Source organism: Dendropsophus ebraccatus, chromosome 13 (assembly GCF_027789765.1).
Source record: "Dendropsophus ebraccatus isolate aDenEbr1 chromosome 13, aDenEbr1.pat, whole genome shotgun sequence".
NCBI lineage: Eukaryota > Metazoa > Chordata > Amphibia > Anura > Hylidae > Dendropsophus > Dendropsophus ebraccatus.
Window position 1 is genome coordinate 13995244 of NC_091466.1, and position 143242 is coordinate 14138485.

General features: G+C 46.6%; 7 protein-coding genes and 1 non-coding gene across 16 annotated transcripts; 4 read left to right on the top strand and 4 right to left on the bottom strand.

The window, feature by feature from the left end:
• Positions 1–3423: 3423 nt before the first annotated feature.
• NCSTN (nicastrin) lies at positions 3424–23260 on the bottom strand. Of its 2 annotated transcripts, none has more exons than XM_069950598.1 (17): positions 23124–23260; positions 21943–22047; positions 21148–21271; positions 20933–21051; positions 17324–17469; positions 17093–17243; positions 16896–17002; positions 15767–15919; positions 14900–15004; positions 13587–13664; positions 13309–13478; positions 12373–12475; positions 10946–11038; positions 9471–9558; positions 8970–9139; positions 5202–5414; positions 3424–4470 (listed from the first exon to the last, which is right to left on the bottom strand). In XM_069950598.1, exons 1-17 carry the CDS (start codon positions 23197–23199, stop codon positions 4348–4350), a joined length of 2124 nt encoding a protein of 707 aa, XP_069806699.1. In that variant the 5' UTR covers positions 23200–23260; the 3' UTR covers positions 3424–4347. The 2 variants fall into 2 exon arrangements, with proteins under 2 accessions (XP_069806699.1, XP_069806698.1); XM_069950597.1 differs by having other exon boundaries at positions 16896–17005.
• Positions 23261–23353: 93 nt separating this feature from the next.
• Positions 23354–57351, top strand: COPA (COPI coat complex subunit alpha). Its single transcript, XM_069950596.1, has 33 exons — positions 23354–23492; positions 37518–37631; positions 37725–37798; positions 38129–38209; positions 38445–38521; positions 38647–38756; positions 41980–42089; positions 42922–43021; positions 44868–45003; positions 45630–45712; positions 45942–46092; positions 46831–46897; positions 47271–47346; positions 47607–47689; positions 47771–47910; positions 47995–48080; positions 48195–48333; positions 48434–48596; positions 48751–48897; positions 48999–49188; positions 49339–49434; positions 49521–49609; positions 50524–50647; positions 53365–53451; positions 53538–53647; positions 53730–53807; positions 53938–54006; positions 54147–54283; positions 55032–55218; positions 55298–55408; positions 55674–55835; positions 55918–56112; positions 57115–57351. Exons 1-33 carry the CDS (start codon positions 23453–23455, stop codon positions 57172–57174), a joined length of 3672 nt encoding a protein of 1223 aa, XP_069806697.1. The 5' UTR covers positions 23354–23452; the 3' UTR covers positions 57175–57351.
• A 4083-nt stretch (positions 57352–61434) lies between these two features.
• On the top strand, positions 61435–71221 carry LOC138771098 (serine-rich adhesin for platelets-like). 2 transcript variants are annotated; one of them, XM_069950550.1, is made up of 9 exons: positions 61435–61505; positions 63286–63456; positions 63727–63801; positions 63978–64058; positions 64756–65037; positions 65919–66026; positions 67211–67303; positions 67956–68036; positions 69076–71221. In XM_069950550.1, the coding sequence occupies exons 2-9, from the start codon at positions 63286–63288 to the stop codon at positions 70963–70965; spliced, it is 2781 nt and encodes a 926-aa protein (XP_069806651.1). In that variant the 5' UTR covers positions 61435–61505; the 3' UTR covers positions 70966–71221. The 2 variants fall into 2 exon arrangements, with proteins under 2 accessions (XP_069806651.1, XP_069806652.1); XM_069950551.1 differs by lacking the exon at positions 61435–61505 and adding an exon at positions 62662–62798.
• A 23681-nt stretch (positions 71222–94902) lies between these two features.
• Positions 94903–103714, top strand: LOC138770987 (uncharacterized). The gene is made up of 8 exons (XM_069950368.1): positions 94903–95059; positions 97466–97549; positions 98151–98231; positions 98321–98659; positions 98792–98899; positions 99748–99840; positions 101624–101704; positions 101915–103714. Exons 1-8 carry the CDS (start codon positions 94904–94906, stop codon positions 103586–103588), a joined length of 2616 nt encoding a protein of 871 aa, XP_069806469.1. The 5' UTR covers position 94903; the 3' UTR covers positions 103589–103714.
• LOC138770436 (dentin matrix acidic phosphoprotein 1-like) lies at positions 103625–105367 on the top strand. Its single transcript, XM_069949539.1, has one exon. The coding sequence runs from the start codon at positions 103625–103627 to the stop codon at positions 105365–105367; it is 1743 nt and encodes a 580-aa protein (XP_069805640.1).
• A 1913-nt stretch (positions 105368–107280) lies between these two features.
• Positions 107281–116392, bottom strand: NOP9 (NOP9 nucleolar protein). 6 transcript variants are annotated; one of them, XM_069949273.1, is made up of 11 exons: positions 116290–116392; positions 114752–115028; positions 114181–114621; positions 112958–113038; positions 112739–112880; positions 112221–112413; positions 111760–111900; positions 111557–111682; positions 108144–108374; positions 107904–108009; positions 107281–107693 (listed from the first exon to the last, which is right to left on the bottom strand). In XM_069949273.1, the coding sequence occupies exons 1-11, from the start codon at positions 116314–116316 to the stop codon at positions 107536–107538; spliced, it is 1923 nt and encodes a 640-aa protein (XP_069805374.1). In that variant the 5' UTR covers positions 116317–116392; the 3' UTR covers positions 107281–107535. The 6 variants fall into 6 exon arrangements, with proteins under 6 accessions (XP_069805374.1, XP_069805373.1, XP_069805376.1 ...); XM_069949272.1 differs by lacking the exon at positions 116290–116392 and adding an exon at positions 115497–116089; XM_069949275.1 differs by lacking the exon at positions 116290–116392 and adding an exon at positions 115514–116088.
• Positions 116393–118786: 2394 nt separating this feature from the next.
• Positions 118787–129221, bottom strand: KHDC4 (KH domain containing 4, pre-mRNA splicing factor). 2 transcript variants are annotated; one of them, XM_069950041.1, is made up of 14 exons: positions 128933–129218; positions 126228–126480; positions 125739–125867; positions 125582–125661; positions 125227–125279; positions 124955–125118; positions 124567–124778; positions 123916–123976; positions 122632–122689; positions 121861–122120; positions 121531–121680; positions 120985–121097; positions 120584–120672; positions 118787–120015 (listed from the first exon to the last, which is right to left on the bottom strand). In XM_069950041.1, exons 1-14 carry the CDS (start codon positions 128959–128961, stop codon positions 119819–119821), a joined length of 1848 nt encoding a protein of 615 aa, XP_069806142.1. In that variant the 5' UTR covers positions 128962–129218; the 3' UTR covers positions 118787–119818. The 2 variants fall into 2 exon arrangements, with proteins under 2 accessions (XP_069806142.1, XP_069806143.1); XM_069950042.1 differs by lacking the exon at positions 118787–120015 and having other exon boundaries at positions 120590–120672; positions 120985–121069; positions 128933–129221.
• Positions 123736–123865, bottom strand: LOC138771611 (small Cajal body-specific RNA 4). The gene has a single exon (XR_011359658.1). It is a non-coding gene; the product is annotated as a small Cajal body-specific RNA 4 (non-coding RNA).
• Positions 129222–143242: the final 14021 nt, after the last annotated feature.

The window sequence follows — 143242 nt, forward strand, 5'->3', positions numbered from 1 at the left end:
CACACTGCAACACTATAAGGAGAAGAGAGAGCACACTGCAACACTATAAGGAGAAGAGAGAGCACACTGCAACACTAAGCGGAGAAGAGAGAGCACACTGCAACACTAAGCGGAGAAGAGAGAGCACACTGCAACACTAAGCGGAGAAGAGAGAGCACACTGCAACACTATAAGGAGAAGAGAGAGCACACTGCAACACTATAAGGAGAAGAGAGAGCACACTGCAACACTATGTGGAGAAGAGAGAGCACACTGCAACACTATAAGGAGAAGAGAGAGCACACTGCAACACTATAAGGAGAAGAGAGAGCACACTGCAACACTATAAGGAGAAGAGAGAGCACACTGCAACACTATAAGAAGAGAGAGCACACTGCAACACTATAAGGAGAAGAGAGAGCACACTGCAACACTATAAGGAGAAGAGAGAGCACACTGCAACACTATAAGGAGAAGAGAGAGCACACTGCAACACTATAAGGAGAAGAGAGAGCACATTGCAACACTATGCGGAGAAGAGAGAGCACACTGCAACACTATGCGGAGAAGAGAGAGCACACTGCAACACTATAGGGAGAGGGAGAGCACACTGCAACACTCTAGGGAGAGCACTGTATGTAGTGCTGCTGTATGTCCTGCAGGAAGCAGTGTATTAGTTCCAGTCTGGAGAGCAGGAGAGGTTTCCTATGGGGATTTGCTACTGCTCTGGACAGTTCCTGACATGGACAGAGGTGGCAGCAGAGAGCACTGTGTCAGACTGGAAAGTATACACCACTTCCTGCAGGACATAAAGCAGCTGATAAGTACTGGTACACTAGAAATATTTTTTAATAGAAGTAAAATTACAAATCTATATAACTTTCTGGCAACAATTCTTTAAAAAACAAAGAATTTTGGGGTCAACTACCCCTTTAAAGGGGCGATCCAGCACTGGAAAACATGGCTCTATCTTCTAGAAACAGCACCGCTCCTGTCCTCAGTTTGTGTGTGGTATTGCAGCTCCGTTTCACCGAAGTGAATGGAGAAACTAGATTTTTTTCTAACCCATTTATTTCAGCAAATTCTACAAAAAAAAAATTAATAAAATCAATTGTATTTTTTATAGCAGTTGCTTTGTACAGTTGTGAAGGGGTTAAGCCTCCCGGATGATGATGATCAGCGTTACTGTCCTGCAGTCTCCGCTGTCAGCTTAAATCTCGTCCCCTCACTTCCCATCTGCCACGTGACCCTCTGCGGGGTTCACTCAGGTCAGGCCGACAGCAGCTGGAAGAGGGCTGAGAAGATGCAAGATGGAGTGTGCCCCCCCCCCCCCACCCCCACACACACACCAGCCACGACTTAAAGGAACCGCAATATGCTACATGGTCTACAACCATTATATCATCCATACACTATAGTGGGATCCCTGTCCAATCAGTATCTAGTATGGGTAATCTGCCTGGTAACCAATGGGGGCGCTATTAATGAGACCCAATAAGTAGCAGGATCAACCATAACTCAACAAGACTGAAAGCATCTCCTCATCCAGCCATTCACTTACAAGAATCTTTAAGGGTCAGACCACATTCACACATTAGGATTTGCACAGGGTTGTGACACCTACCCATGTAGCAGAGCTCAGTTTGAAGTTCAGCTCTGCTACATCAGACACCCATTTCCAATGTCAAGCACAGAGGGAAAACAGCAAAAGACACCGACACCTAGAGGTCACAGGGATGTACTGCAATTCTTTCGTAGAAAGCTGCTGCAACAGTGGCACCTACAGGTCACAGGGATGTACTGCAATGCTTTCATAGAAAGCTGCTGCAACAGTGACACCTACAGGTCACAGGGATGTACTGCAATGCTTTAGACAAGCAGCAGCCCCTACAGGTTACATGGTGGTACTGCAAGCCTTTCAGTGGTAAGTAGTACAAAGAGCAGAGCCAATTGCTTATAAAGAAGCACTGCAATAGATTTCCACAGTCATCGATGTTTAAAGGGGTTATTCAGGATTTGGAAAACTCTTCCGGAAACAGCGCCACTCTCAGCTTGTGTAGGGTCACATTATATGATCCCATGCCTACTCTAAAAGGGGTTATCGAGAATTAAAAAAACAGGACTGCTTTCTTCCAGGAACAGCGCCACTCTTGTTCTCAGTTTGTGTCTGGTATTGCTACTTGGTTTCTCTGAAGTGAATGGAGCAGAGCTGTAATACCACAAACAAACTGAGGACAAGTGTGGCGCTATTTTTGGAAGAAAGCATACCCCTTTAAAAGAAGAAGTTCGGGGGGTTTGGGGGACAAACAAAAAAACAAAACAGTTCAGGCAGGGTGTTGGGGGAACATAATAAATAAGGTATATGTACTGTTCCTCGTCCCTTTTCCAACATTTCACCGGAGTTGTGAAAAACACCAAAGCTGGGAGAAAATGACATCTGTTGGGGTACGGGAGCCTGGTGATATGGCGCAGTGCGGGCATGGGGTCCGGTAACTATACTTTATTACGTTTCCCCCACTGCAATTTTGGATGGACTTCTTCTTTAAGGTGGTCATAAGTACTAGATAAATATCGACTGAAAGGGGTATTCTGCTCAATCAAAACTTTTGATATGTTGCTGCCAATGGTGAGACTAACAAGTCCTTCCATACCTGTTATCTATTCAGTCTCCTTCCCCCAGTTCTGAGCTGCTGCTTTCTGCTGAAAACATAAAAATCTGTGTGTGAGCCTCTCTCTCTGTCTCCCCCTCCTCTCCCCTCCCTTCTGAGACGGCTGTAAACCAGCCCCTGACTGGCTGTATCTGCAACATTGTGGCTTATTTCTAATGCCGGAAGTGTTATTCTGAGGTCAGGTTGCTGATGAACTCAATGTAATTAACCCTCTTAGCATTACAAAAAAGCTACAAAGTTACAGATAAAGCCTGCCAGGAACTTGTTTATATCAGCGGTCTCAGAAGGTCGATGGGAGGAGGGGGAGACAGAGAAAGGCTCACACACAGATTTTGGTGTCTTCAGCAGACAGCAGCAGCTCAGAACTGGGGGAAGGAGACTGAACAGATAATAATTATGGAAGGAATTGTTAGTCTCACCATGGAAAGCAACATATCAAGTTATCTCTGAGTGAAATACCCCTTTAACACACCGATTAGGAGGAACATTTGACTATCTAGTGGTTATGGGGGCTTCTCAACTATACCCCCCGACAGCAGATGTCTTAAGAAAAAAAGGATGAAGTGCGTTGAAATTCAGCTGCCAGATCCGACTGATCCACCAGGAAGATAAGCCGCTGCCAGTGATGCCTCCCTGTTAATAATACATGCACGCTCAGCAGAAACAGTTGTGCATGTATAGAGGAATGACAGGACAAACAGCTGTCAGTCTCTGAACAAGCTTATACTTGTGTCCATCCCCGCCTGTCAGCCGTCCACCAGATACTGACAGCTCAGACATACAATACTTTTTTATTTTTTTATTACATTTTAGGAAAGGGGAACAACATAAAAAAAAACAAAAACAATAAAACATCTGGAAAGTTGTTCATCAAAATCATCATGGCCACTTCTGAAGTCCAATAAGATTCTGCAGTCGGTAAATTATTGTGAATTTTTACAGAAATTTACACGTAAAGTGGAAACGTTAAAGGGGGTTCCGGGCAAAAATGACTGATGGTTATGCAGCGAGGGGGTCAAACTCGCGGCACTCCAGCTGTGGCAGAACTACAGATCCCATCATGCTAAAGCTTTGGCTGTCCAGGCATGATGGGAATTGTAGTTTTGCAACAGCCGGAGGGATGGGAGTTTGACACCTGTGGTATATAGTCAGGATAGGCCATCAATCGGTGATCAGCAGAGTGCTTACACCTGGTACGCCTGCTGAATAGGGGGGTCCCTGTGGTGAATGGGGCCAGAAGCAGCAGTGTAGTGGCCATGTCTGGTACTGCAGCTCGGCTCCCATTCACTTGCATGGGACAATGCTGAAGATCACTGCACCACCGCTAATATTAATAGCAGCGCTGAATATGCTGCTGGCTGCTGCCCCCCCCCCCCCACCGAATATCGATGGCCTACCCCAATAACCGTCTAACCTGGAAGCTGCACAGTTAAAAGACGGAGGACGCTTTTGGTCCTGGATCTGGAGCCTCCATCTTGGAGATTCGGTGTCATGGCGTTGCACTTTTTCCTACCAGTAGGATGAAGATTATTGATCCTTGTCGTGGATGCTGCTTGAACTTAAAAGTAGAAAAAAAACAAAAAGAAACTGAAGTCCCTTCCAGTGTGGATCCATAGTTTAAGCAGCATGGGTGTCCCCACCCGACCAGTGCAAGCAGCAGGTATTACAGTCCTCCATCCAGCAGGGGGCAGCAGAGTCCTTAGTAAGCCACTGAGCCGCTATCGTCTGAGCTTGTGAACAGTATGTCTGCCTTGGAGTTGATAAAGTAGGTAGCTGTGAAAGACACGAGGAGGACGGCCATGCCCACGACTAGCGTTATCACCTGCGGGCAAAGAGAAGAAAGTGCTGTGGTAAAGGAGATGTCCTATTTGTGGCTATAACAGAGTCGACCTATTGATTTTAAAAAACATAGATGTTTTCTTCCAAGGACAGCGCCACTCCTGTCCTCGGGTTGTGTGCGGTATTACAATTAATCCACTGCTGTGAAACGGTGCTGCCATACTGCACACAAACTGAGGACAAGAGTGGCGCTGTTTCTGGGGAAGAAAAGTAACAATCCTGCATAAGCTCTTACTCCAGCTAAATCTTTTTTTTCTTTCAAATCAAATGTCACCAGAAAGTTATATAGGTTTGTAAATTATATTTAAAAATCTTCAGTACTTATCAGCTGCTGTATGTCCTACAGGAAGTGGTCTGACATGGTGCTCTCTGCTGCCACCTCTGTCCATGTCAGGAACTGTCCAGAGCAGTAGCAAATCCCTATAGAAAACCTCTCCTGCTCTGGACAGTTCCTGACATGGACAGAGGTGGCAGCAGAGAGCACTGTGTCAGACTGGAAAGAATACACCACTTCCTGCAGGACATACAGCAGCTGATAAGTACTGGAAGACTGGAGATGTTTACAAAAGAAATTAATTACAAATGTAAATAACTTTCTGAAACCAGTTGATTTGAAAAACGAAGGATTTTGCTGAAGAACCCCTTTAACAGCATGTATTGATTTAAAGTGACTCTGCCCCACCGTCAATGACATTACAGGTTGGCGACACCCACCTCTAGCTGGTAACTGGGCACGAGGAATATGCGGGCCCGGATTTCCTTCCAGCGGCTTTCGGTCCAGGTGGAATATTCAGTGGAATCCCATTCATTCAATTCAAAAGCGGGAGATTCGGCCACATGGCTCCGGAGGGTGCTGCGTACACAGAACGGGGCCCGGGTGGTTGTATTATCATCCAGAGGACCCTGCACCCATAAGTATTCATACAACTGATGGGGGGAAAACACACACCAAGTAAGGGAACAGATTAAATATTTAAACCTTATACTAAGTGACTGTATTTTCTACTGTGTCCTATATTCATGATGGCCAGACACGGTCAGACCACCCTGGCTGATCACCTAACGGTCGTGCACCTGACTGTCCGTGCCCGACTACTGACTACTGACAGCTCCCCATTCCTGCCTGACATCCATAAGAGAGATCAGTGCCGGGTAGGAGAGGACTGTGCATCACATCCAGAATCCCACATGTAGAAGCCCCATAAGAATGGAAGCTGAAGGACCTTCAGTGATGTCAGTCATGTGATTAGTCACATGACTAAGAAATGCACAGTCCAGATACAGATACTGCAGGTAGGACCAATGGGGGAGATTTATCAAACATGGTGGCTCAGTTGCCCCTAGCAACCAATCAGATTCCACTTTTCACTCCACACAACCAGTTTCACTTTACACCATGTTTGATTAATCTCCCCCAATATTTTTTTTAAATTGTGTGTGTCTGTATGTAGCAGAACTGTTTATGTATGATGATTTAGCAGATGTATGTTTATGTAGCAGAGGGTGTGTGTCTCTCTGTAGGATAGCAGTTTGTGTATGGTGATGTAGCAGAGGTGTGTGTCTATAGGTAGGTTCATGTAGCAGAGGAGTGTGTGTCTCTGTAGGATAGCAGTTTGTGTATGGTGATGTAGCAGAGGTGTGTGTCTGTGGGTACGTTTATGTAGCAGAGGTGTGTGTCTGTGGGTACGTTAATGTAGCAGAGGTGTGTGTGTCTGTAGGTATGTTTATGTAGCAGAGGTGTGTGTCTGTGGGTACATTTATGTAGCAGAGGTGTGTGTCTGTGGGTACATTTATGTAGCAGAGGTGTGTGTCTGTGGGTACGTTTATGTAGCAGAGGTGTGTGTCTGTGGGTACATTTATGTAGCAGAGCTGTGTGTCTGTGGGCACGTTTATGTAGCAGAGCTGTGTGTCTGTAGGTACATTTATGTAGCAGAGATGTGTGTCTGTGGGTACATTTATGTAGCAGAGCTGTGTGTCTGTAGGTACATTTATGTAGCAGAGCTGTGTGTCTGTGGGTACATTTATGTAGCAGAGCTGTGTGTCTGTGGGTACATTTATGTAGCAGAGCTGTGTGTCTGTAGGTACATTTATGTAGCAGAGCTGTGTGTCTGTGGGTACGTTTATGTAGCAGAGATGTGTGTCTGTAGGTACATTTATGTAGCAGAGCTGTGTGTCTGTGGGTACGTTTATGTAGCAGAGGTGTGTGTCTGTGGGTACATTTATGTAGCAGAGCTGTGTGTCTGTGGGTACGTTTATGTAGCAGAGGTGTGTGTCTGTGGGTACATTTATGTAGCAGAGATGTGTGTCTGTGGGTACGTTTATGTAGCAGAGCTGTGTGTCTGTAGGTACATTTATGTAGCAGAGATGTGTGTCTGTGGGTACGTTTATGTAGCAGAGCTGTGTGTCTGTAGGTACGTTTATGTAGCAGAGGTGTGTGTCTGTGGGTACGTTTATGTAGCAGAGGTGTGTGTCTGTAGGTATGTTTATGTAGCAGAGGTGTGTGTCTGTGGGTACATTTATGTAGCAGAGGTGTGTGTCTGTGGGTACATTTATGTAGCAGAGGTGTGTGTCTGTGGGTACATTTATGTAGCAGAGCTGTGTGTCTGTGGGTACGTTTATGTAGCAGAGCTGTGTGTCTGTGGGTACGTTTATGTAGCAGAGCTGTGTGTCTGTAGGTACGTTTATGTAGCAGAGCTGTGTGTCTGTAGGTACATTTATGTAGCAGAGCTGTGTGTCTGTAGGTACATTTATGTAGCAGAGCTGTGTGTCTGTGGGTACATTTATGTAGCAGAGATGTGTGTCTGTAGGTACGTTTATGTAGCAGAGCTGTGTGTCTGTGGGTACGTTTATGTAGCAGAGGTGTGTGTCTGTGGGTATGTTTATGTAGCAGAGATGTGTGTCTGTGGGTACGTTTATGTAGCAGAGCTGTGTGTCTGTAGGTACGTTTATGTAGCAGAGCTGTGTGTCTGTAGGTACGTTTATGTAGCAGAGGTGTGTGTCTGTGGGTATGTTTATGTAGCAGAGATGTGTGTCTGTAGGTACATTTATGTAGCAGAGCTGTGTGTCTGTGGGTATGTTTATGTAGCAGAGATGTGTGTCTGTGGGTACGTTTATGTAGCAGAGATGTGTGTCTGTGGGTATGTTTATGTAGCAGAGCTGTGTGTCTGTGGGTACGTTTATGTAGCAGAGCTGTGTGTCTGTGGGTACGTTTATGTAGCAGAGGTGTGTGTCTATAGGTATGTTTATGTAGCAGAGGTGTGTGTCTATAGGTACATTTATGTAGCAGAGCTGTGTGTCTGTGGGTATGTTTATGTAGCAGAGATGTGTGTCTATAGGTATGTTTATGTAGCAGAGGTGTGTGTCTATAGGTATGTTTATGTAGCAGAGCTGTGTGTGTATTTTGATGTAGCAGAGTAGAGTGTTAGGACGCAGCAGAGCTGTGTATGTGTTGGTATAATGCATGGTATATCATGGAGAGTGTTTAAGTGGCCCTGTCATTTCAATGAACTGCAGTGGAGTAGGAAAAGCAGGGTGGATCTCATGAAACGGCTCTGCTCAACCACTGTCTGCAGAACGTTCCAGTCTGCAATGTTTTGGAGACATCTGGTGAGAAGCGCTTTATCACAAGATCCACCCAGTCTTTCTTACTCCACTGCATCTATATGACGGGCCCCTTAGCATCCCGGCCCAAGGATTCTCTGGCTAGCAGCTCTTCTCCACCACACGGACCTCTTCACCCTACATCACAGGATTACACTAGGCGCTCTCCTCTGCCCTCTTTTTTTGTTTTTTCCTCCTTATTTCGATAAACTTTGACCTCTTCCCTGTTTTCAGTTGTCCAAACCAGGGATCTTATAGTCAGTAACGTCTAATAAAGTGAAAAATATGGTATATATCATGGGGTGATAGCTTTCTTTATATAGAATTCTCTGATACCGGAGTACCCCTTTAACATGAAGTGGTCATAAATAAAGTCCCAAATAAGAAGGAAATCTGCAATAGTCGGGACAAGGGTATTTACAGTGGAGATCCACAGTATAAAAGTATAGTCAATTCTACCGATTGTTACTAGAAACAGTCAGAAAATGTGTCATCAGATACAACCCCAACAGGCATAGGTGTAGCTAGGATTGATGGGGCCCCATAGCAAGAAACAAAAAAAGTCATGTACTATGAAGGCAGGCTTCGGAGCTGAAATCTTCCAGTATTCCCTGCTTTTTCAGTGTCTGCACAGCGCTTCTGGGTCTTTACTTTATCTGGCTTAGCTGTTGGCAGAGACCTTGAAGGCAGACCACGCAACTGCTGTGGGGCCCGTGCGAAGTGTAGTCTGCCTTCAAGGTAGCTACGCCTCTGCCAACAGCTAAGCCAGATAAAGTAAAGACCCAGAAGCGCTGGCAGACACTGAACAAGCAGGGAATACTGGGAGAATAGTAAATGCAGCTCTGGAATGTAACACACATCTGATAATATAGATCTACTTGCCTCCCTCTTAGAATCGGCAGCCTTGTCCGGGTTCTGGCATTCCTCCTTGGTGTAATTCACCACTTGCCCGGTGAGGTTGGCCAGAACGGAGATCAGGAAGCTGGTGGGTGGGTTTGCGGTCGGCTTGCCCCCCAAGCTGGCGGTCACGTAATACTGAGGTGGTTTGTTATCTAGAAACACAGTCACATGACAGAACTTTAGAATAAGCCCCTTAAAGGGAAAGACACATTCTCCATTCATTCCCCACAAGCTTCCAAGCACTGCTCAAGTTTTATCAGTGTCCCCAACCATGTGCATTGGTCACATGACATAATAGCCAATCACTGGCCTCCGTGGTCATGTGCTGTACATGCAGAAATGGAACTGCTCAGGCTAGTGATTGGCTGTACGGTCACATGAACAACGTATAAGACGTCATGACAACCCTCCCCAGGGGACGCCAGAGCTGTGGGTTTGCCACAGTTGGGTGCACCGCAGGTTGGCGTTTCCATCTAGTCTTACCCAGGAGTCCTTTCCAGTCCGACTTAATGATGGACTGGAACCAGCTGTTGTTGGGCATCACCAGGAACCCGTATAACATCCGAGTGATCTGGAAGAATACAGAACATTCCATCAGTCTCGAACAAATGTAATACTAACAGGGGCTTCCAGGATTAGAAACAGCGCCACCCCTGTCCTAAGGTTGTGTGTAGTATTAATGTAAATTGTAAACCCCACATCCAAACAGAGGACAAGAGTTATACTTTCCTAAACCTGGAAAACCCCCTTTATGGTGCGTTCACACCTACAGGATCTGCAGCTGATTTTCTGCAGCAGATTTCATTTAAATAACTGAACACAGCATCAAATCTGCTGCAGATCCTGTAGGTGTGAACGCACCCTTGTTTGAATATTTTTTTTACATGTCAAACATATTGTTTAAGATTTTTTTTTTCTAATTTTCAAATTTTTTCATTAGAGCATCACGTGACACCTGTAGATGGAGGAGACAATAGCAGCTCCCTGTGGAATGACCTCCTCACAGATCACAGAGCGCACTCAGTAATGTTTCTCAGGGGTAAAGACTGTCTATTGTTGTCTATGTCCATGAGTCTTGCTGTAATGCATGGCACTAAATGCTGTTAACAACAACTCAGGCAATATGGCAGCCCCCATAACAATGTACAAAAAGTGACATAAAAAAATAATACAATCAGAAAATAGAAACATTAGACAAAAAGAACAATTTTTAGTATCAGCAAAAGAGAATTTAGGTGACAGATTCCCTATAATTGTGCTTTAAAGCCTTTAAGTTTTGTGGAAAACGTTGAGTAACTTTTGCTTTTACTAGCTCAAGTCATCTTCTCCATTCACATCCAAAGCTATGCTGGTAGAATCCAACAGCTGGGCTCTGACTGTGTAATGGTGCATTTACACAGGCAGATTTATCTGACAGATTTTGGAAGCCAAAGCCAGGAATGGATTTGAAAAGAGGAGAAATCTCAGGCTTTCCTTTATGACCCGTTCCCTGTTTATGGTCTGTTCCTGGCTTTGGCTTCAAAAATCTGTCAGATAAATCTGCCTGTGTAAACGCACCATAACTCTCAGGTATCAGCATACCAGCAGGATTAAAGGGAACCTATCAGCTGATATGATTCCCAGAATCCTAGTATAGAGCTCCTGTGCAGCTCGCGGGACGTACAGCAATGGCTGCAGCAGGAGATTTAGTAAGGAGAAAAAGTAGTTTTATTCTGCTGCAAATCCGGAGGAGGGGCGGCAACTAGTCATCTGGGCGGGAAGCCACCTGTGACTAGTCACCGCTCTCAGCCTGTCAGTGCACAGTGCGGGGATGATTGATAGGCAGAGAGGTCCCTTAGTTATTTGCAGCCAAACAGGTCCCAAATTTTACACCTGAATGGAGACATACAATGAATCACTCTGTAATACAAAGTGGACTGGCCCTTAAAATTTCAACCGTCCAGACTGAAGCTTCTTACCGATTTGACGTCTGCTTTGATTTCGGCAGTGCTATTACCTCCCGCCTGCCGGTACAGAGTTTTTGCAAGCAAAGTGGCCACTTCTGAGAGAGACTGATGAAAGAAGGAAGACATATATTTATCGATTTCTATCCAATAGCCATTCATATCCCTGACTCCAAGAACTAACAATGTAACCCCCTCCATACACCAGGCCTAACTGCTCAATACAGGTCAACTCCTCCAATGTAGGAATAACAAAGCCTCTTTCTTCCCAAAAGAGCGCCACATCTGTCCTAAGGTTATGTGCAGTATTACAATTTGACTATTCATTTCAATGAAACTGATCTGCAATACCACACACAAACTGAGGACAAGAGTGGCGCTGTGCCTGGAACAAAGCATGTACACATGTTAACATGACCCTTGCCTGTACTAGGTCTAGTCCTGATTATATTACAGAGATTGCTGCTATTAGGCTGGGTTCACACTGTGAATTTTGCAGAGAAAAAAAAGAATGTGTTTGTGTTCATCCGTCTTGATCTGTTTTCCATTGACTTCCAATATATATATATATATATATATATATATATATATATATATATATATATATATATATATATATCTATATATATATATATATATATATCTATATATATATATATATATATATATATATAAAGAAAGTCTATCAGCACTCCTTTTTAAAGTATAGTTCGGTGCCTTCCAGCCTGCACCCTTGCAACCACAGGTGCTAAAGTATACAAATAGAAAAAGCCGTGGCACTCGAAATTCAGTGAAAAAATGAGGATCCTCGTCATTCCTTTTGTAAATAGGACCTTTTGGACTTTATTATATTGTATATTACCCACTATACACGTTTGATGGTGATTTTTTTGATGGACACTATACCGATCATGAGATGTATTTGTCACGATCACGTATCTCCTTTTGCCTATGAATTTTGTTTACCTGCTGTTGCTGTGATACACTAATTAATGGTTTGTAACCACTGATTTTTGACCTTGTTTGCTGTGTATAAAATGCACACTTTGCCATATGTACCATTGACACTGCTTGAAAAAGACCTCATAGCGAGGTCGAAACGTTGCGGTTTTGGGTGAATAAAAAACACTCATTTTTTTCACAGAATTTCGAGTGGCACGGCTTTTTCTATTTGTGTGTGTATATATATATATATATATATATATATATATATATATATATATATATATATGGATGCATTTTACAATGGCAGTCAATGTAAAAAACAGATCAAAATGGATGCACACAAATACTGTATATCATTTTTTTTTTTTTTTTTTGCAAAAAACACAGTGCGAACCCAGTCTTACCCTTTCAATCACATGGGCATTGAATAGGCTGGTGATGTGACACCACCGTGTATCTGAGCCGGCTCTTGCCTGTATACAGTCACTAGTGCTCACCTGAGCGGCCTCTGTGACGTAGTTCAAGGCTTCTTCTTTGGAGAGTCCACTGGGATAGGTCATGTTGATGCTGGCAGGAGTGTCGTACATGCTGTTATAGTACCTGCAGAGCAGAGAGAACTGTTATCTGCTGGGATGTCTCACCGCTGCCACCTGCTGGATGACAACTGCCTATCAGGCTCCGGTCACTTAAACTGGAAGGTAGAAAGTATACAGCAATGCAGTATGCAGTGAAATTAAAAAGGAGAAGTTCGAGCACAGAATTTGTGTTTTTTTTTTTTAAACTGCCGAGGAACTGCCAAGGCGGGTGAACAAATGTACTTACCTCTCTGGCTCCAGCACTGTTTTCTGCTGTCCTCCCCTCCGGTCCCCTGGCCGTTTCTAGGTCTGAGTGGGACCAGAGAGGTGACGTGTCAAGCCCACTTAGTCACTCAACGGCCAAGGTCCCGCCACAGCTGCTGACTGGCTAAGCAGGCTTGGAACACCAGAAAAACGGGCAGGCGACCAGGAACCGGAGCAGAGGAAAGCAGACCCCAGTGCTGTAGCCTGGGAGGTAAATGCATGTTGTTTCTGCAGTTTTGAAAAAAAAAAGTCCACGCCCAGACTACTTCTTTAAGGCATGGGCCAATTATTGAGCGTTTGTATAGGGCAAATCGGTCTGTGTTAAAGGGCCAGCTCTCAGCCAATGAACAAGAAAATGGTTGTACATCAGCTGATCGAATCTTATGTGCGGATAATTAAATAAATCATTATCGGTCGCACATCACCCTGTATAGATGAGATTTGCGGACGATAATGCTGAGTTTAAGCGGCTGCACAAACAATCAAGCAAGCGTGTAGTATAGCGCTGATCACAGGGATCAGTGCTGTGTCCATGGAGCCTGTCAGCCCCCGTGATGGATGATGGAGGGCTGATGAGAGTAGTTACTGTCTTACTTGTTCTGGTATGCAGCTTTGTGGTCAGTCAGCACCACACCCGGGATATTTCGGACCCTTAGGAACCGCTGGAAGGAGGCTGGAGGGAGGGGCTGGGACTGGTCGATTTCCTGCAGGGTAACATTAGTGTCTTTCCTAGAAGATTTCAGAGCTTCGATCAGCTCCATCACCTGATAAGGAGAACACAAGGAGCGGATATACAGTATTAGATTAAAGTGTTACTCTTCTACCCCACCACTAGAGGGGGTAAAAGCCACCACAATCACCTAGACACCAACCTCTTTGTTTACTGTCTCATTATTGCGAGAGATGGGATCGGTGTGGATCCACAGAGAGGAGTTGCTCCTCAGCGCCACCTGTAAGACAAATACAGAATGTAACCAGTACAGAAAACATAGGGAGGTCTTACAGAAGAGACTGGATCATGTCTACAGCGCCCCCTGCAGATTACTTTTATCCTTCATCAACCATGTACCAGTAAAACTCATAGGGGGAGATTTATCAAACATGGTGTAAAGTGTAACTGGCTCAGTTGCCCCTAGCAACCAATCAGATTCCACCTTTCATTCCTCACAGACTCTTTGGAAAATGGAAGGTGGGATCTGATTGGTTGCTAGGGGCAACTGAGGGTCCATTTACACAGAAAGACTATCTGACAGATTATCTGCCAAAGATTTGAAGCCAAAGTCAGGAACAGACTATAAACAGAGATCAGGTCATAAAGGAAAGACTAAGATATTTCCTCTTTTCAAATCCATTCCTGGCTTTGGCTTCAAATCTTTGGCAGATAATCTTTCTGTGTAAATGAACCCTTAGCCAGTCTCACTTTACACCATGTTTGATAAATCTCCCCCATATTCTTTAAGCACTGACTTTCCGGAGAGCTTCTGCTTTTGCTCGATAGCCAATCTGAAGAAAAAGAGCTGCAGTGTAAAGCATGAGCGTCTAAGACAGGAAGAGATTGTAGCTGATTAGGGGTGGGCCATAAGACGGAGCTGATCAGGGGCGGGCCATAAGACGGAGCTGATCAGGGGTGGGCCATAAGATGGAGCTGATCAGGGGCGAGCCATAAGATTGTAGCTGATTAGAGGTGGGCCATAAGACGGAGCTGATCAGGGGTGAGCCATAAGATTGTAGCTGATTAGAGGTGGGCCATAAGACGGAGCTGATCAGGGGTGGGCCATAAGATGGAGCTGATCAGGGGTGAGCCATAAGATGGAGCTGATCAGGGGCGGGCCATAAGACGGAGCTGATCAGGGGTGGGCCATAAGATGGAGCTGATCAGGGGTGGGCCATAAGACGGAGCTGATCAGGGGCGGGCCATAAGATTGTAGCTGATTAGAGGTGGGCCATAAGATGGAGCTGATCAGGGGTGGGCCATAAGATGGAGCTGATCAGGGGTGGGCCATAAGATGGAGCTGATCAGGGGTGGGCCATAAGATGGAGCTGATCAGGGGCGGGCCATAAGATTGTAGCTGATTAGAGGTGGGCCATAAGATGGAGCTGATCAGGGGCGGGCCATAAGACGGAGCTGATCAGGGGTGAGCCATAAGACGGACTCTCCGAGGAGAGAGGCGGTGGACCGAATTACCTGACTGAGCTCCACAAAGGAGTGAATGTTGTTCAGCCTGACAGGAAATTTCCCCTTCTCCATGTCGTAAACCATCCGGGAGCTGCCGATGTAGTCAAACACTTCCTGAAGAAAACACACGAGTGCGGTGAACGTCTTACTCCTAAGTCTTTGTCTCCCTTGGTGTTTGAACAGGGGTAGGGAACCCTGGCTCTCCAGCTGTTGCAAAACTACAACTCCCATCATGCCTGTAAAGCCTTTGGCTGTCCGGGCATGATGGGAGTTGTAGTTTTGCAACAACTGGAGAGCCCAGGTTCCCTACCCCTGACTTAGATTATGGGTTTGGTGAACTACAATTCCCAGCATGCCCCTTCGGTTGTCAGGGAATGCTTGGAGTTGTAGTTTCACAACAGCTGGGGAGCCACAGGTTGGAGACCACAGAACTAAACCTCCCACTATGTTACTGCTCATCCTGAGCTTCCTGGTTCATTAACAAAATGTCAGAACCTAGGCTGAACAGCAGATGGTAGAGCACAAGCTAATGCTATAGAGTCCGCATAGAGCTGGGGCATATTGTATCCTAATTCTGTGTAAAAATTAGATATTTAAAAGGGTTATCAAGGATAAGAAAATTATCAAACATTTCTTTCAAAAACAGCGCCACCCCCGTCCCTCAGGTTGTGAACGGTATTGCAACTTGGCTTCATTCACTTTAATGGAACTGAGTTGCAATATCACATCCAAACTGAGAACAAGAGTAGCGCTGTGACGCTGGAAGTAATGATGTTTTTCTAATCTAATCCAGGATGGACTCATAATTTAAGTCTAAGGGCCCAGTCCTGGCTCTCCCCATTGGCTGAATGGGAACAGATAGGAGAAACCTCTTACCCCCTGGAAGAAGGCAAACATGATATTCCTGGGTAAGGACTGGGAGTCGGCCATCTTGTGAATGGCCTCAGCGGCGGCCACCTGAGTCACTAGACTGGACACGGTGCTCTCAGCCGCAGGCGCCAGGTTCCAGAAGAAGGATCGGCCGTCCAGCTGGGCAAGGGAAGAAACCACAGAACCGAGAGGTCAGTGAAGGAAACCTGCCTGCAATACACAGTCCTCTATGCCAATCTCATGACTTAAAGGGGATATCCAGCGCTACAAAAACATGGCCACTTTTCCCCCTCTCTTGTCTTCAGTTCAGGTGCAGTTTGAAATTAAGCTCCATTTACTTCAATGGAACTGAGTTTCAAAACCCCACCCAAACTGGAGACAACAGTAGGGGGAAAGTGGCCATGTTTCTGTAGTGCTGGATAACCCCTTTAAAGGGACTGTCCAGGCTTAGAAAAATATGGCTATTTTCTTCCAGAAACAGCACCATACTCATCCTCAGTTTGGGTGTCTGTTTTGCAGCTATGTTCTATTAAAGGGATACTTCGGGGAAAATCTAATTCTTTTAAATCAACTGGTTTCAGAAAGTTATACAGATTTGTAATTTACTTCTATATAAAAATCTCCAGTCTTCCTATACTTATCAGCTAATGTATGTCCTGCAGGAAGTGGTGTATTCTTTCCAGTCTGACAACAGTGCTCTCTGCTGCCACCGCTGTCCATGTCAGGAACTGTCCAGAGCTGGAGAGGTTTTCTATGGAGATTTGCTGTTGCTCTGGACAGTTTCTGACATGGACAGAGGTGGCAGCAAAGAGCACTGGAGAGAATACACCACTTCCTGTAGGACATACATTACCTGATAAGTATAGGAAGACTGGAGATTTTTATATAGAAGGAAATTACAAATCTATACAACTTTCTCAAACCAGTTGATTTGAAAGAATTTTTTTTCCCGCCGGAGTACCCCTTTAAAGTGAACTCTAATACCACATGAAACCTGAGGACAGGGGTGGCGCTGTTTTTTGCGAGAAAGTAGCTGTGTTTTTTTCTAGTCCAGGACAACCCCTTTAAAGGGAGAAGCCAATTCTACTTAATCTGAGATTATACCAAATCTAACGCCCTCCCCGATCTCACTTACCCTGGTGGCGGAGACGACCACCTGATCCTCTGGTGCCAGGGACCCCGAGGTGTTGACGGGTTTCACGGTGCTCCAGACGTTGTAGCCGGTGAGAGAATCGCACACAACTTCTAAAGGACAGTGATGATGTCAGTACACATAATAAGTAACACATTATAGACAGTCTATACCCCGCAGAGCACCGCCAGCACACCCACCAGGGTTAATACTAAAGGACATCTGGATGGAGTTGCGCCTCATGCAGCTGACGGTGCTGGTGACGGCGTGCATAGGAGAGATGAGCTGCATGGCGCAAAGCGGGTACTTGGGCGCAGTGTCGTTCACAGGAACGTTGTGCTCCCTGTAACACTGAAGAGAAAGAGAGAGAAGTCTGAGAAACATGGCGGAAGAGAGGAGGACTGTCCAGAAAGGGAGCCAGAGTCACCGACCTGCCTGATGATCTCAGTCTCATTCTCATCTTGTAGGAGGAAGATGGGGAACTGGAAATCTTCATAGGACATCCCGGTACCCAGAGGATTCCACACCGTCCCATTACAGTGCGAGTACTGGGAGCCATGGTCACTGGTGTACAGGCCTGGGGGAGGAAGAGGACAATACATTTTAAACATTTGACACCCCCCTATGGACGATATGAATATGCCGATGAATAGGGTCATTGTTATTGCTATAAGAAAACACTGGTTCCTTTTACAGCAAGACGAGGATTTAAAAATTATAACCGTACAAAAACCTCTTATAACTTACCGTAAAAACCCACGCGATACCTGATGCCCTGAGGAGCCGCAGACAAGAGAACAGGAACACTGACTGGCTGAGGCATAGCTTACCTGCAGGACATAAACGCTGCGGCCAAGTCTAGGCCCCACCCCTCTAGGTTAGTCCAGTCCAATGGCTGTTGAGGGGCGGGGCCTAGGCTGCAATGACATTATAAAAGGGGCCTATGGAGCCAATGTAGGGGGGGCTAAGTGGGCGGCCTTAGGCTGGGCTCACACTACCTTTTTTATCAGTTTCTCATAAGTTTTTGCAAAAAAACAGATGCATTATAAAAGGGATGAAAATGCATCTTTTTTTTTAACACACAAAAATAAGGTCAGCTATGTTTTTGTGTAGGTTAGGCTGGGTTTACACTACGTTTTTTCCATCCGTTTCTCATCCTTTAAAAAAAAAAAAAAAAAGGGATGAAAAACTGATGAGAAAAACGGATACTGTGTACATCGGTTTTTCCATTGACTTCCATTATAATAAAAAAAAAACGGATCAAAGCGGATGCACACCGTTGCATTTGTTTTTTTAGCAGTTAATTATCCGTTTTTTGCAAAAAAAAAAAAAAAAAAAAAAAGGATGAAGAAAACGGATTGCAAAACAGTTGTGTGAACCCTGCCTTAAAAAAAATCAGACGCATTTAGATCCTTTTTTTTTTATAATGGAAGTCAATAGAAAAACGGATCAAAACGGACGCACACAAATGCATCAGTTTATTGCAAAAACTGACAAAAAACACGGATTGCAAAAACGAAGTGTGAACCCAGCCTTAGCCAGTTTCCTTGCTTGTCACAAGTGATCTTACCCCCCAAACCCACAAAGAAACTGGCTAAGGAGGCTGAACCCCCCCCAGGGAGCAATAGGTGTGGGCGCTGCCATTACTGCCACGCAACAAGGAAAAACACTACAACTGCAAGCAGAAGCCCACCAACCCATATGCTGGAGATTCTACATCGGAACCACAATTAGGTCCATAAGAACAGACTCATAGAGCCAGGGCCGCCATCAGGGGAGCCCAAATGTCTGAGGAAGGAGGCAAAGTGGATACCGAGAACTGATGCTCTGGAGGCCTCGGATTAAAGGGGTTATCCAGCGCTACAAAAACATGGCCGCTTTTCCCCCTCTCTTGTCTACAGATTGGGTGGGGTTCTATTGAAGTAAATGGAGCTTAATTGCCAACCACACTAAGGGCCTATAGGGACTAAGGGCCCTATTCCACCGGACGAATATCGTTCAGATTATCGTTAAATCGTTTGAATCTAAACGATAATTGTTCGGTTGAAATGCAGTTAACAATTAACGACTGAACGAGAAACCGTTGATCGCTTTATAAGACCTGGACCTATTTTTATCGTTGCTCGTTCGCAAAACGTTCGCATTGAATAAGACGTCGTTCGCAGTAGATACGAACGCAATAGCGAAGAAAAAACTATCGCAAATACGATCATAAGCAACGATTATCGTTCCATGGAAAAGAGTGAACATTTTCAGGTCTTTCGCAATAGCGGTCGTTTGAGATCGTTTATCGTTAATGATTATGCGAACGATAATCGTCCGGTGGAATAGGGCCCTAACTGTGGCCGGAAGGTCCAATAACAATGGTCACAGCCTGACACCCTGCAGCCCCATACAGGAGCTCTCCCGGCTGTGCGGAGGCAGCAGCGTGGTGTATGGAGCCGCTCCCTGTCCGCTCACTCCCTCAGCCCAACAGGGACTGCTCCACCCAGACTGGTACAGTGTACAAAATGTTGTATATATAATAACACTGTTACCTGATTGTATCAGCAGCTCCACTACATTCTGTATGAAGAGACCAGGAGCCTCTGATTGTGTTAACTCATTATTGCCCAGTACTGTTCTGTCTCTTTTGCTCCTGTATACACTGTACGCTTAGGGTTGTATTCCACGGGCTGAGCAGGGCCCGATTAATGATGGAAACAAGCGTCGATCTGCTAGATCGGCACTCGTTTACTGGGCCTATTCCACGGCCCGACAATCATTAGCGAGGGCTGCAGGGACATCGTTACCGATATCCTTGCAGCCCTTGTTTCATACATTACCTGTCCAGGTGCACTGTCCTCACCAGTGATTGGCTGAGCGCTCTGTCAGTTCAGTCAGGCCGCTCCGAAGCTGCTGCGGCGCAGGACCGGGAGAAGAAGTCCTGCAGCCTGGACAGGTAATGTATGATGTTTGTGAAATTGTCGGTCGCCCGCCGCGCCCGCTATTCCACGTAGCAATGCGCGGGTGGCAACCAATGATTTTAGGTTTGAACCCAAATGAACGATCAGCTGATGACACTATCATTGGCTGATTGTTCTCTCTATTCCACGTAGCGATAATGCGCCGAGTTGGAGCGACAATCAGCCGAATCGGGCTATTATCGCTCCATGGAATAGGCCCCTTAGTTATACCATTGTTCTGTGTTAATGTCCCCCACATGTGCATGTACATAGGGAGCAGTATTATAGTAGTTATATTCCTGTATATAGGAGCAGTATTATAGTAGTTATATTCTTGTATATAGGAGGGAGTATTATAGTAGTTATATTCCTGTATATAGTAGCAGTATTATAGTAGTTATATTCCTGTATATAGGGGGCAGCATTATAGTAGTTATATTCTTGTATATAGGAGCAGTATTATAGTAGTTATATTCTTGTATATAGGAGCAGTATTATAGTAGTTATATTCTTGTATATAGGGGGCAGTATTACAGTAGTTATATTCTTGTATATAGGGGGCAGTATTATAGTAGTTATATTCTTGTATATAGGAGCAGTATTATAGTAGTTATATTCTTGTATATAGGAGCAGTATTATAGTAGTTATATTCTTGTATATAGGAGGGAGTATTATAGTAGTTATATTCCTGTATATAGCAGTATTATAGTAGTTATATTCCTGTATATAGGGGGCAGCATTATAGTAGTTATATTCTTGTATATAGGAGCAGTATTATAGTAGTTATATTCTTGTATATAGGAGCAGTATTATAGTAGTTATATTCTTGTATATAGGAGCAGTATTATAGTAGTTATATTCTTGTATATAGGAGCAGTATTATAGTAGTTATATTCTTGTATATAGGAGCAGTATTATAGTAGTTATATTCTTGTATATAGGAGCAGTATTATAGTAGTTATATCCTTGTATATAGGAGCAGTATTATAGTAATTATATTCTTGTACATAAAGGCAGTACTATAATATTTATACACAGTTAACGCATTGTACATAGCGAATAGACATATTTTATTACTAGTAAAGGAAACTCACCAAAGCCATCATTAGGACATGAAAGGTCCATAGAAAAGCCGTCAGGTGGGGGCGGTTTGGCATATACTACCGCTATTCCAGATATTCTAGAACTTTCCTTAAATTTCAGCAGAGTGTTCCTGATGGAGAGGAAACATGGATCAATCTGTGATAAACCTATTCCTATATTATTACGCAGACTTTTTATTTTATGGATTCAATTAGCGGTATCTTACTTGGTAAACAAGTTGCCCTCTAGCAGCACCATGTAAGGAGGGTTCGGTCCGGTATCCAGGACCCAGGATAAGTCTTCTTCCTTCTCCACAACATGCACCACTCCTGTGTCGCCATTTCTAGAGGCTATAAAACAACAGGGAAATGACATAACGCAGTGATAATATAACACATCACCATCACCACTCCTGGATATATTCTGACATGACACCATCATAGATATGGGAACAGCATGGGCAGGCTGCATCTATTATATTATTAGGATTTACACTTAAAGTGAATGGGAAACATGTGCTGTTAATGTGATATACTGAGTGACAACCACCCAGCTTTCTACATCTCACAGCAGTGGTCTGCACCTCGTGGATATCCAGCTGTTGCAAAGCAACTCTATGGTCTGTAGGGGCATGATGGGAGATGTAGTTCTGCAATAATTGAGGAGGTGTACACAGGCCGCCACCACGACAGCTGGCTAACATTGAAATCCAGAGCAGCCAAAGATGAGCCAGCTGTCAATCATTCTGGAGAGATGGCCTGAAGACAAAGCGGTGGACGGAAAGCGGGGCGGGCAGTGGCAAAGACTCTGTGACACCATCAGCCCAAAGTAAAGAACGTCTATGTGGGATCACAAAGCCAAGCCAAAAGTCTCTAGGCTTTCCAGGGACTCTGAATGACAATGACATCTACAAATGGGCATGCTTTATGAAAATCTTTATATATATGCCATTCAGGATCTTGGGAAAGCTAAATAAGTCCAGTGAGCGCTGTGAAAAAAAAGCAGTACCCTAAAGACTCACACTGGCAGCCGATCTGGTGGGTGGCGTTGAGAAGCCGGACGCAGGGGGCTGTGCTGTTTAACAGGACGTAAATCTTCCTCTCCACAGAGCTTCCCTGACACAGAGCTGCAAAAGAGACACAAAAAATGGGAGACGCTTATAACAGAGCTGGAGAGTAATCAGGGGAGAAGGTGACACCGGTCATGCAAGTGATATCAATGGTGAAAGATGAAGACCGCTGAGGCTGCTGTAATCACAGGAATGTAGTAGAAGTGCATATGTCTACATAACAGTGAGTGATATGTCTACAGGGTAAGGGAGTGCTTATAACTGACCTGGAGTGTAATAAGAGAAGCAAGAGATACCATGACATAATGTACATTAATGGTGCAATAATGGAGACTGCTGAGGCTGCTGTAATCACAGGACTAATAAAAGTGGATAAATCTACATAATAGTGTGTGATATGTCTACAGGGTGAATGACATGACAATAACACTGGCATGGTACATCTATGTATTCAAGGAACGGATAAGTGTACAAAGCCCCCCGCCTTCCTCTAGTCACAAATAAAAGTGAATAAATCTACATAATAGTGTGTGATATGCCCACAGGGTAAGGGGGATGTTTATAACAGAACTGGAGTGTAATAAGAGGAGCAGGTGATACCAGTCATGTGAGCGCATCAGTGAAGAAGGGAAGCAGACTGCCAAGGCTGCTGTAATCACAGGACTCCATACTCTACATTATAGTGTGTGATATGTCTACAGGGTAAGGTAGACACTTATAACAGAGCTGGAGTGTAATAAGAGAAGAGGCTGACACCAGTCATGTGAGTGTTATCAATGGCAAAAAGAGGGAGATTTCTAAGGCTGCTGTAATCACAGGACTCCAGAGGAGCGGATACACCTACATAATCTACATTATAGTGTGCGATGTGTCTACAGGGTAAAGGAGACACTTATAACACAACTGGAGTGTAATAAGAGGTGCTGCTGATCCCATGACATGAGTGTGGTGCAATAATGGAGACTGCTGAGGCTGCTGTAATCACAGGACTAATAGAGGTGGGTAAATCTACATAATAGTGTGTGATATGTCTACAGGGTGGATCACATGACTATAACAATAACATGGTCCATCTACTTATTCAAGGAATGGATAAGTGTCTAAATCCCCGCCCTCCCCCAGTCCCCTCTCACCTGCCAGCAGTATCACAGTCACCCCCAGACTCCTCCATCCCAGCCGGGATCCTCCTTTCTCCCCAGCCGCCGCCATATTCAGCAGACAGTACCTACTTCCGCCTTACACTTTCTAAGCGGAAGTCCGCGAGGAGGCCATGATGACAGATGCGTTCCAGTTCCGCCAGTCACTTGTCGTCACTTCCGCCCGTACTCCCTGGCCGGAAAGGGAGCGGGAGGGGGTTTTGCGCATGCGCAGGAGAAACTAGTCCGGTCCAACGCGGCACTTCCGGGAGAGAGGGTGACGTGTGACGGCCGGAGAGGAGACGCCGCAGCGGAGGGGACCCGACATGTTGACTAAATTCGAGACTAAGTCTGCCCGGGTGAAAGGTATTGGGGGGCCGGAAGACCGGGGGGCTATGCCGTGCACTGAGTGGTGGAGGCGGGGAGAGGCCTCTGGGAGTCATCTGCTGGGCCTGGGGGCCCCCCACATCCCTCCTGTCACCCAGAAGCCCCTGCTGCAGGTCCCTCCACTCACATAGCATCTAAGACCCCCAGATTTATTAGGCTGCATTACCTGTCTGTGTCTGAATGTCCCCCAATACTATATCATACCGCACCCCAAATCCCTGTACAGTCCCCCATAACATCCAATATCCCTGTACAGCATCCTATAACCCCCAATATCCCTGTACAGCATCCTATACCCCCCAAATCCCTGTACAGCATCCTATACCCCCCATATCCCTGTACAGCATCCTATACCCCCCAATATCCCTGTACAGCATCCTATACCCCCATATCCCTGTACAGCATCCGATACCCCCCAATATCCCTGTACAGCATCCTATACCCCCCAATATCCCTGTACAGCATCCTATACCCCCATATCCCTGTACAGCATCCTATACCCCCCATATCCCTGTACAGCTTCCTATACCCCCATATCCCTGTACAGCATCCTATACCCCCCATATCCCTGTACAGCATCCTATACCCCCCATATCCCTGTACAGCTTCCTATACCCCCATATCCCTGTACAGCATCCTATACCCCCCTAATATCCCAGTACAGCATCCTATACCCCCCATATCCCTGTACAGCTTCCTATACCCCCAATATCCCTGTACAGCTTCCTATACCCCCAATATCCCTGTACAGCATCCTATACCCCCCAATATCCCTGTACAGCTTCCTATACCCCCATATCCCTGTACAGCATCCTATACCCCCCATATCCCTGTACAGCTTCCTATACCCCCATATCCCTGTACAGCATCCTATACCCCCATATCCCTGTACAGCATCCTATACCCCCCATATCCCTGTACAGCATCCTATACCCCCATATCCCTGTACAGCATCCTATACCCCCCATATCCCTGTACAGCATCCTATACCCCCAATATCCCTGTACAGCATCCTATACCCCCCAATATCCCTGTACAGCATCCTATACCCCCCAATATCCCAGTACAGCATCCTATACCCCCCAATATCCCTGTACAGCATCTTATACCCCCCAATATCCCTGTACAGCATCTTATACCCCCCAATATCCCTGTACAGCATCCTATACCCCCAATATCCCTGTACAGCATCTTATACCCCCCAATATCCCTGTACAGCATCCTATACCCCCAATATCCCTGTACAGCATCCTATACCCCCATATCCCTGTACAGCATCCTATACCCCCAATATCCCTGTACAGCATCCTATACCCCCAATATCCCTGTACAGCATCCTATACCCCCAATATCCCTGAACAGCATCCTATACCCCCCAATATCCCTGTACAGCATCCTATACCCCCCATATCCCTGTACAGCATCCTATACCTCCCAATATCCCTGTACAGCATCCTATACCCCCCAATATCCCTGTACAGCATCCTATACCCCCAATATCCCAGTACAGCATCCTATACCCCCCTAATATCCCTGTACAGCATCCTATACCCCCCATATCCCTGTACAGCATCCTATACCCCCCAATATCCCAGTACAGCATCCTATACCCCCCAATATCCCTGTACAGCATCCTATACCCCCCAATATCCCAGTACAGCATCCTATACCCCCCAATATCCCTGTACAGCATCCTATACCCCCCAATATCCCAGTACAGCATCCTATACCCCCCAATATCCCTGTACAGCATCCTATACCCCCCATATCCCTGTACAGCATCCGATACCCCCCATATCCCTGTACAGCATCCTATACCCCCATATCCCTGTACAGCATCCTATACCCCCCAATATCCCTGTACAGCATCCTATACCCCCCAATATCCCTGTACAGCATCCTATACCCCCCAATATCCCTGTACAGCATCCTATACCCCCCAATATCCCTGTACAGTCCCCCATAACATCCAATATCCCTGTACAGTCCCCACATAACATCCTTTACCTCCCACTCACCTCATCTGTATTACTGTACCCCTTGTCTGTATGACTATAACCCCCACTAGGTTTATATTTCACCCATTATCTATATTGCTCTGACCCCCTGTGCTGCACCCCTCATCTCCTTTACTATATGTCCATTCATAACCCCTATCTGCTCTTTTTCTGAGGGAATAAGATATAAAGCAGCTTCTCCTGTGTGTGCAGTGGATGCAGCCAGTCTCCAGCCTCCATGTCCTGAACTACTCACAACTAGACTGGATGGTGCAGGTGGTCTTTTCCTGCTGACCGTTTTCTATGTTTCTAACCATACACACAGAAACACTGCAAAAATGCCAGATCCCTGTAATATAGAGGTCACACATAGTGATATACTGTACAGGGGGTCATACAGTGATATAGAGAGGGGTCACACACAGTGATATAGAGAGGGGTCACACACAGTGATATAGAGAGGGGTCTCACACAGTGATATAGAGAGGGGTCTCACACAGTGATATAGAGAGGGGTCACACACAGTGATATAGAGAGGGGGTCACACACAGTGATATAGAGAGGGGTCACACACAGTGATATAGAGAGGGGTCACACACAGTGATATAGAGAGGGGTCACACACAGTGATATAGAGAGGGGTCACACACAGTGATATAGAGAGGGGTCACACACAGTGATATAGAGAGGGGTCACACACAGTGATATAGAGGGGGGTCACACAGTGATATAGAAGGTCACTGTGGGGGCACGCAATAGCATACATACACACACACACACATACAGCCTGCTGCAGCCATAGCGCACACCACAGCCTGCTGCAGCTATAGAACACACCCACACAGCCTGCTGCAGCCATAGTGTGCACACACCCACACAGCCTGCTGCAGCTATAGCACACACCCACACAGCCTGCTGCAGCCATAGCACACATACAGCTTGCTGCAACCATAGCGCACACCACATACACACACACACACACACACTCGCTTGCTCCAACCATAGCACACACCACATACACACAGCCTGCTGCAGCCGTAGTACGTACACACACAGCCTGCTGCAGCCATAGCACACACACACAGCCTGCTGCAGCCATAGCACACACACACAGCCTGCTGCAGCCATAGCGCGCACACAGCCTGCTCCAGTCATAGCACACACACACACCCACATAGCCTGCTGCAGCTATAGCGCGCTCGCACACACACACGCACAGCCTTCTGCAGCCATAGCGCGCTCGCACGCACACACGCACAGCTGCAGCCATAGAACACTGAAGAAAAACACACAATCTTCTCCCAGAGAGAAAACACCACATTGAAGACAGAGGTTACTGCTGCACTACTTATGTCTTCTCCTCCTCTATATTACACAGGATATCTTCATATTACACTATTGCTCAAATACAATCATCCAGCATTCAGGAAGAGAACAGCACAGATCTCCCCCCACACAATGGACTCTTCCAGCTCAGAAACAAACTGCCAAATAGTGACCAACAACTTTTCCCCAACCACCCATATGTAATAGGGCCAGTGTCCTATTACTGATATATTCCCCGACCACCCTTATGTAATAGGGCCAGTGTCCTATTACTGATATATTCCCCGACCACCCTTATGTAATAGGGCCAGTGTCCTATTACTGATATATTCCCCGACCACCCTTATGTAATAGGGCCAGTGTCCTATTACTGATATATTCCCTGACCACCCTTATGTAATAGGGCCAGTGTCCTATTACTGATATATTCCCCGACCACCCTTATGTAATAGGGCCAGTGTCCTATTACTGATATATTCCCCGACCACCCTTATGTAATAGGGCCAGTGTCCTATTACTGATATATTCCCCGACCACCCTTATGTAATAGGGCCAGTGTCCTATTAGAATGTTGCTTATAATATATATTCATGAGCAAAACTTGTAAAATTCATATCAAAATTAAATTCTACATTTTTAAAGATTTTTTTTTTAAAGTCGGTATATTTTTTTCCAACTCCGACTCCAGCCAAAACTAGCTCCAACTCCGACTCCACGGCCCTGGTAATAGGACGCTGGCCCTATTACATTAGGGGGGGGGGGGGGGGGGTTTGGGGAAAAGTTGTCGGTCACTATTTGGCAGTTTGTTTCTGAGCTGGAAGAGTCCATTGTGTGGGGGGAGATCTGTGCTGTTCTCTTCCTGGATGCTAGATGACTTTATATGAGCAGCAGTGTAATATGGAGAGATCCTGTGTAATGTAGAGGAGGAGAAGACATAAGTAGTGCAGCAGTAACCTCTGTCCTCAGTGTGGTGTTTTATCTCTGGGAGAAGATTGTGTGTTTTTCTTCAGTGTTCTATGGCTGCAGCTGTGTGTATGTGTGTGCTATGGCTGCAGCAGGCTGTGTGTGTGTGTGCTATGGCTGCAGCAGGCTGTGTGTGTGTGTGCTATGGCTGCAGCAGGCTGTGTGTGTATGTGCTATGGCTGCAGCAGGCTGTGTGTGTATGTGCTATGGCTGCAGCAGGCTGTGTGTGTATGTGCTATGGCTGCAGCAGGCTGTGTGTGTATGTGCTATGGCTGCAGCAGGCTGTGTGTGTATGTGCTATGGCTGCAGCAGGCTGTGTGTATGTGCTATGGCTGCAGCAGGCTGTGTGTGTGCTATGGCTGCAGCAGGCTGTGTGTGTGCTATGGCTGCAGCAGGCTGTGTGTGTGTGTGCGCGTGTGCTATGGCTGCAGCAGGCTGTGTGTGCGTGTGCTATGGCTGCAGCAGGCTGTGTGTTTGTGTGCTATGGCTGCAGCAGGCTGTGTGTTTGTGTGCTATGGCTGCAGCAGGCTGTGTGTTTGTGTGCTATGGCTGCAGCAGGCTGTGTGTGTGCTATGGCTGCAGCAGGCTGTGTGTGTGTGTGTGTGTGTGTGTGTGTGTGCGCGCGCTATGGCTGCAGCAGGCTGTGTGTGTGTGTGTGCGTGCTATGGCTGCAGCAGGCTGTGTGTGTGTGCTATGGCTGCAGCAGGCTGTGTGTGTATGCTATGGCTGCAGCAGGCTGTGTATGTGCTATGGCTGCAGCTGTGTGTGTGTGTGTGTGTGTGTGCTATGGCTGCAGCAGGCTGTGTGTGTGTGTGTGCTATGGCTGCAGCAGGCTGTGTGTGTGTGCTATGGCTGCAGCAGGCTGTGTGTGTATGCTATGGCTGCAGCAGGCTGTGTATGTGCTATGGCTGCAGCTGTGTGTGTGTGTGTGTGCGCTATGGCTGCAGCAGCCTGTGTGTGTGTGTGTGTGTGTGTGTGCTATGGCTGCAGCAGGCTGTGTGTGTGTGTGCTATGGCTGCAGCAGGCTGTTTGTGTGTGTGTGCTATGGCTGCAGCAGGCTGTGTGTGTGTGTGTGCTATGGCTGCAGCAGGCTGTGTGTATGTACTATGGCTGCAGCAGGCTGTGTGTATGTACTATGGCTGCAGCAGGCTGTGTGTATGTACTATGGCTGCAGCAGGCTGTGTGTATGTACTATGGCTGCAGCAGGCTGTGTGTGTATGTACTATGGCTGCAGCAGGCTGTGTGTATGTACTATGGCTGCAGCAGGCTGTGTGTATGTACTATGGCTGCAGCAGGCTGTGTGTATATGTACTATGGCTGCAGCAGGCTGTGTGTATGTACTATGGCTGCAGCAGGCTGTGTGTATGTACTATGGCTGCAGCAGGCTGTGTGTATGTACTATGGCTGCAGCAGGCTGTGTGTATGTACTATGGCTGCAGCAGGCTGTGTGTGTATGTACTATGGCTGCAGCAGGCTGTGTGTATGTACTATGGCTGCAGCAGGCTGTGTGTATGTACTATGGCTGCAGCAGGCTGTGTGTGTATGCTATGGCTGCAGCAGGCTGTGTGTGTATGCTATGGCTGCAGCAGGCTGTGTATGTGCTATGGCTGCAGCAGGCTGTGTGTGTGTGTGTGTGTGCTATGGCTGCAGCAGGCTGTGTGTGTGTGTGTGTGCTATGGCTGCAGCAGGCTGTGTGTGTGTGTGCTATGGCTGCAGCAGGCTGTGTGTGTGTGTGCTATGGCCGCAGCAAGCAGAGTGTGTGTGTGGTGTGCGCTGTGGCTGCAGCAGACTGTGTGTATGTGTGTGTTTTGGCTGCAGTAGGCTGTGTGTATGTGTGCTATGGCCGCAGCAAGCCGTGTGTGTGTGCACGCGCGCTATGGCTGCAACAAGCTGTATGTGTGCTATGGCCGCAGCAAGCTGTATGTGTGCTGTGGCTGCAGCAAGCTGTGTGTGTGCTATAGCTGCAGCAGGCTGTTTGTGTGTGTGTGTGTGTGTGTGTGTGTGCGCGCTATGGCTGCAGCAGGCTGTGTGCGTGCTATTGTGTGCCCCCACAGTGACCTTCTATATCATTGTGTGACCTGTATATTACAGGTATTTGGCAGTGTTAGCAGTGTTTCTGTGTGTATGGTGAATATTAGTTAGAAACATAGAAGACTGTCAGCAGGAAAAGACCACCTGCTCCATCTAGTCTACTTGTGAGTAGTTCAGGACATGGAGGCTGGAGACTGGCTTCATCCACTGCACACACAGGAGAAGCTGCTGTATATACAGTATTCCTTTATTCCCTCAGAAGTTGCCCCAGGATCATGTAGGACATTAGGGAGAAGCTGCTGAGCTGAGATAAAATTCAGTAGTCGGAGTTGGAGTCGGAGCTGCGGCTTACCGACTCCACAGCCCTGATTTTAATATGTTTAATTAGGTACATAGACCCGAAATGAACATCATATTTCTGTAGTGCTCAGTGGACTGATCGTATACGCCATAGATACCGATGTGTTATACTCTACCTGTGCAAGGTACACCTGGAATAAATGGGATATAGGCAGTAAAATGAGGGCATATTCCATAGAATAGTAGTGTAGTTCTTTCTTGTGCCTGTCATTGGGGGACACAGCACCAGTGGGTATAGGCTACTGCCACTAGGAGGCGACACTAGACAGAAGAAGAAGTGACTCCGCCTGGCAGCCTATACCCCTCCTACAGACACCAGGCTAACTCAGTTTTTAGTCTAGTGTCCGTATGAGGTAGACACAGGTGCCACGCACCTCTTTATTATTTTAGTTTTATTTCTTTTTCTTTCTTTCTAGGTTATCAGGGGGACCGTCGGCGTGGGCTGCCACACCAGACGTAGCCTCCCCCTGAGGGTGCACTGGAAGTTTTCACTTCCCATGCGCCGGTCACCCGTCCCCCATTGCCAGCTCCCTGCGCAGGATGCCGGTACCCCACCCAGGTGCGAGGTTACCGAGGGGGTGACCCTGCGAGCACCCGAAGACGCCGGACAGGTGAGTAGTCCTGTCCTTGGGGGGGGGGGGTCATCCTGGCTAGGGCAACCAGTAGCCTCTTGCCTGCTCTCCCTAGTCCCCATTGCCACAGTGCACACTTCCCTGCAGCGCAGCCCTCTCTCCTCTATCCCCTGTCCTACTGGACAGGTTGTCTCCTGATCCCCCTTCTCATCTCCCTCCTAGCCTGGGCTGATGCCCACCCCCTTTCATCCAGGAGCCACTGCAGCCCGCAGCGGCTTCATAAGGGACAGCTGGGGGATTGCTGGGCTCCTCTCTCCCTTTCCGGTCGCGTTTTCTGGCGCTCCGCGCCGCCGTCTCACTGCCGCCGGCCTGCCCCACAAATTTAGGCCCCGGCTTCTGCCGGAGCTAGGCCGCGTCGGCGCACGCTAGTGACGTCACTGGGGGCGGGGCGGCCGCCCGTTTTTCGGCTCCTCCCGCCACAGCCCTTTCTCCTATTGGCTACTCTGTAGCCCCCACCTTTTTCCTCCTTGCCCCCTCCCTTCCTCCTCTTGCCGGCAGCAGCTTCAGCTCGTGGCCTCCTGCTGTTATCTCTGCCAGTACAGCAGCCTCAGCTCCCTGTGCACAGCAGCAGTCTAGCATCCAGTGCAGCTATTCCAGCGTGCACCAGCTACAGCTTCCAGTGCAGTCGTTCCAGTGCAGCTCCAGCATCCAGTGCAGTCGTTCCAGTGCAGCTCCAGCATCCAGTGCGGCAGCAGCTCCAGCATCCAGTGCGGCAGCAGCTCCAGCATCCAGTGCAGCAGCAACTCCAGGGTCTGGTAGGCTCACCCAGTGGGTGATATTCCCCTCCTCCACTCCCCAGGCTAACAGCCCTAGCTACCATGTCTGGTCCCCGGGATGACCCCCCTAGGCAGCTCGCTCCCGCGGCTGTGGCGACACACTTTGCGTGTGCTCGTTGCAATAAGAAATTCCCCTGTGGTCAGCCTGGTTCCCTCTGCCTGCTATGCCTTAACCCTGGTGCCACTTCCCAGGAGGCCCCCCCTCCAGGTCCTGATGTAGCTTCTCCTGAGTGGGCTAGATCCCTGTCCCAGGCGATCGGTGACCTCTCTAAGCTGTCGCAGGTCATGATCCATGCCATTGAGCGGTTGCCCTCCCAGGCGCCTCCAGCAGCAGGACCCTCCAGGGTATCTCCTGACTCCCCTTCCAGAGGACGGTCTCATAAGAGACCTAGACTCTCTGTCTCACGGTCGCCCTCTAGGTGTTCCTCAGACCTTTCTCCTCCCAGATCCACTGCAGGCGGTTCCGCTTCCCAGCGACCCCTCTCCGCCACCTCGGGGGACCCCTCTGACTCTGCTTCAGAGTCTGACAGGGAGGATCAGCTGGCCTCTGCAGTGCAAGCCTTGATCCGTGCAGTGCGAGACACCTTACATATTGAGGAGGAGTCCTCTTCTACCTCCAAGAGTGAGGTTTCCTTCCGTCGCCAGAAGCGACAGCCATTGGTTTTTCCCAGCCATAAGGATTTTGAGGACCTCCTAGCCAAGGAGTGGAATCACCCTGACCGGCGGATTCCATCCTCTAAGCGTGCCGAGGCTTTGTTTCCCTTCTCCCCTGACCTGGTCACTACATGGACAGTGCCCCCATCTGTGGATCCTCCAGTTTCTCGACTCTCCAAGTCAACTACTCTGCCTCTGGCAGATGGTGCTTCACTCACTGACCCGGTGGACAAGAAAATCGACGCTTTTTCGAAGTCTGTCTTTGTTGCAGCTGGTTCGGCCCTACGTCCTACCTTTGCTGCATCCTGGGTCAGCAAGGCTTGTTCCTCTTGGGCCAGGCAGTTAGTCCATGACCTCTCCCTGGACACCCCGCGTGAGGATCTCCTGTCTCTGGCCTCACAAATTCTACATGCGTCCAAATACTTGTGCGACGCTTCTCAGGAAGCTGCTCGTTTGTCTGCGCGGGCCCTGGCAAACTCTGTAGCCATCCGACGCTCTGTCTGGTTAAAATGCTGGTCAGCTGACGCCGCCTCCAAGAAGGCTCTGACTTCTCTTCCCTTTGCAGGAAACAGACTTTTTGGGGAGCGGCTGGATAAGATAATCTCGGACGCTACGGGGGGGAAGAGCTCCTTGCTTCCTCAAAACCGATCCCGGCGCCCTCAGCCTCCCAGGCGTTCCAGCCGTTTCCGCTCTTTTGAGCCTCCGGCACGTCGTCGCCCGGCTAAGGATACGCCTCCAGCTCCTTCTAGGAAGCCCTCCTTCAAACCCCGCCCCACCTGGCAGCCCCGTTCTCGCCCTTCTAAGGGTCCTGCACCCAAGTCTTCTTCCTGAGGGTCCTTCACCACTCGGGTCTCTCCCTCAAGTAGGGGGTCGTCTGCTCTCCTTCAAGGAGATTTGGCTCGCCCATGTGTCCGATGTGTGGGCTCGGGAGGTGGTGTCCTCAGGGTACAAAATCGAGTTTGTGTGCATTCCACCTCCTCGCTTTTTTCCATCAAATCTCCCACGCTCTTCGGCACGGCTTTCCGAGCTTTTTCGGGTGGTTCAGAATCTCCTAGCTCAAGGAGTTGTGGTCCCAGTTCCTCCCTCCGAGCACTTCCAGGGATTCTATTCCAATCTGTTCACAGTCCCCAAAAAGGACGGCTCGGTCCGTCCTATCCTGGATTTGAAACGGCTGAACAGGTTTGTTCGCCTTCGGCGGTTCCGCATGGAATCCTTGCGGTCGGTGGTCGCGTCTCTAGAGCAGGACGAATTTCTTGCTTCTATAGACATCCGCGACGCCTATCTGCATGTTCCCATCGCAGCCAGTCATCAACGTTTCCTACGTTTCGCCGTCGGTTCTGGACATTTCCAGTTCGTTGCCCTGCCCTTCGGGCTCGCCACGGCGCCTCGGGTCTTTACCAAGATCCTTGCACCTTTGATGGCTCTGCTTCGGTCAAAGGGGGTGGCTGTCCTGCCATACCTGGACGACCTTTTGGTAAAGGGCCGCTCCAAGCAGGACACTTTGTCCAGCCTCCAGATCACACTCGATCTCTTGACCAATTTCGGTTGGGTGATCAATTATCAAAAATCTTCCCTACTTCCCTCCCGCTCTATGGAGTTTCTCGGGATGCTATTCAACACCGAGATGGCCCGCGTCCTCCTTCCTCCAAACAAAGTTGCCTCCCTGCGCTCGGCAGTCTCTCTGCTCCGCTCGGGCGCCCCCTGTTCGATTCGCCTTTGCATGCGAGTCCTGGGCAAGATGGTCTCCTCTTTCGAGGCGATCCCCTTTGCTCAGTTTCATTCGCGCCCTCTGCAGCAAGCGATTCTGTCGCAGTGGGACAGGTCCCCTCTGTCTCTCCACAAGAAGATCCTCCTGTCCCCTGCTGTTCGCAGGGAGCTTCTTTGGTGGTTGACGTCTCCGGTGGTCCTCCTCGGCCGCTCGTTCCTCCCCCTCAATTGGCTGGTCGTCTCTACGGATGCCAGCCTGTCCGGGTGGGGGGCTGTCTTCGGGAGCCACACAGCTCAGGGCTCTTGGTCGCCGACAGAGGCTCGGCTTCACATCAATATCCTGGAGCTCCGGGCCATCTTTCTCGCCCTGTCTCAGTGGACCGATCGCCTGAGGGGTTATCCGGTCCGTGTTCAGACCGACAACGTCACCGCCGTTGCCTATCTGAACCGTCAAGGCGGCACCAGGAGCCGCTCTGTCATGACCGAGGCCGCTCGCATTCTCCGTTGGGCGGAGCGGGTTGTTCCAGCTCTCTCGGCAGTCCACATTCCCGGGGTGGACAATTGGGCGGCGGACTACCTCAGCCGCGAAAGACTGGATCAGGGCGAATGGGCTCTACATCCCGAGGTGTTTCTTCAAATCTGCCGGCGGTGGGGATCCCCAGATGTGGATCTCTTCGCCTCCAGGCTGAACCACAAACTCCCCATCTATGTGACTCGGGCCCGGGATCCTTGCGCGTTCGCGGTCGACGCCTTGGTGACCCCATGGGAGCAGTTCTCCCTGGTTTACGCCTTTCCTCCTCTGCCCATTCTCCCACGAGTCCTGAAGCGCATCAAGGCACTCGGCGTTCCCGCCATTCTTGTCGCTCCAGACTGGCCGCGCCGGTCCTGGTACGCCGACGTAGTGCACCTCCTGGCCGACGCCCCCTGGCGCCTTCCCCTGCGGGCCGACCTCCTTTCACAAGGGCCAATATTCCACCCCAATTTACCTCAGCTGAGTTTGACGGCGTGGCTGTTGAGGCCGCGGTGTTGAGGTTTCGTGGGTTCTCGGAACCAGTCATCCAAACCATGCTTAAGGCCCGTAAGCCTCAGTCAGCTCGGGTCTACCATCGCGTGTGGAAGGCCTTCTTTTCTTGGTGCGAACAGAATAATTTTCACCCCTTGGTGTGCTCCACGCCCAAGATTCTTTCCTTTTTACAGTCCGGGCTGGATAAAGGCCTCAGTCATTCCACTTTGCGTTCGCAGATTTCCGCCCTGTCTGTTCTTTTTCAGCGGGCTCTAGCTTTCCGCCCCCAGGTGAAGACCTTTCTTCAGGGGGTGGTCCATTTGGCCCCTCCTTTTCGTCAGCCTTTAGAGCCCTGGGACCTTAATTTAGTCCTCGAGGTTCTGCAAGGTCCTCCCTTTGAGCCTCTTCGGGAGGTGTCTCTTTGTTTCCTTTCTTGGAAAGTCGCCTTCCTGGTGGCGGTTACCTCCATCCGTAGGGTGTCTGAACTGGCAGCGCTCTCTTGTCGCTCCCCTTATCTGGTCCTTCACAAGGACAAGGTGGTGCTTCGTCCTCTTCCTTCCTTCCTGCCGAAGGTCGTGTCTGCATTCCACCTTAATGAGGACATCATTCTCCCCTCTTTTTGCCCTGCGCCCTCCCATCCTAGGGAACGGTCCCTGCATTGTTTGGACCTTGTCCGGGCCATACGGATCTACTTGTCAGTCACTGCTTCCTTCCGCCGCTCGGATTCCTTGTTCGTGGTCCCGTCGGGTCCGCGCAAGGGGCTGGCGGCTTCCAAGACCACCATTGGGCGTTGGATCAGGGCAGCCATCGCAGAGGCCTACCGCGTTCGTGGCAGGGCTCCTCCTTTTCGGGTCACCGCTCATTCTACTCGAGCTGTGGGGGGCCTCTTGGGCGGTTCGCCATCAGGCCTCAGTGTCCCAGGTCTGCAAGGCCGCCACCTGGTCTTCAGTTCACACTTTTTCAAAGTTTTATCAGGTCCATATCCTGGCTTCCTCTGACGCCAGTCTGGGCCGCAAGGTTCTGCAGGCCGCCGTGCGTTAGGCAGGCCGCATGGGGATTGTAATCTTCTTTCCCCACCCTCTGGGACTGCTTTTGTACGTCCCACTGGTGCTGTGTCCCCCAATGACAGGCACAAGAAAAGAGGATTTTTTTGTACTCACCGTAAAATCCCTTTCTTGTGGCTTCATTGGGGGACACAGCTCCCACCCTGTTTGAGGTTGTGCTCCCGGGGCTTGTTCTGTTCTTGGGGTTTTTTCGTTCCCGGGACCAGCCTGGTTTTTTTGCCTGTTTTTGTTACTACTTTCTACTGCTTGTGACTAAACTGAGTTAGCCTGGTGTCTGTAGGAGGGGTATAGGCTGCCAGGCGGAGTCACTTCTTCTTCTGTCTAGTGTCGCCTCCTAGTGGCAGTAGCCTATACCCACTGGTGCTGTGTCCCCCAATGAAGCCACAAGAAAGGGATTTTACGGTGAGTACAAAAAAATCCTCTTTTCCCTGTGCGAGATAGACCTGAAGAGCAGAACTACACTACTATTCTATGGAATATGCCCTTATTGTACTGCCTGTATCCCATTTATTCCAGGTGTACCTTGCACAGGTAGGGTATAACACATCGGTGTCTATGGCGTATACACTACAGAACTACAGAAATATGCTGTTTATTTTGGGTCTATCTAACTAAAAAAAAATTAAAACCGTGTTTTACATGTTTCCCCATAGGAAATAATGTTCATTCTTTTTCTTCATTCTTTTTGTTTATGCTTTCTAGTATGTCCCTCTGTAAGGGTGCTGCATTTACCTGCACAGATGTGGTACCCCAAGATCACTTTAAAGGGGTACTCCGGTGGGGAAAAAATTTTTTAATCATTAGTTTACTTCTATTTAAAAATCTCCAGTCTTCCAGTACTTATCAGCTGCTGTATGCCCTGCAGGAAGTGGTGTATTCTTTCCAGTCTGACACAGTGCTCTCTGCTGCCACCTCTGTCCATGTCGGGAACTGTCCAGAGCAGGAGAGGTTTTTTTTTTTTATAGGGATTTGCTACTGCCCTTTAAATCCCTATGAATAAAAAATAGATGTCTGGAGTACCCCTTTAATAAAACATTAAGTGATGGTTTGGCACTACTATGACACCCTAATATCTCACATATCTCTAATATACACAGCCCTTTTTTCTGAACTACCCCTTTAAGGTCCTACAGAGCACTGACATCCTTATCCCCCCTGCAGTCTCCTCTTCACCATCGCAGTGTATGTGTTTGCAGTAGATGCCATCAGGTCTGACATGTTCCTGCAGTCACTTTTTGGCATTTTACACATCTGACCCCCCCAATCCATGCACCTGTCTGTGTGTTTGGGACCCCAGTATCTCCTCAGGTTCCGTTTCATAATCACATCTTCCATCATAAAGGAATTACATTGTGATGTCTGGGTAGAGCAGAGTTTGTCCTTTAAGGGCTGTTAAATGTGGAGTTCCCCTTTAAAAATCTCTCTGTATGTGGTACTGTGGTATACACCTGTATGCTGTCTATAATAACTCTGTATTTTCCTTCCCTCACAGGCCTGAGCTTTCACCCTAAGCGGCCCTGGGTTCTCACCAGTCTGCACAATGGCGTCATCCAGCTGTGGGACTATCGCATGTGCACCCTGATCGACAAGTTTGATGAACATGACGGTGAGTGGTGAGGACTGGGCCGGATACGACCAGTCTGTGATGGTGACTGCTCTGATAACAATGTTCTTACCGTCACTGTTTCCCCCATACCAGGCCCTGTGCGCGGCATCGATTTCCACAAGCAGCAGCCGCTCTTTGTCTCTGGGGGAGACGACTACAAGATTAAGGTGAGTCTGTCCTGGCCGAGCGGGCCCACAGCCGCTGCCAGCCTCTATCTCCCATGGATTGTCACCACTGCCAGCCTCTATCTCCCATGGATTGTCACCACTGCCAGCCTCTATCTCCCATGGATTGTCACCACTGCCAGCCTCTATCTCCCATGGATTGTCACCGCTGCCAGCCTCTATCTCCCATGGATTGTCACCACTGCCAGCCTCTATCTCCCATGGATTGTCACCACTGCCAGTTATACCACCCAGCCTCCTCCCCTGACACTTGTAGGCATTACCTCTAGGCCTCATCTATCCCTGGGTCACGTATAACATTTTTTCCTGTAGGTCTGGAATTACAAGCTCCGGCGTTGTCTCTTCACCCTCTTGGGTCACCTGGATTACATCCGCACCACCTTCTTCCATCATGTAAGTGTCTGGAGTCGGGGAGGGTCCGTTATCTCACTGGTTTGTGGGGGGCGATCCCTTATCCCTCTGGGTGGCCCAGTGCATCCCAATGGGTCATGTCAGCCTGTCCACCGTAGTCACCAGAGAATCCTCTTTGTAAAGTCACTCACACCCCATGTAATACAGTCTGTGGATATTCTTACTCTTCTGCGTCTAGTTGTATGGACCTTACAGCTGACGGCTTATTATTTTGCAGGAATACCCCTGGATCCTCAGCGCCTCCGATGATCAGACCATCCGCATCTGGAACTGGCAGTCTCGTACTTGTGTCTGGTAAACGCATTAAGCCCACGTGTGGTGACAGTCTGCTCTGGGGGGGTTGGGGGGGTCTGCTTTGATTGGGGGTGTAGTGTGATCATCTCTGCCTGCTCCTCTAACACATCTCTTTCCTCCCACAGTGTCTTGACCGGTCACAACCACTACGTGATGTGCGCCCAGTTTCATCCCTCTGAGGATTTGGTAGTGTCCGCCAGCTTGGACCAGACAGTGCGCGTTTGGGATATTTCTGGTGAGCTGCCCAGGTCGAGGGGGTCACCCGTGTGGTTGTCTCTCACTCAGAACTGCAGAAGCTCAGAGCTGGGGAGCGGGGAGATGTGTCCTAGGGTCACGTAACGGCGTCAGAAACTCCAGATATCACACAATGGTTACAGCTCAGAGCAACATTAAAGGGTACCTGCACCCCACCAGCTCTTCATTGTGGAGATCCAGAGGTCCATGCTTGGTGGTCAGGGGGTACTGTGTACAGGCCCTTTTCTAATCATTTGGGCTCATGCACAGAACTTGCTGGGGGCTGTAATGTTGCCTTGGCCCCCTGACCGTCCACCATGAACTCGTCTGATCTGAACAAGGGGCTGGAGTACAACTTTGCAGATACCCTTTTAAAAAATACCAAGTTGCGTTATGTTAGAGAAAAAATTGCAGGTTCCAGAGCTGACATATCTCAGTATTCCCTGCGTGCTCTGGAGCATTCTGGGAAACCTGGTCTATCACCTGTGCACTGTACAGCCGTCTGAGGTTAGGGAAAAGTCACTGGATTATAGGAGCACAGCTATAAGCAGGCAAACTTACTGACTGTTTCCAGCAGAATTGTGACTGCAGCTCTTTGCTGTAATACAGGCTTCCCGGAGATAGGCTGTCTAATGTCATATATATATCTATCTATTATATTCAGGTCTGAAGCTTGCATAGTCTCTTCTCAGTTTACTAATATGGAAATGCACTTTAAGTGACTGTATATGCCATTGTCCTGTATATATCTGCAGCTCACTTATTGCTGACATGATAAAGAGATGCGCTCAGTGGTAGGGGTTGCTGAGAGCTGTAGGGACAGACAGATATCGGCATCATACCTCTCTCCTGCAGTTCTGAGTGAGGGTCTCCACCGTCCACATTTCGGAGTACACGGCAGATCCGACCAGTCGATGAGACAATATGGCTGAGGCGAGGAAAGGGGCTGCAAGGAACGTTTTCTCACCTCAGCTGTATTATCTACAGGAACTTGGAGGGAACGCTTCTTTGACACTATTGCTGCCGTCTACCTCCCCTCTGAGGTTCTGTAACTCTCAACGCATGACATGTTTAATCCTTTGTGTGCTGCATGCAGTGGTCGTAATTGTTTTTTTTGGGGGGGGTTGCTTGTGCACTAACTGCAGTAATACGAATTAACATGACCTTATAATATGTGTTTAAAGGGGATGTCTATTGGTTGCTGTGCAGTACTGGGGCACATAACAGCAGGGCTGGGGAGCAGTAGAGAAGCCAGCACGTGTTTAATTGACGATGGTTAACCTCTTCTGTGGTCACCGCCATCCATCCTGTCCTATAGTTTCCTCTTAATACGGAGCTAGATGATGATGATGATGTTGTTGCTTTTACTAAAATTCCTCCCAACAAGGGACTAAAAAAATGGTGTCCTAAATGCTAATCCGTGGCCCTTGGGGGTGGGCACTGCAAGTAATAATACTTTATATTTCTGATGGTAGAAGGACCCCACCCTGCCTTCCCCATAGCCGGAGTTCCCCCATAGCCCTTGGCACGGATCGGGTAGCCATTGCAGTGGGCCTCCACATTGTGCATGTTATACTGTGCACGTCTTTCCATTGCTGCCACCGCCGCAGTTATCTGAACTAATCCATTTCCATGTTAAGCGCATGCCTGCCATAACCACCAGACATAAGCATTAACCCCCCTCTCAAGTCCGCACAGCGCTCTGGTCCATCGTCAGTGTCCTCGCCGCCCTCTTTGTTTGTGCAGTCACAGACATTTTCCATCCATGCTACTGCGGTGTCTAGCAAATGCCTCTCCACCCACCATGTCTTACGGCTTCCACGCTCCATCCATTCATCGTCAAGAGAAAAAGGACGACGGCTCCCTACAAACCTGCCACTTCTGAGGGGCTACCTGTGTATTGGGGTGCAGGGGGGATGGGCAGGCAGATCATTATCCTCATCATCCTTCAACCTGATTATTAGTGGGCATTTATTAAAGGGATTCAACATGGCCTGCAGGAGTATTCCAGAGGAGATACATGTGACATTGTACGAGGTCCGACCAATGGGACACTCTTAAAGGGGTTATCCAGCGCTACAAAAACATGGGCACTTTTCCCCCTCTCTTGTCTCCATTGCAAACCATACCTGAACTTGAGACAGGAGAGGGGGAAAAGTGGCCACGTTTTTGTAGCGCTGGTTAACCCCTTTAAGGCTCCGAGTGTTTTGAATGAAGCGACTAGTCACACATGTGCTCTGTCAATCCATTCATTCTCTATTGCAGCTGCCGGCGGTGACTGAGCGGTATACTCGGCAGCCCCTAGATGCTGAATGGAGCAGTGACGCACAGGCGCAACTCCATATAAATCACTCGCCTTCCTGCTCTTGATCTCCACGGTCAAGCACCCCCCCCCCCCACCTTCCAGCAATTAGACACCTATGCTTTGTAATCTTGACATACTTATCAGACAGCCCTTTTTTAAAGGGGTAGTCCAGAATAAGAAAAACATGTCTGCTTTCTGCTAAAACCACACCTGTGTGTTGTGTTTGGTATTGCAGCTCAACTTTTTTGGGGGTAAATGATGCTGAGCTTTAAAGGGGTTATCCATCACTACAGTGAATGGAGCTTAATTGCAAACCGCACCTGAACTGGTGAGAAGAGTGGTGCTGTCTCTGGAAGAAAGTGGCCATGTTTTTGTATCACTGGATAACCCCTTTTAATACCACACGCAACCTGTTGACAGGGGTGGGGCTGTTTGTGGAAGAAAGCAGTCATGTTTTTTTCTGATCCTAGACACCCATTTATGAGCAGGAAAGTTAGATCCACCAGTTTAAGAATGGGGCCTCCTTAGTCGCCTCTTGTTAACTGGAGCAGTGGTTGAAGCTGCTGCTGCTACAATAAGCTCTATGGGCAGGAGGTAGGCACATTATCTGTCTGGCCTGTAAAGGTGAATGAAGCTCACACGTCCGTCCCATGATTGGTGGGCTTCCCAGTCATCCTGTCAATTGGTGATGAGGGTCCTTTGTGAGAAAGCCCATTCAAGTCTTCTAAACAGGGAGGGTTGTTTAGTTTTTCGGTCTATGGTCGAACCTCTTTAGGTGAGTGTGGCGCCCCCTGTGTGTGATTAGGGATGGAAGTATTAGTCATGGTGTGTGCCCTGTCATTTATTAGGATGATCCTGAACCTATTAGTGTTGTCCCTGTGGATTAACCTTCTCATCCTCTACCCTTCCTAATGGAAAGGCTTAAGAAAGAAGAACCTGTCTCCGGGGGCAGTGGAGACCGACGTCCGAGGCATCACCGGGGTCGACTTATTTGGTACCACAGATGCTGTGGTCAAGCACGTTTTAGAGGTTGGTAATATAAACACTTTGCCTTCTGATTTCATAGTGGATATTTGGGTGGTCGCGGCAGGGGCTGTCATCCGGTCAGTAGGGGTACACTGATGAATGGACTTTTACTGTGTGTTAAAGAGGTAGCTCACAAACTGCTGTATGTCCTGCAGGAAGTGGTGTATTCTTTCCAGTCTGACACAGTGCTCTCTGCTGCCACCTCTGTCCATGTCAGGAACTTTCCAGAGCTGTAGGAAATCCACATAGAAAACCTGTGCTGCTCTCCAGACTGGAAAGAATATATCACTTCCTACAAACATACGGCAGCTGATAAGTACTGGAAGACTTGAGAATTTTTTATAGAAGCAGATTACAAATCTCTGGCACTGTCCTGCATCAGTGGATTTGAAAGAAGAAATATTTTAGTGAACTACTCCTTTAAAGGGAACCTGTCACCCCCCCCCCCCCCCCCCCCCCCCATGCCGCTAGAGCCCCAGATACTTACCCCATCTCGCCAAGTCCCATTCCTAGAGCCGGTCCCGGGACGGGGTGATGTGTATTTAGGCTGACATGGATGTCCATTTGGGTTTGATTTCTACCGTCGGTGTATGGTTATTTGGCGACTCTGTACCGCTCATTTAGAGTCTGGCCTGCTGAGCTGCAGAAACGGGCATAGCCATTGCCATATGTATGGCGCTGTACCTAGATAAAGAAAGACGCTGCAGCAAACACCAAAGACCCTTCATTCTGCTGCTGGATAGGGCTCCCAGGGGTCAGAACCCCCACAGTCATAGATTGTTGTTCTTTCCTATGGATGAGGGATCGGATAAAAGTTCTTTACTCATCCTGACAGGGTCACGACCGTGGGGTTAACTGGGCGGCCTTCCACCCCACCATGCCGCTGATCGTGTCTGGGGCAGATGACCGCCAAGTCAAGATCTGGAGGATGAATGGTAAGGGACCGTTTCTTCCTTTTTGTTTCGTCTTTGTTAAGAAAACGTTGTGTAAAGAGGGTCGCATCTTTGTTGTTGGGCTTGTCTACAAAATGGCGACCTCCTATGGAAACCTCCTCTTACAGGGCCTCCAAAGGGTAAGATTTATCAAACATGGTGTAAAGTGAAACTGGCTCAGTTGCCCCTAGCAACCAATCAGATTCCTCCTTACAGACTCTTTGGAAAATAAAAGGTGGAATCTGATTGGTTGCTAGGGGCAACTGAGACAATTCTACTTTACGCCAGTTTGATAAATCTCCCCCAATTTGTCTATGTACTTGTGGAATGTGAGGTGGTTAAAGGGCTTGTCCAGGCTTAGATAAACATGGCCGCTTTCTTCCAGAAACAGCACCTCTGCTATCCTCAGTCTGGGGCTTCACACTTCAGTTCTATTGAAGTGAATAGAGCTGAATTGTAATACCACACACAGCCTGAGGACAGTGGTGGTTTATTCTCTAATCCTGGATAATCCCTATAATGGCTGAATCTGTGCGCCGGATGGAGAGAGGAGTTTGAAACGTGGATTGATCTTTTGTTTGTATCTCTGTTTTCCAGAATTTGCTGCGCCCCCTACAGGCCAGTTCTCAGTAGACATGACTAGAGGTGTCGGCACGCATGCCTGCTCCCCCATGTAGCTTGTGTGAATACAGAACGATGTAGCTTTACTGACCCCCCCCCCCCCCCCCCCCCCCCCCCCCTTCTTTAGTATCTGCTCTTAGAGGCGTCCTTTTAAAGGCCGGGGACTGTGCCGCTCCCACTGAAGATTTGGTTACAAAAATGCCCAATCTTCTTATTCCCCTTCAAATGTGCTGAAAGTGCCTGATCTGTGGGGGCAGTAACACTACAGACGCCTGTGTGCTGCAGTGGTGTCATATCATAGAGCTATAGCTACGTGTGTATACCCTCTCCTCTGCTGCCCCCTAGTGTGTGACCTCTGCAGAGACAGGTTGTCTTCTGATATAGAACTAAAACTCCCAGCATGCACTGATAGTCCCAACGTAACTATAGGTCATTCACATATAAAATGATTAGAGACTTTGGTCTTCATATTGATAAACTACAAAAGATACTAATGTGATTCCAGCTCTGGAGTATAATACAGGATCAGTAATATATGTACACAATTACTGCACCAGCAGAATAGTGAGTGCAGCTCTGGAGTGTAATACAGGATTAGTAATGTACGTACACAATAACCCCACCAGCAGAATAGTGAGTGCAGCTCTAGAGTATAATACAGGATGTAACTCAGGATCAGCACAGGACAATTAATGTATGTACACAGTGACCTCACCAGCAGAATAGTGATTGCAGCTCTGGAGTATAATACAGGATGCAACGTAGGATCAGTAATGTAATGTATGTACACAGTGACCTCACCAGCAGAATAGTGAGTGCAGCTCTGGAGTATAATACAGGATGCAACGTAGGATCAGTAATGTAATGTATGTACACAGTGACCCCACCAGCAGAATAGTGAGTGCAGCTCTGGAGTATAATACAGGATCAGTAATGCAATGTATGTACACAATGACCCCACCAGCAGAATAGTGAGTGCAGCTCTGGAGTATAATACAGGATATAACTCAGGATCAGTACAGGATAAGTAATGTAATGTATGTACATAATGTGCTCATTATGTTTATACCTTCTGTATGGAATAGTTGCTGTGTTTGGGTTGAGGATGTTCAGCATATACATTTAGTATGGTGAAACCTGCATTAGCCTTGTGCAGAACATCTCGGAGGTATTGGGTTACATTTTACCATTTGTCTGACCCTTTTTTTCCCCTCTTGATTTGGTGCAGAGTCCAAGGCCTGGGAGGTGGACACCTGTCGTGGACATTACAACAATGTCTCCTGCGCCGTTTTCCATCCTCGCCAGGAGCTCATCCTCAGTAACTCCGAGGATAAAAGCATCCGGGTCTGGGACATGTCCAAGAGGTGAGCAGCACTGCGCCTAGAGACATGTACAAGTGCGTCAGTGATGGACAGGGACGCTCCAGTCACAGCATTCTAGGGCTGTGGCTTGGCAAGTCAGACTGAGGTATTGGGCGACCCATTCAGATAATAATTCTTTACATTGTTACATTCTGTTAACGTTAAAGGGGAACACTGGCAAAAATCGTTTTCTTTCAAATCAACTGGTTTCAGAAAGTTATATAGATAGATTAATAATTTACTTTTATTTAAGAATCTCAAGCCTTCCAGTACTTATCAGCTGCTGTAAGTCCTGCAGGAAGTGGTGTATTTGTTCCAGTCTGACTCAGTGCTCTTTGCTGCCACCTGTGTCCATGTCGGGTACTGTCCAGAGCAGTAGCTAATCCCCATAGAAATCCTCTCCTGCTCTGGACAGTTCCTGACAGAGGTGGCAGCAGAGAGCACTGTGTCAGACTGGAGAGAATACACCACTTCTTGCAGGACATACAGCAGCTAAGTACTGGAAGACTTGAGGTTCTTAAATAGAAGTAAATTACAAATCTGTATAACTTTCTGACACCACTTGACTTAAAAAAATTTTTTTGCTGGTGCACCCCTTTAAGTTTATCCTCTTTTCTATTCCATCCTAGAACCGGAGTCCAAACTTTCCGCAGAGATCACGACCGCTTCTGGGTCCTGGCCGCTCACCCCAACCTTAACCTCTTTGCAGCAGGTAAAATACAGGTTACATTCTTGCAATACAGATGATTATTCCTATAATGCAGTGTCCTTCTGCTCATGTCCAGCTGTTGGATAACCTCAATGAACAGCATGTCACCTGTAAAGACATGCTGGGAGTTATAGTTCTGAATCAGCTGGAAAGTGACAGGTTGAGAAACATTGTCTCTGTTCCTGAATGTACATTGCTCTCACAATCCTGACACGGATCTGCTCTCTGACAGGACATGATGGAGGAATGATCGTGTTTAAGCTGGAGAGAGAGCGTCCTGCCTACGCCGTGCACGGTAACATCCTATACTATGTGAAGGATCGCTTCCTGCGACAACTAGACTTCAACAGCTCCAAGGATGTGGCCGTCATGCAGCTGAGGAGGTACGGGCATATACAGTTACATAAAACCTGCACGTATGCACAGTAACAACCTATCTACACTGGATGCAAGTGAGGCATAACCTCATCTGTGAGCAGTATCTGTTCTCGATTAGGTGTTGTGGCTGTCAGTCATATAGATCACAATATAGATTTTTTTCACTATTAGGCTGGGTTCACACTGTGTTTTTGCAATCCGTTTTTTGAAAGAAAAAAAAAAAGGATGCGTTTGTGTGCATCCGTTTTGATCCGTTTTTCCATTGACTTCCATTATAAAAAAAATGGATCAAAACTGATCTGTTTTTTTTTGACGGACACAAAAACGTTGCTGACGCTATTTTTGCTAAAAACGCAGTGTGAACCCAGCCTTATTGAACCCTTTCGACCCTTTGACCACCTACCTATAATAGCAGAGTGCAGGCAGGTGTCTACAGAGAAGTTGCTCCATACTATTACAGCCCACTTATGGCTTCTTTGACACCACTATGGTATCTACGCGACCAGGAGGGCCGCTCTAGTGATGGAGAAACATTTGATTCCTTTAATTACTTGTATGCTACAATCCAAGTCAATCTTGACAAAGTAGGGGTCACTTAAACCTATGTGCATAGCTTGTATAGGCAGACAGTAACTGTTGGAGCCCCCCAGGGTCTTGCCCCCCCCCCATGCTTTGTCTCTTGCCTTATACCTGGTACAATAGGATCAACCACTTACATTTGTTTCTATATTTTCTCTACATAGCGGCTCCAAGTTCCCAGTGTTTAATATGTCCTATAACCCTGCCGAGAATGCCGTCCTGCTGTGCACGGTAAGAAGCATAGCCAAGGATGTTGTCTACAGCAGATTTTTTTTCATGTTCCACAGAAATTATTATATTTACATGGGGCAGATGCAGACAAGCCCAATGACAAACATGCGACCCTCTTTACACAGTGTTTACTTACCCCTGTAGCCTAGCAGGTTAGCAGACCCTGGCAGATGGGGTTGTTCCCACCTCATAACTATTCAGTCCCTTTTATCGTGAAAGAAGTTATTGGGCTGTAAATTAAATCAGATTTCCAGCTCAGTATAGAACGTTTCCATTCACTGCCTGCAAGCAGAGATCTTCAGATTGAACAGAACCTTTGCCCCATCATACCTAGCACTAAACATATCTTTTTTTTTTTTTTTTTTCCGGACAGAGGGCCAGCAACCTGGAGAACAGCACATACGACCTGTACACAATCCCCAAGGACTCAGACTCCCAGAATCCCGATGGTAAGAGATAAGAAAATGGTAAACACTTAGATGATTTTGTCACCAGCAAATGCTAGATCTCCAAAGCAAGGAATGCTGGGATATTTCTGCTCTAAAGCCTGCAGAATTGTGAATGCAGCTCTGGAGTATATTACAGGCTTCACCTTCTCTTTTATGCAGATAATAGTTTAGGTTATAGCATCTACAGTGTTATATTTAGTCCACATTACCCATAGTCCTCTTGCTCCACAGTACATTATATTCTCTCTCTTCATCCACAGCTCCAGAGGGGAAGCGCTCCTCCGGACTGACAGCCGTCTGGGTTGCTCGCAATAGATTTGCAGTCCTGGATCGCATGCATTCAGTGAGTGGTGTAACTCGTATATATATGACTGACTTCACATATGACACCTGCTTCAGCGGCCTCTCCTCTTCTGTCCTGCAGATCCTGATCAAGAACCTAAAGAATGAAATAACCAAGAAGGTTCAGGTGCCAAACTGTGACGAGATCTTCTACTCTGGAACCGGGAACCTTCTCCTCCGAGACGCCGACTCAATCACCTTGTTTGATGTGCAGCAGAAACGGTAAAGACTCCAGCATAATTCCTTGTTCTGCGGTGCTCCCCCATTGTCTGCCTAGTAATATTACACGTTTATCTCCCGATACAGAACTCTGGCCTCTGTCAAGATCTCCAAAGTGAAGTATGTGATTTGGTCGTCTGACATGTCCCACGTGGCTCTTCTGGCTAAACATGGTGAGTGTCCCACTGCTTCTTAGTACACGTTACATGTTGGTCTGCAGGCCTGTGCTTTACTATATGTACAGTGTACATTTACAGCTTACTAATCCTCTCTATATCCATCCACAGCCATTATGATCTGCAACAGAAAACTGGAGTCTCTATGTAACATCCACGAGAACATCCGAGTCAAGAGCGGTGCCTGGGACGAGAGCGGAGTGTTCATCTACACCACAAGCAACCACATCAAATACGCTCTCACTACTGGGTATGTGAAATAGGAATACATATACACCTAGCTTCGTCTGTGTGAGTATAGATGGTGGATTAGTCTCATTTACTCTGCCCAATGTCTTATGTCACATCAGAGACTATGGCATCATCCGCACCCTCGATCTGCCCATTTATATCACACGAGTGAAGGGTAACAGCGTGTACTGCCTGGATCGGGAATGCCGTCCACGGGTTCTCACCATCGACCCAACAGAATTCAAGTTCAAGTTGGCTCTGATCAACAGGAAGTACGATGAGGTAGGTCCTGGCTGGGGGTGGTCCTCGGACATCAGTGGTCTGGGTCCTCCATGTGTCAGCATTATGTAAGGCTTATCCTTCCTAATGTCATACATTTGTTGTGTAAACCTCTAATTTGGAGGGATAGTTCACCATAAACCTTGTGTGTTCTCAGGTCCTGCATATGGTGCGGAATGCCAAGCTGGTGGGCCAGTCCATCATCGCTTACTTGCAGAAGAAAGGTTACCCCGAGGTGGCACTACATTTTGTCAAAGATGAGAAGACTAGGTTCAGCTTGGCCTTGGAGTGTGGTAACATTGAGGTAACCACTCTGCTCTCCTCTGCTTACATACTTGAGTCTCGAGACTCTTCAGATCTATTCCTTTAGCCAGTGCTTAATTCACCGTTGTTTCTCCTCTCCAGATCGCCCTTGAAGCTGCCAAAGCCTTGGATGATAAACATTGCTGGGAGAAGCTGGGGGAGGTGGCCTTGCTGCAGGGCAACCATCAGATCGTAGAGATGTGCTACCAGCGCACCAAGAATTTTGACAAGCTCTCCTTCCTCTACCTGATCACTGGGAACCTGGAAAAACTGCGCAAGATGATGAAGATTGGTAAGTAGAACGCAATGGTTGTAGCAGAGCACTTGTTTTCTATAGTAGATGTGGTGGTGAGCTGGTACTCACTGGGATTCTAGCTCAGCACTGTAGTTGTAGCATTATTGTTGCGGCTCATACCTTCCTTCCTTTTCCTACCTCTTTTAGCTGAGATCCGTAAAGATTTCAGTGGTCAGTACCAGAATGCTTTGTACCTGGGCGACGTAGAAGAGAGGGTGAAGATTCTGAAGAACTGTGGGCAGAGTAAGTCCCCGGGCAGCACTCTTATGATCGTCCGTGTCATCCCCTCCTCCTTCTTAGTTAACCAACTCCTCTCATCACTTGCACAGAATCTCTGGCCTATCTTACTGCCGCTACCCATGGGATCACCGAGGAGGAAGAAAATCTACGGGAGACATTTGACCCTGAAAAAGAAATTGTAAGTTAATGATCAGTGATCTGGCTGCAGAGAGTGTCAGACTTACTGTAGGAAATACAGCTGATACTGATCTGTGGGGTACCTACCCCTCTGTGGAGAATGTACCCCATAAGTGGGTGATAGCCTCATCACTTTTCATGGGTTTTCATGTTTCTCCATAGCAGGGACAGTGACTAACGCTGATAGACCTTAATAGAAGGCAGTACACAAGTGCAGCGATATTGATTAAAGCCTGAGCAGCTAGTGGCCACTGCATTAGCAAAAGGTTTAGCAAGGGACCCATCCTCCAGTCATTATCTGTAGCACTGGACCTGCTGAAACTACTACAGGTTGCAATACCTCTTAAAGGGGTAGTCCACCAAAAAAAATTTCTTTCAAATCAACTGGTGCCATGAAGTGCCAGAGATTTGTAATTTACTTCTATTAAAAAATCTTAAGTCTTCCAGTACTTATCAGCTGCTGTGTGTCCAGCAGGAAGTGGTGTTTTCTTTCCTGTCTGACAAAGTGCTCTCTGTTGCCTCCTTTGTCCATGTCAGGAACTGTCCAGAGCAGTAGCAAATCCCCATAGAAAACCTCTCCTGCTCTCCAGACTAGAAATAATACAACTTCCTGTTGGGCATACAGCAGCTGATAAGTACTGGAAGGCTTGAGATTTTTTAATAGAAGTAAATTACAAATCTCTGGCACTTCATGGCAGCAGTTGATTTGAAAGAAAAAAAATTTGGGTGAACTACCCCTTTAAGGATCCGTTCACACATACAGGATCTGAAGCAGATTTGATGCTGCAGATATCAATGTAACTAAATGACAGAACTCGGCATAAAATCTGCAGCGTCAGATCTGCCCTAGTTCTCTGTACATGTAAATGGGCCCTAAGTAATATTGTCGCTAACACTTCTGCTTCCGTTTTCCAGATTCCGGAGGTGGATCCAGATGCAAAGCTGCTTTTGCCCCCTCCTCCAGTAATGCCGCTAGACACTAACTGGCCTCTGCTCACCATGTCCAAAGGCTTCTTTGAAGGAACCATATCTAGTAAAGGTAGGTTGTCTTGTAGAAAAGGAGGCAGGCTTTCATTAGCTGAATTTGTCTTTGATAGTCCTCTCAGTTGCTCATTTGTTTGTCCTATGAGAACCTGTTACTATAGGACATATGTTAAAGGGGTTCTCCTATTTAAACTTACTTGTCCCCTGTCCATGGGATAGGGGACAAGTGTGTGGTTGTGGAGGGGTCTCACGCCCGCTACCCCTGGTGATCTCTATCGCGCTTCATCTCCTTTGTTATGAATGGAGCCACAGGTCGGTGTATGACCTGCAGCTCCACTCATTCTTTGTGGAGCTTCCTGAGACTGCCAAGTACAGCTTTCTGATTTTTCTTGGGGCCCTATAGAGAATGAATGGAGCAGCAGATAAGCGCCGACCCCCTGCTCCATTCATAACAGAGGAGCCCCCCTGCGAATCTCATACTTGTCACCTATCCACAGGGTTAAATCTGAAAACCCCCTTTAAGTAAGGACATCAGTGTAATGCCTTGTGCTGTAGTAGGTGCAGTCACAATCTTTTTAGTGGTTGTACATGTATCCTGCAGCATAAAGACACTTTTACACCTAGGTCATGTGGACATGTTTGCAAATTAAGAATGCAGGTCTTTACTAAACCCTGGATCCTTTGACTTGATAGACAGCATCATAGACAGACAGATGATGCTTTTTGTTCGAGTCTCTAGACCAGGGGTGGGGAACTTTTTCCCTGTCCGAGGGCCAGTCGGGCATTAATAAAATTATTCGAAGGCCGCATACTGTGCGTGGCAGTGGGGTAGCGTTTGGATAAGGGTAGGTTTGTAGCACCCGGGGCAAGGCAAAGTATTGTTCCCTTAATGCCCCTGCTATTGTAGTTAACTCTCTGTGATTCCTCTAGCACCTGATGTGAATCCTTAGTGATGCCCGGTAGCAAGAGTTAACCCCTAGTGATGTCCCTGGTAGTCCTAATAAACCCCCAGTGATGCCCCTGGTCGCTGATGTTAACCCTCAGTGATGCCCCTGGTCGCTGATGTTAACCCTCAGTGATGCCCCTGGTCGCTGATGTTAACCCTCAGTGATGCCCCTGGTCGCTGATGTTAACCCCCAGTGATGCCCCTGGTCGCTGATGTTAACCCTCAGTGATGCCCCTGGTCGCTGATGTTAACCCTCAGTGATGCCCCTGGTCGCTGATGTTAACCCCCAGTGATGCCCCTGGTCATGATGTTAACCCTCAGTGATGCCCCTGGTCGCTGATGTTAACCCCCGGTGATGCCCCTGGTCATGATGTTAACCCTCAGTGATGCCCCTGGTCGCTGATGTTAACCCTCAGTGATGCCCCTGGTTGCTGATGTTAACCCTCAGTGATGCCCCTGGTTGCTGATGTTAACCCTCAGTGATGCCCCTGGTTGCTGATGTTAACCCTCAGTGATGCCCCTGGTTGCTGATGTTAACCCTCAGTGATGCCCCTGGTTGCTGATGTTAACCCTCAGTGATGCCCCTGGTTGCTGATGTTAACCCTCAGTGATGCCCCTGGTCGCTGATGTTAACCCCCAGTGATGCCCCTGGTCATGATGTTAACCCTCAGTGATGCCCCTGGTCGCTGATGTTAACCCCCGGTGATGCCCCTGGTCGCTGATGTTAACCCCCGGTGATGCCCCTGGTCATGATGTTAACCCTCAGTGATGCCCCTGGTCGCTGATGTTAACCCTCAGTGATGCCCCTGGTTGCTGATGTTAACCCTCAGTGATGCCCCTGGTTGCTGATGTTAACCCTCAGTGATGCCCCTGGTTGCTGATGTTAACCCTCAGTGATGCCCCTGGTTGCTGATGTTAACCCTCAGTGATGCCCCTGGTTGCTGATGTTAACCCTCAGTGATGCCCCTGGTTGCTGATGTTAACCCTCAGTGATGCCCCTGGTCATGATGTTAACCCTCAGTGATGCCCCTGGTCGCTGATGTTAACCCTCGGTGATGCCCCTGGTTGCTGATGTTAACCCCCGGTGATGCCCCTGGTCATGATGTTAACCCTCAGTGATGCCCCTGGTTGCTGATGTTAACCCTCAGTGATGCCCCTGGTCGCTGATGTTAACCCTCAGTGATGCCCCTCGTCGCTGATGTTAACCTTCAGTGATGCCCCTGGTAGCTCTAGTTAACCCCTTATTGATGCCCCTGGTAGCTCTAGTTAACTCCCCAGTCATGCCATTTGTAGCTCTAGTTAACCCCCCCCCCCCAGTCATGTCCCTGGTGGCTCTAGTGAACCCCCAATGTCCGTCTCAAATAAAAAAAAAAATAAACATCCCACTCACCTTTCCTTCGCTCCCACGCTGCCCAGGTCCTCTTCTTTCCCCTGTATCCTGTGCCTGTCTTGTCCTGCAGGCGGCACGCAATGAAATTACGTCATATCGCGCAGCCCGCAGAAGAAGGAAGACATGCACCGCTATGGTGGGGAAGGGGACGGCACTCACAGCATCCTCCTGTGTCTGGCAGCCGTCAGACACAGGAAGATGCTCCCCACCCCTGCTCTAGGCCCTTGACCGTGTCAGGACTAGTGCCCCTAATATGCATGCAAACAAGTCTTCAGTACACAAGTGTGAAACTCTAGTCTCCTGACGTCACTAGGTCATGGTGACTGGTACGTTTTAGCCCATATTATACTGAATGATGATCTGCAGTAGTGGTGTGACCAATACCACGCCATGATGGGGTAATGCCCTTTACCAGTCTCGCTTTATCTCCTACCAGCTAAAGGAGCAATGGCTGCCGACATTGACGTGGACACGGTGGGAGGAGAAGGCTGGGGAGAAGACGCTGAGCTTGCACTGGATGAAGGTGAAGGCAGTATTCTGTAGTATATAACATCCTTCTCCCTGTTTGTATTGGTATATAAACCTTACAGCTTTGTTGTTGCGTTTTAGATGGCTTTGTGGATGCAGGTGAAACATTTGGAGACGAGAGCCCTGGAAAGGGACAGGAAGAAGGAGGCGGATGGGATGTGGAAGAAGACTTGGATCTTCCTCCTGAGCTGGTGAGTAGACTTGGTTCCTCTCAGGTGGTCGGAGGGTTTCGCCTTCAGCTGTTCGCTCCTAATCTTTGGTTTGGGTTCTCAGGATGTTCCTTCCGGTCCCTCTGGCTCAGGAGAAGACGGCTTCTTCGTACCACCTACCAAGGGCACTAGTCCAGCACAGGTAAGATACTCCCCTCTATGTTATACACTAAAGCTTTACACTAGACATGTTAGATAACCCATGGCGCGCATACCAGCTGGTATTAAGTGCTGGTATTGGTCACATGACCCTCCTTTCTTTCATCCCGCAGATTTGGTGCAACAACTCTCAGCTCCCTGTTGACCACATTCTGGCCGGCTCTTTTGAGACAGCAATGCGGGTGAGTTCTCCATAGGCTTGGTGTTGTACATGGCATTCCTGCCCCCTAGGTGCATATAGATTTCATGCCAGTCTAATGCCAAAGAAAATCTGTTTTTTGTTTTTAATGTTGTCTAGTAACAGATCTTCTCCTCTCCTCAGCTTCTCCATGACCAGGTGGGGGTGGTGAACTTCTCGGCCTATAAGCAGCATTTCCTGCACACCTTCTCCAGGGGTCGTAGCACTTACCAGGCATTGCCAGGCCTCCCAGCTATGTACGGTTATCCCCAGCGCAACTGGTAAGAGATTTCTTTACTAGTAGATTTTCTATTAAATACTTTATTCCAATTTTGGTTCACAATTCTACAATTCTGACATCTCTGCTTAGAGGAACCCCCTAGCTTTTTTGCACTGGTCCATTTTCTTCCCTCCAATACCATAAAACTAGGGAGTTCAAAGGAATCCTTTACTTTAAAGGGGTAGTTCACCATTTATTTTTTTTCTGCCACAAAGTGCCGGAGAATTGTAATGCACTTCTATTAAAAAAAAAATCTCCAGTCTGACAGAGTGCTCTCTGCTGCCACCTCTGTCCATGTCAGGAACTGTCCAGGGTAGCAGCAAATCCCCATAGAAATACTTTCCTGCTCTCCAGACTGGGAAGAATACACCACTTCCTGCAGGACATACAGCAGCTGATAAGTATTGGAAGGCTTTAGATTTTTTTAATAGACGTAAATTACAAATCTCTGGCTCTTAATGGCACCAGTTAGACAGTTTGGGTTTTGCAGTTTAGTTCTATTGAAGTGAATGGAGCCGAATTGTAATACCACACACGCCAGGACAGGGGTGGCACTATTTTTTGCAAGAAAGTAGATTTTTTTTTTTTTTTGCAAGAAAGTATGATCTTTCTAATTCTGGAAAAGTCCTTTAAGTTGGCAGCTTTTAGCCAGCAGGCAGCTAACCACGCTGTGACTAGGCGCAGTTTGCCAAGGGTAGGAAGGGTATTAGTAGGGTATTTTCTCACTCCGGTTTCCTTTTCCTTTCCAGGAAGGATGCAGGATTGAAGAACGGACTCCCAGCTGTCGGCATGAAGCTCAGTGACCTGATCCAGCGTCTACAGGTCTGCTACCAGCTGACCACCTCCGGCAAATTTGAGGAAGCAGTGGAGAAGTTCCGCCTGATCCTTCTCAGTGTTCCCCTTCTGGTCGTAGACAACAAGCAAGAGATAGCAGAGGTGCGGGCCGTTCCTTCCTACATTAAGCGCCATAGCTACACCGGCTATATCATTAATGCCGTATTCACCTCCATTGCAGGCCCAGCAGCTGATCACAATTTGCAGAGAGTATATAGTGGGATTGTCCATGGAAATAGAGAGGAAGAAGCTCCCCAAGGACACCCTGGATCAGCAGAAACGTATTTGTGAGGTGAGACACAACACACGTAACGTTATAACATAGGATTTAGTAACGACAACCTTGTCCCTCTATCAGCAATTTAAAGGGATTGTCTGCTTTGGACCATATCTTTCCCTTTTTCCTGTTGGGTTACATGGATGTCAATGAGGCAGACACTATAACAAGGGTAGGGCACCTAGGCTCTCCAGCTGTGGCAAAACTACAACTCCCATCATGCCTGGACATCCGCAGACTCGCTGTGATATCATATAATCATTGTCATGTCATTTTGCAGATGGCGGCTTATTTCACACACTCCAGCCTGCAGCCGGTTCACATGATCTTGGTCCTGAGAACAGCGGTAAACCTCTTCTTCAAGCTAAAGAATTTCAAAACGGCCGCTGCGTTTGCCAGACGGCTGCTAGAATTAGGGCCCAAACCTGAAGTGGCGCAGCAGGTAAGTTATTGCCACGGAGTATTATTGCCAAACAGCTTAGAAGCCGCCACCTTTCTATAATCTCATATGTTTTCTATCACAGACACGCAAGATTCTGGCTGCATGCGAGAAAAACCTCACCGACACCTATCAGCTCAACTATGACATGCACAACCCCTTCGACATCTGTGCCGCTTCTTACCGGCCCATATACAGGGGGAAACCGGTGGAAAAATGCCCTCTAAGCGGAGCTTGTTACAGCCCGGAGTATAAAGGACAGATCTGCAGGGTCACCACGGTACGTATAGAGATGGATTTACATGGCTTTCTTTTAAAGCAGGGGTAGGGAACCTCGGCTCTCCAGCTGTTGCAAAACTGCAACTCCCATCATGCCTGGACAAAGCTAAAGCTCTATACCAGGCATTATGGGAGTTGTAGTTTTACATTAGCTGGAGAGCCAGGGTCTAGAGGCAATTTAAAGGCAATGGTCTATTTCAGACAGTCCTTTTGTGTTAGAAGGGTCAGCTGATGATAAACCGATCACAAGGTGTCTCACTGGTTAGACCTACAACAAGGGTTAAAGTGTCACTGTCATTTAAATTTTTTAGTACAGGCGATTTTAAGAAACTTTTTAATTGGGTTTTTTAGCCAAAAAATGCATTTTTATCATGGAAAAGCAGTTTGAAGCTCTCCCCCCTGTCTTCATGGTTCTCTTATGGAAAGGGGAGGGGTTGAGGGAGATGAGGTACCAAAACAGGACAACAAAGAGTTAATTTACTGCTAATCACCGGGCTTTCTCCTCTGACAGTCAGCACTGACCTCTGAATACCGGCTTTCACGCAGGTCCCGCTGTGTAATCCTTTGTTCTCTGCTGGCGACTAATCTCCTTCCTCCCCCCTTCCCTGTCCATAGGTTACACAGGGCTTGACTGATGTAAAAGAGTCGATTTCCTGATAATGAGCCTTGGGTGAGAGAGAGGAGGGGGGGGACCTGGGGAAAGGCTTTTTGAATCCAGATAATGGCATATTTGCCTAATAAACCCAATTACAAAGTTTCTTAAAATCGCCTGGACTATTGATTTCTGCAAAAAAAAACCAAACAAAAAAAAAAAAAAAAAAAAACAACACAACACACTCGACAGTGACACTTTAAGGTTACCATGCAGTGCCCCTGCTGGGGAAATTGGGTATTGCATAGAATGGACTTCAACATAAGATAGAGAGAGAAGCTTTACCTTTATAACCAGCCACATTTTCTAGAATTTGGAAAATCTTAATTGCTTAACTTTTTATTTCTCCAGGTGACGGAAATTGGAAAAGATGTGATCGGCCTGAGGATCAGCCCCCTACAGTTCCGCTAGGACCCCGCAGTCACTAAATCAGCCTTATTTTTTGTTTTGTTGTCCGCCCTGATTATAAGTGGCCTGTGTCGCTGACTCCGCTCCACCCGATCCCCCTAAGCTTGTAAGGCGACACTACTATGACTTAGTAATTCAGTAAATGAACCTCCAGAGATGAAATAAAAATTACCAATTAGATACTGTATATGTTTTTATGGAACATCATACGTGAAGTGAAGGCTCAGTACAACCTCTGGGTTCTTATTGTATCTTTGAATGAAAAGCTCTATAAAGACTATTAAACAGGTTGTACACACAAATCCTTGTATGTAGTGTGCATGAGACTACATGTCAGGGTTTTGTGTCCAGACTGTGGATGAAGCGACCCTCTCCAGCTGGAAGTCCCAGCAAACACCAAGCCAGTTAAAGGGGGTTATCCAGTAATAGAAAAACACAGAACAGCGCCACCCATGTCCTCAGGTTGTGTGTGGTATTACAATTCAGCTCCATTCACTTTGCAAACCCCCACACCCAACCTGAGGACAGGAGAGGTGCAGTTTCTGAAAGAAAGTGGCCATGATTTTCTGGACAACCCCTTTAACTGTATGCAACTTGTCCTTGAGTTAGAAGCTACATATGCTATAGATATCAATGGCCCATCACATTATCTCGGAAAAGAAACGCTGAAGTCAAAGATTTTCACAGAGGAGCCCAGGGTCATGTCATACCATCACACAGCCTAAAGGGGGCGCATGTACTTCTGACTGATAGGGGCCTCCCTGTTTGTAGAATGGCTTCTGAAAGTGACCAAATGATCTTGTAGGAATAAAGTTTCGATGAAATACATTATTTTTGTTTGTTTTTTTTTTTTATCTGCACCTTTATAAAAAAACTGGCATACAGTGTTTTGGGGTTTATGGACAACATTTTTATATACCATACATAAATAAGGTTTTCTGAGCTAAGACTGCATAGGGCTTCAATGGTGGATTTCCTGCCATGGACACAAGACACTTCTCCAGTGATTCAGCATTTTCTATGTCTCTGTGGCAACCCCCTTTCACACATCAGTATTATACTGTCTTATGTGATTATGGGTCCATTCATTTCAATGGATTCTTTTACACATCTGTAGTTGCTTCTGATCCATAAAAGGGCTATGATCTGTTCTATAAAAAAATACTGGCAAGCCATTTTACTGTCCGTTGTTGCTGCGCAGTTCACCTCTTGGGTCTGTGGCTGCCGACAGCTCTGTGGATGTGGCCTTATTGTAACACAGACCTCGGTTAGGGTGGTCAGGTCCCTATGAGATCCGTGTGGCCTTTAAAGGTTATTCTGCATCTACTCCAACCTAACCCAACTCAATGCCTACTTGTATGATGGCAGAGGGAGGGGGCAAATTGGGATAATGTACATACTCCTGACCTATGAGCTGCTAAAAAATTAGACCCCTGAACACAGCCCGGACTCAAATCCCTAAACTTAAAGGGAATCTGTCAGCACCTGGACCGGAACCAAGGTGCTGACAGTGTAGTGTAGAGGTGTGTGTCTTTTTGTGTATGATACCTTTCCTAATCGGTACAGTAGTTTGGCCACATTCTTATCCCATACCCACCAACCAAGTATCAAAGAGGAGTAGTGGCATGGCTTTGTGCTGCACTTCGGCATGCCTCATCACTGCTTCCACCTCCCTAATCCTGCTGCATATTTACTCCTGATAACCATGACTGCGCATACGCCAGAGGAGCGATGCACGCATGCTGAGAGCCTGAAGCCAGCGCGTTTGTCACTCCTCCCGTGCATGCGTTATTGCGGTCATCAGGGGGACACGACTAAAAGATCTGCAGGGCAGATGCAAACTGGCAAGTAAGCATGTGTGGAAGGTGGTGACACCAGGAAATATGCAGTAGAATTAGGGAGGAGGAAGTAGTGGTGAGGCATGCCGAAGTGCCACGACTCTGTGACACTTGGTTCGCGGGGGAGGGACAAGAATTTGGCAAATCTACTGAACGAATCGCATCAGGGAAGGTATCGTAGACAACTGTCAGCACCTTTGTTCTGGTCCAGGTGCTGACAGATTCCCTTTAAAGGGGCTCTGTCGCCTCCAAAACACCCACTAAACTTAGTGTCACTGACGTTTGTTTGTTTTTTGCAGCAATCAATAGTCCAGGCGATTTTAAGAAACTTTGTAATTGGGTTTATTAGGCAAATATGCCATTATCTGCATTCAAAAAGCCTTTCCCCAGGTCCCCCCCTCTCATCCACTGCTCATTATCAGGAAATCTCAACTCTTTTACATCAGTCGGGCCCTATGTAACCTATGAAGGGGGGAGGAGGGAGATTAGTGGCCAGCAGAGAACAAAGAATTACACAAGAGGGACCTGTGTGGAAGCCGCTATTCACAGGTCAGAGAAGTCAGTGCTGACTTCAGAGGAGATAGCCCTGTGATGTAGCTGTAAATTAACTCTTTGTTGTCCTGTGTTGGTGCCTCATCTCCCTCCACCCCTCCCCTCTCCATAAGAGAACCATGAAGACAGGGGAGGAGAGCTTCACACTGCTTTTTCATGATAAAAATGCAGTTTTTGGCTAATAAATCCAATTACAAAGTTTCTTAAAATCGCCTGTACTATTGATTTCTGGAAAAAATAAATAAACAACAGTGACACTTTAAGGTATACAACACTGATTGTATATCTGCAGTTTGTATTTTTCTATGTTCTTGCATTGCTTGCTATAAGGTACAAATGAAGGAGTCTAAGTCGTCCTCTCTATGCATCCACATGGGGAAAATACAAAGGAGTAGAAAGCTACAAACTACAGATGTGGAATCTGCATCGGAGTCCCTTTAAAAGCTTTTTCTGACTTCACAGTAAAAATGAATATACTGTCAGAGCGGGGAGCAGGACCTGCTGACTTGGCCAGACACTGGCTGTGAGAGGCAGGACAGTGCTGTGACCAGTGATTGGCTGAGCCTCATCTCAGGAGCAGTCAAAAGAGACCAGATCGGAGCTAGGTAAGGGTGGTATTTCCCAGGCTGAGCAGGGCCCGATCAACGATGTAAACGAGCGCCGATCTGCTAGATCGGCACTCTTTTACTGGGCCTATTACACGGCCCGACAATCATTTAGCGAGGGCTGCAGGGACATGGTTACCGATGTCCTTGCAGCCCTTGTTTCATACATTACCTGTCCAGGCGCAGGTCTTCTCCCGGTCCCGCACTGCAGCAGCTTTGGAGCGACCTGTCTGAACTGACAGACCGCTCAGCCAATCACTGGTCGCAGCAGTCCTGGCCAGTAATTGGCTGAGCGGTCTGTCAGCTCAGACAGGTCGCTCCAAAGCTGCTGCAGTGCGGGACCGGGAGAAGGAGAAGACCTGCGCCTGGACAGGTAATGTGCGATGTTTTGAAATTGTCCGTTGCCCGCCGCACACCGCTATTCCACGTAGCGATGTGCGGGTGGCGAACGATGATTTTAGGTTTGAACCTAAATGAACGATCATCAGCTAATCGTTCTCTATTCCACGGAGCGATTCGGCCGATCATCCCTCTGTGGGATAGGCCCATTACTATGTGTTTGTTTTTTTTAGTGTTTTATGTTTTTTACCCCTGGTCCGGTAGTTTACTTAAGAGCTGAAATACCCTTTTAAATGGTTTTAGGAATAGACTCAAAATCAGAATCCTAAAATGAAACACATTAGACCACCCCCTTAACCTGGACTCCAGACCAGCACCCTGATATAAGTCCGACCTCAGACCAGAAATATAAAATGAATTTCAAACAATTTCAGACCCCAGATCAGATTTTCTAAAATGAAAAATGGTGGTCGATCCCCAAAAATTGGTCAGACCCCCAAGAGTTGTAGCTTTGCAGCTGTCTGTGGGCCACTAGTCACCCTGATGCTCCATTGCCATTTCCCCTGGTGCCTTTGGGTTGTTGGTTACTAATCTGGTATAGGATTATTGTTATGAGGCCTGCTTTTACCTGAGCTCAGGCCGCATATAACCCCATAGTCGGGAGATTCCTCCCCTCTGCCAGCTAGGTCACCGCTTATTCAGGTTGTCATTCTTGTTTCCTAGAAGGAACTTCAGCAGAATACTGTAATCTTTCTTAGAGCCCCATATATATATATATATATATATATATATATATATATATATATATATAATATTTCCCTTATCATCCAGTCCCCCAGTTATGAGAAGTTAGCACAGCCTGATGGCGCCTCCTATGGGTGTCATGTCACATACTTGGCAGAAAAGATGTGTGAAGAAGTGAAAGAGAAACTAATTCTGTCTGTGAACAAAGTTTAGTCTGCCATCTTCTTGTTTTTAGCTTTCTTGAGCTGGAAGAGACGTAAGTAGAGGACAACTTTACCGGATAGGTGTATAAGTCTACTGCATGTGTATATATGTGCATGGTGTTTTATATGTGTATGCATGTGCATAGTGTCCCTGTATATCATGTATATGTATATTATATGTGCATTGTAGATATATATGTGTGTGTGTTCATTGTGGCTATATATGTGTGCATATTTTATATGCATTGTGGCTATATATGTGTGTATATTATATATGCATTGTGGCTATATACGTGTATATTATATATGCTTTGTGGCTATATATGTGTGTATATTATATATGTGTTGTGGCTATATATGTGTGTATATTATATATTCAGTATGTTGTGGCTATATATGTGTGTATATTATATATGCATTGTGGCTATATACGTGTATATTATATATGCTTTGTGGCTATATACGTGTATATTATATATGCTTTGTGGCTATATATGTGTGTATATTATATATGCGTTTGGATATATATATATGTATGTGTGTGTATATTACATATGCGCTGTGGCTATATATGTGTGTATATTATATATGTGTTTTGTATATATATATATATATATATATATGTGTATATTATATATGCATTGTGGCTATATATGTGTGTATATTATATATGCATTGGGGCTATATACGTGTATATTATATATGCTTTGTGGCTATATACGTGTATATTATATATGCTTTGTGGCTATATACGTGTATATTATATATGCTTTGTGGCTATTTATGTGTGTATATTATATATGCGTTTGGATATATATATGTATGTGTGTGTATATTACATATGCGTTGTGGCTATATATGTGTGTATATTATATATGTGTTTTGTGTATATATATATATATATATATATGTGTGTATATATGTGTATATTATATATGCATTGTGGCTATATATGTGTCTATGTGTACAGGGAGTGTATTGTGGGCAGTGTGACTTTGTACATTGTATCTAGGTGTGCGTTCTGTATGTCATATACATGTACATATCTGTGTATACGTGTCAGTATTGTGTATGTATAGGACCCTTCTAACATGTTACTAGTAGGACGGGTTATTTTGATAACTTCCAGTAATGTGAAGCTAAAACTAGCTGCAGCCTCCCTGTCCCCCTCATGGTGCATGACTCAGATCACTGTCCCTATAGTGGCCTGAACTTACTAACCAGCGCCCCCTCACCCATCCTGGCTGACTGAGGGAAGTGCAGGGGTGAGCAGCTCTAATGGAAATGGCCGTAATGTTCCCAGAAATTATAATATCACACAGAAATCCGGACAACCCCTGTAATAAGTGAGTTATGAAATTTTAAGGATACAGCCAAACCTGCCTAGTACCAGTGATAAAAGCTTAGATACACCAGCTCAGATCCGCAGACAATATCTCCCATATTAGGTTTAGATACACCAGATCAGCAGATAGTATCCCACATATTAGGTTTAGATACAGAAAACCAGCAGATAGTATCCCACATATTAGGTTTAGATACAGAAGATCATCATCCAGTATCCCACAGCAGAGGCTTAGATACAGAAGATCAGCAGACAGTATCACACAGAGAGGGCTTAGATACAGAAGATCAGCAGGCAGTATCACACATCAGAGGTTTAGATACAGAAGATCAGCAGACAGTATCACACAGAGAGGGCTTAGATACAGAAGATCAGCAGGCAGTATCACACATCAGAGGTTTAGATACAGAAGATCAGCAGACAGTATCACACAGAGAGGGCTTAGATACAGAAGATCAGCAGTCTTACCCAATCTCATTTCTGTACAGATGGACTCCAAGGTCACTGTATTGGAGTTACAGAATGATCTCTCAGTAAAACAAGTAGATAAGATTTCTCCGACGTTCCCCCGAACCAGTAAAGGTCCCCTCTACATCGTCACCAACCAGAAGACACAACTGCACCTCCTCAACAACCTGGCGGGATCCCCAAGAACAAAGGTAAGAGGTGTGACGGATGACCCCATCACAGAAAGGTATGGGCGCATGGATGAGAATGCTGCCCCCTACTGGTGAGGTTGGGCTCTCTTGTGTAGTTCACAGATGCTGCATTGGACAGAAGGACATCATACGTGCCCCATAGCGGTCATATTGATGGGCCTGGTGGGTGAAGCCTTTATAGCGACATCACTGGGCAGATTCCCATCATATGTCATTTATTACATGCCACCAATAAGACATCTATATTACCATTATTTCTTGTATACACAGGAGAAGAGTGTATACCAGTATGGACTGTCGAACAAGGTGTTTTCTGTATCAGGACCAAAGGGGACTGAATGGGAGGTGAGGACCAACATTGGGGTATATGACACTGTATAGCAAGAAACAACTGATGGGTATAAGGCATGAAAACGATTGTAAAATAAACTTAGAGGAACTTCCCATAGTCATGCATGGTCCCAGATCCCTGGAGATCCACCACCACCCCACTGTCCTGATTCCCTCTCTTTATATTACAGGTCCGCTTGCTGCTTAGTCCTTCTGAAATCTCCCGACTGTCCACGAACTACAACTTGATGGGATTTTTGATTAGCTGCCCGGTGAGTATATTGAATGTTCTTCCCCTTCTGGTTCACCTGATGGATCCCCACACCTAACCCATTGGTATTGGTTTGTAGAGCCTGTGTGGGAGCCAACTGTTGTAGAATTATATGATGGGTGAAGTCCATGGCACTGTAGGTATCCTCCAGGGAAATTAGTTCTGAAGCAATGTCCATTGCCTGGCACGTCCCAGAGGTACTGGTGCCATGCCTTAGTACCATGGCACTCTGCTCCTACTCAGCCAGTAGTTCATCTGATGTGTCTGGTGGGTCACAGAAGTTATCCACAGCCTCCTTGCACTGCTTATTGTATACTGTACCTATACAGAAAACTGTTTGCAAGTGCGGCATCCAATCTGGACTGTAGAAGAGTTGTAATGTTGGTGGTCACCAGTTGCAGTGTCACCCTCTGGCCATTGCACCCAGTGACAAGGGGGTGTATGATAGCCACTAGAGAGGAGCAAACCTCAAGTATCCTCGGGTTCACTTATAGAGGATAGAGGGGAAGTTGTACAAGTGCATCTGTGCAAATTTTTAGACCTGCACAGGAATCGGGTTAGGGCCTGAGAAGAGAGGAGCAAACCAAACTCTTTGCATTTGATTACCAGTGGCTGAAAAAGATGCAGCCCTGGAAATCATGGATACAGCGATCATGTCAGGTATACCATAAGTTAAACGCTCATATTGTGATCTGCAGATATTACAATCCTCCATGACGAAGAAGGCCAATGTGCAGGCGCTCTGTGAGGCGGCCTCCCAGTTTCTTGTCTGTTCCGAGGAGGCTGTAGCCAGTAACTACTGTCAGATGCTGAAGAAGACGTTGACTGAAAAACTTAAAGCATTCTGTACTGGTCGGCAGAAAATGGTGGGGGCTCTAGTGGCGTTGGTGGCAGCTGAGCTGGCGACATCTGTCGCAGGTAACAAGAGCTTTGACTACAAAGTTGGTGAGAAAAAGGCTGAAAAGGATCAAAGAAAGCAGGTAAGAATGAAAGTCTACATAGGGGATATCCACTTAAATATGGCCTCCATTTGCAGGTTATATTACTACTCCCAAAAATATAACTTCTAATTACTGCCCTTATGTATGCAAATATAACTACTATAATACTGCTTCTATATACAAGAATATAAATACTATAATACTGCTCCCTATATACAAGAATATAACTACTATAATACTGCTCCTATATACAAGAATATAAATACTATAATACTGCTCCCTATATACAGGAATATAACTACTATAATACTGCCCCCTATATACAAGATTATAACTACTATAATACTGCTCCTATATACAGCAATATAACTACTATAATACTGCCCCCTATATACAAGAATATAACTACTATAATACTGACTCCTATATACAAGAATATAACTACTATAATACTGCTCCTATATACAAGAATATAACTACTATAATACTGCTCCTATATACAAGAATAAAAATACTATAATACTGCTCCCTATATACAAGAATATAACTACTATAATACTGCCTCCTATATACAAGAATATAAGTACTATAATACTGCCCCCTATATACAAGAATATAACTACTATAATACTGCTCCTATATACAGGAATATAACTACTATAATACTGCCCCCTATATACAAGGATATAACTACTATAATACTGCCTCCTATATACAGGAATATAACTACTATAATACTGCTCCTATATACAGGAATATAACTACTATAATACTGCCCCTATATACAAGAATATAACTACTATAATACTGCTCCTATATACAAGAATATAACTACTATAATACTGCCCCCTATATACAAGGATATAACTACTATAATACTGCCTTCTGTGTATATAATGGCTAATGCATTTGTTTTTTAGATACTGAAAATGATCAAAGTTTTCAATGTGATGTCCGACCTGTTAACTGTTATACACCAAGGAAAGAGGGTTCAGATTGTATTTAGGAATCCCTGTCCAGATAAATGGGTGAGTAGAGTTCTTCAACTTCTTGCTACTTGAAGGAGAAGTCCGGCGGATTATAAAATCTTGCATCTGGCAGGGAGGAAATTGATTACAAGTACTAACTTACCTCTCCCCATGCCCGCCGGGAGCAGCGAGACCGACCTCGGGACCCTAGCCGGGCTCCAAAGTGTATGGAGCTGACACGTCACAACCTGGCCCATGGACTGGCCGCTCAACCAGTTAGTGACTGGGGCAGGGCACCGCTCCTGTCACTGATTGGCAGGACAGGCCTTTTTCCCCGAGTCACATTATCACAACTCGGGGGAAAATTACTTCTGGTGGGGGTCCCCGGAGCATGGGGAGAGGTAAGCTACTGTATTTTCCGGCATTTAAGACGACTTTTTAACCCTGAAAAAACTTCCCAGAAGTCAGAGGTTGTCTAATACACCAGGTATGGTCGCCGCATACGGTGGGCAAGTTTATCCCCACCGTATGCAGTGACCCCTGTAAAAAAAAAAACGAACAATTCAACTCATCTGTACTCATTCCCAGCAGCCGTGCGTCCACCGTCACGTTAGCAGCGCAGGCAGTGTGATGCAGAGACACTGCCTGTGCCGGAGGTCCCTGAAGCTCTCCCGGGCAGCAGAGCGTCCTATCAGAGAAGCTCTGTGGCGCCTGAAGTCCCCCAAGCCTCTCATTCTCCTGAAGTTCTCCCAGCAGCCGAATGTCACCAAGCTTCTCCGATGGGACGGGAGAGCTTCAGGGACCTCTGGCACAGGCAGTGTCTCTACAACGCACTGCCTTCACTGGGAACATGATGGCTGCCTGGAGCTGGTGACAGGTGAGTTGATTGTTTATTGTTTTTCTTTTTCAACTTCAAATTATCAATTTCCCCCCTGCCAATTGCCGGATTTGATAATCGCCGGACTTCTCCTTTAAGTGTAGACACTGAGGCGTCACACAGGCCTCTCAGCAGTCATGTATACTGTATCCTGAACAATAAAGCTTCATAGACTGTGTTTGGCCTAGGTGTGAGTTGTGTGGTCCATGGTGGGACTTTAGTGTGTAACAATGCTATGGCTTCAGCACCGTAATTAGCTGAACATTAGTACAGTACAATAGAACAGCGCCACCTTAAGGCTGACCTGTCATGAAATCAGTATGGAATGTTCTTCTCATGGTATTTACTTCTCTATCTGTCCTTCCAGGCATCAGGCGGGAAGAAATTTGTCGACTCTGGAGAAACTTTTGTGTTTGGATTATGTCACAAGGTGGTTTCCATCTCTGAAGACAAGTCTGAGGTAGGATAACCTGGGCCACAGTGGATTATCCATTGCCTTATATATATATATACATGATCTTAGTAGGGTTAATGATATGGGGCCAGCTCTTGGCCCCCAATACACGACATGATGTCAACATGACTGCCTTACAAGGGATCAGCTGAGTCTACAGCCATCTTCTACAGAATGGCATGGTGGATTGAGGAGGGTGTGGAGAAACACCTCAACCCAACCAGATGGCCCCACCATATTGCTTTATATGTTCATCATCAACTATCTTCAGCCACAGATGTTTTTTAAAGGGGAACTCCACTAAAATGAATAATACCCCCCATCTTCTTCCATGGTATTTCTGTACTCTTTGGTTTATCTATAAAGTTTGAAAAACTCTGAAATCTCTGGGACAGTATGGCCACTCCCCTAAACTTCGAGTTATTTCAACACAGAATTATTACTCCACAGGAAGTCAGTGGCGCACAGGGAAATATCTTCCCTCAACAACCACAATAGTTCCCAAATAGAATACATCCTATGATTAGTATACTGTATGTTAATTATACCATTATAATATACATCAGGTGCCTTAACAAGGTACTATGTGAAATAAATGTCTAGATGGTTATGTAAGGGTTAATATTCTAATAAAAATGATTAACTCTTTGTTTTACAGATACAGTTTCTGCAAAATTTGCAAGAATCCTATGAGCTCGTCTCCGTTTTCCACCTTCCTGCTTTTGCGGAACACTTATTGGTAAAGTATTATGGGTAGCAAGTGATTTACATATAAGCCCCACCCATATTTAAATACATGAGCCACTCCTCCATTATTCATAGCCACTCCCAGTAGACAATATTAGAGAAGTTTAAACCTACGGATGTCTTGAAGATGCCAGTAGTGCCCATTCATTGTAAAACGATCCCTGCTTGTGAGAGAAAGGGATAAATATTATTAACACAATGGAGGACTGGATGCCCCCGCATTTTGTGAAATGGTATGTTCCAAATGTGTCCCCCAAGCTCCAACTCTCTGGAGCACAGTTACGTTGGCTATAGTCGTGGTCTTCATGCAGGTGTCCATGGACCTTTGTTTTCCTCATCCTGGAAGGCTGTGTTTGGTAACCAATCCTATAGCCTGTGATTAAGTTTTAGACTATAAAATTAATACTCTTGGACCTACCTAAGTTATCGCCCTCCAGGTCATAGCCTATGTAATTCCTAACATTTCACTTTGTATAGAAAAAATGACTCCTTACCCCAAAAAACAGCTCTAAAGTCTTGGCTTCTAAATGGCTCCCTTCCCTGCAATCTGTTGTTCACTGCCTGTTGTTAGGGGAAATCCGTCTCTGGTAATAGTCACAGAAAGACAGACTACGGGAAATAGGGGTGGGGGTTAGAAGAAGAGAGAGAGAGAGACTATTCACCTGCAAAATGTATCTATTCTCTAGAGAATCCGCACTGTTCATGTGAGGTAAATCAAGGCTTCCTTCTCATCCCAGCAGCAGTTTTGGTACTTAGTGTAATCCCTGCTGAATGTAAACACTGCTGCCTCCCGTATCCCCTCCCTTTTAGGCTGCAGGCTTGTCTTCAGCAGCTCAACGCTTAGAGTAACGCTTTTCTTGCTGTGCTGTTATTCCATGTTGGTTGACGTTTTCCGTAACCTAGACTTCTTTGGAAGCTGTGTCCCCCATTGGTGGTGGAATTACCATACCTGAAACATAGAAAGACCTCTAATTTATTATTTTATTTTTTTTTTTGTTTCTAATCATTAGCCTGTATTGCATGTCTTACAGATGACTTCATCATGGAGAAATAAAATAGAACTTTTCCTGAAGGAACAAGATCGAAGGAAGGAGATCATTGATGAACTGTCCTCTCTGGCCAGGTGCTTCATTTGCACCAAACCCCGTCACCAGAAAGCCTTCTTGAAGGAGTTTCAAAGTGAAATGGTGAACAAATGGTCTAGTGTAGAACCTTTTGTAGATGTAGTAGGGGATGAAGTGGTATGTGCCTTTGGGATTTTGGTGGCCATTTTGGCTGCAGTCACAGCCAAGTCCAAGTGCATTTCTAATAGTGAGGAAGAAGACCCAGAGGAAGAGGAACCTGCAGCAGTAGCTGAAGACACTAATGGATCTGCTGCTTCTGCTGGGTCTTCAAGCACTTCTATGGATCATGGCTCCAGTTCCCATGAGGGGATCAATGCAAAAGAAGCTGATGGATATGGAGGGACACAGCCTGACCTAGGTAGTAGTCCTGATGAGCTTGTAGGCCCAGATGGTGCCAAATATAGCACCTGTGATCCAGACACAACCGAACAGGGTAGCATTGATGACTCTCAAAAAAATGTGGAACCTCGGGCTGAGTCTCCTGGTGTTAGTAAACCTGATATTGCTGACCAGAAGCTAAGTAATGATAATTCTGGAGTAGTTATAGATACTGACGTATCTAGTATTGGCATCACCTCTGTCCCAGACACAACTGATCAGTGCAGCGTGGATGGTTCTCCAAAAATACGAGAACCTCCGTCTGAGTTTCCTGATGTTAGTAAACCAGATTTTGCTGACCAGAAGCTAGGTAATGATAATGCTGATGAGCGAGTCAAGGAAGAAGACGAGAGTGTTGTAGTAGGTCTAGATAGTGCCAAATCTATTGTTGGCATCACCTCTGTCCCAGACACAACCGATCAGGGCAGCGTTGATGATTCTCCAAAAACTGTGGAGCCTCTGGCTGGGTCTCCTGGTGTTAGTAAACCAGATATTGCTGACCAGAAGCAAAGTAATGATAATGCTGGAGTGGTTATAGATACTGCCGGATCTACTATCGGCATCACCTCTGTCCCAGACACAACCGATCAGGGCAGCGTTGATGGTTCTCCAACAACTGTGGAACCTCAGGCTGATTCTCCTTGTGTTAGTAAACCTGATATTGCTGACCAGAAGCAAAGTAATGATAATGGAGTAGTTATAGATACTGCCAGATGTAGTATTGGCATCACCTCTGTCCCAGACACAACTGATGAGGGCAGTGCGGATGGTTCTCCAAAAATTCGAGAACCTCCGGCTAAGTTTCCTGATGTTAGTAAACCTGATATTGCTGACCAGAAGCAAGGTAATGATAATGCTGATGAGCGAGTCAAGGAAGAAGACGAGAGTGGTGGAGTAGGTATAGATAGTGCCAAATCTATTATTGCCATCACCTCTGTCCCAGACACAACCGATCAGGGCAGCGTTGATGGTTCTCCAAAGACTGTGAAGCCTCTGGCTGGGTCTCCTTGTGTTAGTAAACCTGACCAGAAGCTAGATAATGATGATTCTGATGAGAGTTCTCGTAAATATCCAGAGACCAGAGACTATGCTCAAGAAAGTGATCCAGTCTGTCCAGAAACTGAACTAGGTCTTCACAGTCAGGGTAGCGGTGATAGTGCAGATCCAGATGATTCCAAGGATGATGGGTTCTCTGAAGTAGCACAGCCACCAAATGTAGGAGCTCGAGAAACTGCTTTGGAGACACAAGACCTAACTTCTAATAACACATTCTTCAACATGAGCTTTATTGGTTTTATGTTACTGCTGGTGGTTGTGGTCATGCTAACCAATGTTTTGCCACAATCCATGACCTCCGCCCTTATTGTTATTATACTGGGCCTTATGGGTGTAAAATGGTTTTTAAGGTTGCATCCATAGAGTCTTCTGATTCTCTGACTTTTTTTTTGCTGTCTTTAAGTTTTAAGAAAATGTATTCTTTTTCATTTCTTTTATAATTATTACCTATATAGATACATGTAGATGTTAAGAAAATCCAGTTTACTGGGACATCATAGCAATGTCTTAGTCTGTGGTGTACATAACAAGGATCAAAAGTACAGGCCTTAGTTTTATTTATATGTTGGTATATAGCATAGATATAGGATCCCTGACTGGTTCTACTCTCTTGTTATTGGCAGATATAACCCTGAGCAGGACTCCTCCCCTGAGGAGCTGCCTTAGTAGCAATCAATGGGCAAGATATTAGCCAATCAGCATGGGAAGAATGAGGCTCTTCTGTCCTATGAGACAAAACCTGGTACCATAACCCCATATAGTACCATGTTTTGTCTCCTAGAAGGGCCACACCCTCCCATGCTCCTTGGCCAATATCTTGGCCATTGATTGCTATTAGGGCAGCTCCTCAGGGGAGGAGTCCTGTTCAGGGTTTTCTCTGCCAATAGCAAAAGACTAGGACCAATCGATGATTCTTTATCTATGATATAAACCAATATATAAATTAAAATAAGGCCTGTACTTTTGACCCTTGTTATGTGCACCAGACGTTGCTATGATGTCCTTGGCCAATATTATGCCCATTGAATGCTACTAAGAAGGCTCCTCAGGGGAGGAGTTTTGCACAAGGTTTTACTTACCAATAGCAAAAGAATGGGAACAATCGGAGACTCTGCATCTATGCTCTATACCAATATATCAATACAACTAAGACCTGTACCTTCTACACCTGGCCAAGTAGGTACTATTTTATTGGACGCATAGTACCCTTCATCATAGGTATTACACAGATGTCATCAATGCTAGAGCATGTCCTGGTAAGAGGTCATCTTTAGGTGTGTGAACCTTTTTAACTATTTTTCTATACATTAACAAAGTACATAAATAAATCTTATACTTTTCAAGGAATTTTTTTTATGTGCATTGCATTGTCAAGTCTGGTAAACCAAAATGCAAAGACATACGTTTTAATATCAGTAGTAAAATAAACTCAAGTTATTGCTCACACACACAAAATGATACCACAATGGTTTACCGTGAGTCAGATTGTCCAGACAAACACTATAATATAGGTGCTTAAAATCAAGTTCTCTAAAAATACCATGGGGCATCGGGGGTTCCACAGGGACCATTACAGTACAATCTTCGGGGGGAAGAGGGAAGAATGTACCGACTCTCATATCGGTGGAAATAGAGGTTGGGCATGCTTTAGTTTCACTGTCCTTCCCCTTTGTTTTCTGAGGGATAAGCTGCAGTCAGAGCTCTCTTGTTTGCCATTTACCCCTCCCCCTAGGTGAATTGCCCCATGGGAAATATAAGTATACAAAAAGAGTCTTTGGTGCCTAATTTAAGAGTCTTGAAACACAGGACTATCCAGATATCCCTCCTGCCAAGGGGTGGCTCCTGTAGGGAAACCACCAAAACCACCATATTAAGTGGCCCTTTCTGTCAGTATCCAACTCAATTTACAAGTCTAATGATATGACCAGGGAAATGCTAAAGCCAGATATCCATCCACAGCTGTTTCGGGTTGTTGTCCCTCATGAGTATACAGTAGGAATCCTGCTCCACGCGGATGAGGGGCAACACCCTGAAACAGCTGTCTGTGTATGAATACCTGGCTTTTCTTGTCATATCTGTAGACGCTGTTTTCGCTTTGTATTCCTCAAAAAATAGAAGATTGTCGGATTGGATTGGATGATAGCAGGATCGGATTGGATGATATGTTGTAGTCTTGGTGGCGGGGGGGGGGGGGGGGATACGGGTAATGACTGACGTTGGGGGCGATCACTGGATCATTCAGGCAGCCGGTCACTTCCATCATTGTGGTCAGCACCATCCCTTGGTTATTTGAGAGTAATGGCTTTTAGCCTGGTACGATTGCAATAATGTCGCAGATCGCCGTGCTTTTTACAGAGGGCTGCGTTCAACCAAATCATCCGATAATTGTCCCTTTAAGTTTAAACAGAGATCTGTCCGTCTCATAATCATAAACTGTGTATAAGGTGGCAACTAATAACAGAAATATTTATATTTGATATTTGATGAAATATTTGATAAGTTTGAAATTTGATTCAAATAGCTCCCGAAATTCGTTTATATGAGAACGAACATTAAATTCAATTAAATGCTATGGGAGAAAAATACTTGGGGAACTCCTCTTTACGAAACATCGATACAACTAACAGATGAAGAGATTGATTTTTCAAAAAATTATTCAGCAATATAAACTGACCAAAATGGACTTTTTAGCCACTCAGGAAAAATTTGACCACCAACTCCTCTGTACCAAAGATTGATTAATCTAATGGTGCGTTTACACAGAGAGATTTATCTGACATATTTTTAAAGCCAAAGCTAGGAATGGATTCGAAAAGAGGAGAAATCTCAGTCTTTCCTTTATGACCTGTTCCTTCTTTATAGTTCATTCCTGGCTTTGGCTTTCAAGATCTGTCAGATAAATCTCTCTGTGTAAACGCACCATAACAGATGTTCAGATTAATTAAAACCCATTTTACCATACCAGTGCTAACCAGGGCCATATCTATTCTGGACTGTGTATTACTGGATTTATTCCAGCAAGAATAACACTTCACCTCCTGGATTTCTCTCTCGCCATAGGTCGATCAGACCCAGCTCCCCAAACAACAAAGGGAGGGGGGGAAGACCGACCCCCACGAACCTAAGCCATTCCGCACCAGTAACCAAAAGCGGGCATCCATTACATTTATTGCTGTAGAGGAACATTTTCGCCAATACCTCTGCCCTAAAAGGAGGTGTTATGTATATAAATGCAAGAATACACTCCAACCCCTCAACTCGGCAAGTCCCCCTTTTCACGAGCATTTCTCAAAGTCAGTTCTCTGTCTGTAGAATTTAGGAATTGTATGAGTACAGTTCGCAGGGGACTACCAAGGGGCAGGGGTCTCAAGGGGCCCCCATGAGTCCGTTCCACCACAAACTGCTCAGTGAATTTGTCTTCGCCAAACTCATTGATTAGCCAATCTTGAACCAAACGCATGACACCCCTCCCTTCCATCCCTTCAGGGACACCAACCATCCTAAGATTGTTTTGTCTCGATCTATCTTCTAGATCTATCACTTTCTTTTTTAGGTTCTGGTTCTCTAGGGGAAGTTTTTCACAGCTCTCCTTCAACGGTTTTAGCTCATCTTCCAGACTACCGATCCGTTGTTCCACCGCCTCAAATCTCTCTTAACCTTTTCAAGTCTCACCTCATGATGGTGATTTCTGATCCCAATGCTTCCACCTGCGTTGACAGACCAGAAATGGAGATGTTGCGTTTTTTAATTGCCCCCAAGATCTCACCTAGCCAGCTAGGCTTCTCTGCACTCCCTTTATCAGTACTCTCTTCTATCCTCCTCACCTGCCTTACTCGTTCCCTTTCCCTTATATATGGGCAATCCAAACAGCTTGTCTATTTTACCTGGGCCTTTAACCTCTTTGGAGTCCTTTCCTGGGCTCCCTTTCTGCCCCTTCCGAGTCGCCATTGTGCCTAGAAGAGGCTACCTCCCAAAGAGGGGGTGACAACTTGAGTACAGGGGCCCAGCAACACCCACCGGTCCATAAGTGGTGAACCTGCTAACCCCACTCCCGTAATGACCCAACTTCAACACAAACCCCAATAAAACACAGACAACATTCTTGGCAGAAAATTTGTCAGCATAAGCTTCCATTTATTAACCATAAGGATACAACCAGGGAGGCCCGGCACAAATCACGACCCTTCATCCAGAAACTAGAAAGTGAGTTCTAACTAAAAAGTCCATTCTGAGTATGGTCCGCCTAGACATGCTCTCTCCCATTGACAGCAGCCTGCCGCCTAGCAGAACTGTCCCTGCCAAGGGGCCCCTAGCCCTACTGCCATATCCCTGGATGATATAAGAGAAACAGATTGCTGAACTCAGAGAGACCAGCCAAACAACAACACTGCCGGCTGCTAGTGAAAGCGCTCAATGCAGTGAAGTCCTAGGTGCATTGCCCCTTGGGAAACATGAATATGCAAAAGAGGAGCCCGTGGAGCCTCATTGAAGAGTCTCAAAACACAGGACTAGCCAGATATCCCTCCGGGAAGGACCTTCATCCCTGGATGAAGGATCATGATTTCCGCCTTACAAAGTGCTTGAACATTGTAAAGTGGTTTGAAATGTTTCCAAACAAGAGCATATATTATAAACATATACATGATAAATACATACATTATAAACATACATTGTAAATACATGCATCACAAACATACCTTACATAACAGAACATACATTATACATACATTACCAACAGAAACCCACTTTATGAAAACATAGGGTGGGTGGGTCGGATCTGGAAACCTTTTGTGTCTGACCAGGCTTACCTGTCCCCTTTTATACCCATAAGCTCCGCCCCCTCTGGACACTTTATAACTCCCCCAGGTATTCCCTCCGCATAGCTAATCCCTTTGTCCCCACACAAAGCCCCCAGCTACCTTCCCTCCCCCTGTCTGCCCTTTGGCGGCCATCTTTAACATACAAGTGTCTCTCTATATCACCATGCTGGACCCATTACCTACCCTCGTAACCCCCTAAGAACCACCTGGTCGTGGTCGCAGTTAGTTTAGTTAAGTTTTGTCTGGAAAAACATGTATTGCGTCCACAGATTTTACTACAAACTATACATAGACAAAGAGATAAAACTGCTGTCACTTATGTTTTACATTACATTTTTTTAAGGTGTCTTTTATTTGATTTATAGTAAAAGAAGGTTAATATGGGACTAGCCGAGTGTAACATGTTTTATTATTTTTATTTTTAGGGATAACAGTTTTGCGATGATTATAGAAAACTAGTATAATACACTAAGCCCATGAAAAAAAAAAGTTATTACTTACCAAAGGAAATATTAGAAACTGCGAGTTTATAGAGCAGTCTACCTAAAACACCTTTATAACATGAAGTGATTTTATTACTGTTTTACAATGTTGTTACTAAAGGTGTACAGTTTTATACTTTGCTATGTTATTGTATACCTATAGGCCAAGTATAAAAAGGGGGGAAAAGAGAAGGGAATTAATTAATTTTAAAAAAAAACACACAAACTTTATTGTTGACTAAAGAGGTTTATTGTGATTTTGTTACTTATTGTGAAATATGAAAATGTAATTGAAAGCCCAAATATTAATGAAAGTTTAAATATTTTCATTGTAGACAATCCGAGACTTTACAAAGATAGATGACACAAGACACAAGGATATGATGTACCACTAACAGCAACCACCCTGTCCGAGGTGTGAGGACAATCACTGAGACATGTAAGATGGTTGGAGGTAACTGTGCAGATGTCTATATGAAGCCCTCGATTATGGGTTAAATGGCAAATTAGGGATTTTGTTGGGTTCCTGGACAAATCAATGAGTAAAACTGTACAAAGAAGAAGAGCTGCCATAGAGAGCGGCTGACGCACCGTTCACGCAGACAAACCCTAAGGCTAAAAGGGAGACGGATGATGGACGAAGCTGCCGATGCTGTAGTTTCCGTTCTCTTCCTGAGGTAACCGTACATTGTGTACAGGTGGATGGGGAGATGTTTCCGGCCTCTTCCTGAGGTAACCGTACATAGTGTACAGGTGGATGGGGAGATGTTTCCGGCCTCTTCCTGAGGTAACCGTACATAGTGTACAGGTGGAGGGGGAGATGTTTCCGGTCTCTTCCTGAGGTAACCGTACATAGTGTACAGGTGGATGGGGAGATGTTTCCGGCCTCTTCCTGAGGTAACCGTACATAGTGTACAGGTGGAGGGGGAGATGTTTCCGGTCTCTTCCTGAGGTAACCATACATAGTGTACAGGTGGATGGGGAGATGTTTCCGGCCCCTTCCTGAGGTAACCGTACATAGTGTACAGGTGGATGGGGAGATGTGGATCTGTTTGTTTTTTAAGTCTTTTCCAGAGACGAGCCGCAACAAGCTGAGAGACCAGCGGATGGAGAGGAGGTACAGGGTGAAGATGGCATCAGGAGAGTAACTAAGAAACTGTAACGGCCCCCAAATGAAACGAATGTGAATAGGGCCGCATGGGCATATGCCCTTTCCACCCCTCCTGTAGCTATATTTCATTTTAGGTGTTGGTTTCCCCTAGCAACATATTGTGTTGGTATACGCCGCTCCACCTACGGTGGGGCGCACTTGGTTTAATCTTTTTCTAGAAGTTTCTGCAGGTACCAACTTACTTGGATATGTTCCGGTCAGAAGATCAGCTGATTGGTCATCAGCTGTTCGGCGGGAAAAAGGACCAGCATATAAGCCGGCACTTTGCAGCTGTTTCACAGTTGGGCGTGATCATCAGATGAAGAAGCAGCTGTGAGGATCTTCGTGGCAAGTAAAGAAGCAAGGACGTCGCTGAAGCCCGCCGGCATGGAGGAGCTATACAACCGGGTCCTTGTCAGGGCCGAGAAGTCCGGCAGCGAAGCGTGGCTGAGACGGATCCTGGAGGCTTTGGGAGAGGAAGAGGAGGTCCCAGCCGATTCCCCGGCGTCTGAGGCCGAAGTTGATGACGTCGGCGCTGATCGGGAGTCCGCCCCCAGGAGGCGGGGCCATCGTGGAGGATCGCTGCTCCGCCCCCAGAAGAGGAGGCGTCTGATGCCCGTGCGGCCCGGCTGACACTCCGGAGGGAGAAGAGGCAGAGACACCTGCCATCGTCCCCGTCCGGGGCTGTGGGGCAGCGTCCAGCGGTGAAGAAGCGCCAAGCGTCCGCTTGTCCAGCAAGGAGTGTGGTGGAGCGCAATGTGAATAGGCCGGAGCCTCCTTCTGGTGAGAACCCGGGGTTGGTGGGGGCGGCCGGGCAGGTCAGGTTAAAGTAGCCTACGGACCCTGCAGTCTGGGCTGGGCTGTCTGCATTATTCAATTACTTTACTTCTCATGGTGTTGGCGGCAGCGTAGCTTAGGGTGTTAACCCTTGTGCTGCCGCTTGGTTAAACCCTCCTAATATACCAATAGCTGCTACTGGAGGAGTGTTGCTGCCATCTAGTGGCGATTTATTAAATAGACAGGCTAATGTGCCTCAGGCTGTTCCTACTGTTTGCAATTCCATACCTCCCAACTTTTGCAAAGAGCAAAGAGGGACATGTGCGCCGCGTCCCAATAGCCACGCCCCCATAGCGACCCTCCATAGCCACACCCCCATAGCAACCCTCCATAGCCACGCCCCTATATCAACCCTCCATAGCCACTCCCCTACAGTCACCACATGCTGCTGACTGAATAGTGCCCTATACAGTATCCAATCCCGCCAAAAATGCCCTATATGGTATCCAATCCCCCATTATAGTGCCCCACATAGTATCCAATCCCCCACATAGTGCCCCACATAGTATCCAATCCCCCACATAGTATCCAATGCCCCCATATAGTGACCAACATAGTATCCAATCCTCACATAGTGCCCAACATAGAATCCAATCCCCCACATAGTGCCCCACATAGTATCCAATCCCCCACATAGAATCCAATCCCCCATATAGTGCCCCACATAGAATCCAATCCCCCATATAGTGCCCCACATAGTATCCAATCCCCCATATAGTGCCCCACATAGTATCCAATGCCCCATATAGTGCCCCACATAGTATCCAATGCCCCATATAGTGCCCCACATAGTAGCCATGCCCCCATATAGTGCCCCACATAGTAGCCAATCCCCATATAGTGTCCCACATAGTAGCCAATCCCCCCATATAGTGCCCCACATAGTAGCCAATCCCCATATAGTGCCCCACATAATAGCCAAACCCCCAGAGTGCCCACATAGTAGCCAATGCCCCCATATATGCCCCATATAGTAGCCAATCCCCCATATAGTGCCCACATAGTAGCCAATGCCCCCATATATGCCCCACATAGTAGCCAATCCCCCATATAGTGCCCCACATAGTAGCCAATCCCCCATATATGCCCCACATAGTAGCCAATGCCCCCATATATGCCCCACATAGTAGCCAATCCCCCATATAGTGCCCACATAGTAGCCAATGCCCCCATATATGCCCCACATAGTAGCCAATCCCCCATATAGTGCCCCACATAGTAGCCAATCCCCCATATATGCCCCACATAGTAGCCATGCCCCCATATAGTGCCCCACATAGTAGCCAATCCCCATATAGTGTCCCACATAGTAGCCAATCCCTCCATATAGTGCCCCACATAGTAGCCAATCCCCATATAGTGCCCCACATAATAGCCAAACCCCCAGAGTGCCCACATAGTAGCCAATGCCCCCATATATGCCCCATATAGTAGCCAATCCCCCATATAGTGCCCACATAGTAGCCAATGCCCCCATATATGCCCCACATAGTAGCCAATCCCCCATATAGTGCCCCACATAGTAGCCAATCCCCCATATATGCCCCACATAGTAGCCAATCCCCCCATATAGTGCCCCACATAGTAGCCAATCCCCATATAGTGCCCCACATAATAGCCAAACCCCCAGAGTGCCCACATAGTAGCCAATGCCCCCATATATGCCCCATATAGTAGCCAATCCCCCATATAGTGCCCACATAGTAGCCAATGCCCCCATATATGCCCCACATAGTAGCCAATCCCCCATATAGTGCCCCACATAGTAGCCAATCCCCCATATATGCCCCACATAGTAGCCAATGCCCCCATATATGCCCCACATAGTAGCCAATCCCCCATATAGTGCCCCACATAGTAGCCAATCCCCCATATATGCCCCACATAGTAGCCAATGCCGCCATATATGCCCCACATAGTAGCCAATGCCCCCCACATAGTAGCCAATACCCCATATAGCGCCCCACAGAGTAGCCAATCCCCCCATTAGTGTGGCCCCAGCGAAAAAAAACAATAAACCAGTAACTCACCTGTCCGCCGGTCCCAGCAACTCCTCTTCCGGCAGAACGCGCACTCCCGTCATCCTCCGGGGCGGGCAGCGGGGTATACAGACACTGACTGTACTGGAAGTGAGTCATGAGCAGGTCACTTCCGGTACAGTTAGTGACTCTGTATACCCCGCTGCCCGCCCCGGAGGATGACGGGAGTGCGCGTTCTGCCGGGAGAGGAGCTGCTGGGACCGGAGGACAGGTGAGTAACTGATTTATTGTTTTTTTCGCTGGGGCCACTTAAAATGCGGGACACGGGGGGCCGTTCCGGGACCGCGGGACAGAACCCCGAAAACGGGACTGTCCCGCGAAATCCGGGACGGTTGGGAGGTATGCAATTCTGTTTCTCCCAATACTGTTCTCTCTTCACCTCATGCTAATGTTTCGGCTACTTGTTTTAAGGAAGCACTGGTTTGTGATGTTTCTCCCCTTGGTTTTCATCTACCTATGTCGACCAAGGAGAAGATTTGGAATAATGAGTTCGTTGACATCTTTTCCTTGCTTCCCTCTCACAAAGAGCCTGTATCCAAATCAAATGATAAAGAAGAGGATAAGAAAAAGAGTTCCTATAAGTCATTTTATAGTTGGCTTCAAGGTTTCTGTAATTTTGCTGCTGTGTTGGGAGAAAAATCCCCTGATGAATGTTCACTTTTATTCCAACATCTTGATATAATCTTCGAAGCATATCGTCACTTTGGCGGAACAGCTTGGTCTACTTATGACGAGCTCTTCCGTCAAAAGATGGCGGTTCATCCAAGTGTCAAGTGGGGGCAAAAGGACGTCGGCCTTTGGCTCAACTTGATGATCCCCCAAAAGCCTCAATTTCCCAAAAATACAAATGCCAGCAATGTGTCCTTTCGCAAGGGGTTTTGCTTTGCATTTAATGACAGTCAATGTAAATGGGGAGCACACTGCAAGTATAAACACGAGTGCTCATTCTGCAGTGGAGCACACCCCGCCTCCAGGTGCTTTAAAAAGACGGCTCAGTCCTCTCAGAATGCCCCTACTACTAAAGAGGCATTATCCAAGAGCACTGACGCCAGTGAGGCTGCAAAGTATGCGGCCCTGGCTAAGCAGATATTCCGATCAGCGGATAGCTAAATTATTGTTGGAGGGTTTTCAATTCGGGTTCTTTGTTTCAGAATTTAAAGGTTCTGGCTGTGCTTGGGTAGACAATTTAAAGTGCGCACACATCCTACAGTAGTTGCCCATAAAATTGCTAGGGAAATCTCAGAAGGGAGGATTGAAGGCCCATTTGTTTCCCCCCCATTTGAGAATTTCCGTTTATCTCCCCTGGGCATTGTCCCAAAAAAGGAACCCAATTATTACCGGCTTATTCACCACCTCTCTTTTCCCCCTGGAGCCTCGTTAAATGACGAGGTTTCGGGGGTAGACGATGAGGTGTCTTATTCCTCCTTTGAAGCGGCAGTCCTACTGTTGCGGCGCTTTGGTCAGGGGGCTCTCTTGGCCAAGGCGGATGTCAAAGCTGCGTTCAGACTCTTGCCGGTATGCAATTCAGGTTTCAATTCCCTTGGCTTCCAATTTAATGGGTTTTATTATTTTCACAAAGCTCTCCCCATGGGTTTCTCCCTGTCATGTTTTTATTTCGAGTCTTTTTCTACTTTCCTAAATTGGGTGGTGTCCATGCAGTGTCCAGAGGGTGGGATCCTTCACTATTTAGATGACTTTCTTTTCATTGGTAAGTGGGATTCCTCTGATTGTCAGCATTTATTGGATCAATTTTTCTCACCTGTGAGCATTTTGGTATCCCATTAGCAATGGAAAAAACTGTCTTTCCCTGCACTACGTTAGAATTCCTGGAAATTCAGATAGATTCTGTTGGAATGTCGTTCAGTTTACCTTTGTCTAAAATTGAGAGAATGTGCATTCTGATTGGTGGTATGTTGCAGAGGCGTAAGGTGTCATTGTTGGGGTTATTAGTGTTTGCTACCCGAGTTATACCTATGGGTAGGGTTTTTGTTCGCAGACTTTTTTCAGCCACGAAAGGTTTAAAATCCCCTCATTCGCATGTTCGGTTGTCCCCCTTGCATAAAGATGACTTAAGGCTGTGGTTAGATTTCCTACAGGAATTCAATGGCCATTCTGTGTGGCAAGCTCCTTTTGTTGATATGGAGTCCTTAGGGGTATACACGGACGCAGCCGGTTCCCGGGGGTTTGGGGCCTTTTTCAACAATCAATGGTGCGCTCACCCGTGGCACGAATCTTGGGTATCTAGGGGTTTAGTTAAGAATATCGTTTTACTTGAATTATTTTCGGTGTTGGTTTCTTTAGTTATTTGGGGGTCTAGTTTTCGGGATAGAAGAATTATCATTCACACTGATAACAATGGTGTTCTATTTGCTATCAATTGTTTGTCTTCCAGTTCTGACCCCGTTGTTAAACTTCTTAGACACTTAGTATTGCTATGTTTACGATTTAATATATGGCTGATACATAATAACATTGCCGACGCTTTGTCTCGCGGTCAGTTTTCCAGGTTTCGAGAGCTGGTCCCCGAGGCAGAAGCGGACGGCCTGGAGTGCCCCCCACATCTTTGGGATCTAGTCTGGGAGTGATCGCTGGTTATGTATCCAACTCGGTAGCCCCAAGGACGTGGTCAGGTTACGTATCTGCCTGGAATCAGTGGTTGTCGTTTTGTTCTGCTAATGCTCTTGATGTCTTGAATGAGGATTTGCATGCTGCTCTTTCCTTCATAGCCTATCAGCTGGAGCAAGGCTTCTCGTCCAGCTATATCTCTAAATTAGTCTCGGGTATTTCATTTTTTCAAAGATGGCATAGTGTAAAGCCGCTGTCTTCATGGTTTCAAGTTAAGCAAGCATTGAAAGGTTATAGAAAAAAGGTGGGGCGTCCGGACTGCAGACGTCTTATCACATACCAGCTTTTGCAACGCCTGTTGCTGGCTTGTTCCAAGGTCTGTGTATCTGATTTTGAAGCCTTATTATTCCAGGTTGCTTTTGCCACCGCCTTCTTTGGTGCCCTTAGGATATCGGAGCTGGCGGCGACGAACAGGTCTGCAGTTTCACCTCTGCTGTTTTCTGATCTTCGTCTGGGGGATACAGTCCTCTATCTTTCCATTCGCAGATCTAAAACGGATCAAACGGGTCGTGGGTCCGTGATTAAAATCAATGCCATATCGGGTTCCCTGTGTTGTCCTGTGGCCCTATACAAATCCTACTTACTGGTCAGGCCTTAACTAAATTTCAGTTTAACTCCATTTTAGCCAAATCTTAACTTTTTTGGGTTTAGCTGGCTCTGGTTACACTTCACATTCATTTCGTATCGGTGCCGCTACTGAAGCTGCCCATTCAGGTTTATCTGTAGATCACATAAAATCTCTGGGTAGATGGTCCTCTAACAGATATCGCCTTTATGTCCGTCCTAATTTATGTCTATAATGTCTTTCAGGTCAGCGGAAGAAACTGGTCTGGGTGTTGGGACACTCCTTTATTAAATGGGCATACAGACGGGCTAAAACACGTAGCTATTCTGCTAATCTGGGGTTGGATCCGGGTTCCTTCATAGTTTTATGGAAAGGGGTTGGTGGTCTTAAACTTTGTCAAATATTAGATACCATAACTAAACTGGACGCCGGCTGGTTTCCTCCGGACATCATTGTCCTTCACATTGGGGGCAATTATTAATTATTTATTGGTAACCATAAATAAAGCCGCGGCCATTTTTATTCCAGCTGTTGTCATTGTGTTTTCTTTGGGGTAAGGGCTACATGCCTATGTGTTTGCCGGAAGCCTTGTATCTCACTGTGAGCTATCTGACAAAACCAGCAGAAGGAAGCCATGTGTAATGTGGTGTATAGTATCCTCACATTGGGCGGCCCAGGGTTCAACAATATAGCAAAAAGGGTTATGTAGAACTGTATTATCTACACCTGTCATAACCTACTGTAAGTAACACATGAAAGTGCCTGTCTGCATAGTCTGTGACCATCCTGCCTGTTTCAGGGAATGTAAGTGGACTTCATCCACCTGCTACAGGTCCCTATATAGGTATGTCCTTACAGGTGGCCTATATAGGTATGTCCTTACAGGTGGCCATATAGGTATGTCCTTACAGGTGGCCATATAGGTATGTCCTTACAGGTGGCCTATATAGGTATGTCCTTACAGGTGACCATATAGGTATGTCCTTACAGGTGGCCATATAGGTATGTCCTTACAGGTGGCCATATAGGTATGTCCTTACAGGTGGCCATATAGGTATGTCCTTACAGGTGGCCATATAGGTATGTCCTTACAGGTGGCCTATATAGGTATGTCCTTACAGGTGGCCTACATAGGTATGTACTTGTCTGGTTTGATGTCTTCTTTACAGGTTAGCCAAAGCTGTAGGACAGAACAAAGCCCAGAAGCCAATGTCTGAGGTGATACTAGTGGCCTTAAAAGAAGAATAACTGAGGCCAAGAGTAGTGTGACGAATATGCTAGAAACATTCGAAAGCCCACCCATCGCACTTGGCGCTTTTTTTTTAATCTAATCACCATGCAGGGAGGCCGTGGGGGACCCTGGGAGTACGCACGCAGCGCGAGAACGGCGTCTACCCTCATTGGATAGCTGAACCACATGACCTCGAATATTTAATAATTGACTTCCGCCTCTCGACCGCAGATGCGCTTTCAACCTAGCCAGGGAGAGATAGGTTTTAGTAGCGTTTTGGTTAGGCAGACTTACTACTAAACCCAAAAGTCCTTTTCAGGGCTAAGATCCAGTGAAAAAGTCATCTCTGCATCCAAAGCACTTCTCAATGCTAAGAAATAGATGATATAAAAGCAGCAGCATCAGCAGCAGCAGCAGAAGCTGTATTCATTCCAGTACCCTGTGTGTAAAAGTGACTTATAGTGTCCCGTAAGCGTTATACATATTATGCCAGTTGCCCAGTAAAAGGCACGTAATACCTATTGTGCCAATTTCCCAGTAAAAGGCACGTGATACCTATTGTGCCAGTTGCCCAGTAAAAGGCACGTGATACATATTGTTCCAGTAGCCCAGAAAAAGGCATGCCATACATACTGTTCCAGTAGCCCAATAAAAGGCACGTGATACATATTGTTCTAGTAGCCCAGAAAAAGGCACATCATACATACTGTTCCAGTAACGTTCGTAAAGCATGATGCGTGATACGCGCAAATAACATGGCGCTCTACAGGCGCACATTGGAATCATGTATGTAACGCTGCGTAAGAAATACGAATGAAATGTGTGAACATTGCCATAAACGTTCGTAAAGTGTTCGCACTTTTCAACTGCGGAGAGTGGAATTATACTGCGATTTTGGGGTGTTTGGTGCACCCAGGCATGCTCTCCCTATTGTCCCAGTGTCATTCCGGAGGTGTTCGCATCGTTTAAGGAGGTTTCATGGGGGACTTGGTGACCTCCAAGTGGTTGAATTTGGATTTCCAAGTGCCACAAATTTTTTTCCCATAGACTATAATGGGATCGAATATTCGTTCGAATAGTCGAATCTCGGTGCCTATTCGATTCGAATTCTATTTCACTACTCGCTCATCTCTACTAGGGACAGGAGTGTTGAGACAATAAGGTTTGGTTATTAAAATAAAATCCGATGAGGTATTTGCCATATAAAGTGGTGCCTTGGATTATGAGCATAATTCGTTTCAGGACCGCGCTTGTAATCCAAATCCACCCTTAAACCAAAACAAATTTTCCCATAAGAAATCATAGAAATGCAGACAATTGGTTCTACACCCCAAAAATAATGATTTATTATTTACTGTACAGGAATGGAGAGGATGGGAAACACAAGGGCGGACAGAGACTGCAGGGAGCAGGAAGGAATGAGCAGGACAGATGTGGGCACATACATGCAGCACTCTCTGTCCGGGGAGAGAGGGGTTACAGCTATGGAGAGATTGCCTTCACAGTCCTGTCCCCTGATGTGAGCCCCAGCCTCAAGTGGATCTGCTATGATTTGAAAGGTGAGGGAGACTTCCTGGGTCATAGTACAGTGCTGTAGACCACGCTAAGCAGACCATGCCCCTCCTCCACTCCCCCTCCCACCCAGTACAGGGAGCTCTTCCACCAAAGCAAAAGTCACAATTTTGAAAAGCTGTAAGCTCTTAAACCAAAACGCTGTTAAACCAAGTTACTCTTAAACCAAGGTACCACTGTATATGTTAGTTTGGATATTGATAATAGCTTTGATTTGTTGTGTTGTAACTAAGCTGTATGTTGATGTATACTGTACATACTTACACACTATATTCCTTCTAAGGCCGGGTTCACACTGAGCAAAACTAGCGGAATTCCGTTAGCCTCCCTCTCATAATGGGAGTCTATGGGAGGCGCGCGCTGCTGCTCTGTCCGCACTGTAGAATGAACATGTTCATTCTTCAGCGCGGAGAGACGCTGTGAGAACAGCAGCACGCGCCTCCCATAGACTCACATTATGAGAGGGAGGCTAACGGCATTCCGCCGCGAACGATTCCGCCGCAGAATTCCCCTAGTTTTGCTCAGTGTGAACCCGGCCTAATGGGTAGAAACATAGAAGACTGTTGTTTCAGGCATCTGCTTCTCTTTTAATAAAAGTATTTCCTTGTGTTGTTTCTGGCCTTTCTTCAACTTACCTCCCTTGTTCGTGTTCAGTTTTTATTATTAACATGCTTTCCCTCTTTCTACTGGTTATATGTACAATTAGATTTATCTACCACCTGGCTACTGTGATGACTATATGACTGTCACAGATCACTACCCCCAAATCCTTTACTTTTTAGACATAGAACTGCCGAGATGACACATTGTTTGGACACTTATCTAATAAAGCTAAATCATTCTCCATGTTGCAGACACTTCCAGGCACAACAACCCTCTGATATCTATCCATGAGCCAACCACTAAGACCAACTGGATATTAAGCCCAATTCTCACTAACTTCTCTATAAACTCTTTATCATGAAAACTATATCAAAAGCTGGAGGTGAATCAGGGGTTGAAAATAACTTGATGCTTATAGATATTTTTCCAGGAGGAAGATCAACACCTCGTCGAGGAAAAGCCAGATGTTATACCCATCCCAGATGTTAAAGTATGTATGCCGATTTCACCACCTCAGATGATTAAAAGGAATACAAAAGCATGACACCAATGAACAAAGAAGAAGCAAAGTCACCCCCATACATTTCAGAATACACTAGAATTGGACTTTTGACTTTCATTTGTATAAGCCCCTTAAGTGGTAGCCTATATGCTAGAGATGGGTTGTCCTTAAAGATGAGCGAACCTGGAGCATGCTCGAGTCGATCTGAACCCGAACTTTCGGCATTTGATTAGCGGTGGCTGCTGAAGTTGGATAAAGCCCTAAGGCTATGTGGAAATCATGGATATAGTCATTGGCTGTATCCATGTTTTCCAGACAACCTTAGAGCTTTATCCAAGTTCAGCAGCCCCAGCTAATCAAATGCCGATCGTTCGGGTTCGGATCAACTCGCTCATCTCTAGTTGTCCTTAATGTGATGAAGACCTCAGAACACATACACAGTGGGACAGATTGTTAGCCTTCTGACCTAGCAATAAAGGGCATCTGCTTTTGACAATGGCTTCAAAGGGGGGGCTGTTAAGGATGTGATATTTTGTATATTTAGTGCAGCCATTACAATATGGCACTGACCTTAAAAACAAGTAGAGATGTTAAATTACTTACGGCTTACGTTAGTAAACACAAGTGATATGTAACTAACTCCTTTTGTACCTCAGCCATTGAAGTATTGACACAAGCCTTAGTAGAAGAACACATACCCTAAGGTATATAAACTGGCTGCCATCTTGGAATAAAAGAGATGCACCTTAACCATCAATGTGTCAGGGTGAGTCTCAGTGCGCACTATAAACTTATAACTTGTAAATTGCAGCAGACAGTCAGTATGACAGCACTCTTGGGACATGTAGAAACACATGAAACTGAAAGTATCTTGAGTATATAAGCTGCTGTGAGCAGAGCCTTCTGCTTCATCTTCACCCTGGAGCTCCGCTGTTCTGCTTCTCAAGGAAGATAAGCATTGGTGAGTAACAAGAATCTTCTAATAGTCTCACATTTTACGCTTTACTAATATGTTGTAATTTTAAAGCGTCCTCTGATATCATGCACTGATCTCTGATAATAAGGTTCCATGATATCTAGCCCAACCAATTACTAAATTATTACCCCATGAAGCCAGTGGCAGCGACTTCAGGAGCAGGGACACTGTTAGTAGATTTACTGGATACTCTGTTCACTTCCCAAGGAATCTGTGACACCACTCAGACCTAAGCTGGCAATGCTTCATGGTGATAGAAACCCTATGCCTCACCAGTATAGTCACAAAAAAAGCTAGTGATGCATATAGCATCACTTACTTACTGTTCACTTGCCCTGTATAGTGTAAGGCTCTGTTTACACATGGTATGAGACCGGCCATTCTGTGACCTGGCCGGTTCACACAACAGCCGTTGTCAGAGAAGATCATTCAGGATGATCTTCATTTCTGATAAATTGGGATGCGGGCGCATCAGTGTGCACCCGCATCCCAATTCAGCGCTGCACACCATGGAGCGTGTGGCCTAGAGCCGCACACTCCATTGTGTGAACTGACATGTTCTGTGCTGCCACTATTCAATGAATAGCAGCCGCAGAAAACTGATATGTCAGTTTTTCGTGTGGCCAGTTAGAATAACAGCCGGAGTGTATACTATGTGTATATGTGGTGCACTACTGTGAAGCTCGAACGGTCACTTGCTAGATGGTAACGTGTGACGCCACCTCTGTGGTGGTTGGTCGGGATATAGCTCAGCAAGGTGTTATGGTATCGTGATTCCAGTGCCAGGTGGGCACACAGGTATGGTGGCACACTTGCTTTGATTTTAGGTAGGCTGGCTATACCCTTTCCCCTGTGGTTGGTGACCTGCTGGGCTGTGAGGGGGTCCCTTGGGCGCTTATCACAGTAATCCGGAGTGGAGTTGTGACCCACCTGGACTATCAGTACCGCCACCCAAAGAAAGGGGAGATGACCCAAGGAAGATGCATTTACTGTGTCGGTGATTAAAGTGACACTGTCACCCCCTTTGTGCATTCTGACATCTCTACACAGGTGTAAAGGGTAAATTTAGCGTTTTTCATACCTTATTTCATATCATACGTCATGGTGTTTGTTCAAGTAAAAAGTGTCCTTTTATCAACTGCAGATTATATTAAGTGGGCGTGGCCTCACGGCATTAGCGCCACTTAGCTCCGTCCACAACGGCACCGTTGGCCCCGCCCCTTGACGCCCATTGGTTGGCCAACGTAAAGGGGGTGGAGTCTAGACCTTTCGGTCAACCTGTTCCAATGGCTGGCGAGGGGGGCGGGGCCAACTGTGGTGTTGTGGGCGGGGCTACGTGGCGCTAATGCCGCGCGGCCCCACCCACTTAACACAATCTGCACTTGATAAAAGATGACTTTTCACTTGAACAAGCACCATGACGTTTGATATAAAATAAGGTTAAATTTACCCTTTACACCTGTGTAGAGATGTCAGAATGCACAAAGGAGGCGACAGTGTCACTTTAAGCAATAATCACTCCTGTTACCATAGATAAACTCTCTTTAACTGTAGAAATACTTGATACAGTGATATACAACTTATAGATTGTAAGCCCTCGCGGACAGGGTCCTCTTCCCCATGTACCAGTCTGCCATCTGCCTTCATGTAATGTGTTTTGATCTTGTAATGTTCTTGTTTGTTATCCTTGTCGCCTGTATAGCGCTCTGGAATTAAGTGCGCTTTATAAATAAATAATAATAATACAACTTCTGACTTGACAATACACTTTGGACTGATGAGACTTGTGCTGAGAGCTTGAGAGGCAGAATAGCTGTGCTGGCTGAGTTGCGTGCTGAGAAGTAGAGTAAGTTCAGAGGGGTAGAGAGGAGGATGTCGAGAGAGTCCCAACCCAATGTAGTACTGTGCTCTGCCGGAACTTTAGAAATAGAATAAATTGACTTGAGAGTAGAAAGAATTCTTGTGCCAGTGTTTTAACTTCCTTGTCTTTACACCACCTATTGCCCACCAGTGTCGGGCGACCCATCCTAGAGGGTGACACAAGCCCCAGACCTTGTTACCTGAGTTGAGCAAAGTGGTCAGAGTTTTCTGGTTACACCCACGCTGCGAGATAGAGTACGTAGGCTTCTAGCAATTTTGCTCTTGTCCTCTCTGAGAGTGTCTAACACTGCATAGTGTTTAGAAGTGTTGATTTCAAGAAATGAGTGTCCTTGTCTCCCATGTGTGTCTGTTCACTACCACCCCTCAGACTACACTGGACTACTGGGCATAAGCCAGGGCCCAACGTGACTGCTGTAGGGACCGTTGTGGCTTGCGTTCTCCCTGTACAGGAACCAGACTAAGACTCAGTAAGACTTCCTATCCCCATGTGACTACCTTCTACAGGGTATGTCATACCTGCTGTGAGTGGGTGAGAAGAAAGTGCAGAGAAAGAACAAGAAAAGGGATAGGTAGAGAAGAGGAAAGAGCTCTCATTGGTGCACAAATCACATGCAACAATAATCCTTTGATAACAGCTGTGCAGTACTTAAGTATACAATATACATACTAGCGACATCTAGTGGTAAAACTCAGGTACGACTACATCACCACTTTTACTTAGAGTACAGGCTTTTGCGAAGGGTGTATACACTAGCAACACCCATGGTGGGACACCACATATACGCTGCGGTTTCCATTCATGCACATACAACGTATGTTTTGTATAAATCACGGCTGTTGTTGCAAATTAAAACAACGGCCGTGATTTATACAAAACATACGTTGTGTGAACATGGCCTAACACCACCCCCACCACTGGACACACCTGCCCTGTACACTGGAACAACACCACCACCACCACTAGACACACCTGCCCTGTACACTGGAACACCACCACCACTAAACACACCTGCCCTGTACACTGGAACACCACCACCACTAGACACACCTGTACTGTACACTGTAACAAGTCCAGGTTCAAGTCCAGGGCGACCTTCAAAGTTGGCAACAAAAAGCCAAGACTTAGAGCCAGATCGACATGATTTTTAGTTGCTTAGTGATAAAGCATTATACGTCTATTTCACAATGATTGTAGAATCCTGGAACAATAAGGATTAATCCCGTTGTAACAGTCTCTATCACACTCCCGACGTGTTTCACCTGTTACTGTGACAACCTGCTATGCAGCTAGATAAGCACTGGTATTATTATTCTGCATGGCTATTGTTTGCAGGAGGGTGCCCGTGTCAAAACTCAGGAAACTTAGTGTCTTGAGTATATAAGCTGCTGTGAGAGGAGCCTTGGGCTTCACCTTCACCCTGGCGCTCTGCTGTTCTGCTGCTGCAGGGAGATAAGTAACAAGATTCTTATAATAGTCTCACATTTTATATTTTCCTAATATGCAATTCTTAAAGGGGACCATCCTCTGATGTCATGCAGTGATGTCTAATGATGAGGTCTCAACTACAGGTGCCCCAGCAATGAGTAAAGCCCATTTCAGTGATAGTTGGTGAAACCGGCCACACAACTACAGCCATAGCGAGAAAACTCCACAGTATCACATTTAATTCAATACTTCAACTATTATTATTATTATTAATATAATTATTATTATTATTATTATTATTATTATTATCGCACAAGCATGATCTGTGATATCAGGGTGATGAGGATGATTAGTGATATCAGGGGGATGGAGATGATCAGTAATATCAGGATAATGAGAATAATCAGTGATATCAGGGGGATGGAGATGATCAGTAATATCAGGATAATGAGAATAATCAGTGATATCAGGGCAATGATGATGTTTGATATATATCAGGGTGATGAGAATGATTAGTGATATCAGGATGATGACAATGATCAGTGATATCAGGGGGATGGGGATGATCAGTGATATCAGGGCAATGATGATGTGTGATATCAGGGGGATAGAGATGATCAGTAATATCAGGGTGATGAGGATGATCAGTGATAGCAGGGTGATGAGGATGATCAGTGATATCAGGGTGATGAGGATGATCTGTGATATCAGGGGGATGAGGATGATCAGTAATATCAGGGGGGTGAGGATGATCAGTGATATCAGGGTGATGAGGATGATCAGTGATATCAGGGTGATGAGGATGATCAGTGATATCAGGGTGATGAGGATGATCAGTGATATCAGGGTGATGAGGATGATCAGTGATATCAGGGTGATGAGGATGATCAGTGATATCAGGGTGATGAGGATGATCTGTGATATCAGGGGGATGAGGATGATCAGTAATATCAGGGGGGTGAGGATGATCAGTGATATCAGGGTGATGAGGATGATCAGTGATATCAGGGTGATGAGGATGATCAGTGATATCAGGGTGATGAGGATGATCTGTGATATCAGGGTGATGAGGATGATCAGTGATATCAGGGTGATGAGGATGATCAGTGATATCAGGGGGATGAGGATGATCTGTGATATCAGGGGGATGAGGATGATCAGTGATATCAGGGGGATGAGGATGATCAGTGATATCAGGGGGATGAGGATGATCAGTGATATCAGGGGGATGAGGATGATCTGTGATATCAGGGGGATGAGGATGATCTGTGATATCAGGGGGATGAGGATGATCTGTGATATCAGGGGGATGAGGATGATCTGTGATATCAGGCTGATGAGGATGATCAGTGATACCAGGCTGATGAGGATGATCTGTGATATCAGGCTGATGAGGATGATCAGTGATATCAGGGTGATGAGGATGATCAGTGATATCAGGGTGATGAGGATGATCAGTGATATCAGGGGGATGGAGATGATCAGTGATATCAGGATAATGAGAATAATCAGTGATATCAGGGTGATGGAGATGATCAGTGCTATCAGGGCAATGATGATGTTTGATATATTAGGGTGATGAGAATGATTAGTGATATCAGGGGGATGGGGATGATCAGTGATATCAGGGCAATGATGATGTGTGATATCAGGGTGATAGAGATGATCAGTGATATCAGGGCAATGATGATGTGTGATATCAGGGTGATAGAGATGATCAGTGATATCAGGGATAGAGATGATCAGTGATATCAGGGTGATGAGGATGATCTGTGATATCAGGGGGATGAGGATGATCAGTGATATCAGGGTGATGAGGATGATCAGTGATAGCAGGGTGATGAGGATGATCTGTGATATCAGGGTGATGAGGATGATCAGTGATATCAGGGTGATGAGGATGATCTGTGATATCAGGGGGATGAGGATGATCTGTGATATCAGGGGGATGAGGATGATCAGTGATATCAGGGTGATGAGGATGATCAGTGATAGCAGGGTGATGAGGATGATCTGTGATATCAGGGTGATGAGGATGATCAGTGATATCAGGGTGATGAGGATGATCAGTGATATCAGAGTGATGCGGATGATCAGTAATATCAGGGGGATGCGGATGATCAGTGATATCAGGATAATGAGAATGATCAGTGATCAGTGATATCAGGGTGATGAGGATGATCAGTGATATCAGAATGATGCGGATGATCAGTGATATCAGGGGGATAGAGATGATCAGTGATATCAGGATAATGAGAATGATCAGTGATATCAGGGTGATGAGGATGATCAGTGATATCAGAGTGACGCGGATGATCAGTGATATTAGGATAATGAGAATGATCAGTGATATCAGGATGATGAGGATGATCAGTAATATCAGGGGGATGAGGATGATCAGTGATAGCAGGGGGGTGAGGATGATCAGTGATATCAGGGTGATGAGGATGATCAGTGATATCAGGGTGATGAGGATGATCAGTGATATCAGAATGATGCGGATGATCAGTGATAGCAGGGGGGTGAGGATGATCAGTGATAGCAGGGGGGTGAGGATGATCAGTGATAGCAGGGGGGTGAGAATGATCAGTGATATCAGTGGGATGAGGATGATCAGTGATATCAGGGGGATGAGGATGATCAGTGATACCAGGCTGATGCGGATGATCAGTGATATCAGGGTGATGAGGACGATCAGTGATATCAGGGTGATGCGGATGATCAGTGATATCAGGATAATGAGAATGATCAGTGATACCAGGCTGATGAGGATGATCAGTGATATCAGGGTGATGAGGATGATCAGTGATATCAGAATGATGCGGATGATCAGTGATAGCAGGGGGGTGAGGATGATCAGTGATAGCAGGGGGGTGAGGATGATCAGTGATAGCAGGGGGGTGAGGATGATGAGTGATAGCAGGGGGGTGAGGATGATCAGTGATAGCAGGGGGGTGAGGATGATCAGTGATATCAGGGGGATGAGGATGATCTGTGATATCAGGATGATGAGGATGATCAGTGATACCAGGCTGATGAGGACGATCAGTGATATCAGGGGGATGAGGATGATCAGTGATATCAGAGTGATGCAGATGATCAGTGATATCAGTGGGATGAGGATGATCAGTGATATCAGGGGGATGAGGATGATCAGTGATATCAGGGTGATGAGGATGATCAGTGATACCAGGCTGATGAGGACGATCAGTGATATCAGGGTGATGAGGACGATCAGTGATATCAGGGGGATGAGGATGATCAGTGATATCAGGATGACGCGGCTCCATTGATTCTAATGGTCCTGGTTGCCTCGCTCCCCTAAGTTACCATGTTCTCTTTGAATATATAAACATGGGCATCAGTGCTATGAGTGGCATCCTGAGTGGCATCCTGCAGCTTATTGCAGCATAGTGAACCAGGTGGACATAGTTTGTGATTGTCTAGGAAGCCGTAAACCACTGTCTTTTTTTTTATCTTGCTGTGCTCACCTGTGATATGAGACGCCCATGATCTGTCTTGATCCCCAACAGGCACGCCAAATCACTGTTCTCTTGTCTATTCTCACTGACGTATACAGATGTAATTTATAATGGACCATAGAGGACTCCTGATAACAGTTATGGATGATGGATCTTTGGAGACTGAAGAGTTGTCCAAGAACATTCTCAGGAGACATAAGAAGCCCCTGTACATTATCACCAATGAGAAGAGCCGAGACTATGTGCTGCACACCACTGCCTCCAGGGTAAGAGATGTATGTAGTGTGAGGACCAGACAAGGAGGTCACCATTCATAGACATCCCAAAAATTATATAAAGAAGATAGAGGTAGACATCTCCTTTAAATAGTCACGACCAGTCATGCAGAAGGTTCACATATAATAGTCTGAGGCCATAGATCAAATGTTAAATTGAGGGATTGCTCGTTCCAGATCCCAAGTCCTTATTTATTAAAAGACCCCAGAGACCTGTATACTCAAGAGTATACTCATCACTTCTCGCTCCTGTCAGGCCTAGGCCGCCATTTTCCTCTAGTAATCACTAAATGGCCCCTAGAGGGTGTACAGGAAGACCTTCCAGGCCTAACAGGATCAGGAGCAGTGAGTATATTCACAACAGCCCAAAAGGGAGGCATACAGCACCTGCCTTCTGCTCAGTACAGATGTAGTCAGTGGCAGCTACTTCAGGAGCAGGGCACTGTTAGCAGATTCACTGGGCTGGATGTCCTGTGTCCATCCTTGTAAAAAAAAAAAAAAAAATAGGATGGGCAGAGGGTTGTGGGAACATAATAAAGAAGTGATACTTACCTCTCCCGGTGCTCCCTCCGTGTAGTGTCACTGCTCGCAGTCACCTGCTGGTCTCCTGGATATCCTATCATGTCAACCAATCATTGAAAGAGGCGGGACACCTCTGCAGTCACTGACTGACTGAGCAGGTAGGTGGAAATATAGGAAACCAGAGTCTGAAAGTGAGCTGGTGGCACTGCGGCTGCAGGGCACTGGGATTGTATCACTTCTTTATCATGTTCCCCTGCCCGCCCTGGTATTTAAGATTTGCCTGGAGTTCTCCTTTAAGGAATCTGCCACTCAAAAGGAAGCTAGCAATGCTTTATGCAGTGATGTTGTCCCACAATTTGGCACACCTTCTGCTTTTGAGCAGGAAACCCCATTCCTCACTAGTATAGTCACAGAAATAAGCTAGTGATGCATAAAGCATGACTTGCTCACTGTCCAGTAAGTGGAACTCGACGTTCCTGTCCCGACTCTTATACGTACAGCATATATCTTATACATGTGCTATGCATGCTGGCTCCACAATGGAGTTTCTCATTGTCAGTAGAGATGATCGAGCTGTGGAAAATCTTAGGTTCTTTAGAACTCGAACCTTGTCGAACCTTCCGCATCTGATTCCCGATGCTTTCCCAGTCCGTGGGGAAGGAGAAGACAGCCCGGGTACCGCCTGGGTAATAGGTAATAGGCTTTATCTCAGAATTCCAGGCGGTACCCCGGGCTGTCTCCTCTTTCCCCACGGACCGGGAAAGCATCGGGAATCAGATGCGGAAGGTTCGACAAGGTTCGAGTTCTATTGAACCTAAGATTTTCCGCTGTTCGATCATCTCTAATTGTCCTTTAGTTTCCCGTCAGTGTTGTGAACATCTCTGTTCCCTTCTATCTCATGGGTAAAAACACAAGCCCAAGGCAATGTCCCAAAATGGCAACAAAAGACCAATAATTAGTCAGATCTACATGATTATTAGTTGCTTAGCGATGGAGCGTTATAAGCTTATTTCACAATGATGGCAGAACGGAGCTGATCAATGTTTGTGCCTAAGAAACGAACATCTGCTGGATTTCTATGGGGTTAATGTTATTTCTTTGTATACACATAAATATCTAGTGACACATCTATCGTAATGGCTGGGAGAGATGGTGGCCACCACCACAACCGTTCCTTCTTCAAATCTGGAAAACTTATGGCCCATAGCAAAATGAACATTTCGCCTTCCATCCATGGGCGAAACCTAGACGAATGGCATCAACACTGACTGCCCTCCCACACCCGCTAGGAGCTAGCTGTCTTCCTTATTGTCTCCATCTAACTGAGTTGGTTATTTGTGGTGTTCACCCAGGGAACCAAAAACTTTGAAAGTCGAGTACACGGGGGTATGAAATTTCAAGGGACAATGTCAAGGGAATCCAATTAGAATGGAGGAAATTAGAATGAGGTTGGACATTAAATGATGCCCCATGTGGTACTTTCTGTTGGTTCCCATCCAATGTGGTGTACTGTTATACAGTGTATATACACCATACCCAACAGGTGCAGGCTGGAAGCTGTAGGCAGCACCCATCAGTCATGGCAAACATTGGGGATCACTCTGATCGTTTAACTGTTTAAATGCCACAACCAAAAATAAAAAACTACTGCTCATGGGGCAAAAAGAAACAAGCCCCCACCAACACCACCACATGTCCGTTAATAAAAAAAAGTTTCAGGGTCTGAACATAGTGATAGTAAAACAAAAAATAACCACGTTTGGTATGGCTGTATTCGTACTGACATGTAGAATAAATTTAGTATGTCAGTTTTACCGTATGGTGAACTCATAAAAAACATATTTTTTAATCATGCCGATGTCATTGTGTTTACAGGACACAAAGAAAATGGCACGTCAACTAAAGTCTTTCTACTATGGAATTTCCACCAGAGTGTTTTCAGTATCGTCCGACTATGAGGTCAGCATTATCCATGTACATACACGAGATGACATCTCATTGTCAATGGTTTGCCGTTCAGTTGTTAATATAAACCAGGCAGTTTTGCCTTCAAGGGAATCTGTCAGCTGCAATGCGCATTTGAAACTGCAGATACTGCTAGATGCTGTTAGGACAAGGAGACACATGGTACCTTTCATATATCCAGTTGTGCTTTCAGAATGTAGAAAAATGTTGACAATTTACGTGATGGTTGATTTCTTTTATTGGAACTAGAGTAAAGATGAATTTACATTACAAACAAAGTGAAGCACTCGGCTTATATGCCGACTGCCTTTGATTTCCATGCCGTTCCATGTGCTTGGAAAAGCTGGATCCAGTCCTGGGAAACTGGGATAAGTAATGTAAATTCGCTCATATCTAATTGGCACCATCAGTGAGATACTGTAAGCAACGTATAGAGCTGGCTAAATGTTTGGCCCATTTCCTCAACTCAATCATCCCATTTGATAATATTGACCAAGAGGTTTTTCCAGGTATTATTATAACAATATCATCTACAATGTTCCATGTTGGTAGTCTTACACCACTACACATACCATAGTAACAGTATTTTTAATAGGTAAGATTATGCCTCAGCCGAGAGGAAATATCAAGACTATCTTTCAACTACAACCTCATTGGCTTCATTGTATCATGTCTGGTATGTACTTAGCTGGAAATATATATTATCTTCAGGACTTTTTGGCGATTTCGAAGAGTGGTAATAGTAGCCTATAATTTCTCATCCAGGTGTCTGAGGAATATATGGAAAGACTGAGATCCTTTGTTCAAGACACTGAAGAAGAAGGATTCATCCAGGAGATATGTCGGCCAGCAGGAGATTTCTTCTGCTCCTCAGACAGCAATCAACATAATAAACATCTTGAAGATCTCCGAAACATCTTAAATAATAAGATCAGGGCATTGTGTAGAAGATTGGTAGACACTATTGGCAGTTTTGTCTGTGGTGCCTTGGTCGCTCTTGTAGCCGCTGAATTGGCATCAACTCATGGAAGATCCCAGCACTTTGATGATGAAGACGATGTCCAACTAGTGCCCAAGCAACCAGTGATGAAGCATCATGAGAAGGTGAAGAATTCTGATGTTAATGGTGAAGTTATCATGACTAAGTCTTATAGTAAAGGCTTTTTATACACTTTTGATTTGGCAAATGTTCCTTATTTTATTGAATCTATTCAAAATTCTCAATATTCTTTCTAGTTTGAGAAGATGGTGAAGGACTTTGATGTTAAGACTGAGCTGAAAGGTGACATACGTTGGACCAAGAACTCTTACTCGCTCTACAGAAACAAATCCCTAAATGGCTGGGTAATGACATTTAAGCATCAGTCTGAGGAGTTTTTTTAGAGGCCTAGTCCTCCTGTGAAGCAAAGGCCTCCAATAATTACTCCAGAAACCAGGACCATCTAAGCTTGGCCAACAAGAAGATCTGGTTTAAGTAGTGAGTTGTGTACCCAATAGTGCAGTTTAGAAACTTTTTTTTTCTATTGACTGGTGGAGGTGAGGAAGTGACAACTTCTGATCTGTGTGGTAACCCAGGGGTAAGGTTTCTGTAGGCGAGATGGAAGTAGTTGTGTTGTACGGATGTCAACTGGTGCCACCTCCCCAAGAAGTAGGCCCATCAACATTTTTGTCAGTGTTTACCAGGAACATTGTTTACCAGGAATCTCTTTGACCCTGGTAAACAATGTCCTGGCTGATGGTATGTTTGTACCCCAGATCTGTTGTGTGCAGTGCAGACCAAGACACTAGAACTTGAGGGTGGTCGCACTTTTTACTGAACACGTGTGAAGTCCAGTTGTTATCTAGTGAAATGTTAAATCCCTGAAGTTTTTGAGCTTGTCTTTAGGCTCAGAGGCTCCAAAGAGGCAAAAACTCTTTTCTAGGATTCTCTTTTCTTAAGATTAGGGTATAACTGGATGCAGGGTGTATTAAGCTTAGGCTTTAAAGCTTGTTCATGTGATCGTGACTATCCTAGGCACAATAGGGAAAACCCATGACACAGCTACAAAATGAGGTAGTGCAGCTTAGACTGGCCCTTTCCTGTCCTCTTTATATACCTGCATCGAACAGTCCTATCCACAATGGTATGTTATATTCTACGTTACTATCACTGATTTAATAGCGTTATTACATGCAATTACTATTTATCACAGGTACCGGTGGGAAAGACACATGTACAATCTGGAAAGATATTCTCTTTTGGTTTGCGCCTTAAAACTTTCTCGATCTGTGGACGCAAATGGCAGGTGAGACATGCAACAATAATTGTAATAGTCCCTGGGGTCTAGGACCCATCTCAAAATGGCCATTGCTTCACCATTTGTTTAGCCATACTACCTTAGAGAGACTATTACCTCAACCTGTGAGGTTCTAGCTGGCCGCATCTGGTTGTGAGGTAACTTCCCTCTCTCAAAGTGATGCTGGTCTTGGGTATGGCTCTCCTCCTCTCCGCTGATGAACATAGTCACAGGCACTCCTGAATTACGAATCTCTTATTCAGAGGGTAGAGGATAAGTGTTGGTTCATAGAAGTACACATTCAGTATTGTAACGGCACTTGGCCTGGTCTGGGTCGTGGTCCTCTTCCTTTCTCTCAGCTTCTCTTACTCTGAGCTAGCCTCCTGGAGGTTTGGGCTCCCTCTAGTGGCAGGCATGCGCCTGTCCACCTGTATTTATAAGCCGGAAGTTTCTGAAGCCTCTCTCATTCTCCCGAAGCTCTCCCGGCAGCCGAGTGTCTCAGATGAGACGCTCAGCTGCCCGGGAGAGGTTTGCCGATCTCTGTCCCCGGTGCAGGTAGTGTACTGCCTGTGCCAGGAACTGTGCGGGAGGTGCACGGAGGCTGGCAACGGGCCCTAGGTGAGTTAAAAGGTTTGGTTTTTTTGTAGTGGTCACCCCATACAGAGGGGATGGGGCCATTTTTAAGCCCCCACCGTAAGGTGCGACCATACCCGGCATATAAGATGACCCCTGACTTTAACCCCGGAAAATATGGTATCTCCATCTCTTTTTTCAGTTGTTGTTGTTTGTCAGTCAGAAACCAAGTCTGTGCTCCCTGGCTATCTGCCACTTCATAGTGATCTTCTAGGTATTTGGATCTCAGTTGATTCTCAGTTCCAGCTCAGCTTCAGTCTGAACTAAATCCTAACGTTGGATCCTGCACTTCGACCACTAAGGTAGAGTACCTACTCCCAGACTCCAGCACTTCAGTTCTTCAGTCAGTGATCGCTGAGGTCCTTCTCTGAGGGTAGCGACCTGGGAGTTTCACGCAGAGAAGTCTATCCTGCCTTGCTGTGGGTGCTAGTGAAAACTGGGAGCTCCTTAGACTCCACTCCTTGGGGAAGAAACCCCAGCACTCCTCGGTGATCCAGGGGATCCACTTCCTTCGACCATCAATTATAAGTATCTTCGGCACTCCCAAAATGAATGGAATTGTGGACCAATATGAAAGCTGCTATTCCATTTGGCCAGTAGCTTTGAGAGTCCTGTTATGAAGACTGCAGAGGCCTCCCGGTGGTTAGACTTAACCCTGGAGGTGTCTCACCAATTAGATTTGTCTCCACATGAACCACCAGGCCTAGAAAATTGGTACTTATTTTCAAGGCCTCTCTTAGCTCCAATGTAGCCTTGGCTTTGCTTATAGATGCTTATGTAAAAAAATGGTTACTGTCTTTCAAAACAGCTCAACATCTATGGTTTATGTCTGATATTGTAGCTCATATGTATTGAAAATAATAGGACTGAGCTGCAATATGAAACACAACATGTGGAAAGGTGTGCAGCTGTTTCTTGAAGAAAGCAGCCATGTTTTTATAATCCTGGACAAGCCCTTCAGGGTTGATCACCACCCCTCATGTATAAACCACTATATTGTTCTCCCTGTCCTGCTATATTCCTGTAAGCCAGCCTTAGTTCTCTCGAAAGCATCCCAAAATGTCAAATTGTTGACCAATGTTTGTTGACCAGATGTGAACAGATAACTTCAATCTCCCAAACATACCAAACTCTAACTAACATTTCTTTGTTATTGTAGGTCCAACTTTTTCAAAACTATGAAGATACACATAGTATGGCCTCTTCCTTCCATTTCATGGCTTTTGCTAATCACCTAATGGTATGTAAATAAAGAAGATGTAGAAGACTGAGCTTGATACTTGAAGGGACAGGGAGGATTCCTAAAAAAAAAATTAGATCTAACTTGGGGCCAATCTTTTTGGTCAAACATCCACTATGGCTGATGAAACATGGGTGAATGGTTTTCTAAATGTTCATGCTCATAACCCTCTGGGAGATTTGACCAATGATCATGTTCTTTATCATGTAGATGTTTCAAAAGTGGAGAAAAAAATTGGACATTTTTCGGAAGGACATGAACCGGAAAGATGATATTATCCAGGATATTTCAGAGCTGGCTGCCAGGTTTTACTGTGACAGGAGCGGCAAGAGAGACGCTTTTATAAATCATTTTCAAGAAGAGATTAAGAAAAGGTGCGAAAACATTCACAATTCCCTTGAGGCAACTGAAGGACTTTATGTTATGGGGGTTGGGTTGGTGGTGTTGGGAGCATCATCTGCATTGTTCATCAATACAAACACAATGAAAGATTATGGCAGTATAGATCAGAGAAGTTCAAAATGGGTTAATGTTCTTAATGTTGATGAAGGAAGGGTTTGTACAGGTACAAAGGGCACAGAATGGGAGGTAATAAATATTAGAGTACATAAGACTAGGAATCTGGAGTTCCAGGCAACTTTAGATGCACGGAGAAGAGGTACAAATGTGAACAATTGTGGACTACTAGAGGATGGTGCAGATAGGGCAGAGAGAAAGATCATAGGGAAAAGACAGAGATGTCAGCAGCATGAGGAGAGTGATGGTGTCCAGGAAAGCATGGATGGTAGTAAACAAGGAGCTGTGACTTCTAGTTCCCAGGAAGATGAGATTCCTACTGCACAGGAATGTGTTTGTAGTCATGACCAAGGAGAAGCAGCTTCTAGTTTACGGGATGGTCAAGATGTTGGTACACAGGAAGCTTTGGCTCACATTGTACAGGAAAGTGTAGATGGTAGTGACCAGGAAGATGTCACTCCCCGTGCACAGGAGGTTGTAGGTCATTGTGAACAAGAAGATATGCCTCCTAGTACACAGGAGGTGCAAGGTGCTAATGACCAAGAAGATGTGGCTCCTAGTACACAGGAGGTTGTAGATGACAGTGTTGGTGGTCATCATGACCAAGAAGATGTGGCTTCCAGTTCACAGGATGGTCAAGATGTTGGTACTGAAGAAGCTTTGGCTCACATTGCACAAGAGAGTGCACATGGTAGTGACAAGAAAGATGTGGCTCCTAGTGCATATGAGATTGTAGATGGCAGTGACCAGGAATATAGGGCTCCCAATGTACAGGAAGTTGTAGATGGCAATGTCCAGGAAGATGTGGATCCTCGTGCACAGGAGGTTGTAGATCACAGTGAAGAAAAAGTTGTGGCTCCTAGTACACAGGAGGTGGTAGGTGCTAGTGACCAGGAAGATGACGCTCCTATTGAACAGGAGATTGTAAATGACAGTGTTGGTGGTCGTGACCAAGAAGATGCGGCTTCTAGTTCACGGGATGGTCAAGATGTTGCTACTGAGGAAGCTTTGGCTCACATTGCACAGGGTAGTATACATGGTAATGACCAGAAAGATGTGGCTCCTCCTGCGCAGGAGAATGTAAATGGCAGTGAAAGGGAAGATGTGGATCCCCGTGCATATGAGGTTGTGGATCATAGTGACCAAGAAGTTGTGGCTCCTAGTGCACAGGAGGTGGTGAATGACAGTGTTGGTGGTTGTGACCAAGAAGATGTGGCTTCTAGTTCATGGGATGGTCAAGATGTTGGTACTGAGGAAGTTTTGGCTCACATTGTCCAGAACAGTGTACCTGGTAGTGACCAGAAAGATATGGCCGCCCATGCCCAGGACGTTGTAGATTGCATTGACCAGGAAGATAGAGCTCCTTAAGCACAGAAAGTTGTAGATAATAGTGACCAAAAAGATATGGCTCCTAGTACACAGGAGGTGGTAGGTGCTAGTGACCAGGAAGATGTGGCTCCTAGTGCACAGGAGATTGTAAATGGCAGTGTTGGTGGTCGTGACCAAGAAGATGCGGCTTTTAGTTCACAGGATGGTCAAGATGTTGGTACTAAGGAAGCTTTGGCTCACATTAAACAGGAGAGTGTACCTGGTAGTGACTGGGAAGATGGGGCTACCAGTGCACAGGAGTTTGCGGATAATAGTGACCAAGAAGATGTGCCTCCTAGCACACAGGAGCTGCTAGGTGCTAGTGACCAGGAAGATGTGGCTCCTAGTGCACAGGTTTTAGATTACAGTGTTGGTGGTCATGACCAAAGAGATGCAGCTTCTAGTTCACTGGATGGTCAAGATGTTGGTACTGAGAAAGCTTTGGCTCACATTGCACAGGAGAGTGCACATGGTAGTGACCAGAAAGATGTGGCTCCTACTGTACAGAAGATTGTAGGTGGCAGTGACAAGGAAGATAGGGCTCCCACTGTACAGGAAGTTGTAGATGGCAATGTCCAGGAAGATGTGGATGCCTGTGCACAGGAGGTTGTAGATCATAGTGACGAAAAAGTTGTGGCTTCTCTTACACAGGAGTTGGGAAGTGCTAGTGTCCAGAAAGACGTGGCTCCTAGTGCACAGGAGAATGTAGATGACAGTGTTGGTGGTTGTGACCAAGAAGATGCGGCTTCTAGTTCACGGGATCACGGTCAAGATGTTGGTACTGAGGAAGCTTTGGTTCACATTAAACAGGAGAGTGTACCTGGTAGTGACCGGGAAGATGTGGATCCCTGCGGGCAGGAGTTTGCAGATAATATTTACCAAGAAGTTGTGGCTCCTAGTACGCAGGAGGTGGTAGATGACAGTGTTGTTGTTCGTGTGCGAGAAGATCCAGCTTCTAGTTTGCGGGATGGTCAAGATGTTGGAACTAAGGAGGCTTTGGCTCACATTGTCCAGAAGAGCGTACCTGGTAGTGACCAGAAAGATGTGGCTCCCCATGCCCAGGAGGTTGGAGATTGCATTGACCAGGAAGATAGGGCTCCCTATGCACAGAAAGTTGTAGATGATAGTGACCAAGAAGATGTGGCTCCTAGTACACAGAAGGTGGTAGGTGCTAGTGACCAGAAAGATGGGGCTCCTGATGCACAGGCAAATGTTGATCTCAGTGACCAGGAAGATTGGGCTCCCAGTGCACAGGAGGTTGTAGACCATGGTGACCAAGAAGATGTGGCTCCTAGTACACAGAAGGTGGTAGATGACAGTGACCAGGAAAATGGTGCACCTGGTGTTCAGGAAGTTATAGATGTCAGTGACCAGGAAGATGTGTTTCCTAGTATACAGGGGGTTGTACGTTATAGTGACCAGAAAGATGTAGCTCCCCATGCACACAAAGTTGTAGATGGCAGTGACCAGGAACAAGATAGTGCTCATACACAAAGAGGATCCAATGCTAACGTACAGGACGGTGCTCATCCACAGACACAAGAAGAGTCTAATATTAATGCCCATGATGGTTGTCAGCCAGAAACACAAAGGGAGTTTAAGGCTAGTGCAAAGAGACCCTCTTGTAGCTGCTGGATTCTGATGGGGCTTGTGGCCTTGATCTTGTTGACAATCTTTATACTGATCATCATCTCTATGTCGGATATATCAGGCTTTGACCTGGTATTAAGGTTTCGGATTCTGACTAAAAATCGCAAGGAAGGCCCGCCCATAGTCTAGACTAAAGTTGACTGCAGACATTGGATGCAACCAATGCCTCTGTAGACAGACCCCTGATAAAGTCTACCACAAGAGCGACATTTCATCCTGTCCCACCCAGATGTTTATCTCGTTCAATGCAGCATTACAGGAGTATGGCGCCCACTTATCCCCACGGACATGTTACTGGTGGAGTCTGAGCTCAGTGGTGGTCTGTGGCTACCAATCATTTAAACTGACCACTCAGGTTACCCCATTCCCGAGGTATATCACCACCAATCAACCTACAGGGCAAGTGCTAGGATTAGCATGTGCGGTTAGACACCTTCCATGTTTTATTTAGTGTCAACAAAAAATAGTATCGACAGCAGGTATCAATATAAAAAAATATTCCATGTGTATTTTAGAGAAGAGTGGTCCAATTTGGCATATTACGCTGTAATCATTTTTGGATATTATACCACTGATCAACATGAGAAATCACTGTACTGTATTTGTCCATGTACTATACTATTAAATTTTTTTTTTAATAACACAGACAAGTTGTTCCACAACCCAAAAATAAGGTAGGTACGGTGTTCTGTATCAAGAAGCAACACTGCATCAGTAAAGAAGGGGTTAATCGGTTAACTCTCCCTCCACACACAACTCCTCAGGTGGTCTGCTGGTACCTACTGGTACGAAGGGGATAATTCAGAGGTCAGAAGAAAGCAGCGGTCATACACCATAGAGACACATGTAGGCAAGACAGCAGCGGCGAGAGATATCCGGACAAGACCCTGGGGAGTTCAAGCACTCACCGATTGGGTTACGTCTGTGCAAACAGGATCTAGGCTGCCTGAACACTAAAGTAGGAGGGCACTGCAAAAATAAGGATCTGCTATTCTGAGCAGGCGATAAAGGTGGAAGAACCTTTCTATTGCCACCTGCTACAGTGCTATGACAACTGGCCCGTGAGATACTTGATATACTGAAACAATTTCTTCTGGATAGCCTGGAATTTATGTTAATAAAAATAAATGTCCTATAGGGTGGACTAAAGTGCCAATTTCTAGGTACTCCTATAGGAACTAACCTAGCACCTAGCTCTTCTTGGAAGTGCTTAAATATCAATACCCTTACAAGCCTAAAAATAAAAAAACTGAGATCTACCCCCTCCAAGATGGCTTCAAGGTCACTTAGTGACACTACTTCTAAAACAAAGTTATTTCATGTATTTTAGTAATCTATTACTTTTTCATTTGCTTTTTATTATAACCCCCAAGACCTAACACATCTTACGGGTCCGGCGTCCTGCTCTCCCGCCTGGCCAATCAGTGGCTGCGGCTGGGCAACACACTAATTGGCCGGACAGGAGAGCAGGACGCCGGACCCGTGCAGCAAGGACAGGTAATGTATGCTTACAGCGGGGGAGCCGGGCGGGAGCAGAAGGGGTTAAGGGCGGTATAATTACATACTCGCTGGGGTCGTTTAGACTGCAGCAAGTATGTAGTGTATGGGAACTGCCAGGACCTGCCGGGCTCGCAGCGAGAATCTCGCTGCGAGCCCGCCCGTGTGAATATACCCTTAATGTTTTCAAAAAAATGACCCTGAAATGACAGTTACGCTTTAAGATTAGGGATGGTCCGAACCTGCCGAGGTTCGGGTTCGTATGAACCCTAACGCTCGGCATCAGATTCCCGCTGTCTGCCCGCTCCGTGGAGGGGGCGGATACAGCGGGAGTAACGCCTGGAAAACTGGGATACAGCCTATGGCTATATCCCAGTTTTCCAGGCGGTCCTCCCGCTGGATCTGCCCGCTTCACGGAGCAGGCAGATAGCGGGAATCATTACCAAGGGTTCGGGTCTGTACGAACCCGAACCGAACTCTGTTCGGACCATCCCTATTTAAGATATAAAACCAGCAATACGCAAGGTTAAAAAAAAAAAAAAAATTATAATTTTATTACACAATGTTCCTATAAATTTATGGGGAATGCTTCTTATATACAGGCAATGAAGTCAATACAAGGACCAGTGTGTTTGTCTTCTGACGGGAATGAAGATCATCCCAACCCAACAATCCATAATGCAAATGCCGTCCTAGAAGTCATCATGACTGCTTGTCCATGTCAGGATATAAAGAGAGGGAGGCAGCTCACTACAGGATACCAAGCACAGTTCCTCAGGATAAGTTCCTAAACAAGGTCCTTAGTCCTCTAGGATATCAGCAAACATCTTGCGCCTCTTGTTCTCCCCCTGTTGATGCTCCTCCCAGTCTTTCCGCCGATTCACAAAATGAGTTAGAGCAAAGTTACGGGCGATGTGGTGTCCAATGGGGTCACTCTGCAGCTCCCGGAGTCGTTCAACTGGTAAGAAGGGGAAATTCATTTGTAAAAACTTTCTATACAACAATAGTAAAACTTTACTTCTGTAAGACTGGATAACGACCTTCATGTGACTAGTAACACTGGCTAGTTAATGTGGGAAGTATAATTGTCTATATATATACTGCAGGTAGTCACACATTCTTCTACTGTATGTAGAAGCCTTCACCAGTATATAAATAATATGGTTACCTAGCTTCTGGGCAATCTCCTCCTTCACTCCCATGGTGGATGCATTCCATACACGATCCAGCACTCGGCTCCCATACTTGTTACACGCCAGCTCCATGCAATGAGTCTAAGGTGGAAAAAAAAAAAAAATTACCGCCCACTGTACAAAAGGCTGCTCAGGGAATTAAGAGATTAAGCTATAGGAGCAGAGTCTCGGAGCTGACATCAGTACTAGGCGGGGGTCCTTCACTACAGCCTCACCCGTAACTTTCGTAGAACTTTTTTCCTCTGTTTTTCCGTGATGGTGGCGCTGTTGAGCAGAGCATCAAATACGTGGCTCCCGGCCTGGCTACAAGCTACAGTATGGAGGTCGGATTCTGTCATATTCCCAAGGCTGTGCAGAACTGGAGCTGGATCTTCATAATGGAGGAGGTGTTGTACTAATACGGAGCCATGATAGTTGACAGACTGCAGCTTTATGTCTGGGTTATCCTGAACATGAATTAAAAAAATGAAATATAGGTATAGGTTGCACGCATCTCTACAGCCTTTTCTGCCCCCTATGATTGATTCCAGAGCGCTATACAAGCGATAGGTGTTCAACAGGAACATTACAAGGGTTTTCTTCCAGTGCTGTTCAGCAGTCCTGGACACTCGCCTTAGTTGCCAGGGCCAGGGCTGTTTGTTGGTGCGTCATCTTCTGTTGTGCGTGAGAAGCTGAGTCAAGAGAGTGAAGAGCAAAGGTAATTGTGGCGTTGTAAAAGGTTGGGTGCCATTAAGAGAATGTGGACAGTGGCAGGAGGGAGTCAGAGAGTGCTTGAATGTTAAGGTGTCTAAGGTTCCTGTGAGGGTGGGCGAGGTTCTGACTGGGCAAGGGGGCAGTTGAGGAAAAGGGAAAAGAGAATGTTAGGAGGTAGTGGTCAGACATGTGGAGAGGTCTGCTAGTGAGGTCAGATGGGACAAAGGCAGGAAAAGATAAGGTCCAGTGTGTGAGAGACCATAGAGGACCATTATGTGAGGCCGAAGGAGGCGGTTAGTGAGAGAAGTTTGCAGGCGGCTGTTTGGGATGCGTTGATGGGGACGTTGAAGTTGCCCATGAAGATGGTGGAAATGTCGGTAAAGAGGAAGTGCAGTAGTGGTGAATTGTTCAAGGAAGGTGGTTGCAGAGCCTAATAGTCAGTAGATAACGGCCACTTGGAGGTTGGAAGGGGAGTAGATAAGGATGGAGGGTACTTCAAAGGAGGTGAGGGTGAGTATAGGGAGAGGAGGAGTTGGGGTAAAGGAGCAAAGGTCCATTAGCAGCAGGCCAACCCCACCAACCTGTCTGTTGCCAGGGCGAGGGGTGTGAGTAAACTGGACCCCACCGTAGGGTAGTGCAGTAGGGGAAACCGTGTCAGTAGAGGTCAGCCATGTTTCAGTTAGGCCTAAGAAGAATAAGTTGTGGAAAAGAAAGGGAATTGTGGATGAATGAAAGTTTATTGCAAACAGAGTGTGCGTTCCAGAGTGCAAAAGGGAAGGGGGGAGGATGCATGTGGTGTTAGAGGGGCGGCGTGGTGGATGAACGAGGGTAGTAGAGTACATGAGATTCAGTGGGAAATGGCCAGGATTGGGAGAAGTGTCTCCCGCAGCAAGAAGGACCAGAGGTGTGAGTAGGAGAGGATAATAATAATATAATGCACAGGTACGAGTATGTGACAGGCAGCACCACCGCAACGAGATCAGCACAAATAAATGGATCAAGAAACTGTAGCGAACACAGATATAACAAAAAACCGACTACGTGGCATAGATGGTGCAACAGCTGTAGACTTAGAAAAGAAGCGCTAAGCACTGACCCATAACAGCAGCAAGAAGAGTCTCTATAATTGTAATAATGTGGGTAAGTGGCGTTGTGTTTAAATAGACAGGTGGTAACACATAAATACATGTGAATTATGTTACTATCACTAAAAACATTTAGAAACAGACGTTAAAATATTTTTGTTGGTTCAAGGCGATAGAGTCGACAGCGTTTAATTTGGAAATTCCACCTTTGATCAGAAGGAGCTTATGACCATCCCTTCCTTCTGACGGGGCATAACCTCATTTAGGCCCATAAAGCGGAGGCACTTGGTGTCTCCCTCGTGCACTGTGCGTACATGCTCTAGGAGCCATGGAACCCCTTTACCAGTCTTTACCGAGTACAGGTGTGCTTTAAACCTCGTCCATACAGTGTGTTTCATTTCCCCCAGATAACAACTCCATAGGCACAGGAGGACATATACCACCAACTTATATATACAAGTTATGAAATTGTTCCCAAAACAATTAATACCATTTAGCTTAACATAAGCCGTACCAATCATCTGGTCACAGTAGGTACACTGTAAGTGTTATTGCCCTGCGGCAAGGACAATAATAACCAGATCCGGATGTTGGCGTCCTGAATAACTTTATTGATTTTGGAATTTTGGAACGCAAATGTAAACCTGTTCTGATATTTTATTGCAGCTTTGGCAGTTGAGCTAAAGCTTCGGCTTACAACAGCTGAAGGGCCGAAGGTTCCCCATGCCTGGTGGAGATGGAACGTTGCATTCATCTATTTACAGGAAACCTACTGCCTGTAATGAACGGCTTCACTACGACGGCTCCCACCCATCTCAGGTCAAGGAATCTATACCTTATGGCCAAATGAATCGATTGAGAAGGACGAATAACTCTGATCAGCTGTCTGAGACGTATGCTAGGGATCTAGAAGCCAGATTTAAGGGCAGGAATTATCCTCCAAGTATTGTTAGAAAATGTCTGGAAAAGGCTATGGCTCAGAATAGGCTGCGGCTCCTATACAACACACCTGCCAAAGCTGTGAGAGAACAACAGAATCACAACAGGTTCACATTTCCGTTCCAAAGTCCCTCTAATAAAGTTATTCAGGACGCCATTAGAGAGACTTTGTTAGAAAGAGATCGTCGGGATCTGGTTATTACATTTGCGTTTCAAAATTCCTCTATCAATAAAGTTATTCAGGACACCAACAACCGGATCTGGTTATTATTGTCCTTGCCGCAGGGCAATAACGCGTAGACAATGTACCTACTGTGACCAGATGATTGGTAAGGCTTATGTTACGTTAAATGGTACTGACTGTTTTGGGAACAATTTCATAACTTGTATATATAAGTTGGTGGTATATACCCTCCTGTGCCCGGGTCATTATTATGTGGAAAACGAAACACACTACATGGAGAAGGTTTAAAGCACACTTATACTCAATAAAGACTGGTAAAGGGGTTCCATTGCTCATAGAGCATGTACGCATAGTGCACAAGGGAGACACTAAGGCTCTGTGCACACACAGCAAAAGCGATAGAATTGTCCGCTGCGGAATGCCATCAGCCTTCTTGTCATAATGACACTCTATGGGTGGCTCGCCTGGAATTCCGGGATTCAGCCTATTACCTAGGCTATATCCTGGAATTCAAGACGGTCCCTGGGATGTCTCCTCCTTTCGCACGGAACGGGAAGGCATAGGGAATCAAATGCGGAAGGCCCGGCTAGGTTCGAGTTCAATCGAACCTAGTTGTTTCCGCTGTTCGATCAAGCCTAGTCCTGAGCAGTGCCAACCACTATAATACTGCCCCTATATACAAACATATGATAATACTATAATGCAGTCCCGATGAGACAGGTCTTACTTTATGCTCAGAAGGCTTCTCCTCCTCCTCTTCCTCGATCTTGTAGTAGGTCTCATATGTCAGTAGAGACAGGAGGAGCGGCACACAGGTGACACGGCGGGAGGCTGGGGTGGCGCAGTGGAACGCCTGGGGAGATAAGAAAACTATTAAACACTGAAAGATAGAACAGGGCAAGGATGGAGAACTGCGGTGGGGGCACCTACCTCCATGAGGTGGGAGACAAACTCCGTCTGGTGACTCTGCAGTCTCTTGCACGTCTCTGCCAGGGTTGTAATGATCCCCATGTTACCTTTAGCCAGAACGTCCTCCATGGCCGGTGACAGTTCCTCAAACAGCATGGAGAACTAAGAAGATGACAGATACCGTCACTCAGAAATCCCAGGGGCTTCATACATGTCCAACTTTTTGCTTTGTCCTCCCACAATTCTATGCTCTGCTCCTCAGTCCTAAACATTGATCTCTAGGAGATGTCTACAACTGTTCATGCCGAGCTTCCTGCTTCATGAACAGAATGCTAGAACTTCAGTAAAGACTGACAGCGAAAGGGAATGGATAGAGGTCTACATAACAAAGCATATATCATTCAGGGGCTACAAAAAGTTGGGTAACATAGTAATGGCTTCTCAGACATGGCATTAGGAAGGATGAGGAGGCTATTACTTACCAGCTTCTGGGTCTGGACGGCCCGAATCAGTCTCTGCACCGTATAGTTGGCGATGGGATGGACAGACAGCGCCTGGAGATGACCTTTAAAGTGATCCTCAAAGAGGCGGCGCAGCTGTTTCTTCTTGGAAACTTCCAGAATTTTCTCCAACAGGCGGCTGCTGGTTTCATCCTTCAGGAAAACCAAGAGGGCGCTAAAAAAGTGAAGATGATCAGTAGGGCTTATAGGTGACAACTACACAATGGGCGGAGCTAGGGTTGGCCCCACCCTCCTTCCTCATGGGTGAGGTGTGTCAGGGGCAGTTCAACCAATGGGAAGCAGGAGGGTGCCATATTAGGGGCAAACTTCTATATCTAGCTCAGAAGACCCTAAACCAGGGATAGGGAACATTCCGCCCTCCAGCTGTTGCAAAACTATGGGCTGTCCGGGCATGATGGGAATTGTAGTTTTGCAACAGCTGGAGGGCTGAAGGTTCCCCACCCCTGCCCTAAACAGAGACACAAAGCCCCTGCCCTTACCTGCCATCGCCTGAGACATTCCTGGAGGACAAGTAACTGATGACATCATCGCAGAGCGCGGCGCAGGTGGACGGTGACTTCCTATGTAGCACCTGTAGAGCGGTCTGCATCCCCAGGCTGGCCAGCTTATGGGTAGTAAAGACTGGTGAGAGAACACAGCGAGGGTCAATAGGATGTCGCAGTAAGGTAAAGGGTTAATAGGCGGCGCTATGACCTCACCTCCAATGTGAGCCTTGAATAACGCGCTCAACTCTTCTAACTGCTGCAAGAAACTGGGCGGAACCTCAAACTCTGACTTTACTGCAATAGAAAGTGAGAAAAAAAAAAAGGAAGATTAAAGTGTGAAAAAAAAAAATCACCAGCAAAGGGGGGGGGGGGGGGGGGGGGGGGGGACAAGAACAGGAACACGATAAAAGTATACTTTCCCATCCCCACCCCCTCGCAGCACTGCCTTACTGGTCACCGACAGCCGCTGACCTCCTGTAGCTGTAACGTCACAGCCCCGCTGATGGATTGCCTGGTCTGCCAACCAGTGACTGAGCGGGACAATGCGGCAGTCACTGACTAGTTGAGTGGGCAATCCGTCAGCAGGGCTGTAATGCACCAGGATGCCGGGAGGAAATGACACCCCGCAGAGGTTCGAGAGAGGCTCTACGAGGGCACTGGGACAGGTAAGTATACTTTCTTTATTATGGTCCCGCACCTCCCTGCCTGCCAGTGATTTTTTATTTTTGAAGGACTTCCCATTAAACAATGTGATGTTAGTGATGTCCCCAAGAGTCCCCTCCATGGGACTAGAGCTGCACTCATATAGGTTCTTCCTTTCCCTTACTTGTCTGGTCAGTCACAGGACTGCACTTAATCCCCTCCGCTGTGCTATAGTACTAATAAAAGTGCAATGGATTAAACAGACTGGCACTGTGCTGGGGGATAACTTACATTACACTGCTATGGATGGCATGTGTGTGTGTGGGTTACTGATGCACTGGACTGAGTAGACTGGCACTGTGCTGGGGGATAACAAATTACACTACTATGGATGGTATGTGTGTGGGGGGCGGGGTTGCTGATGCACTTTACTGAATAGGGTGGTGCTGGGGGATAATTCACATTTCACAACTATGGATGGCACGTGGGCATGGGGGGTTACTGATGGCACTGGGATTGAACAATCTGCCACTGTGCTAAGGGATTATTTACTATGGATGGCATGTGTGGGGGAAGGGTTACTGATGCAATGGACTGAACAGATTGGCTCTGCACTGGGGGATAACTTACAGTAGATTACTATAGATGTGGAGAGAGAAGGGGTTACCAATACAATTGATTACCAAAGTGTTACATGAGCAGAAACAAAAAAAAAAGCAGTACAGTAAGGAAGAGGTTACACTAAGCATTGAAATGCTGGATGGGTATGAGTTAATCCCCAAAGACATGTCTACCTGTTGGACCCTGCGTTCCTTTCTTGGAGGCTTCTTGGTTGAGGATGGTTCCGCTCAGCACCTGAAACAGAGTCCGTACGATGAAGCTGCCATGTGTGTTCTGGTTGTAGGGCAGAAACTTTCCCTTTACTTCCAGGCACAGACTCAGAATCAGATCCTCTAGGCTGCTGTGGGGATCGCCCCCATCATCATCATCCTCCTCCTCCTCTGTTGCTTTCTGAAGCCGTTCATACTGAAGTAGAGCGGTCTGAACCACGTGAGCCCCGCTGCGATGCCAGCATACGGTCTGCCAGCTCTTACTGAGGACCTCCAGAACCTGGCACAGCTGGGCAGACGCTGCGGTGGACATCAGCTTCTGCAGGACAATGCTGCCGGACATGTCTGTGGCCAGAGCCAGCTCGTTCCCCTTCACCTCATTGAATACGTTCCGGACAAAGAGAACTGCGAGGAAACAGAGGAGACGTCATGTACCACCCTAATATGTAATGGTACAGCCCAATCTAAGGAGGTGCCCCCCAGGAACCAGAGCTGCCAGGAGGGTCCCCCCCATCATTGTACCCCAGGTTCTTACCCCGGTCATCTTCTGAGGCAAAGTCTTGCTGCAGCGTTTCTCCCACTCTCCGGAAATAGCCCACAGACTTGGGGTCCAGCCGTGGCAGTGGGCTGTCATGCGGACCTTTCTTGCTCTGGTCGGCAGCAGATGGTGCAGCGGTAGTCTCGCCTGCTTTCTTCTGTCTTTTTGGAGGGTCTTTGGCCTGAGAAGATGTCGCCCGCTTCCTCTCACCCTGCTGGGGTCTCTTCTTTGCGGTGAATTTCTTCTTATCCGTCCCCATGGTCATCCCTTCTATCTGAAACCAAGAAAACAAGGGAGGTGATTCATGTATGAATAGTGACTGCAGATGACATAAATGAGGACCCCAATCTCACCCTGGGACCCCCACTCCCTCTACTAGGCAGAATACAGATGTTAGACATCGTGCAATTGCTGACTTCTTTCACTAGCAGGTAGTACTGTCTGTCAGGGACTGCTGGGAGTTGTAGTTCTGCAAACATGGCAGAGCTTAGCACTGGGTAGTCCTTATTGGGTCATACCACTTCACAACAGGGGTGGGCTGATAGCATTTAACACCACCAGAGCTGCCCTCCCTTATTAAAGGACACCCCCCTGGATTCAACACTTGTAAACACTTCCTATTACTACAGTACATCTCTGGACCATACCACCTGACTTCAGAGGGGAGTCCAGTAGCTACAATACAATATCCATTATAATAGATACAGTACTGATATACACAGGTAGAGTCACCTATAATAACCTCGTTACAGCGCCCACCTCTCCGCTGCATCCAGTCACGGCTACCGGGATCCCGTCCACATGTGCGGCCGGTGACGTCACCCGTGTGGGCGGAGAGTTTATGCCCTAATGACGTAATCAGTAACGGCCGGCTCGTCGCACGGAATGATGACGTCACCCGAGGTTATACATAGTAACCGTCTCCTTCCCCGTCTGGATGGGGCGTCTTCCTTGTAACGTCAGCCCCTGTTCATACCGGGGGGTTATAATAATGCGGCATAATCTGTAGGAAACTGCAGCGCCACCACAGGGGAGATAGGGCATTACACCTTCACATACTAAGGGGGAGGAGCGTGACACAGAGATTCTCAGTCCCCGACCCCTCTAAACCAAACCAGAGCCATGCTTTTCAGGGTAGCTTCACACACACCGTATCGCAGCGGATTTTCTGCTGCGGATCCGCAGCTGACAGCATCAAATCTGCTGCAGATCCGGTGTGTGTGAAGGCACCCGCCAATATACGGTACTATTAGGCAGTGTTCACATGTTACAGTACTGTGTAATCACAGGCAACCTGCTGCAGTACCGCACCTGCAGCATGTGAACACAGGCTTATAGGTAGGGGAATGTCTGAGAAGTGATCCTAGAAGGGACATTTCCCTATATTAGCTGTGTATAGCAGTGGTCTTATATACAGCAAGAGCAATACAGACCCTGCACATAGGTCACACAAGCACTGTAATATTATGTGTATAGCGCCAACAGATTCCGCAGTGCAGAGTATAATATAATGGGGCTTGTACACAGGAGCATACCCAGGGACATGTGGCTCTGCTCTCCATAGTGACTGGTCGCCTTCCATCACCTTCCGGTAGTCGCAGGGCTCACTGGTCTTCCTCGAGGTGATCACTGGCCCCGCCGCTACCATTTTGGTTGTTCCTTCCATCCATAAGGGCCCATTTACACAGAAAGATTATCTGCCAAAGATTTGAAGCCAAAGCCAGAAATGGATTTGAAAAGAGCAGAAATCTCAAGTCTTTCCTTTATGACCTGATCTCTGTTTATAGTCTGTTTCTGGCTTTGGCTTCAAATCTTTGGCTTCAAATCTTTGTGTAAATGGACCCTTAGAATAAAAGTTCCTCAACTTACTCATATTTTAGATTTTGGTTACCCCATTAAAAGAGAACCCCAGTGAGGAGGAGGGGGGGGAGAATTCTTAAAGTGTCATTTTTTTTTTTTTGTAGAAATCAATAGTCCGGGCGATTTTAAACTTTATAATTGGGTTTATCAGGCAAATATGCCATTTTTTGCATTAAAAAAGCCTTTCCCCAGGTCTCCTCTCCCCCCCCCCTCATTCACTGATCATTATCAGGAAATCTCGTCTCTTTTACATCAGTCGAGCCCAGTGTAATCTATAGAGGGGGGAGATTAGTCACCAGCAGAGAACAAAGGATTACACAGCGGGAGCTGTATGAAAGCTGGTATTCAGAGGTCAGAGCTGACTTCAGAGAAGATGTAGCTGTAAATCAGGGATGTCAAACCCAGACCCTCCCAGCTGTTGCAAAACTACAATTCCCATCATGCCTGGACAGCCAGCGCTTTAGTTGTCCAGGAATAATGGAAATTGTAGTTTTTCAACAGCTGGGAGGGCCTGGGTTTGACACATCTGCTGTATATTAACTCTTTGTTGTCCTGTTTTGGTGCCTCATCTCCCTCCACCCCTCCCCTCTCCATAGAAAACCATGAAGACAGGGGGGGGGAGCTTTAAACTGCTTTTTTGTGATAAAAAAAAGCATTTTTCAGCTAATAAACCCAATTACAAAGTTTCTTAAAATCGCCTGGACTATTGATTTCTGGTAAAAAAAAAATGTAAACGACAGTGACACTTTAAATCAACTGGCTCCAGAAAGTTATATAGATCTGTAATTAAAGCACTTCAGAAATAGTTTGTATTTGTCCCCCCACTGTGTATACTCACCAGCAATGATTAGTGGCTGCGGCGAAGTTCGCATCCCGCACGCGCTGACGTCCCTGCTCTTCCATGCTGACTGAAGGCCGGAAGTCACTCTCTCCAACGCCTTCTCTAAAGAAGAGCGGGACTTCCAGCCTTCAATTGACATGGAGACAGAAGAGAAGTAAGAAGAGCGGGGACGTGATTTGAATGGCGCCACAGCCCCTGAACAAGGACAATCCCTTTAAATAAGGACCAAATCTGACCCACTATGCCACAGAATGTAAGATTTCACCAATGTAACTATTACTAGTTGAGGATGTAATAACCCAGCGGGGGCAGCACACGTCATAAATGTTGGGCCTGTTTTGTAGTAGAAGTCGTCAATTATCACTTCTACCAGTAACATTGATTCATAAGATTAATCATGTCCGCTAAACACTACTGTATCAAGATGGCAGCAGGGTGTCTACATAGTCCATGGGTGGAGGCGAGGCAACCCCCCCCCCCCCCCCTCCCAAAGATCCCTTTCATTATCTGGCTTTAAGGACAAATATAAGGCATTTTACCACCAGAGTTGTCAGGGGCCCCATGGACAGACATTCTCCATTAAAGTCAATGGAAAATAGAGGCGCATACTTAATGGGGCTGTATTTCCACATCTCACATGTACACAATGTCCACTAAGTGCCCAATGTTGTGGTAACATGATACAGCTGCAGTATAAAGACAGGAAATACAGAACGTAGGCTTGAGTCATCTTCGGCTCCCCAAACATCTCTTAATTTAAAGGGGTAGTTGACCAAAAATGTTTTTCTTTCAAATCAACTGGAGCCAGAAAGTGCCAGAGATTTGTTATTTACTTATATTAAAAAATCACAAGTCTTCCAGTACTTGTCAGCTGCTGTATGTCCTGCAGGAAGTGTTTTTTTTTTTTTCCAGTCCAGGGGAGGTTTCCTATGGGAATTTTCTACTGCTCTGGACAGTTCCTATCATGGACAGAGGTGGCAGCAGAGAGCACCGTGTCAGGCTGGTAATACACCACTTCCTGCAGGACATACAGCAGCTGATAATATATATATATTATATATACATACACACACATATACATACATACATACACACATATATATATATATATATAAAATTATTTTTTTTTATAGAAGTAACTGCCCATTTTTTTTGTGAACAACCCCTTTAAGCACCTATACATACCACCAGCCGTGCAGCAGTAGTCCCCCTATATTTCAGGAACAGCCTTGCAGAGTTTTGAGGCCTTTCTGTATGTTTCTACCGTATGAGGCACGTCCTCTGCCATATACCCACAGCCATTCTCCAAGCAGAACACACCGCTCACACTCTTGAATATGAATACATTTATTTACAATAAAAGATTTTTTTTCTCGTTATTTACAGCAAAATATGCAAAGGTACAAAGCGGTATCGACAGGAAGCCGGAGATGGACGCAGAGGGATCCTGGGGAGAAGAATAGAGGTCGGCAACGGTGATCAAACGAATAAGAGAGGACCGGGCACTGTGACCACATGCAAATAACATAGGGGTGACCAAGCACAGAGCGAGCGAGGGGGATCACACTGTGGAGATCTTTAATACTTAGAGGGGTAAGTAAGGGTCTACAGGACTGTTACCATCCCTGGCATTTAAGTTTTAACCCTTTGTGGCAGTGCCACCCCCTATATGGGCCCTAATAGGAAAACATTGTCGTCTATGGAAGGATATTCCTTTAAAAAGGTCCATCAGATAAACCAGCACCTGTCATGGCCTGAAGCAAGGAATTTCCCTGCATTAGGTTTATGTTCCTCGGGACGTTTAGAGAAAATCCAACACTTTCCAGCATAAGAGGAAGCAAGCTGTGAGTTATAAAATCCACTTATGCTATACAACTCTAAAGATTTGGGGTGTGGAATCCGTACCTCAAATCCTCCAGACCCGGCCTCTTAATAAGCATAGGTAATGATGGCAGAGAAGACTGAGGACAAGGGAGGACACATCTATGATATATCTCAAGAAGATCAGCCTGGAGCCCAAATACATTCGGTTATTCAAGTAGTTATATTCAGGCCCAGACTATAAATACGTTAAGCCGGAAAAAGGGGGTGAAAGTCTGTGACAAGATGAGACGGGAATCATGAAAGGCCTAGAGGCAAGACAAGCCTGGCTTTCCAAATGGGATGAGAAATGAGTGATGGGGGAGGGAAAAAACATGGATCCCATTTGCATCTCTTTACCTGCTCCTGCTTATAAAGTCTCCTCGGATTTATACATTAAAAAAAAAAAAAAATAAAATCCAAAAAACACTGACAAGTTTATGGTGTAAGCTCATGCTGAATTATTGCTACAAGTCACTGTGGGCTGGAATGTGACCAATGTTCTAAGGTGCCATCCAAAAGGGCATCTGCTGTTTGGCCCGCTGCTGGCCGGCCGGGTACTGGTAGCCTACATTCCAGCCTTGAGAGAAGGAACCTGAATTCTTGTGCCCTCCGTGCTCTTCCTCCTCGTCAGACGAGTCTCCGGCATATGCTACCAGGCCAAAGGTTTTATCAGTCTTTAACTTCTTGGTGGGAGTATCTGAAAAACCAAAGAGCAGAACAAGAGCCGAAGGGGATGGGGGGGAGGGGGGAGACAAAACAAAGGAGGTATCGGGGAGGGTGGAGAAATATAAAAAGGAACAAAGAACAAGAGACAAAAATACCCGCATCCGTTAATTCATGAGAAATAAATAAATTAGTCGGAAACCATGTAAGATGCAAGAGTGTCCCCCGGGGGCGGGTCACGCATCAGGTCAACCACAGCAGAGGAACGCGGTCCGCGGTCATGGAAGAAAAGAGAAAATGGAGAAGAGAAAAAAAAAAAAAAAAAAGAAGACACAAAAAATACAAAAATATGCAGTTAGAGATAACGCCTGAGAGCGCACCAAGCTGTCCCCCCCACCCTCTGTATAAAGGTCTCACAGGGTGGCAGGGACAGAATCATATACACAGGACCGGTTCAAGTCATAGGAGGCTCAATACCAGGGTCCTGCAGCTTCCGAGGTGAATGCTGATCAGTACGTGACGCTGGCAGGGAAGGGGGCCCTGTGCTGGCAGAACGACTGCCCACCACACAGGGCAGGGCTGCTTGGGCTCATAATACTCACCATCTGTACCTTCACAGCTCCGCAAGCTCCCTCGCTCCTCTGGACTCTTCTGTGTTAACAGTGGCAACCCTGGTGGGGGCATCAGCTGCCTGCAGGGGGGGCAAAGGAAGGACTCATTTAAAGGACAATCAAAAGGTCTTGGCTTCTCCCAAGATACAATTTATAACCCATCAGCTGCTGGGACCGCACCCACCACAAGAACAAGGCAGCAGACATACTCCACCACCGCTCCATTTACTCAGTATAGGACTGCCAAGTATAGCCAGGCTGATACCTTCCACAGTCCTATAGTGAATGTATGACAGCAGATGATGAATGATCTGTATGAAGCTTTTAGTGTAAAAACCAATGAAGATTTGTTACTGGAATGTCTAAACCTAGAGCCTCCGGCGGGTTCTTACCTGTCCCTCTCTCGCTCCTTGCTGGCGGCTGGGTCTGGTTTAGTGGCAGGAGTCTCCACCTTGTTCTGGCTCGGGAAGCCTGTACCTAAATTAGTCATATGAATGGGTCCATGCTATGAGCAGAAAGATACACAGTGGCATTATTAGCAATTCTACAGGCTGGGAGCCATCTCCTGCTCCTCATTTATCAGCCTACTTCCCCTGTATGGGGGGGCTGCCAACAGAACTACCAACTAAATCAGTAGTACGATTCCAGCTCATCACTTCTATTACTTATGCCTCTTTGGTCGGATATGGACACAATAAAGAGGGTTTACTGCTTGGGAGCAAAACGAGAGCTGCCAAGCACATTTCCCTTGAAATGGCCGTTGTAGGGGGCCACAACCTCTGCCAGTGATACTGGATGATCGCTGGATCGGCTTTATTTGAATAAGAGGTTAAGAAGAAAGCCATGAACATTGGGGGCAAGTATGAAGTGATTGTGCCGTGCTCAATATAAAAGGGGTTGAGCTATGAGAACGGACGGGTATGGAGGTGTTATAGCACCTGGTAGCCCAGCAGACCAGAGTCTTGTTCCTCAGGCAACTCCTCCATAAATCGCCTCTTCTGTCCTTGCGGTGGTAAGCTTGGCGCCGGCTGAGGTGTGGTCATTGGCTTAACAGGAGCAGGTTGAACATATGGACTAGCCATAGGAGCCTGGTGAACAGGGAGAAGAGTTACTACAGGATAAAGTACAGTATAAAAGATTTAACACTAATACAATGTGCTGACTAAAGCGTCAGTGGGTGAGTAACATGAGACAGAACTTGTGTACTGCCGATACCAATATGAATGGAATTCTAGACTATGGTAATCCCTCATGTTACAGTCACTTACTGGAATGGTGGTCACCGGAGGCTGCACTTGTGGGACTGGATATCGTGTGGGTACAGGTGGTATAGGAGCAGGCATGGTGGGCACAACAGCAGGTACTGGAGGCAACGGGGTGCTCATTGGTGTAGGTACTACATATGGCACTTGCACTGGCTGCTGAGGTGGTATGGGTGGCACCACGGGAAATCCAGTCTGGTAGCCATTTGTTGCATAGTACGGTGGCTGAATGGGAACAGCGCTTATTGGCGGTGGCTGGACATACCCTGAAAGATAATATAGTCATAGTAAAATCCATGCAACTCCCACAAGCCTATACAGGAGAGCTTTATAATGACCAGAGGAGGCGACTACCTTCCTACACAGGGAGAAATGCCCACCAAGTAGTGGCGACTACTCACAGCAAGATTCTTGGCACTAAGCAGCCGTAACACCCATTGGGCATACAGTACTACCATTATTAGGTCTATACTCCGCTCTTTTCACATGACTTGTTAGCTAGGACCATAACATGGACAAACAGGCTTCATTTTCTTAATATAAACATCTGAAGTCAATGCTTCTTGAGCAAAACCCCTCAGCTTTGTGTCAGGTCCCAGCACAACAGATCACATGGTCTGTAGACTCCATCAGTGGTAATAGTGCAGCTCCACAGCCACTATTTATAGAAGAGAGATCGGCTGCCAAAGTCACTTCATATCGTAGCCCACAAACTGCACTTACAACCCCCCCATGTCAGGGAGAGGAGTCGGGTTTCCCTAAGCTCGGGTTACATACCGGGCAGAGGAGCGGTGGAGCTGATCTGATTGACGAACCTTGAATACTCTGCATGAACCTGAGGGAGAAAACAACAAAGTTATATTGAATTTAGTGTATGTGGGGAGGATCATGCTTGCCGTATATACTGAGGGGTTCAGCAAATATCCAATGCTTCAGTTTCCAAGACTTCTACTTCCTACCACTGCACTGAAATCTTTACTGGTTACTTCCAGAGTATATAAATCTGTCAAGATGACGTGACAATCACTCCCCTACACTAGTGTTTCCTAAAGGCAGTCCTTAAGTAGCCCTGACGGGTCATGATTTAAGGATATGCCATGTAAAGAACAGCTGTGCCGATGCCTGATGCTCCGACTAAAACTGTAAAATACCTAGAAAATCCCTAAAACTGGAGCTGAGAAACACTGATCTACACTACTGACACCTGTAATCTCTGTCACTTAGCTGGATGATTGGTTTCACCACAGAGACTTGAGGACAGGGAGGACTTGCTGTATATTATACACGCCTTCCTCCTCTCAAGCTGTTTATACCAGAGGTGTAATGGGATCCCTCCATTACTCTACAGGGTTCACATTTGGACCTGAGACACCGCCCTGCAATGGGACCCTGTGGAAGCTATAAAGCCTTATTTAGCCATATCCTGGCTCCATGTACTCTCCCACCTACAATGATAGGATTTTACCCTGCCTTCTTGGCATTGAATATAGAGCTTTTAGGCCTTTTTTCTCCATGTTTCACGGACGGCTTGGATGGCCCCAAGTGGATTCCCCATCCCCTGCATGGCAGCATCTCCAATACGATGCATATGAATATGCGTGGCACTGTGATGACACAGCTACATGGCTGCTTCATTACAGCGCCGTGCCTCCACGTCCATGTCATCGATGAAACGCGAAACGGAATAAGGCCTTGCATGGGTAAGTAATATGGCCTTAAAGGGATTGTTTGAATGCCAACACCCAAGGATTTTTGCCCTATAGAAGGCAGAAGGCAAAGGAGCAAACTGATATCGGCCCAAAACAGAGATTTAGCTTTTGGTGAAGGCACTGGACACAGAAGTAAGCACATGGCAGCATCCTGTACTGACATAGCCAGGGTAGTTGTAGAATGGCGCAGTCAGCCCTGACTATGCCTGGTAGCTTGGCTGCTCTCTGACCATACATTTTCTATAGGAGGGTAGTATCAGCAGAGTCTCACTTCACAAACTCTGCTTTCTTAACCCTCCATAGGCTGCAGAACAAAGACTACATCACAGTGGTGTGAGGCCTGGACACTTACTGTCTGCAGGAGATTTTCGCACAGCTTCTTGGCGGCTGCAAGGCCTTCAGGCTTTGGGTGGCTGTGGTGAGAAAGTGCAAAGATTTTTAGACATTTAGATTACATATTGATGTTACAGCAAGAAATCTGATATTCATGCTATCCCCTATATCAGTGTTGGGGTACCTGAGACTATTAATAACATCTTATACGAGGACTTCTCCTTTAAAAGTCGTCGGGCGATTTTTAAAATCTGTCAGCCAACAGGGGCAGGTGGGAATTTGGTTACAAGTACAAACTTACCTCTCCCCGTGCCAGCGATGAGAGGCAGGACCGGCCTTTGGACCCCAGCCAGGAGGCATCTTCTCCCTGAGTTGTGATGACGTCAAGACCTGGGGGCGCGAGGCCTGTCCAGGCTCATAGACTGGCCGCTCATCCAATCGGTGACTGGAGCGGCGTCCTGTCCCAGTGACTGACTGGCTGAGAGGTCAGCCCATCAGCTGGATCAGCGACAGAGGTCCCAGAGCCCAGTGGGTGTCCCGAGGTCCCATAGCTCCCCGCAGGCATGGGGGAGAGGTAAATTCGTACTTGAAATCAAGTTCTCCCCTGCAGGCTGCAAATTTTAAATATTGCCTTCTCCTATCAGTCGACACAAAAATGATACTGACTAACCTGATATAGATGTACATGGGCTCGAAAGCTTCCCGTCCAGATGCCGGCTCAATGCACCCTGAACCTTTTCCCCTAAGGAACACTTTTGCTCCAGTTTCCATCTGGATGTGCTGAAGGTAAGAACAGCCAGGCCCTTCCACCTTCTCCTTCACATTGAAAGTGATGACAGCGTGCTCCAACCCCACAAACAGCTTGTCCTGGACATAGTGCAACTGTAAGGAGGAAAGTAAAGAAGAGTTCTTAATGTCAGTGGAATGCGCCTTTAAATAGTGGATCCCGTAAAGAAAAGCAGAGGCAGCACACAAAAAGCTGAAGGAAAAACACCAAGCAGCTTCCAGCTATGAGCGGCAGGTGAATGGTTGCAATCTGTGTTGTAGGCAATACATACCCCAGACTGAAATGGTGGCTTTGGAGGTGCAACAGGTGCTACGGGTGTCACAGGGGCTGGCTGGTGATATACCGTCACGGTGGCACCATTAAAGGTTGGGCTGCTGCCAGTGGCTGCTTTAACAACTCCATTGGTAATGATTTCCTTAATTCGGTTCACCGCACCTGTGGATATACATCATAGGGCAACTCATATATACTATACTGGAGTATAACAGGGGATGTGCACTATATTCTGCCTCCCTGAACACAATGACATAAGAATTTACTTACGGTCCACAAGCTCCCTGGTCTGACCCTGAACATGTAGATACAGCGGCCGATCTCTGCAAGAGTGAAAAGAAAAGAGGAATAAGGAAAGTTCTATAAGACTCAAATGATAAGAGGAAGAGATCAATGTCAGGGATGGGTGGGGTTGAAGGAACTAATGAGGGTAATAATTGTATTACCCCTTTGACACGTCTGAGACTAGCACTATTGTGTGGTGGTGCCATGAGATGGGACTACCCACAATATTATAAAGGCCACACCTCTCAGACCTTTAGCTCACTATACTTCAAAGTTATGTTGATAGGGTGATCTCTGGCCTGGAATACAGCCCTGCTGTAAGAGCTCACCCCACACTTACCCAGGCCCCACTTTGGCTTTTTCCTCTGTCGTCATGTATCGGCCCCGTGTGGACACAGCAGCTCCGCTCAGTCGGCTGATCTGTAAGGACAATGTAATGGTCACAAGGCTCTTATTACTTTCAGCATGTGCTGAACTTAAAAGGGAACATTACCCACCTCATCCTGTGTCTGCCCTCTAGTCAGCAGGTTTCGGCAGGTCAGGGGCACGTCATTGATCTCCACTTCTGCCACCACAAGGTCATCTTTGCTTTTGGTTGCTGCTGGAGGTTTACCAGCTACCGGAACCTACAAATGAGCACATACGATAGAATAGAATAAGAAACTTAACAGTGCAATATGTATGCTACAGAAACTATATGGTTTATTTGCAGGTCCAACCATATATTATTTGGGTCAGTGGGGGTATAGCTTCCCCTCATCTATCGTCCACCTTCCCGCATCTGGAGATCTGAAGCCTATTCTGTAACTTTAGTATTGAGTTTATACTAGTCTTCATAAGGGTGATTCCTGGCAAAACTCAAATGGAGTACATGATAAAGTAACCTCCATTCCAATGGAATCATGTTTTAAGAAGTACAGAACCCTCTCAAATTAAACAGTAGATTGTCATTACCCCAGAACCCCCACAGGACAGTGTGCCCTCACCTTGTCTGGGGTATTCTGGGCAGGCTTGATCTTCCCCTTTGCCATCAGCATGGCATTAATTTTGGCAGCAACAGCCGCAGCAGCATCAAGAGCCCCGGAGGGTGCGCTGACTGTCTCGCTTGTACTCGTCGGCAGCTTCTCCTCTGCAGGTGGCATATACATGGTTGTGCCCACAGGTGGTATCACTGGCATCACCCCAGGGAGGAGCAGGGTGGCTGCAGCGGGGCCCGGCTGGTCCCATTTGCTTCTTCGTCTGATAATGAAATCAATTCTTACAATCATAGGAGATCTCCAGGCGTTGTACACATCTGCCTGCCATTTTTTCCTTTTCAGCCATAAATGCAGATACACATGCTGCCTGTTCTGTGGACCCCAAATCCCCTTTAACATTTAAACGTCATGTTTGCTAAACTGTCCTACTGCTTACAGCCCCAACTATCAGCCGAACCTCATCCAAGAAATGACACCTGGGAATGGGACAATGTGCAAGGGGCCTCGCTGAGTATTTATTCCCCCCGTCACCTCACTATCTACTTACACTGCAGCCCCCAGAGCTGTATCGAGCCCCACCACACCAATACAATGCTGTGCACCCCATTATTCTGCACTCCAATACCACCCTGTTCATCTTTTCACTATCAGATTACATTGTACTCCGCAGAGCCCCGCTACACCTCCATTCTACTATACTGTCGCCCCATCTGTCACTCCACATTGTCATGCACGATTGTTCACCCCAATATGACTACCCATACCCTAGTCTACACCCTAATATAAGACTACCTGCCCCACTATTCTACACCCCAATATGACTACCTGCCCCACTATTCTACACCCCAATATGACTACCTGCCCCACTATTCTAGACCCCAATATGACTACCTGCCCCACTATTCTACACCCCAATATGTCTACCTGCCCCACTATTCTTCACCCCAATATGACTACCTGCCCCACTATTCTACACCCCAATATGTCTACCTGCCCCACTATTCTACACCCCAATATGACTACACATCCCACCATTCTACACCACAATATTAGAATTCTTGCGACTATTCCACACCCGTTATCATGCACCCCTTACTACACCCCACCAGCCTACACCCCAGTTATCATGCACCCCAATTATTGTGCAACTATGCTACCTTCCAATATATGACTACCTGCCGTGCTATTCTACTCATAATTACCATACCCCCCACACTTCTACACCCCAATAATTACCATACCCCCCCACACTTCTACACCCCAATAATTACCATACACCCCACTATTATACACCCCAATAATTACCATACACCCCACTATTATACCCCCAATAATTACCATAGACCCCACTATTATACCCCCAATAATTACCATACACCCCACTATTATACCCCCAATAATTACCATACACCCCACTATTATACACCCCAATAATTACCATACCCCCACCATTATACACCCCAATAATTACCATACCCCCACCATTATACACCCCAATAATTACCATACCCCCACCATTATACACCCCAATAATTACCATACCCCCACCATTATACACCCCAATAATTACCATACCCCCACCATTATACACCCCAATAATTACCATACACCCCACTATTATACCCCCCAATAATTACCATACCCCCCACTATTATACACCCCAATAATTACCATACCCCCACCATTATACACCCCAATAATTACCATACACCCCACTATTATACCCCCAATAATTACCATACCCCCACCATTATACACCCCAATAATTACCATACACCCCAATAATTACCATACACCCCCCTATTATACCCCCAATAATTACCATACACCCCACTATTATACCCCCAATAATTACCATACACCCCACTATTATACCCCCAATAATTACCATACACCCCACTATTATACACCCCAATAATTACCATACACCCCACTATTATACCCCCAATAATTACCATACCCCCCACTATTATACCCCCCAATAATTACCATACACCCCACTATTATACCCCCCAATAATTACCATACACCCCACTATTATACCCCCCAATAATTACCATACCCCCCACTATTATACCCCCAATAATTACCATACACCCGTGACCCCACTATTATACCCCCAATAATTACCATACACCCCCCACTATTATACCCCCAATAATTACCATACACCCCACTATTATACCCCCAATAATTACCATACACCCCACTATTATACCCCCAATAAATACCATACCCCCACCATTATACACCCCAATAATTACCATACCCCCCAATAATTACCATACACCCCACTATTATACCCCCAATAATTACCATACACCCCACTATTATACCCCCAATAATTACCATACACCCCACTATTATACCCCCAATAATTACCATACCCCCCACTATTATACCCCCAATAATTACCATACCCCCACCATTATACCCCCCAATAATTACCATACCCCCCACCATTATACCCCCCAATAATTACCATACCCCCCACCCCACTCCCCGCATATATTCCCACCTCCCGTCTCCCCATCACTTCCTGGTGGCGGCCGCCCGGTGCACTCAGGCCTCATACCGGCTCCACCAGCCAAGTCAGCGCTCCCGCCCCGTCCCGTCCCCCGCCGCCACACGGCACTGCCCCCTCTAAGTACCGGAGACCCCCCGCACCCTCTCCCCTCACCCACCACCCCAGACAGTTAGCAGACAGGGCTCACCCGCCGGTCTGTGCGCTCATCGCTGACATGGCGATCACACAAAGCTCCGCCTTCTCGTCGTCCTCCTGCTACGTCACGACGCACGAACGTCGCTTGCCAGACCACGCCCACAGACTGTACACTAGTCACGCCTGTGGAGTCACGTGAGGGACCCGTGCATTGGTACGTCACGTGGGCACGCCGTGGCTGTCAGTTGCTCGGTACATTGCGGGCTCTGTGCTGTAGGCATGGCAACGAGATTCAGCTTCTGAAAAAGGAAAGCTAGACTCTGATTGGTTGCTAGGGGCAACTGCTGGAGGAGCAATAACTCTTCTGTGTTACGTAGTGGTGTCTGCTCCTGTTACCATGGCAACCTTTCCAAGCAACCAATCAGAGGTCAGCTTATATGTGTCGTCGGGAGATGTAAGGTGAATTCTGACTGGTCATTGTCAGGGAAAGTTTGTTTTCCAAATTGCCAAACTTTATTAATAACTCATGATTACAAACTCCCAGCACTTACTGCAGCCAATGCAACAGCTGCTCCGCGGGGGTCCTGAGATAGACCCCCACCATCTAATGTGACACGCCTGACCTCCGCCAATCTAATATCAATGGTCGTTCAGCTTGTAAGGACTGGATAGCCCCTCTAAGTCCTATAGACACCTCGGCATTTTAGTTACACTTTCTACTTGTACATGGCTGTTTTCAACCCCCTTAAATAGCGCCACCTCTGACCACAGGTTGTGTGTGCTATTGCAGTGTACTTCAATGGAGTGAAGCTAAAAAAAACACACGCAACATGTGAGCAGATGTGTTTGGACAAAAAAGCCATATATTTTTTTTTTAATACTGAAAAAAACTTTGAGAGGAACTATATGCAGGTTAGACAAATCTAACCTGCCGATATGTCCCTATTATAGACGAGCGAGCCTGGAGCATGCTGGAGTCCATCCAAACCCGAACTTTCGGCATTTGATTAGCGGTGGCGGCTGAAGTTGGATAAAGCCCTACGGCTATGTGGAAATCATGGATATAGTCATTGGTTGTATCCATGTTTTCCAGAGAACCTTAGAGCTTTATCCAACTTCAGCAGCCCCAGCTAATCAAATGCCGAACAATCAGGTTCGGATGGACTCGAACCCGAACCCGTTTTGCTCATCTCTAGTCCCTATAGCACAGGAGACACTGAGGGGGAGGGTATGTGTCTTACCACTGTTCCAGTGCAGTTAGTAGTTTGCTCCATGGTCAGGTAAGACTGTTAGGAGCGCTGCCTGCCCCCATAGCACCGATCTTCCCCCAGCTGGCCTTTCCCTTTCTAATCATACTCAATGGAGCAGGCTGGACGGGGGCGGCCCTATCGGCACTATAGGGGCGGGCAATACTAACAAGTGCCCAAGTGCTTCTAAGGCTACGTTCGCACGTAGCAAAACTAGCGGAATTCCGTGCCGCGTGCCGTTAGCCTCCCTCTCATAATGGGAGTCTATGGGAGGCGCGCGCTGCTGCTCTCCCCACGCTGAAGAATGAACATGTTCATTCTTCAGCGCGGAGAGACGCTGTGAGAACAGCAGCGCGTCTCCCATAGACTTCCATTATGAGAGGGAGGCTAACGGCACGCGGCACGGAATTCCGCTAGTTTTGCTACGTACAAACGGGGCCTAATGGTCTTACCTAGCAATGTTAAGAGACATACCTTCCTCCTCAGCGTCTCCTGTGCAGTAGGGAAATATCAGCAGGTTAGACGAACCTCACTTGTTCCCCTTAAGGGTGCGTTCACACAAAACGGATCCGCAGCGGGTTTCTCGCGAATTTGCAGCTAAATCCGCTGCGGAACCCTGCCCTGTACACTCTTGGGCAGACAAACTTGCAGCAGTATGTCAGCAGCCCGCCACATTAACCCCCGTCCGCCGGAGAGTATACATCACCTGGTCCCCGCTCCGGCTTGCTTCGGGGCTCCGGACAGCTCCACATCCCGCTCAGCCAATCAGTGTGCTGCGGAAGGGCAGTGCACTGATTGGCCGAGCAGGACGTGCCGGGAACCCCCGAAGCAAGCGAGAGTGGGGACCAGGTGGTGTATACTCTCCGGCGGCCGGGGGTTAACGTGGCGGGCTGCTGACATACTGCTGCAAGTTTGTCTGCCCAAGAGTGTACAGGGCAGGGATTTGCAGCAGGTCTCGCTGCGAATTTGCAGCGAGAAATCCGCTGCGGATCCGTTACGTGTGAACGCACCCTTAAGGTATTACATTAGGAGGGACTGTGCAGTAACCCATTCCCAACAGGTAGGGATAAGTTAGGTAAGGAAGTATGAGGCGGGCGGAGGATCTACCCAGCAGATGGCGGCTACTATCTGCTGCTGACACCTTCTATCAAAGATCCCTCTGCTTGTTTAGCCCCCTAGATGCCTTGGTCAGTAGTGACTGCAATCTAGGGGGTTGGATAAACACTGCTCCTGTCCGGGCTCGGATCAGCACCCCCACAACACAATCACGGGCTGCTGATCATTACTGCCATGTTAGATCTCCTATTACAGCCTTCCCTAATGTACTTGGGTACACTGCATCGTATTGCAATGTACTTATCAAGCAATTAAGTGAAAAAAAATATAGAGGGGTTCTTCACTTTGGACAATCCCTGCTTAGACCATAAGCATATTTGGTCTCTTTGCAGAACCTGCAGTGACCTCCCACTGCCAGAAGGTGGCACTGCCCCTCAATAGAGGCTGCACGTCACCTCCATTCAGCTTTGTATAGCCATCTTACACTTGTGACTAGTCACCGCTCCTGTGTATAGATGAAGCGTATAAACCTATCATGTTATGCCACTGTACATTGATGGCTATGGAGGATGACGCTCGGCCTTCCCCGGATATCTTCAAGGCTTCCATTGTGGAATCTTCTCTTGTGCTCTTGTCACCTCTGTGAATGTTTCCATACGATGAAATATACCCATGGTAATCTCACTATACAATAGCTCAGGGCACGCTCCAGCATTGGGGGTGGAGGGGGTTGGGGCCATCAGGGATTTCCATTGGCACTTAAGACCCCCATTGATCTAGCATAGGATCAATAGCAAATAGTGGAGATGATGAGGAATTTCACTGCTCACCCCCAACCTGAGAGCATTAATATCACCCATAGGCATCCAATTGGCTGGATTTGGAGGCACGAGGCACATCCCACCTCCCCACCAGGTTTTATTAGGACTGGAGATCCGGGAGGATCCATGAAGTTCTTAGAGGGGACATGGCAGCCTGTTCCCCTTTGTAAGCCCCTGCATTCACTACCCAGAGGTCTCCTCCGAGCTCAACGAGGGGCCATAGAGATGAATAATAGGACTCTGTTTTCCCACACTGACTCACAAAAGATAGTCCCAGCCCCTGTCCATCAGGGCCGCCAGTACATAGTGACAGCCAAGAGCTGCCCCGCTTCATAGCCAGGCACAATGGGCAGGGGAAGGAGGAGAAGGGGGCCTCCCCATTAATCTTCAAGGTGCTTGGATGTGTCTCCTGGGCACCGGATAACAGTGATGCCAGACTGAGGAAAGAGGAGGGGAGGCGTCCGCCCCAAGGCCTAGGCGACCTATTCCTAGTTCTGTCTGCTTCTGGGAAAGCTGGGTGACAACTAGATGGCCGCCATTATAAACTGGAAACTTTCCCAACATTTCCCCTTCTCCAATGGTAAGGTCACACATAACAGAGACAAAGCGTGCGGCTGCTATGTGGCCCTCATAGAGACAGGGCCCAGTCCTGGTAGGTGAAGGACAACCTGTATGGTCAGCACATAAAGAAATGGGGGGATTGGCCTGTGGGTCATGGAAAAACAAGGGGGGATAAAAACAGACACCATCATAAGAGACCCACTTTCTTACAATATTATGGCGCCCATATAATATTCAGTGTCAATTGTTTTCCTATTCAATTAAACTTCTGCTCAGTCTAGGCTTAAGAGTCCAGTAGGCGGTCGTACTCAGTGATTGACAGCTATCTGTGTACATAGTCATACAAGGAATCATTGCGTGAGACCGCCCACTGGACTCCTAAACCCAGACTGAGCAGAGATTTCAATCCATAAGTAACAAGTTATAGCAAATCTGCTCAGCTCCTCCTACACTATAGCATTCAGTCTAAAATCTCCAGTCTTCCAGTACTTACCAGCTTCTGTATGTCCTGCAGGAAGTGGTGTATTTTTTCCAGTCTGACACAGTGCTCTCTGCTGCCACCTCTGTCCATGTCAGGAACTGTCCAGAGCAGCAGCAAATCCCCATAGAAAACCTCTCCTGCTCTGGACAGTTCCTGACATGGACAGAGGTGGCAGCAGAGAGCACTGTGTCAGACTGGAAAGAATGTACCACTTCCTGCAGGACATACAGCAGCTGATAAATAAGACTGCAGATTTTTAAATAGAAGTAAATTACAAATCTGTAAACGTCTCTAAAACCAGTTAATTTGTAATTTAAAAAAATTAGCAGGAGTATCCCTTTAACTCCTTAACAAACAAGGGCATAAATGTACAGCTGCATTTAAAAGGCTTATTTTCCCCATTCCTTGTGGTCTAACCCTAACCCCAGGGGGGATAACCCTAACCCCAGGGGGGATAACCCTAACCCCAGGGGGAATAACCCTAACCCCAGGGGGGATAACCCTAACCCCAGGGGGGATAACCCTAACCCCAGGGGGGATAACCCTAACCCCAGGGGGGATATTCCTAACCCCAGGGGGAATAACTCTAACCCCAGGGGGGATAACCCTAACCCCAGGGGGGATAACCCTAACCCCAGGGGGGAATAACCATAACCCCAGGGGGAATAACCCTAACCCCAGGGGGGCTTCTACTTAGTGTGTAAAAAAGTAAAAATGTTTTTTTTTTAATTAATAAAAAAAAAAACCCACCCCTAATAAAAGTGTGAATCACCCCCCTTTCCCCATTTTATAAATAAAAATACATAAATAAACATGTTTGCTATCGCCGCGTGCGTAATCGCCCGAACTATTATTTTATCCCATTCCTGATCTCGCACGGTAAACGGCGTAAGCACAAAAAAATTCCAAAGTGCAAAATTGCGCATTTTTGATCGCATGAAATCCAGAAAAATTGTAATAAAAAGCGATCAAAAAGTCGTATATGCGCAATCAAGGTACCGATAGAAAGAACACATCATGGCGCAAAAAATGACACCTGGCACAGCCCCATAGACCAAAGGATAATAGCGCTATAAGCCTGAGAATGGAGCGACTTTAAGAAACATTTATTTTTTAAAAAAGGTTTTAATTTTTTTAAAAGCCATCAAATAAAATAAACGTTACACAAGTTACATATCGTTGTAATCGTACTGATGTGAGGAACATAGATAACATGTCAGGGCCAGGGCAAATAGTGTAAACACAAAAATAAAATAAAATTGTGTTTTTTTTTGTTTTTTTTTTTGCAATTTCACCACACATCTAATTTTTTTCTGGTTTTGCGGTGTACTTTATACAAAAAATGTCCATTATTGCAAAGTACAATTAGTCGCGCACAAAAAAACGGCTCGTTTGGGTTTCTAGGTGAAAAAAGTGCTATGGCCTTTTAAGCACAAGGAGAAAAAAACGAAAGCGCAAAAATACAAATTAGCCCGGTGCTCTAAGGGTTAATTCTCTATTAACAGGACTTATTAAATGCTGAATAAATATGTATGTCCTGTATGTGAGGAGAACTCTACATTCGGGAATAGACATGTGACATGACCACACACCCAATATCAGGCCGTGTTGTACAGGATGTGTCCTCAGCGCTGCAGGTCAGGAGATAATGGGAAGTGTTAGTAGTGGAGACAAGCTCTGCCATGCGTGTTACTGGAGATCGCGGAAAAGGAGAAGAATGGGTCTGTATAGTGTACGGCAGTGGTCTCCACACCGGCCATACAGCTGGAGAACCACAAGTAGCAGATGCCTGGAGTGATGGGGGTCACTGGGTAAAGAGGGGGCAGCAGGGGCAGAGACTGGCAGAAGCCTATCAGTCGCTCCATAGGAAGTTGTTACCATGGATCCTGATGACCAGGGGATTGCTATGTAAGCAGTTCCTGTATATATTCTATAGGACAGCTCCGGAGTGGACATGCCCTTGAAGCCTGCACCTTCCCGTGGACACGTGTCACTTGGCATCATCATTACATCCCCCCGCGCCGTCCCCTGACATCTTCACTTGTCTGCTGTTTTCCGCTTTGCCGTCTTTCATTTTGGCCAATGTCACTTTAATCTGGGTGAACATCACCGATCACATGGGGAATCAGACTGGAAATAATCACCGGCCTGTATACAATGTATATCTAATACTCTACATTGTCGGGAACTGGACGGGGTTAATGGATTTAGCTCCTTTACATATCTCCGACCCCCCCCCCCCCCTCCATACCCTTCATGCCAATAAACACCGGCGCCCAGAGACAATCACAGGTGCCCAGAAGTGTGCCCAGAAATGAACACCGATGCCCAGAAGTGTGCCCAGAAATGAATACAGGTGCCCAGAAGTGTGCCCAGGAATGAATACAGGTGCCCAGAAGTGTGCCCAGAAATGAACACAGGTGCCCAGAAGTGTGCCCAGAAATGAACACAGGTGCCCAGAAGTGTGCCCAGAAATGAACACAGGTGCCTAGAAATGTGCCCAGAAATGAACACCGATGCCCAGAAGTGTGCCCAGAGACAATCACAGGTGCCCAGAAGTGTGCCCAGGAATGAATACAGGTGCCCAGAAGTGTGCCCAGAAATGAACACAGGTGCCCAGAAGTGTGCCCAGAAATGAACACCGATGTCCAGAAGTGTGCCCAGGAATGAATACAGGTGCCCAGAAGTGTGCCCAGAAATGAACACAGGTGCCCAGAAATAAACACCGATGCCCAGAAGTGTGCCCAAAGACAATCACAGGTGCCCAGAAGTGTGCCCAGGAATGAATACAGGTGCCCAGAAGTGTGCCCAGAAATGAACACAGGTGCCCAGAAGTGTGCCCAGAAATGAACACAGGTGCCCAGAAGTGTGCCCAGGAATGAATACAGGTGCCCAGAAGTGTGCCCAGAAATGAACACAGGTGCCCAGAAGTGTGCCCAGAAATGAACACAGGTGCCCAGAAGTGTGCCCAGGAATGAATACAGGTGCCCAGAAGTGTGCCCAGAAATGAACACCGATGCCCAGAAGTGTGCCCAGGAATGAATACAGGTGCCAAGAAGTGTGCCCAGGAATGAATACAGGTGCCCAGAAGTGTGCCCAGAAATGAACACCGATGCCCAGAAGTATGCCCAGGAATGAATACAGGTGCACAGAAGTGTGCCCAGAAATGAACACCGATGCCCAGAAGTGTGCCCAGGAATGAATACAGGTGCCCAGAAGTGTGCCCAGAAATGAACACAGGTGCCCAGAAATGAACACCGATGCCCAGAAGTGTGCCCAGGAATGAATACAGGTGCCCAGAAGTGTGCCCAGAAATGAACACAGGTGCCCAGAAATGAACACCGATGCCCAGAAGTGTGCCCAGAAATGAACACCGATGCCCAGAAGTGTGCCCAGGAATGAATACAGGTGCCCAGAAGTGTGCCCAGAAATGAACACAGGTGCCCAGAAATGAACACCGATGCCCAGAAGTGTGCCCAGAGACAATCACAGGTGCCCAGAAGTGTGCCCAGGAATGAATACAGGTGCCCAGAAATGAACACAGGTGCCCAGAAGTGTGCCCAGAAATGAATACAGGTGCCCAGAAGTGTGCCCAGGAATGAATACAGGTGCCCAGAAGTGTGCCCAGGAATGAATACAGGTGCCCAGAAGTGTGCCCAGAAATGAACACCGATGCCCAGAAGTATGCCCAGGAATGAATACAGGTGCACAGAAGTGTGCCCAGAAATGAACACCGATGCCCAGAAGTGTGCCCAGGAATGAATACAGGTGCCCAGAAGTGTGCCCAGAAATGAACACCGATGCCCAGAAGTATGCCCAGGAATGAATACAGGTGCACAGAAGTGTGCCCAGAAATGAACACCGATGCCCAGAAGTGTGCCCAGAAATGAACACAGGTGCCCAGAAATGAACACCGATGCCCAGAAGTGTGCCCAGAAATGAACACCGATGCCCAGAAGTGTGCCCAGAAATGAACACCGATGCCCAGAAGTGTGCCCAGAAATGAACACCGATGCCCAGAAGTGTGCCCAGGAATGAATACAGGTGCCCAGAAGTGTGCCCAGAAATGAACACAGGTGCCCAGAAATGAACACCGATGCCCAGAAGTGTGCCCAGAGACAATCACAGGTGCCCAGAAGTGTGCCCAGGAATGAATACAGGTGCCCAGAAGTGTGCCCAGAAATGAACACAGGTGCCCAGAAGTGTGCCCAGAAATGAACACAGGTGCCCAGAAGTGTGCCCAGAAATGAACACAGGTGCCCAGAAGTGTGCCCAGAAATGAACACAGGTGCCCAGAAGTGTGCCCAGAAATGAACACAGGTGCCCAGAAGTGTGCCCGGGAATGAATACAGGTGCCCAGAAGTGTGCCCAGAAATGAACACCGATGCCCAGAAGTATGCCCAGGAATGAATACAGGTGCCAAGAAGTGTGCCCAGGAATGAATACAGGTGCCCAGAAGTGTGCCCAGAAATGAACACCGATGCCCAGAAGTATGCCCAGGAATGAATACAGGTGCACAGAAGTGTGCCCAGAAATGAACACCGATGCCCAGAAGTGTGCCCAGGAATGAATACAGGTGCCCAGAAATGTGCCCAAAAATGAACACAAGTGCCCAGAAGTGTGCCCAGAAATGAACACCGATGCCCAGAAGTGTGCCCAGGAATGAATACAGGTGCCCAGAAGTGTGCCCAGGAATGAATACAGGTGCCCAGAAGTGTGCCCAGGAATGAATACAGGTGCCCAGAAGTGTGCCCAGAAATGAATACAGGTGCCCAGAAGTGTGCCCAGAAATGAATACAGGTGCCCAGAAGTGTGCCCAGGAATGAATACAGGTGCCCAGAAGTGTGCCCAGGAATGAATACAGGTGCCCAGAAGTGTGCCCAGGAATGAATACAGGTGCCCAGAAGTGTGCCCAGAAATGAATACAGGTGCCCAGAAATGAATACAGGTGCCCAGAAGTGTGCCCAGGAATGAATACAGGTGCCCAGAAGTGTGCCAAGAGACAATCACAGGTGCCCAGAAATGAACACAGGTGGCCAGAAGTGTGCCCAGAAATGAACACAGGTGCCCAGAAGTGTGCCCAGAGACAATCACAGGTTCCCAGAAGTGTGCCCAGGAATGAACACCGGTGCCCTAAGATATATAGGGGTGCCCAGAAATGAACACAGGTGCCCAGAAGTGTGCCCAGAGACAATCACAGGTGCCCAGAAGTGTGCCCAGGAATGAACACAGGTGCCCAGAAGTGTGCCCAGGAATGAACACAGGTGCCCAGAAGTGTGCCCAGGAATGAACACCGGTGCCCTAAGATATATAGGGGTGCCCAGAAATGAATACTGGCCCCATGGAAGGAACATGGTTGCCCAGGATTGAGCAAAGTTGCCTAATATAGTGCACAGGTCCCCACAAGTAATCCCAGGTCCCAAAGATTGATTATTGGCCGCCAGTAATAACCCCAAGTCCCAGAATTACTCACAAGTGCCTCGGAATTATCACATTCTGTCTCTGTTATGGGGGCACTGTGTGTGATATGGGGGGCACTGTGGCTGATATGGGGGGCACTGTGTGTGATATGGGGGGCACTGTGCTGATATGGTGGGCACTGTGGCTGATATGGGGGCACTGTGTCTGATATGGGGGCACTGTGTCTGATATGGGGGCACTGTGTGTGATATGGGGGGCACTGTGACTGATATGGGGCCACTGTGCTGATATGGGGGGCATTGTGCTGATATGGGGGGCACTGTGGCTGATATGGGGACACTGTGTCTGATATGGGGGCACTGTGTCTGATATGGGGGCACTGTGTGTGATATGGGGGGCACTGTGGCTGATATGGGGCCACTGTGCTGATATGGGGGGCATTGTGCTGATATGGGGGGCACTGTGGCTGATATGGGGGCACTGTGCTGATATGGGGGGCATTGTGCTGATATGGGGGGCACTGTGGCTGATATGGGGGCACTGTGCTGATATGGGGGCATTGTGCTGAATTGGGGGGCACTGTGGCTGATATGGGGGGCACTGTGACTGATATGGGGGCACTGTGTCAATGATCTTGATGATTTCAGTGATGATGATGATGACCATGATGTAGTTGAGGATGATCTCAGTATCACATCGCCCTCTCTGTCAGCACCATGCGGAGGGTCCTGTGTACTTTCTCAGTCCCTCTTCTCTTTCCTAGGTGTAGGGGGCAGCTTGTGATATTTTCGTGGCGGGTGAAGTTGGTGGCGGCTCCTGATCTGACCGTCCGCCCAAGGCTTGCTGATCTTGAGGAGACCTTGTGTGTCAGACTAGGATGCAGACTGGTGGGGGTCTTGTCTGACTGGTTTCCATGGAGACAATGCCAGTATGGCTCTATGAACGGGAATAACTGGGGACCGGCGCTTATACACCAGGCGATGGATGTGAGGAATTGTACTGACGTGTCGTAATGTGGCGGCACATTAACCCTCGAGACCTGAACTACGAGTCGTGATAAACTCCACCAGTGCCATGGCTGATAGACTGGCGGGACTGTTAACCCCGTCTTCCCCGCTGTATAAGCCAATGGCGGCTATAAACATTAAGAAGCGTTGCTATGGTGTTTACCATTGGGTCCATGGTTACCGCCATAGCCCCTGGTGAGGGAGTTAGATCCGGTATAGCAGGGGGCCATTTCAGACACCCCAGTCGTTGTGTATACTCCTGCAGTGAAGCAATGCCACATGCCATAGATACCAATGGAAAGTTAGGCCCCCCCATTGCTCTTTGATCCCAGCGTGTGACAGCGTCAGTAAGCTGCACTTAAGCCTGGGTGAAGCCGTCACCCTAATGTGTCCCATCGCTGATAAACGTCCCTAAGCTCCTGTGACGCTCCCACCCCGGGGTCATCTGTGATCCTAAAAGCCGCCATCTGCTTTGTATATGGAAACAACAGGCAGAGGCGGCAGGAATGAGCAGCCATGTATTTACCTTGGCCCAGAAACGGCCAGGACAGCAGGGCCGTGCCCAAATAAAGAGTCTGTCACCGGACACAACCCAGCAGCCACTGGCAGCGGGACAGCATCCCCATACAAAGCCCTGTCTGATCAGGATGGATCATGGCAGCATCTATCCCCAGAATAAACAGGAACCATGGATTCCAGCGGACACAGAGGGGCTCTGCTCAGTATCACAGGGGGACACAAGAGCGTGCACTCACATACACCACATAGCTTCCACATAATGTACTAGTGTCATACTGTCTGCCCAGCTGCTGTATCTAAGCCTATCATGTGTAATGCTATCTGCCCAGCTGGTGTATCCAAGCATCATGTGTAATGCCATCTGGGGTATCTAAGCCTATCATGTCTGATGCCATCTGGGGTATCTAAGGCTATCATGTGTAATGCTATCTGCCCAGCTGGTGTATCTAAGCCTATTATGTGTAATTCTCTCTGCCCAGGTGGTGTATCTAAGCATATCATGCATGATGCCATGTGGTGTATCTAAGCTTATCATGTGTAATGCTATCTGCCCAGCTGGTGTATCCAAGCATCATGTGTAATTCCATCTGGGATATCTAAGCCTATCACGTCTGATGCCATCTGGGGTATCTAAGCCTATCATGTATATGATGCTATCTTCCCAGCTGGTGTATGTGTATCTATGGGTCTCCAAACTGCGGCCCTCCAGCTGTTGCGAAACCACGACTCCCATCATGCCTGGACAGCTAAAGCTTTGGATTTGGCTGTCCAGGCATGATGGGTAATGTAGTTTTGCAACAGCTGGAGGACCACAGTTTGGAGACCCAAGCCTATCATGTTTAATGCTATCGGCAGAGCTGGTGTATCTAAGCCTATTGTGTGATACTGTCTGTGGGGGCTGGTAATTCTAATATTATCATATGTGATATTGTTTGTTGAGCAAGTGTATCTAAGCTTACCATGTGTGAAACCTTTTCCTGAGCAGGTGTATCTAAGTCTATCATGTTTTATATGGATCCGATCAGTTGGTGTATCTAAGGCTCTGTTCACATCAGTGTAAGAGCCTAAAATCCAGAAGGGCTCCATTTGCAGGAGGTAGGTCAAAATAGAGTGGACTACCGAAGCCTATCGTGTGCAATAGTGTGCTGATTGACTGGTGTATCTAAGCCCATCATGTGTGATACTGTCTGCTGAGCTGGTGTATCTGAGCCTTTCATGTGCAATAGTGTGCTGATTGACTGGTGTATCTAAGCCTATCATGTGTGATTCTGTCTGCTGAGCTGGTGTATCTAAGCCTATCATGTGCAATAGTGTGCTAATGAGCTGCTGTATCTAAGCCTATCATGTGTGATACTGTAAGCCAACCCTGGCTATCTAAGCCTATTATTGATACTGTATACTGAGCTGACGTATTTAAGCAGGTAATGTAAAACTGTGCTGCTTACATTGTGTATCTAAGCCTATCATTTGTGATACTGTGATGCTGAGGTTACTATCTGGACTGATTTGCTTTTGCTGAGCTGGTGTATCTAAGGCTAGTGATGGTGTATCTAGGCTTTAATGTATAATAAGTCTCCTGATATTTTGTGTCTAAGTCCTTAATGTGTGATACTGCCTGCTGAGCTGGTGTATCTAAGCCTGTGATGTGTGACACCGCCTGCTGAGCTGGTGTATCTAAGCCTGTGATGTGTGATACCGCCTGCTGAGCTAGTGTATCTAAGCCTGTGATTTGTGATACCGCCTGCTGAGCTAGTGTATCTAAGCCTGTGATTTGTGATACCGCCTGCTGAGCTGGTGTATCTAAGCCTGTGATGTGTGATACAGCCTGCTGAGCTGGTGTATCTAAGCCTGTGATGTGTGATACAGCCTGCTGAGCTGGTGTATCTAAGCCTGTGATGTGTGATACCGCCTGCTGAGCTGGTGTATCTAAGCCTGTGATGTGTGATACAGCCTGCTGAGCTGGTGTATCTAAGCCTGTAATGTGTGATACTGCCTGCTGAGCTGGTGTATCTAAGCCTGTGATGTGTGATACAGCCTGCTGAGCTGGTGTATCTAAGCCTTTAATGTGTGATACTGCCTGCTGAGCTGGGGTATCTAAGCCTGTGATGTGTGATACAGCCTGCTGAGCTGGTGTATCTAAGCCTGTGATGTGTGATACAGCCTGCTGAGCTGGTGTATCTAAGCCTGTGATGTGTGATACAGCCTGCTGGTGTTATTAGTGCTCTGGCAGCCTGTGTTCTTCTGTGTTGGGGAGATGTAAGATGAGAATAGGATTGGTCACATATGATGCGGTGTGTTGCGGCTCGGTGTAGCAGAGCCGTGTGGGTTTATTACACATGACATGATTATACGGTTGTATTGTTATCTGTGGTGATGTGTACGGGGACGGACGGCGCTGGTTTGGTGCTGGTCTTAGGTTTGGGGATTACAAATCCTCAAGACTTTATAGACTGAAAGGGAGATTTTGCGTTCCACCATCTCATGGCATATTATAGTGACACATCTGAGGAGGACAACAGGAGCCAGGGATCAGTGATTCCCAGGAGAGTGATGGGGGCATATAGGGTTAATGTACAGGAAGGATACAGGGCCTAAGGGGTTACATAGGATTAGGAAAGTATGGAATGGAAACAGCAACACTTTTGTCATCAGTTTGAGCTGAGCTGTAATACCACACACCACCTGAGAACAAGAGGGGCGCTATTTGTGAAAAATAAATAGGAGATAGATAGATAGATAGATAGATAGATAGATAGATAATAGATAGATAGATAGATAGGAGATAGATAGATAGATAGATAGATAGATAGATAGATAGATAGATAATAGATAGATAGATAGATAGATAGATAGATAGATATTTTTAGTAATTTCAGCAGCACAGGAAAAATATGGGTGCCAGGCAAATACTCCAACCACGGGTCCACAATATATATGTAAAGTAGCTTGACGGCACTCCAGATAAGGTGAGAAAAAAGGTTTCACATTTATTCACAAAGTGCACAGCACAGCATATAAAGTAATTAGGCAACGTTTCTGTGGCCTCTCGCCACCATTTTCAAGGCTTGAAAATGGTGGCGAGAGGCCACAGAAACGTTGCCTAATTACTTTATATGCTGTGCTGTGCACTTTGTGAATAAATGTGAAACCTTTTTTCTCACCTTATCTGGAGTGCCGTCAAGCTACTTTACATAGATAGATAGATAGATAGGAGATAGATAGATAGATAGATAGATAGATAGATAGATA

Coding starts and splice junctions, on each gene's coding strand:
- KHDC4 (XM_069950041.1), bottom strand. CDS start 128,961: ATGTCAGCGATGAGCGCACAGACCGGCGG. Junction 125,868..126,227: donor CCCAGAATACCCCAGACAAG/GTGAGGGCACAC, acceptor GCTCATTTGTAG/GTTCCGGTAGCTGGTAAACC. Junction 121,098..121,530: donor CTGGTCTGCTGGGCTACCAG/GTGCTATAACAC, acceptor TTCTGCTCATAG/CATGGACCCATTCATATGAC.
- NOP9 (XM_069949271.1), bottom strand. CDS start 115,233: ATGTTTGCAGAACTACAACTCCCAGCAGTCCCTGACAGACAGTACTAC. Junction 112,414..112,738: donor AATGTCTCAGGCGATGGCAG/GTAAGGGCAGGG, acceptor TCACTTTTTTAG/CGCCCTCTTGGTTTTCCTGA. Junction 108,010..108,143: donor AAGTTCTACGAAAGTTACGG/GTGAGGCTGTAG, acceptor TTTCCACCTTAG/ACTCATTGCATGGAGCTGGC.
- LOC138770436 (XM_069949539.1), top strand. CDS start 103,625: ATGGCTCCTAGTACACAGGAGGTGGTAGGTGCTAGTGACCAGGAAGAT.
- LOC138770987 (XM_069950368.1), top strand. CDS start 94,904: ATGGACCATAGAGGACTCCTGATAACAGTTATGGATGATGGATCTTTG. Junction 95,060..97,465: donor TGCACACCACTGCCTCCAGG/GTAAGAGATGTA, acceptor TTGTGTTTACAG/GACACAAAGAAAATGGCACG. Junction 98,660..98,791: donor TGATGAAGCATCATGAGAAG/GTGAAGAATTCT, acceptor TATTCTTTCTAG/TTTGAGAAGATGGTGAAGGA.
- LOC138771098 (XM_069950550.1), top strand. CDS start 63,286: ATGGACTCCAAGGTCACTGTATTGGAGTTACAGAATGATCTCTCAGTA. Junction 65,038..65,918: donor AAAAGGATCAAAGAAAGCAG/GTAAGAATGAAA, acceptor TTTGTTTTTTAG/ATACTGAAAATGATCAAAGT. Junction 66,027..67,210: donor ATCCCTGTCCAGATAAATGG/GTGAGTAGAGTT, acceptor CTGTCCTTCCAG/GCATCAGGCGGGAAGAAATT.
- COPA (XM_069950596.1), top strand. CDS start 23,453: ATGTTGACTAAATTCGAGACTAAGTCTGCCCGGGTGAAAG. Junction 37,799..38,128: donor GAGACGACTACAAGATTAAG/GTGAGTCTGTCC, acceptor TTTTTCCTGTAG/GTCTGGAATTACAAGCTCCG. Junction 49,189..49,338: donor GCGCAAGATGATGAAGATTG/GTAAGTAGAACG, acceptor TACCTCTTTTAG/CTGAGATCCGTAAAGATTTC.
- NCSTN (XM_069950597.1), bottom strand. CDS start 23,199: ATGGCGGCGGCTGGGGAGAAAGGAGGATCCCGGCTGGGATGGAGGAGT. Junction 17,470..20,932: donor ATGTCCTAATGATGGCTTTG/GTGAGTTTCCTT, acceptor TTCCTCCCCCAG/GCCTGTACACCAGTGACCAT. Junction 15,920..16,895: donor TGGTCGTCTCCGCCACCAGG/GTAAGTGAGATC, acceptor TCCCTTGCCCAG/CTGGACGGCCGATCCTTCTT.